Below are 144,179 nucleotides of genomic sequence, written 5' to 3' on the forward strand. Positions count from 1 at the left end.
TGCCTTCAGGCATCTTTGTCCTCATCTTAGGCTGCTGATGTGCTTTCTGACAAACTGTGGCAGGCTTTGGGCTGCGCCATAGCTTTACCATCCTGGAAATAAAACACTAGGTAACAAAAAAAAAACCTGTACAAAATGAACAGAAAACCTACCAGGCCTTTTTGTAAAGACTAGACTAATGTATCATTGGTTGTCAGGTGTCACATGGTCCAGGATTTTTACAGGAAAAAATCAAAGAAAACTCAGCAGACTTTTGCTAACTGCTGGATAAACATATTGGCAGTATTGTTAGCTGTCTAGTGATCACAAGACATTTTTTTGTGACCTACATTTTTTCATTACTTTTATGCAATGAAACATTTGCTTATTTCCAAGGATGAAGTTAAACAAGCTAGGCATTCAGTGGCCACTGCATATAATAAATTAGCCACGGTTTAAGTTGTGATGTGACCATGTGTCAGGAGTCAAGTTCCTCCACTTCCAGCTGTACATTTAGGTGTAAGATATGCCCAAAAGTTTTCCAGCAGGTGGTCGCAGCTCTAGAAGGACATTGGGAAACACCTCATTTGAAGGGTCCATGTACAGTCAGGCACTAATCTCTATACACAGTAATACAGCTCCCTTTTCCCCATTTTTTGTCCTGTCCTATTAGGATTTTTATTCATGCCTAGTTCAATTAAGTCAGATACTTAGCAGTACTTATAAATAAACATATCTTACCATTGGTGTCAAATTAAGATTTACGATTTGGCTTCCTTGTATACAGTGTAATCTCCACAAACCTTTGTCACTCTACATGGTGCTCCTTGGAGCACTAAAGGAATTGGATGTTTTTATACTGTTCTGCCATATCACAAAAGAACCATGAGTAAAGGGGATAAAATATCCTTGTTCCCATTCTCTGCTACACTGATGGAGAGCAGCATCTGAGAGGTGGGTTTGGCTCCCTGGTTCTCCCTTTTTGTAATGTAAAGAAGCACAGGGCTTCTGGTACTAGCTTAGACTAAAATAAGTAATGGGATACAAACTGTGCAGCTCATAGCCATATGCCCCTAGAAAATTTGAAACATTCTCTTTCTCTTTAGAAGCAGGAGAGTAACAACCACTGTATGGTTTGTTAGCTTCAGGCTGGCATGGACTGCTGCTACTTGTTCAATTGAAGTTCAAGTCTAGACCTTTGGCTATCTCAAACCCACTCTATCATGTTCACTAAAGAAAGGAGTTTGTATGCTGCAAAGTCTGGACCAGTAAATCTCATTTGTTTGTGCAACATCTTTTAGCATTTTGGCTAAGTTAAGCTTTGGTTCAGTTACCAAAGACGAAAGGAACCCATAACCCTGCATGGACCTGCATTGCTTTGCAGCAGTCTGTGAGAAAAAAGGAAAAGCAAAAGGATTAATCTGCAATGTTTCACTAGTATGGTGTTAAACTTCCTGTAAGTTGTTGTGTTTTCATAATTAAGGTGGCAGGATTAAAACAATAAAAAAATTATGAAGTCTCTCTTAGATTTTCACTTCAGAAATGTGGTGGATTAAAAAGCTATTTTCCTTGGATTGTTTGCTACAGCTCTTTGCCAGAACTTAAAACAAAGGAATGAAGAGGATCTTTCCAGTGTTCATTATTACCCTCAGGACAATGAGGACCATATTGACATTACCACGTTGTAGAGGTCACTCTGAAAAGGAGGCTGAGCATGATTCCCAGAGCTTCTGGATTAGGAACTGAACTCTCTCTTTGGGCAATAGGATTCTAACCATTGTACTAAATGACTCAGTAAACATCTGTCTCTGTTTATAATCTTGCCTTGATAGAAACATGAGAAAAAGCTGAAAGATGTTTTCAACTTGTTATTCAGATATCCTTTTTCATATACTGGTAAATGGTTTTAAGCTTCATTCTCTCTCTGAATGCAATAAGAGCAAATATATAAAGAAAAAATTAAATTTATTTTGCTTGGATTTGGGCTGTGTTAGCAATCTTTAAAAATTTGCTTATTTCACCTCTGAAACTTTAGAGGGAACTTCCTCTTTAAAGCAAACATGCATTTTGTGATCTGATTTGGACCAGATATTGATTTGAAAACTTCAGTAAGATAGGGTGATTTCTTCCTATTTCTGCTTATTGCAGACTCATTATGAAATCATGAAATGGCTTGGGTCGGAAAGGACCTTAAAGATTACATAGTTCCAATTCACCTGCCAAGGGCAGGGACACCTTTCACTAGATCAAGTTGCTCAAAGCTCCATCCAGCCTGGCCTTGAGTGCATTCAGGGATGAGGCACCCATGGCCTCTCTGAGCAACCTGTTCCAGTGCCTCACCACTGCAGTTGCAGATGCAGGCCAGAATCGAAACAAAAATATGTGTGATATGTAAGCACATTCTTGCTCATAAGATTCAGATTTGGGGTTGATGTAATAAGAAAATTTTCCTCTTTTAAAAACTGTCAAAAGGAAAAAACAAATTAGAGAGTGCCTAAATAAATCCTTTTTCTATAGCTCCTAGGAACAAATACCTGTCCCTTGACTTCATTCCTCATCTCATTTAGTTTTTTACATGCATCCTTTTTTAATTGCTGTTATTGTCTTCAATAATTTGCTCTGGCTCTCTTTTGAGAACCTGCCATTCACTATGGTCAGATTACATGCAACCATGACATTGTTCAAGGTTCATGTTTTATATTAAGTTGCAAGATGATGGGGAAGTATCATATGACTGCTGCCAATACTGAAGAGATGTTGCTTTATAGACAGTTGGATAGAAAGCTAAGCTGGTGCAAACTCTGACATGGATCTGCTCAAATATTCTCCTTGCAGTGAACTCCTCTTCAAAGACAAAAAATTTTAATAATCCAAAAATCCTGGTTTTCATTCAAAACACCAGAAGGGTCATTCTTTTGAAATAAAGAAAGCACCAACCAACAAATTAGGGCAGAACAGAAGTAAAAAGTGTCTGTATAAGACCTGCAGTCCACCTCTGACTTGTCAGCCAAATGATGGTGTTGCTGGCACAGCTTACCCTTGAGATGACACCAGAGGTTGAGAAGGTCCAGGCGGATAAACAAAGCCCTCTCTTTTCCCACCTCCAGGAATCTCTGTCTGCCTTAGTCTTCTTAAAAGAATGTATACATATAAGTCAGGAGAAAAACAGAAACTCTCTGTGGTGTGCATAATGACGACAGAGTTTTCTCGGGCATTGCCTCTAATTTTTGTTATCAAGAGGGCCTGTGGATGGAGGTGCTTTTTCCATAACAGTAGGAAAAAAACAAGCACTTAGCTCTCATACAGAAAAGCTGCAAATGCTATTTGTTTTTATATGGAATTCCTTTCATAGGATATGAAGATATATTGGCATTTTATTTTCTACTTTTGTTGCAGGCTGATGCAGGCAAACAATTAATCAAAATATTCTTATTATGGGAATTATAGAATCATGGAATGGTTTGGGTTGGAAGAGACCTCAAAGAACATCTAATTCCAACCCTTTTGTTGTGGACATAGAAATCTTTCACTAGGCACTTTCGCAAAGCTCCAAGCAGCCTAGTCTTGAGCACTTCCAGAAATGGGCCATCTGCAACTTCTCTGGGCTACCTGTCCCAGTCCCTCATAGTAAAGAATTTCTTCCTAGTATCTAACCTAAACTACTCTCAATTTGGAAACCATTCCCCTTTTTTATGTCACTACATGCTCTTATAAAAAGTCTCTATACATCTTTCTTTTCAGTTTCCTTTAAGTATTGTGAGGAATTAGTTTTCAAAAGAAGCAATATCTACTGCGATTTACAAAGAGGAATAGTTTCCAAGGCAGCTGGATTGTGACTCAAGGGTGTAGAAAATTAATGAAAAAAAGTTTTGGCAGAAAGATTTCAATTCTTGCTTTAAACTGCTCAAATGATACTTCAGTGTACAGAAACCCCAACTGTGAGCAAAAATAATGCTTTGCAGCTATGCAAATTTTTTAACATGCATAGAGGATAATAATATGATAGAATAGTTGCTCTGCATTGTAATACTGCCAGTGACTGTTGGATCAAAGACAATGAAAAAATTTGATTATGTGTATCACATTGTGATAAGCATCTATTAATTAACACACACTTTCGCATGCCAATGTATTCATAAATTATGCAGCTTGCAAGAGAGTAACAATGGGTCAGGAACAATGGAAAATGTTCAAGATTTGGTTTAGAATTACTGAATAAATGGTGGCACAGAGTGTTAATCTGCACTAGAAACTTTCAAAACAATTCTCTCTAGGCAATACCCTAGCAAACTGGATTTACAGGTCAAGTATGTCTGGTGAATTGCAAGAAACATATGTTTTCTTACATGTTTGTACAGAACAACCTGTGTGAGGGAGAGAGTGCATAGCACACATCTATTTGTTTTCCCCTTATGTGATTATTGTCAGGAGAACTTCTACAAGGAAAATTCTGCAGGATGGCAAGGATGAAATGACATCTGTTGGAATTGCAACCTCAAAGGGCCTCAAAGACAGTGCTTTTCTCTCTGCTTTACACTTGCTTCACTTGTGGGCTTTGCCTCACTCCAGAAGAATGCAGAGATCTTGATACCAAAAATTGGTGAAGTAAAACTTTTAACATCAGTGTAACATTAAGAAGAGGACATTCTTTACTCAGCCAGATTCAGAAGGGGATATGGGCACTGAAATTCAATACATGCTGAGTACGGAAAAGGCTCCTGTTCAAATATGATATTTCACATATCTTTTCATTTGTTTTCTTGGAATGAACATGCATATGATAATAATTTCCTCAAAATCCCTTTATTCACTCCCCTTGTGCACATGTTCTTCTGTCCTGAGCATGTCTTTGGTGGTCCCTGGTGGTTGGGGACCCCAAAGCCATACCTGACAGCCTGATGAACTACTTCTTTCAAAGTTAGGAGGAAAGTTGGCATAAGTGGGCTGGTTACTTTCCCATTCTTCTTCTTGGTTAGTGTTTAACCTGATCCTACAGAATAAGCGTTGTGTTGTTCCATGGGCTGGTGGTTTTTGAAGAATAAGCATTGTGTTAACCCACCAAGTGTGCAAACAGTTCATCTGGTAACAGTCTTATAGCACTCTTGGAGATGGATGTGCCTCTGGAGCATGAAAACCTGCAGTGAAAACAAACTAGAGCCTCACAAGGGCAAACTGAAACAGGTTTTGACATGTCACATGGTAACTAAACTATCTGTAAATTTTTATTCATTCGTAGATGTGCATGTTTTTCACATTCAAGATTTACCACAGTCCTGGATGAAGAAGATACGTAGCAAGATTGCTGCAGACAGGTTGTTCTTTGGGTAGTTGTAGTGTCTAGGGAGCTGGAGATATAAAGGAGCAGTTGTCTTGATTTAGTGGTCTGTTCATTCATTTTTGGTAATTAAGACAATTTGAGGTGCATATAACATCATGGTCCACTAAGTTTTATGTAACCATCCTCAGATATGTATTATTCCAGATTTGCCTGGCCTCTCCATGCTGAAGGCTCAGCTATCTCAACTCAGTTTCCTTTAATTTTTTAATGCTTTTTTGAAGATGTAAGATTTTAGATTCAGCAGTAACTAGAGAAGCTTCTGTTAGTGAGCATTGCAATAAAATTCAGAGAGAATCACAAGCCTGAAATTTGAAAGAAGTTTGCCAGAAGTAAGTAGTGTCATTTCCTCAGCCAAACTATGGATCATTTCTGTAAATGTTATGCCATTTACAATAAAGGAGTGGGAAAAAAATATAAACTAAGATAATTTTGTGATGATAGCAGAGAGGGAGGAGAATTTTAGTGGGTTTAAAGAGAGAGATTACCTATACCATATTTGAAGTATTTTCAATTTAAGTCTTTTCTGTAGGAATAGAGAAAAAAGAGTGAACACCCAGCTTTGTTTGCTGTGGGTATCAGTCCAAGTCTATTACTAGAACTAACTACAGCTGAAATAAATAAAACAATTTGTTACTCCAAATTAGAAGCATCAAAGAGAAAGAAATCTATTGTTCTGAGACATTGATGAATTTGGCTCAAGGGGTCATTGCCATCAGCAGACAAAAGCTGACACATGCTGCATTGTGCTGCACTGCACGTTGTGCTCCAATAGGCATGCAAACACAATGTTGTTCACTTTGCATCATATGACATTGGTAAAACACCATAGTCCTGAAACATTGACTGCTGAGAACTATCTGTCCTTGGGTGTCTGTAAATGAAATTTAAAATTATGTCACATGTGCTATTAAATGCAACTTTCAATTATGTCACCTCCACAGAGCAGCTGATAAAAAAAGACTAAAGCAGAACAGTACTGAATTTTTTTTTTTTTTAATAAATCTTAATTAAAAGTGAAACAACTATGAGTTTGGAAAAGAAGTCTTCTGTCCAGTAACGTGTCAGGGAGAAAAACACAAGGTAGGTCAGGAAACATGGGTTTTTCTAAAAACTCTGTGCTCTGCTGTGCTGTGCTGTGCTGTGCTGTGCTGGAGAGGCAAGTGAGAGACAGCAGTACTGATGGTGGTAAGAATGACATGCATTATGCAGATTAGGCTCACAGCAGAAAATTAATGACCTAAACTTGTGAGCCACTATACACATTGAGCCAAGAATATGTAATGAACTTTTCTAAAACTAGTTCAGCAGAGGAGATTAATGTATGTTTTGTTGCTAGCTCTTCTAGACCCAGCAACAAAGGACACAGCTAGAAGGGACCTCTTTAGATTATATAGTTCACTCCCAATCACAGAAACTCTTCCAGAAATTTTCCTGGCAAAAGAGTTTTTTTCTAGAAGATTCTATATTCTTTCTTGCATAATAAGTTCTCTCTTTTGCCAGTCCATACCATCATAGACATCTTATCTATATGCAATTCAGGATTATTGCTCTTGTTCTACATCCAGGAGACATATGGAAATACTTATTAATTCTTTCATTGAAATGTAGTGTCTCAACTAAACAAATATCCCACCCTTCCTTATTACCCCAACACCCTGAAATTTTGTTACCAGTTGCTGTTGCTCTCCTCTGAAAGCTTTCCCTTAATATAATAGTTCTAAACTGAGGTGCTTAGAGCAGAGTATTTCCATTGGTAAGGCTTTTACTCATGTCAGTCGTTAGTTTCACTGTTGGTAGTCCTGCAAATAACTCAGATGATGCCATATTGGAAAAGTATGAGTTGTTAAAGCCTCTTTGATCTATGAGTCATTCTATTCCCCATCTCCTTTCCTGCAAAGCTGCTTCACACATGTTTTTCCAGTTGAACTTGCGCAGTTCATTATTCTCACAGAAACATAGCATTATGCACAGATTATCTCCTTGACTTGTTGAGATAATTTTGCATGACTTCTTTCTGTCAAAATGTGAGCAATCTTTTCCACTTCACACACAAATAAACATATTAAGTGCACAGTCTACTCCAGGGTTCAGAATGATTAATGTAAAAGCTGATTTGATAAATTTTTACAGTTTGTTGGTAAAGAAATAAGGCCTACTCTGACTATTATTTTTTAATCAATTCTATATTGGTTCATGGTAGCTCCCACCTGAACTGTATTGCTGCAGTAAAATTCTGGAAAGGTCATCAGAGACAGATAAAACCTTCCCTAAAGTAAGAGATATTGCATCTACTCTCTTTTGCCTGTCTACAAAGCTTTCAAAGACTTTTTTTGCCCTTGAGGAGATTATCGTAGAAGGCAATGTATTTTCCCTCTACCTGGAGCTTTTAGGTTAGAGAACTGGTGTCAGGAATGCCAGAAGGGAATTGCCTAAGAGAATTGAGTATATGATATCTTCAGGTCTATTTCATCCCGATTTTCTGTGATAGAAAGACATTGCCGGCTAGATTGTTCTTTGGCACTCTGCTAGCTTTTTATAAGCCTGATGAATGCAGCCTCCAGAGACTTATAAAACTCAATTATATGTGCTCCAAGAAAGATCTGGAATAAAGATATACTGGGTTGTTAGGGATAAATATATTTGAAGTGGAGTTGTTATTCAGGTATACATCTCATCCTTAATTAAGGATTGAGCCCAAAGTAAAATGTTAGTGGAGTCTCTCCTTACGTATCTTTGCAGTTGTATATTTTGTGCTTCACCAACAAAAATAACTAGCCAGTTTGCACTGGACTCCTCTCTGCTCTGCTGTCATTTCCTTCTTGCAAAGCCACCAAGAAGTTTCAAGCACTTTGACTGTGAAGTTTTGAAACTAGTGGAGTTTAAAGCAGAGTCCGTGGAGTTGCAGGAACCATTGGCACATCCATGACAGACCCAAGTTTGTATCCACCTGTCTCTTTGCAAAGCAGCGTTGTGACATAACTCTGCACCACCAGTTCAGAAGGAACAATGGGTGGAAGGGAAGAATTATGAACCATACTTTAAAGAGAAATACCTTCAAGGTGCATTGAAAGGAGACATAGTAACCACTTTTCTCTGTGACTGTCAGGGAAAGGAGTAGAGAGGAGATAAAAATGTTTTGTTTTCCATTTTAACTGTGTATGATTACTTTTTGTTTATGTCAGAGTTGTTTCCAGCTCCAAGAATGGTTTGTAGCCACCTAGTCTTCTTGTCATTACTATCCTGACAGCGCAAAAGCTTCATACTGTTTAATGCACACACCTTAGAACTTAGACTTTTGTTTTTACCAAAATTCAGTTTTTGATCAAGTAGTAGTTATATAAAAATGCACCTTTTGTTTTAATCCGGTTCTTGTATTGTACAGGTAGTGAAGTTTGACACCTTGTTTCCATGTTTTCCACTGCACAAACAGTTTAAACAAGTGCACATAGAAACTACATGACTGTTGTCTTAATACTCCCAGGAGGCTTAGGCAGAAAGACTGGATTGCACAGAAGACAGGCAGAGGAAGAAACTAGTGCAGGGTATGCCACTTCTGAAAGCTGAGTATTTTCTAAATCATGTACCTGTCAACCCTGGTTTCTTCTTTCGGTAAGAAATATAATTTGTCTGTTTCTTCTGGGGCAATATGGTAATTTTAATGCCTCAGTAAATACGAACTGTAGAATATGTTATTTTCTGCTGTAATTAACAAATGACATAGTGAGCCATTTTGTTTTGACTTAGTGGTTATTCTGGCACTACCATAAAAAGCTGGGTTTTTTCTGTTATTTCCAACAGTTTTGTTAATGCCAATATGTTATGTTTGCCTAACTACCTCAATGATTAGTCTTAAGAATTAGACTGTCTGCTATACTAAAATAGCAGATGTTTGATTTGTAAAACAATTTGTAAATTATCATCCTTTCTTCTGTACATGCAAACACATGTACAAAAATATTTGGGCTAGAGATGTGAGCATTTGAATACTTGGGATTATCAGCACAAATACTGGCAAATAAGTGAACTCATTGTGAATGACTTTATACTGATTTTTTATAAAAAGTTGCATATTTCCACCCTTTTCTCCATTTTTTTTCTTCTGAAACAAAAGAGTAAGCAAACCTACTCTTCCCAAATATAGAATTGTATTAAATTCTTTTTGTACTAAATGAAAATTTTTGTTTATAAGGTAAGGGATAACATGATCTTATTATTAATTTTTTTAAGAAATGCATTAGGCTTTTCAATACTCTTGTGCAGATACTAGGAGCCACATAGGTTTATTTCACTGCTGGGAAGATATAAGGCAGTTTTCTCCAAAAGTGAGTGATGCCTTTTTTGCTCCTATAAAAATATTCAGGGTTATACCCAGGTCTGAATCTATTCCCACTTATGCCCTTAATCAAATTGTAATATAATATGAAATGCCTATATTCAGCTAAGTGAAACTCTTGCTCACTGAAATATTTCAAGTGTGTTCCAGACTTGAGCTAGAGACACAGATTTTTCCAGTCTTTTCCTCAGGGTATTAGAGAATGCCACATGCCTTTTGTTCACTGTGTAAAATCATCGTGAAAGCTAAGATCTGCTATGAGTTATCACCTCTGGAAAGACTGCATTATCTGCCTAAAAATGCACCTGTAACAATGGACAAAACGTCCCATGGCTTCACTTGGTTTCCAAAACATTTGTCAGATACTGCAAAATTCTGAAGACCAAATAACCACCTCCAGGAATCTTGTATGAAATGAGAACATTTTACTGTCCTTAAACTTATATAAAATAGGCAGTTTCATTGAAGGTGAAGAAACATTTGAGACTAAATACATCCTAGTAGACTCTTTAGCTTACAGTTTTGTGAATTTAAAATCAATCTATGACTACATCAGATCCATTCTAGAAAATAATGCGTCTAAGGATATCAGAACAAGCTTCATGTGTTAATCCCTCTCAAGCCGAGTACCAACTGGTATTATCTCGTTAAAAAGGAGTGGGTGAGTAAGGGGGGGGGGGTTGTGTGTGGCTGGGTGTGTAGACATAAATATTCAGTTTGGATCAATAGTAAATGAAAACTCCAATCCATTTCTGTAGTCATACGGTGGGAGATGTGACAAGATTCCTCCAGAATCTTACAGTAACAAGTGTGTAGTTAGTTGCCCTGTCTGGATGAGAATTTCCAGTATGATCCACTAAAACAAACTCATCATATAATAGCTGTGTTTTGAGGGACTTCTTAGTGTTTTTCTATTTGTTGTTTTGTTTGGGTTTCTTTTCTTTCTTTCTTTCTTTCTTTCTTCTTTCTTTCTTTCTTTGTTTTCTTTCTTTCTTCTTCTTCTTCCTTTCTTCCTTTCTTCCTTTCTTCCTTTCTTCCTTCTTACTTTCTTCTTCTTCTTTCTTTCTTCTTTCTTCTTTCTTTCTTTTCTTCTTCTTTCTTCTTTCTTCTTTCTTTCTTCTTTCTTCTTTCTTTCGTTCTTTCTTTCTTCCTTTCTCCTTTCTTCCTTTCTTCCTTTCTTCCTTTCTTTCTTCCTTTCTTCCTTTCTTTCTTCCTTCCTTTCTTCCTTTCTTTCTTTCCTTTCTTCTTTCCTTTCTTTCTTTCCTTTCTTTTCTTTCTTTCCAGATATATTACCTACTATACTTTAAAAAGTGCACCTACTTGAAAAAATTCTCAAAATATATTGGAGGGCAGTACGTGTAAAATGATTTGAATCCTCCTTCTAGGATGGCTACATACAGTCATGTAATAAGGCTGTTGATTTTGTTCATTGTTGCATTCCAGGGTAAATACTTAACTCATTTATTTATCAGCAGATAATATGAAGACTTTTTTAGCTTCCTTCATGTGTACCTGCATGAAATGCTTTATACGCCTGAATAGAAGGCTAATGACTGTAGAGTAATAAATAATGAAATCTGAGACCTAGGTAATATAAATGCAGAAGCAACAAACATCTGAGAAAACAGAATGCTATGGCTAAAAAAATGAAGTCTTTAATTGTAAAAAATGCACAGACAACTCAGGGATGGTATGAAAGCTTGTATAAGTCCATCTGCTTGCAGAAGGGAGCTTTCTATGTAAAGAAGTCCCGACACTTTGCTTTTAATCAGAAACAGTATGATTTTGTTGGATTGATGGTGTTTGAGTCCTGTGTTTATTTGTTAATACAAATATTTATTCTTTACACTATGTTATCAACTTAAATTCCAAACTGTTTTAGTTTATTTTCAGTTTACAAGAATTGATTGCGGGGCAAAAATGTTTCATTTTTATCAAACTGTAATGGCTCACGGAAATGGTTGAACACAATTGCAATCTTTAAATATTTATCCGTCTTGGGCTCTACAGTTGGATGATACTTAGTTTAAACTGTTTACATTTGACTTTATTTTTAGGAGCAAATATCTCGGGTCAAATTCAGCTTTATTCATGAAATGTACTGAATTCTATCATTTACATCAATGAATACTAAACATACTGATTTTAAAAAGATGTAGTGAATCATACTTTCAAGTGTTCAGCCCATCTCAAAGTTTAGCTCATAATGTGATTAATCACATAATAGCGTCCTTGCTAACGTAACAATATACACACTCATGGCAATAAAAAAAAATCCCCAGGATCTTTTCAGGCTGAAAAGTGTCTTCCTGACCTCAAACCAGTTTGTTGTTCTAGTGATCTTACTGTAGACGAAGAAGAGGGAGTGGACTGTTCACATACTAGTGTAGCTAAGCTCTGTTTTCTCCTGTGGGAAGACTGTATGTTGAACTAGGGACAAACCGCCCAGGTCTTGAGACAACAACAATGTAGCTGCACTGCTTTTGCAGTTTACAGACTGCAAACAATAATGTTACAGGAAGGTGAGGTGGGACGGCTCACAGGCAGAAAAATGTATGGCTGCGCTAATGCAGCTAAAGGAAAAACGGAAATTACAACATCCTTACAGATTATGCAAAAACACTTCTATTTTCATGAACTGAGGGTCAACATGGCTGAGAAGAAAGCTGTATTTCTATGTGAAATACCAGGTGAGGATCATTGGTTAGGGCACACCAACCACACACCATCTCGTGCTCTGGCTCTGTGCTGAGGCAAGGGCTTCTCTAAGAGACGTCATAGAGAGAAGTGCTGAAATATCACAGAATAAAGAAGCACAAATTCACTTCATCAGTGTCTGTCCCGGAGTCTACCAAATTTCTCTAGCTGAATCACTTCAATGTTGTGCAAGTCTCTGCTGTAACAACCATTTCCATGCATTGAAAGTGAAAGTCTACATTTCTAGCCTTTGTTATGCAGCTCTATTAACAGGTACTGCAATTTGTTTCTTCCAAAGCACCAAACAAATAAATTATTCAGATGAATGATGCTCCAACTTTTTAAGTACTTCTCTCTGTTCATAAAGTTACATTAAGTAAACATTTTCTCTGTCCTTCACATATTTATAGTTATTCATATCTGCCTCTAGCAGTGACACATCTGTGGCTAAACATCAGAAGACACCAAAGCTTTATACAAAAGAAAGCAGAAAACATAGTTTATTAATTTGGTGATAATAATAAGTTTCAATTATTTTATCGAAATGAAAAAGTAATTTCTAGAACTAATAATATAATGTATATTTATATACAGTCAATTTCAATAATTGTTAATTTAAGTATTCAAGCTGGTATTATTTATTTACTGAAAATTAAAAATTTATTTTTGCAATTGTCTACTAAAAAAAGAAAAAACCCAATACCAAACCCTGCCTCACCCCCCCTCCCCCCACTTTCCCAACTTTCCTCCCCAAATTCTCAATTTATTGGGGATGCAGTGAATTTTGTTTTCTTTACAAATTGTGGCATAATTATTATAGCTGGAAAACAATCCTTGTCTGAGACAGAAGCCTTGGAGAGCACTCTGGGCATTTTAGCACTAACGGGGTAAGACAGCCTTGGGTTAGTTTTTTTTCTGCCACTCACCTTTAGACCACAAGTACAAGAAACAAGGGGGCATTCCTGAATTGACTGGATAAAAAATTTGTTTTCCCTAGGTCAAAGTAATGTGCTCTCAAAAATTTCACTTATTCAATTTGTATCTATCACATTAACAGATACAAAACTCTAGTGAGAAAAAAAAAAGGCTGAATATTCTCAAACACATATAAATAATTAAAATTCAACCCAGGGAATATTACATAAACAAATACAGAATCATTTTTGCTGTTAGCCATCTCGTCTGAGTCCAATAAACACATTTTACAAAACCCTAAAGCTTTTGTTAATGAATTACAGATAAGAGACCTCAAATGAACCATGGATATTTTGGGTTTTTTTTCGTATTAGGGACCCATCACAAGGGAAATGTAGGCAGACTCTGAATCACCAGAACAACGTGGGCATGCCAAGAGGTGGTAACACAAGGGAGCTCAAGACTGCACCTGTGCTTTGCTGCCGTGTTCATGCACAGGATACATAGGCACAAAAGATGAGGGAATTTTTTATATCCTCTCTTCTCCTTGTCCACCTGAAAGTAATAATGAAAGTATGATAAATATTCATAAACATTCACTTTCATTTGGGAGGCCTTCTGGGGGTCTGTTCAATTCCAATCTATAGTACCTAATCCATAATTACTTTAGCTTCTTGCTCTAAAACTAGTTTCCTGCACCAGAAATCACTGTTATACCTTTGTGGTATAGTTAACACATAATCTCCCTTTGACACAGAAATTAGATGTTAACACGTCAGCCTCTTTGAGGCAGTGATCTGGTAGGGTTTCGTACAGCACACATTGTACAAAATCCAGAGCATTGCAGTTTTCATAAAATGTAATAACCACAGGCATTGCTGTCTTCCAAGCATGGTTGGAAGTGGTAATGGAGGTGATGCTCTGACTGGACAAATATCAGAGTCTTGGATAGCAGGAATCCCTGTCCCACTGAATACTGAATAGGCTGAATAGTTATGCTCCTTACCTTTTTCTTTCTCGAAGACTATTTAATGCTTTGGCAGGAGAGACATACAGACAGTAAAATATTATTCTGGGAGGGTTTCCAAAATGTAGGAGATGAATTTCTAATTCCAAGACTATGGCGCAGGAGGGAAGATGCTGTTTCTGGCTGTCTTCTATAATGACGGGTTCAAGAGAGGTTTTGGGTTCTTTCATGAGAGAGCTATTTGCCTCTGCTTTGTAACCTGGGGAACAGGACATATATATTGTATCTTTTTTACACTTATGTTTACCGATTAGCCAGCTCTTATAATCCCTCTTTGGGAAACAGTATCTGTGCAGGAAGCCTAAGTGTTTAAGATTAATTCCCCGACCTCAAAGCAAAGTTTTTGCAATGCTCAGAACAGTGACACTAGAGTGGCTGTATTGACGTCTCACACTAAATGTGACAGAGTGGTACACTCTGATGTGGCAGCTAAATGTGACAGCTGATACCACTCTACACAGAGGTTTGTTTCATCATCTGTTGAAATTAATACCCTTCTACTTACCCTTAGAGGCATTTGATCCTACTGAATATTTGATTTTCATGTGAGGAATTTGTCCTTTATACTTCAGAAAACAGAGAACTATAAAGAAGGCTCAAACACAGTTCTGATAGGGATTTTATACGGGGATTTATACAGGTATTTCTCCTTGCATCAGCAGCAGTTGCATAGAACAGATAAAAGTCCAAGAATTTCACAGGCCTGCAATGACTTTGGAAACACTACTTTTGGTGATTTTAAATATTTTCAATGTGTGATACTTGAGACTGGATTTTCAGCAACTTCTGAAGACCAAGACACTGCTTAAAGTGTCAAGTATATATGTCAAGAATTAATAGAGCCAGCTTTTATGCTCACATCTGAAAGAAATACATTCTTTCAAAAGATATAGAAAAAATAGGTGCTTTAGCAAAGCATTTATGAGGAAGCAAACTGATGAATTAAGCAAATGAATATAAGGTATGCATATAGATGGGATAACCACCCCCACCACCCCCCATACTGTGTTGTCCAGATCCAAATTTCATTTATGAAGAAGACAGCTAGAAGAATTATTCAGCTCTTTGGTGCCTCAGTATTTTTCAACCATTTTGCCCTAAGTTAAAATCAAATCATTTGTAATTCATCTGCAAAGTACAAATATTATGCAAAGCAATTTTGAAGTATAAAGACAACTTTTCACAATACTGTATGCTGCAAAAGCTGTAACTAAGTCTAAAATAGATTTTTTTTCTCTTTGGCTTAGCCATGTGAGGAAGTACAATAAAAAAAAGTGAGTAAAAAACAATGCCTATATATTTATAGATTTGCTATATATAGTCCAGCTGCAAATGCTGAAGTTCAGTTTCTACAGTTCTTCTTTAGTTTTATTACATCTTGAAGGCTATGAGATAAGTAACATTATTTTTATATAGATTGCTAATGCTACTCCTATTAAATGGGAAGCGGAGAATTCAAAGGAGAAATAATTATACAAAGAAGATTTGACTTCCATTAACTTAATATCTTTTCTACAGAGGAGCTTCTCTTTCTGTAAGATCAGCATTTCTCAATACTGTTCTTTCTCTTTCAAGAATCCTTCTGTATCTTTCCCTTTCATATAATTGAAATCAATATTGTCTGACAAAACTGCTTCTTAAATTCTATTCAATGAAGAGGAGTGATAGAGTGCAATGGAATAGTAATTAAATCTTAAAATTTGAATTTTTTTTCTCCTCATGACAAAAACTTGCTAGGCATAGTATTTTTTTGGAACGGTGAAGCAAAATGTTGCATAAAAATTATTGACCAGCTGTCAGTTAAAAGGTGATTCAAGGACACTAGTCCCTCTGACCTCCATCACCCTGGGATTTTTCTAATTAAATCAGTCTGCAATTGCGTATAGCTAGGTATAAAGCTCAAGCTACAATTATAGCTTGAATAAAGCTATATAAAGAGGAGGAGAAACCTTTATATGTCTCATCCTTGATGAAAATATCACTTTTGATAAGCTATATACATTTCACTTTAAAATAGAATTGTTCTATTATCCAGCTAATTCAGTCATGTGAAAAGTCTTCCTCTAAATCCAAGGGAAAAAAACCTTTTTCAGTATTTATTTACCTGGATGGTTTGCTGGAGGAATCTGTCAGTTTTCCCATTGACTAGTGAGCTAGTCACCTTAGCAGGGGTATTCCTGCCACATGACTCAAACTCTAAACACAGGAAAAAGAAAAAATATGCTGTATTTTACTGCAATTTTTTTCACGTTCAGCTGCAATTTTGTTTTATTTATTTACAGTAGGGCCTTGATGGAATAGCAGTAAAATTGCCTGGAGTGCTATGCATCGTCTTAGTATTTACAGATAAAATCTGAAAGTGTTTATGCAGAGAAAAAAAAATCCTGCTGTTGAAATCAATGGGTTTGAAATTCTTTGATAAAATGACTTGGTTATCTGTTTCACTAAATGACTAAGTAAATTTTAGTCTTGTGCTCTTGCCACATGGAAGTCTACTTTAGCATTAAATAAAAATTTTATGATTGGGTAAAAATTGGTAATCATCCCAAGACATTACTGAAAAGACAACTTTGCTTCAGAGTCCTCTACAGATTTTGAAAATCCAAATGTATTACATGGTTGTCCCTTGTTAATGCCATTGTGTTGACTTCATCAAGGAAATCCATTGAATTTTTAGGCAGGACATCTGCTGTGGGGAAGAAAAAAGGATTTGAATCTTTCCAAAACTCATATCTATCCAAGTATGTATTACAATTATCTTGTAATATAGTTCTTACTAATTTTTGCAGTTCTAACATCAGATTTACTGGTCTATAGTTTCACTCATCACCCCAGGAACCTTCACACTGTTGTAGCCATTTGCCAGCTGTCTGGTGTTGACATAGTCTTTAGCAAGAGGTTATATATTCTGCAGTTAGCAATTCAGATATTTCATCCTCAAATGCATTTATAAACACTGGCTGATATTTTCACCTTTTATTTCTTTTTACTATATCCTTTTTTACTGCAAAAACAATATAGGATAGGTATTCAAACCACCCATCTTTTTCTTCTTTGTGGGGTACTAGGTGAAAGATGTAAGATCAGGGCTCAAGGCTTTGAGGTCTTTATCATATCTACTATTTGACTGCATAGATGTTTTCCCTTCTAGTAGCTAAATTCTCATGTCATTTGTTTTTGGGAATTCCCAGGACTAAAATCTTACTTTTAATGATCAGCTAAGTACCCAGCTGATCTGCATCTGCCTAAAACTGATTTTAGGTATTTTTTTCTACCTCTGTCTCACCATCATGATCAACTCCACTGGACATTTTTGCAACTTGTTATATAATTTATCTTCCCTTACTGCTCTCTTCAAAACAGAAGTGTTGCTACCTTATTTAATAATAGAAGATAGAAGTGTCCCCTAGCATCTGAGAGACCATGCTGTAGATCCCTTCTGTGTGATAAAATTTTAAATCCTGCTGAACAGGATCACTATTTGCCAGAATATAAGGTAAGTTTTTTTCAATTACTCTTACTGTAGAATAGAATAATTAAATAGCCACTGCAATGCTCTTCAGACTAATGGCTGAGGAAGTAATTTGGGACTTGGAAACCTGGATTCCAATCCCTGTACTAATGAGTGTTTAAAGTTCATTCTCTTAAGTGTTTTATTTCAGAAAACCCTTTAGGTTAGTGGCTAAAGCATAGAGCTAGGAGATGCACATTAAAACTCATCAAGCAGAAGGAGATATTGACCCTATTTGTTCTGCAACTTGGGCATATGCTGAGCAAGTGAAACATTGCAACTCCTGCATCCTGTTTGTCCTTTCTTCATCTCCTCTCCATTTTTGCAGGGAGCAGTGATGAATTCTGTGCCCCAGGAAACAGTTTGGATGTGGGATATCTCGTGGGTATTGTGTAGTGGTATCTCATTTCCCTGACGTGCCATCATCCTTCATAAAGCAGTTGCCTGCTGGCTAGCTTAGGCTCAGGTGTTGCTTTTCTATTTTACAGTTAGGTGATTAACTCTTCAAGTATGTTAAGTAAAGTTTCAAGTTGTAATCAGCAGGTAATGGGTCCCTATTATATTAGTAGCTAGATACCCAAGAACAGTCATAGTGCTAAGAAATGCAGCATTTACAACCACTGCTGATGTGGTACACAGCTTTTGAACCTCTAATTCAGGTCACAGAGGTCAAGTGATGTTCTGTGGAGCAAAAAATGAAGAGTTTCAATGGTTAACAAATTTAAGTATCACTTATGTCCTAGAATAATAGATTTCATAATTTTATGAAATTATGTAAATTATTGTCAAGATACATTTGGGTGAGAGACAGTGTAAACCATGATTAAGAAATCCATCTACTAGGAAATTTTCAGGAAGCAGAAACTTACAGTATGCAAGCTTCTGAGCAGTTATTCAAAAAAGGAAAAGCCTGAAATGAGAAAGATGTTCTAGGATACATAATAATTGCCTACCTTAAATGAGCACCTTTTCAAATTAAATTCTGAAATTGAGAAAATACAGTTACAAAGAAAAGATTGCAAACTAACCCTAATTTGGATTCTCTTCTAATAGTTCCTTCTTTTGCCAGTGGTCTTGTGTGCTTCACTGATCTGTAATTTCTCAAGTATCTGGATTATTATTACAATTTTATCCCAGTTTGGTCATACATTAGTGCTCCTTTGGCTCACTGAAAAAAAACTAAGAGGAGACAGGCAATTTAGTGGCTAAAAATTATCCCTTAAACACTCCACTCTCAAGGTATTCCAGGCATGCAGGGATTCAGAGAAAACTAAGACAATGTAAAAGGATTTTTTATAAAGTTCTATAAATGCTGATATTGTCTGAGCCAAATAAGAAAGTTTTACTTATATTAGTATAAAATATGTATCTTTACCTCCATGATCAAATGGAAATGCTATTGCAATAAATATCATTTCTACATGCAGGAGCTGTGGAGAAAAATACAAACAGTTAATTCATGCTTATTTATTAACTCCTTATTTAGCGTTAAATGCCTATTGTTGTTTTCATTTTGTGATCTCATTCTTTCATATTCTGAGGTTCATCAGTGATCTCATTCCTCCATATTCTTTAGTTTGTCAAAATGAACAGGACTCTCTTTAGTAAAACAGATTTAAAGGGATGACTTTAGCATAAGAAATTTCTAGAATTACACAAAATTGTTATCAGGTAATAATGTTCTGTTCCGGGACATTACTAGAAAGCTATGTTGTGTCAGGCAACTATACAAGCCAAAACTAAGGATTTGCTTCCTGAAAGAAGTAGACAAAATCTTATGCTTTGAATCTCCTTGACTGTTTCATTCATGAACATGTTCACACCATAAATACATTTATGCAATCTATTTACACAGAAATACAAGAGTACTACAGCAGCTGGACAAACTCTATAATATTGTGCAGAGTTCTTCATATTTCTCCTTGAAAGTTCTTCTCATCTACATGGCTTATTTTTGTCCACTGTGATATTGTTACTGAGAAAGTACTCTCCAGTTTTCCAGGGCATCTGATTTAACCATTAAATGCCCGTTTTCATATATTTTCTTTTTTCCCAAATTAGCCTTATTCTAATAGATTACTTTTAATGTATCTTGTTGATATTATTTTAGAAAAAAGTCTTTACACTCAGGGGAATCACCTGAACTCAGGCTGGAATACTCTTCTTCTGCCTTGTACTTAAAAATAAAGTCTTGTACTAGAAATTAGAAAGAATACCAAATCTGGTAGCACAATAGTAAATGGCTTCATTTTCAGAATTCCTAAGCACCTGGTATAATTGTCAGTTCAGCAAAATATATCAGTCAAGAAGTTCCAAAAGATCTGTCACACCACCTCCAAGAGTTTCACATAATTTGCAGAGTACCTGAGCCATTTTCTTCACAGGTGTAACAGAACCAAATCTGTCCCCTTGACTGCAGTGCTCTGTGACAAGTATTTTTAAAAAATGTGGACATTCATAAGCCTCCTGAAAAGTAAACTGGGTTAATCTTTGCTTATGCCTTAACAGGATTGAGGATGTTAAGAATGAGCTCACCATTACTAATCCTGTGATCTTTGCTTGGACTTTGGAGATAAGCTTGGTTTCAACAAATGACATAAAACTAGGAAACAACTGCTTTAATGTAGCCACAAATGAAGAATTTTTAATGTTCTTTTACAAAGTCACTTGAGGTAGGAATATTAGACATCACTGCAGGTAACTCAGTGAACAGCTTCAGTATGCTGTCACAGATAAAGATGTATATAAAATAACAGGATGAAGAATAACAAGAATAGCTTAAAAACTTTCAGGATACATCAGTAAGTGTTCTGCTCTGAAAAGCTTCCCTGGACATTCCTTTTCAAGGAGGTGTTTCAGTTCTAAGTGTGACTAAGAAATGGATAATATTCATTGGCCAGGTATAGAAAACACTCTTGAAAGAAAAAACTACATGGACTTCTCACTTTACTTTTTGAGTGGCCTCCTCTTGTAAAACATAATGTTATTAAAATAGTTTTTTTAAAATAAAAAATGAATGAGATATTAGACACAAAATTATTCAAAATTTACAATGGGATTGAGTTTTTTTCCCTAAAATTTTTCCTGAACATTTACAAATTATTATCTTGGGGAGTTTGATCTCTAACGTCAGAAAGATTAGAAGGTGGGTAGAGTATCAATTTATATTTATAACTAGTGTTTCAAATAAGAGACCTTGGAAGAGGGATCCAACCTATTATCTCATAGCAATCACTGCCAAAACTGTTACAGGGCACATCTGAGACCAGACAGATCTGCAGATCTGTCAGCCTGCTGCATACTGGAGATGCACTGGAAAGGGACTCCTGCCGGAAGCAGAGCTGCTTCCTTGCTCCACATTGATCCAGCCACATCAATCACCAGGCTTTTGTCACCCACAGCATTTAAAGTCATGCTGAACACATGCCCTAGCAAGGGGAATGGATTGTCCCCTTGTTTACTGCCAAGTCCTGAGCACCATCCATATACCAAATGTTGGATCAACTTCCATCAGAGATAGGATACTCTTCTAAACTTGGGGTCTAGACACTGCCTTCTCCTCACAGATTACAAAGAGGGGCAGCCCTGATGCTCACAGGCCTTATCTGCTTTCTGTAGCTGAGAGGAAGGACATGTCAGCCATCTCCATCATCTGCTGAGGACCTAGATCAAGCTTGTAAAAATGACAAGAAATTTTTACTAGTATGACTATTCTTAAAAGAGCAAGTACTTTACACCAGTAAGCCAGTTTTCACTGTTCAGGAGTTAGACTAAAATGGTATTTGTATTCTACACAGATTAAATGTGTTCCCAGAATTTAAAACTGCCATTTAATTACAGGCATTTTCGCATTTTAAGAAATTCAGACATGGTGACACTCAAATTGAGACAATTTTTTTGTGTATGAGTTTTATTTCTGGCCAAAACATCACCTCTCCTTTTAACCACACTTTTCAAACACTGTCTCAGATATTTTTTTAAACATCTGCTGTCAATCTATTTAGGAATTGCAGCTTTTTTTATCTCTCATTACCATTCTTTCCACCTCACATAATTCATCTCTATAGTTCCACTATTCCTTCACAGTGACTGCTGTCTTGTTTTCATTTTTAACTCTGCTGCCATGAGTCAGTTTCACACTACAGACCAGAGACCAGCAAGCAATACTGTTCTACTTAAATGGCTTTTACCTGCTTACAAGGAAATTGTTTATGAGCATACTAGGGGCCATTTTCATCATAATAAACAGAAATTACCCTTTTCCCTCCTGTGTGTGACAGTGCAGTCACTTCCAGTGCTTTAGCATCCACCTTCCCAGCCTGTCTGCAGCCCTGTTATTACATAAGTACACATGTAGAAATAAACATATTGGCAGAGTTTGTGCCTACCAAAAGCAGCCACCCTTCTGCAATTGTAAATCACTACCTTTCATTAGAAAATGACATCTATAATCGTTTTTCTGTTTATTAATGCCTCCTAGTGTGTCCTGTGTTTCAATTGCTGCAGCTCTATCATCCTCACCTAGAATCTGCAATTACATTTGCCTAGAATCTGCAATTACAAGGACAGTTTTCAAAAGTAAGGCTTTGGACTGTTTCTACAAAACACATGTTTACTTGTGCAAAGAGACACTTCTGTAGAAAGACATGAGCAAATGTTAGCTGGCACATATATTTGATCTGTGTGAATGCTTGCCTTTGGAAATGCAGGCATTAAAACAGTTGAACTATAGTAGAAGGAATAAAACCAAATGGCTTATTTTCCACAGATTAATTAGGTAATTCAGGATTACATCAAAATAGATTTAGTTCTTTTTAATCTCTGATGAAACTAGAAACTGAAAGAGGTTTTGCGGTTGCAAATAATAGAAAATAAACACATATGTTCATAGTAGATGCCATTATTCTCTTCCATATTTCATAATCCTACTGCTAGATTAAGCCACCTAGGACCTTGAAAACTTCTGCATTTGTCTGGGAGATCCAGCCCCACAGGGCAGCACAAAGTGGTCTGAGCAGAGAAATTATTGTGCCACCCTTTTGGTATTTATGTGCATTGGATAGATAGTTATTCATTAGTGCAGAGGCAGAAAGGACAGTGTTCACCTGCAAGTCTCAGCTGCCAGACCTCAAAGGCCTGAATGTATTTTTTTGATTTTCCTGTTTAACATTAAATTTAACACCCTCATAAGGGGATAAGCAAAACCTTCTGTTCTAATCCCTCATGCATAGAAGGGAACATGAAAAGGGCATGACATGGAAACACTGCTTACAGCTGATTGTTTGAGAAAGTGGAAGTGGGCTTTATTGATTTATTTTTGTGAATAAACATAGACAAACGTTTTATAATATAGGTTCTTTTATTAATGCCACATTTCACTTTGTAAATAAAATTTGTGGATATTTGAGTCAAATAGAAAGTATTTTTTCCTTTTTCTGTTATGCAAAATGTACTCATAAAGAACAATTTATAAAAATCCTGGTGAAGTTGAAAAAGAAATTACTAAAGCTGAAGTAGCTCTTCAGAGTAAGTAAAGAGTGCATACAGAGACTTAAAATTAATTATTTTAAACTAGCAGAAATATAGCTGCTCCACCTCTTGGAAAAACTGTCCTGTCAGTTATGTAGCATGTGCATGAGAAGGGCAGCAGGGCAAAAACTTATCCAAACTGACACACGTATATTAGCTCAATGACAAATTAATTTGATGGCATTTAGCTTGTAGTGAATCCTCCTTTTCCCACATACCTAACATACCTAGGACAGATGACATGCTGAATTTAACATGCAAGAATAACAGTGACTACAGGTCACTACAGGTGACTACAGGTTGTCATGTTTTAAAGTATAAGCAATCCTTGAATGTCAGATTAAACTCCCAGAGACTGTCAGAAATTTCTAGCAAATACCATACAAGTCTCAAAATTCCAGGGCAATTCTGAAAGTAGCTTTAGGATCTGGAGTTCAAAGTGTTGTGTGTTTCCCTGAACATTCAGATACTGATACTGCACAGAAGTAGACATAGAAAAAGTCATGAAAAAGTTTGGAAATGACCAGCTGGTTCCTTTGGCTCATCCAAAGGGGACAGCACCAGATGTTGCTGCTGTTTTGGTGAGTATATGCACACTGCTTTTGGAGAGCTGCCTGCTAAAGAGCCTCTCTGCCCCTCCCTGTGGGGGTGGGGTCCTGTTCCTATTATAATAGAGTGACTGATTTTTGTTTAGACATGTGACTTGGGTACTTTCCTGCTCAGTGACCTGATAATTCATATCAAATGTCATAAGCAGACATTTGCTTATGACATTTCCTTATGACAATCTGCTCCTCATAAGGAAGGAGATTGGTTGTTTCTTCCCTTACTTACAATACAGCTTGATTTTTAGGACTTGCTCTCTGAGATGGAGTTCATCCAGGCTGGCAGAAAAGAAAATAACTTTTTCTTCCCTACCATGTTTAAGCAAAGAACACCCAGATACATATATCTTAGATTTAAGAGGCGAACACAGTATCTGATGGGTATTTAAAGGTAAATATTATGCTTCTACCCCATCTGGAGAGAGTTCTGAATAGAACCATTGGTTAAGTGTTGGATTTGTGATTGTGTCCTTGTCCTCTGTTCACACTTCTGACTAGCTGAAGCTCTGCCCACTGGCTTGCTAAACCCTGTAATCCACATCCCTGAACTCCAGAATGCAGACCAAGGACCTAGAAACAAGGTACCTGGAGGTGCATGTAGATGTTGACACTCCACCCATCAGAGAACATGTCTTGCTGAATACTTTAATTATATTTTTGAAAGACTTTCCATTGTAAAGTAGTGTGTAACACTTCAATGACTTGTTGCTTTCAACACTGCCACCTGTACTGCTATTTCCTGAGACAGAACTGGAAGATCATTTACCTATGTGCCCTGATCATTCTGCAGTAATGATTACAAATGGGAAAATGGATTCCTACTATGAAAGGCTTTCCATTCCAGAAGACAGGCTTCTTTGAGACAGAAAAAGCTAATTTTATTCAGACCAGCTTCAACACTGATAAATTTTTGATATTAGTAAAATTTTCTAAGAACATTCAGGTCATACTTTGTAACAGTAACAGCAGAGATTTCATAATTTAAAGAGGAAGATCTTTTCCAATTTGAATTTGGTTTTGATCTTCTGAAAAGATAAATAATCTAAAATACTAGTCAGGGTGAAGAAACCACACTGTCTATATATTTTGAATGCTTGCATCAGACTACTCTAATGTAGAATATATTTTGAATGTGTGAAGAATAATAACTTTTTAATTTAAGAACAATATTTTTTAAAAAGCAGTTTTTCTGCTGAGAAATTGTCTGGTTATCCAAACTCTTTAAAGCAGTCTACAGTGTTATATGTATTTTAAATGTTACTTCGCTAATACAATAGCTACTAATCTCATATATTGGGTTGCAAAGATTTCTTTACCCATCTGGAAGGAATTAATTGTAATTCTGTAGAAATTCTATTTTCTGAATAGGGTAGGATTTTATGTGAGAAGTTGTAGTTGAACTCCAGCCAGCCAACAAACCCCAGGCAGCTGCTGGCTCAGTACCCCACCAGATTAGGAAGAGAATGGGAAGCGCAAAAGCCAGAATACTCATGAGTTGAGATAAAGACAGTTTAATAGGGAAAACAAAATCCATACACTCAAGTGAAGCAAGACAAGAAATTATTTCACTGCTTCCCATGGGCAGGCAGGTGTTCAGCCATCTCCAGGAAAGCAGGGCCCCATCATGTGTAGTGCTTGCTTGGAAAGACAAATGCCATCTCTACAAATGCTCCCCCTTCCTCTTTTTTCCCCCCACCTTTATGTACTGAGCATGACCTCACATGGTCTGGAAATCCCTTTGGTCAGTTGGGGGTCACCGGTCCCAGCTGTGTCTCCTCCCAATCTCTCACCTCTCATGCACTCCCAGCTTCCTCACCAGCATGCAAGAACAGCAGAAAAGGCCTTGGATCTGTGTAAGCCCTGCTGAGCAATAACAAAAACATCTCTGTATTATCAACCCTGTGTTCAGCACATGTCCAAAACACAGACACTGTGAAGAAAATTAACTCTTCCACAGCTGAAAACAGCACAAATGTATTTTTTATTTTTCTGTTCCTTTCACTTTAAAATTAGTTTTGATAACTAATACTGTCTAGTCTTTTCCTCCAAAAAAAACAGCAAACTTTTCTTGAGTAATATTGAAACCAGAGAAGTGGAAGAATTATACTTCAGAGAATGCAAATTTTATAAAACTTCCCATCAAGTTCTGTAATATCACTTCAAATAGTTGTTTAGCTGTACAGCTTACCCAGCCAGAGCCAGCTTGAAGCAGAAGCTGTTTGAGTAACTCCCTACTTTAATAAATGCTTCCCTGTCTTCTACCACCTCAGAAGTGCTTTCAAGTAACATGAGTGTACTGTTTCCTCTGCAGCAGGTAAGGGTGAGAAGAAAGGGAAATGTGAAAGGCAGAGGAGGGAAGAAAATAAAGTACTGCAGACATAGCTAGCTTGAAAGGAAGGAGATGCTCTTTCCAAACTCATTTCTCAAACCAGCCATTTCATAAATTAGAAAAACAAGCACATAAATACAATCAACTGTATATTTAGTAGGAAGTGTAACTGCAGGTAACATAAAATTGAACATTTGCTTTCATCTTTTCCCTGCTTCCATTTGTTCTGCAGGTGCATAAACTTTCCAGACTTGTTAAAGAAATAATTTCTGTAAGCAGGACCACAACTTACATTAAAATTTGTGTGTACCATGAGCACATCCAAAACTCTAGATGTGATGATGACAGCACTAAACAAACAGATTTTTGTGACAAGAGATTTGAATGTGCTGCAGAAATTGCAGTCTTTCAGGGGATCAGGAATGCAGAAACAAATAGAAAATCTCCCAATAAACACAAAGAAGCAACCTTACATTTTATATGTGTTTTGAATTCTGAGGGCTGCTGGCTGGAAGAACCTACCATTAAAGATTTGAAAGCACTCATACACACCTAATTAAAGCAATGCCCATCTTTCACATTTTACAGCCTAATAAGGGAACCTGTTATTAAGTAACCTTGAAGGAAGTTTCCAAAAAAAACCCAAAGAAAATGCAAATCTATAGCAATTCTGTTCTTAAAGCTAAACAGAGCACTGATGATAAAGTACCTATGGGGGAAAAAAACCAACAACCTTAACTTTAAAACTAAATCATGGGCAAATTTAATTATTTTGAACCAATTGCTACATGAATCACAGATTACATATTTTACAGAGAGAAAAAGCATAGCTAACATCCACCTCTGCAAGGTATAATCTTATATTTGGATGTAAGTGCTGTCTCACTGGATTTAACAGGTCAAAATGCTGCTAAAATGACATCCTGCGCAATTAAAAGTAAATTCTTGCACTTGATAATCCCATACATGCTGAAAGTCACTCTGTGCTCTTGCACAGGCTGGAATAGAAAAAAACTACCATTAAATTAGCATTTCAGTAATTGTACTGAGTTATCTGAGTTCCATTACAAAACTGCAACAATTTGTGAGAATAATAAAAGACAGTCTGATTAAACATAATTTGAGTCACCTGCTAAGCACCTGAATCAGCTGGCTAAAACAGTATCCATGTTGATGCATTTAGCTAGCTGTGAAATTCTTTAAAGGCGGCGGTATCCCTTGATAATGAAAAAAAAAGCAAAGGAAAGAAAAGAAGTCATTAGGTTTGTGTGACCTTCAAGAAAGGATGGAAAGTGAACTAAGTGAAGAAATACTTTTACCAGGTATTTTCTGGACCACATTCAATATTTTCAATATGTAGAATAAAAATAAAAACTGCATTTAGTAAAAAAAAAAAAAAAATAAACCCTCATCCCTTAATGCCCCTTAACTAGAGGAAGGGCATGCAGAAATTCTAGATATTTCTTAAGCTACATTCCTATGAATGAAGACATCCCCAGCCTTGAAAACTTTCGTTACTGTTTTAGAGCTATCATCAATCCAGTGCCCTTATGTGCAACATCCTACACATCCCAGATTACAAAAGAAGGTTTCAAACTGGAGCGGACTTGCATTTTCATTGGTGGTGTGGCTGGAGAAGCAGAAGAAAATGCAGAAAATTAGTCAAATTGTAGAAAATCAAATGTAGAAACAGCAAAGTAAGCATCCTCCTAATATGTAATTGTACTATCTGTATGGAGTCATAATATTTTCCTTGTCCCTTTAATGTGAAACATTATCAAAAGGTCTTGGAAATAAGCATAGGTACAGCAGAGGTGGTATTCCAGTTAGGGTATATAATTACATGACACCAGACATTGCTGGGGTGAAGGTTAGAGGGGTCTGATGGGCAAAAGCCCTGCCAGATGGTATGGAAAAGGGAATTTACACATGTGATTCATGCAGTTAGTTTCCATGCCCATCATCTCAGCAGCTATACTGCAGTTATTTGGTATGGTCTCAAGAGCACTTTTATTGACATATAGATACCCTTGAATGATCTTATATTACCTTATATTACCCTGGTGTTATCTCTGTTTTTATTAATGTGACTCTGCCTTCACTGAATGACACCTTTCAGTCTCATATTGAGCTCTGCAATGCCTGTTTGTTGGGTTTTTTCTGTCATTGGACAAGTCTTTTTCTTTTGCTGCTTTCTTAAAAACTCTAGGTGTTGTACCGATTATGCTTTGAGAAAGGAATTTTCCTAGGCTTTTTTTTTCTCTCTGTTTCCTTTTATTTACTGTCTTTCTATATTTTTGAGCCTATTATGAGTTCAGAATTTTCAGTTATTTTAACAGGAACTTGGCATTAGTAGGGGCAAGAGGGGAACAGCCAAAGTAGCTTCCTAATATCTTTTATTGTAGTCTGTATTTGTTGTATCCCCATTGTATGTTGCTATGTGAGCTTTTAAAATTACCAGCCGATCCATGTCACTTCAAATATTTCATAGTGGTTTTATCCTCCCAAAAAAACTAATTTTTCTTGTGTCTGTGGTGTTGCCAGTCCTGTTAATACAGTTTAGCTCAATGCTGCTTGGCAGTATTTATCTTGTTGTTCCAATTAGAGAGGTTAGGAAAAGAAAAATCTGTTTTCTGAATATCTCCATTAATCATAATTATCCAGTGAAATCTGCAGTAACTGTTTCTCTCTTTATATTAAGGTGTGCATGCACATGCATGTAGACATACTCATGTAAAATCAACCTTTTTGGCACAGCAGATACAGGTATTATGACAATCAGTAAGAGCAGTCCCACCCAGATTATAATGAAAAGGTAGGAAAAACCCCAAAGTTTTATCCCAAACAGGTAATGTTTCTTTCATAGGCGTTCACTGTTGCCATGTTAGCATGACTGAGCAATCCTGAGCTGCCACAGTAATTAATGTGAGGTACAAAAGAATGTAACAATTAAGTTTGCATGAAGAATAGATTTTTTTTTTTCTGAAAACAAGTACGTTCATTCTTTAAAATGAACTTCAAAATTATTTAGCAATGAAAGATAAAACAAATAGCTAATTTCTGTTCTTTCTCATTAATCATGCCACAGAAGAGAAGGTTTATTAGCTCTGAAAATGCAAACTCTCCACAATTCTTAGTTTATACCTTAAAATTGTGATAAAATATCCCAGACTGCACAATGAGACTAAAGTGAAAACCTGGCTTATCAGTTTTCTAGCTAGCTGTGTGATGAGTATGACCTCTTGTGTTAGACATGGGAATATTTTTTTTTTTATTCACACAATGAAATAACCAAGACAGTAGGCTACATATCTAAAAGCTTGTAACAGCACTGTCCTTGCATTTCAACAAATAAACAGGATAGCAAGAGATACAACATTTGGGACTCGTAACTTCTATACAGGAATTAGAAAAAAAAATTGCAATCATTTCCCCACACAGCATAAAGATATTAGATATTTTAGTATAACAAGGCCTTAAAAAGATTTTTTTCTTCTTCTTCAAAATTCTAATGTAAGCTTCCATGATCAGAGTAGATGAAGTTACAGGACAGAGCCTTGGTAACTTCTAAATAAGTCATGAAGATTTACAAATTTCTTAAAGGGCTTTCCAAGGTAAACTCGGTCATGAGAATTTATATCCTGGTAAAATGAAAGCTTAGAAGAAAGTTCCTTTAAGCAAAATTAAGGACACAGCATGAACAGAAAAGGAGAGATGGAACCTTGCCTATCTAATTTTTAGCCAGTTCATAAAACATGTATTTTGAAAGCATGCTTCAGCAAGACTGAAGCAGAATAGTAGAATAGTAGAATTACAGAACAGTAGAAGCTCAGGTTTCCTGGGATTTTAATTTCCAAAGATTCCTGAGATTCATGTGTGTTTCAAAAACAGGCGAAATGGGACAACTAAGACAGAATTATAGCACTGCCTTTTTTCAAAGAAAATGGAATATCTGACGCTGTGCTCAACAGCCTGCTCATTCTTAAGAATAAAAGCACCTTTTATCTTGGCCATTGGTGTTCAGGGAAATTAGTGCAATATTGAGCATCCAGATACACCTCAGTGTAACTTAAAAACTAAAGTATTTTATTATTTGTGTAATGAAATGTGTGTGGATTTTTATTCAAAACTTGGTTGTAAGGAAAATTTTTATTTATCACAAGATATTATGACTTTGTTTATCATATATATTCCCACTTATGAGTGCTTTTTCAAAATAACATGCTATGTAAACGTGACTAAGTTTTGGTCTGTGTCTAAATAATTTATCTATATTGTAACCCATGATATTTACTACATTAGGGAGGGTATTTTATTGTGTGGGTGATACATGTGCTTGCTTTAAAAGCTACATCTTGATTAGGAATTAAGTTTAAAATTTTATAACAGAGCATATTTAAAAACATTGCTAATGACACTGCCTCACTCATCTTTCTAACCTACAGCTCATCTAAGGATTTTAAAGGAAACTGAATGTCACAGGAGACACAGAAATTACCAGGATGCAGGCTTTTATCCTAGAAAGGCTTGGTGGATTTTGTCTTTAACATTGCTGAGAAATTAAAGATGTAAGGAAAATTTTCCATGGATCTTCCATGGTATCAAAATAAAAAAAAAAAGAAAAGAAAAAAAAGAAACTCCCTCTTATAGTCTTGCCTAGTTGACAGTTGACAGGAATGACACAGCTCTGACAAGAAAAATCATTTCTCATTTTCACAATTATTTCCTAAAAAAAATCTTTCCTTAAATAAATGCAGAAAGCAGACTTTACCTGATGTAGACATGGCTCTGCCTAACGGAGCTGCCAGAGCAGATTACTCAGTGGGGGCTTGGGAGGCAAAGAAAAGGGAAGAGGCAAAATGGCAGTAGAGAACCAATTTCAGAACTGTGCAGGCAGTGCATGGCAGGAAGCCGGAGGTGGAGGGGAGCTACTCAGTGACACCGGTGCCGTTTCACGGTACAGCTCCTGCCGACCCGGCGGAGCAGGTCTCCAGCCCTCGAGCCACCCCCGGCTGCCGCTGGCCTCACGCCCCGGCTACGCCTCTATCTCCTCCGCCTGAGGGAAGAAGGAGCAAACGGCAGAAGCCGTGCGTCCCCCCACCCATCCTTCGTGACAGGCCCGGGATGTGCCGGGGAGGGCCCCCCGCTCCGCGCCGCGGCCGCGGCCCCTTCCAGCTTTCCGCGGCCCGGAGCGGCGGGCGGCGAGCGAGCCCGACGCTGTGTTTTGCAGGGCGGCGGCGGCGGCGGCGCTGCTGGACAGCTCCGGAGCGCGACGCGGCGCCCATGTTCCGGAGACGGCGCAGATGTGAGTGGGAAGCCGGGGAGAGCCGCTGGGGAGAACCGCGGCGGAGCCCCTTCGCCGACAGGCGGGGGAGATCCCGGGAGCGAGCGCGCTCCCCGCCCCCGGGAAGCCCCGGGTTTCCGCGGCGCGGGCGGGGCGGGCGGGGGGCGAGGGCAGCCCTCACCTGCGGGGGGCGGGAGGCGGGATCCCCGCGGGCGGGGGCCCCGCGCCCCCCGCTGACGGCGCGGCCGCTCCGCCTCCGCCAGGTGACGTGATGCCCGTTGTTTTGGTGCGCCCGACCAATCGGACGCGGCGGCTGGATTCTACGGGAGCCGGGATGGGCCCGTCGTGGCGGCAGCAGGACGCTCCCCTGCCGACCGTCACGCATTGCGCAGGGTGCACCACCGCCCGGTCCTCCTGCGGCTTTAACGGCCCCGGCATGGACCCGCCGCGCCACTTCCCGGCGGGCTTCGGCCCCGAGCAGCAGCACCAGCAACAGCAGCAGCAGCAGCGCCCGCCGGCGCCGCCGCACTGCCAGCCGCACGGCCAGGACAAGCAGAGCCTCCAGCAGCAGCAGCAGCAGCAGCAGCAGCAGCAGAGCCCGTGCCTCCAGTGCAACAACTGCGCCTACTACGGGGCTGCTGCGGCAGCCGCGGGGGATAACCTGCCCCTGCTGCTCCGCGCTTCCTCGCCGCTTTCGGGCGCCTTTCGGACGCACTCCTCGCCGCTGTCTTCCGCCGCCTCCTCCCGGCACGGCAGCCAGCTGAACGTCAGCGAGTTCACCCCGTCCAGCCATGCTGGCGCGTCCAGACAGCCTCACCAATATTCCCAGTACCACCAGTGCCATAGCCTGCAGCAGCAGCAGGCAGCCAGCCCCAGCAGCAGTGTCAGCAGCAGCAGCACTCACCATCATCACCACCATCACCATCACCACCACCATCACCAGCAGCAGCGCCGGGAGAGCAACCCCTTCACCGAAATAGCCATGAGCAGCTGCAGGTACAACGGCGGCGTCATGCGGCCGCTCAGCAACCTAAGCTCGTCCCGCAGGAACCTGCACGATCTGGACTCTGAGTCTCAACCGCTCCAGGCGCCGCTCGCCAGCCCCGCCGCCGGCGGCTCTGCCCCCGCCGCCGGCAGCCCTGCCGCCCCGGAGATCGTGGTCTCCAAGCCCGAACACAACAACTCCAACAACCTGGCGCTGTACAGCTCCGCCGGCCCCGGCCCCGGCCCCGGCACGGGAAGCTCCAACAACGGCGGGGGCAAGTCTAGCAAGAAGAAGAACCAGAACATCGGCTACAAGCTGGGACACCGCCGGGCTCTCTTCGAGAAGCGTAAGCGCCTCAGCGACTACGCGCTCATCTTCGGCATGTTTGGCATCGTCGTCATGGTCATCGAGACCGAACTCTCCTGGGGCGCCTACACCAAGGTACCAGCTCGGGCGGCAGCCAGTCCCACCGCCCGCGACCCCCGCCCGTCCCCGTCCCGTGGTGTCCCCGCTCTCCGGTGGCGCGGCGCCGCCGGCCGCCTCTTCGGGCCGGGGTGGCGGTGGGGCGGAGCGGCTCCCGCGCATGGGTTCTCTGAGGAACGGCTGTGTCTTTCTCTTGCAGGAGTCTCTGTATTCCCTCGCTCTGAAATGCCTTATTAGCCTCTCCACGATTATCCTGCTCGGGCTCATCATCGTGTACCACGCAAGAGAAATCCAGGTAGGTAACGTTTCCTTCTTTGGTCCAGGGCGCGTTGCTGGCTTAGGTGGGGGGTGCGAGGCGGTTTGTCCAGGGGAGCTGTGCTGGTAAGTACTGGGCACGTCCTGCCGCTTCAGAAAGCAAGCCTGGTCTCTGCAAGCCTGCCGAAGTTGGTGAATGGACCTCAGCCCTGGAGACGGGCACCAAACGACGGGCAGAGAGCAGCCAGGAAGCTTTGCCTGCTAGGGAATTCTGCCTGCTAGGGACAGTCTGACTGCAGTTGTGCTATAGGATTGCCTAGTCTTAAGGTTATAACCTGCTTTCTAGGTGATGTGCCTGTCGTCTCCTGCAGCAGATGCGCAGCAATAGTCTTTTATTTTTCAGTGACTAAATTTCATGCTGTGCGTTTTCTCTTGACGGTAAGGTTAATGGTCTTCACTGTGCAAGGTATGTAATCCTCAGTGAGCTGTCTGAAATAGGAGTATACTCTAGGAGAGTGTTTAAAAGGAGGGGAAAAACTGATATTTTACTTGTTTTATTTAATGCTAAAGTGTCTAGGAATGTGACCAGAGAAAAGTGTTAGGAGGGATAGGGCTAAAGGTAAGAGGAACATAATGGTCAAAGCTATAGAATAAATCTCACAGATACTGTCGCAGGTTCTGTCCAGGTGACTTAGTCCTAATTTCAGTTGCGATTTTTTTGACCAAGAAATTCAAATGTAACATTTCAGCTCAACCAAACTGTACAACAGACAGGATTCAAAGTTTTGAAGGGAAAAATATCTTACTCATAGATATAGTGCTTTTGCTTTTCCAGAGACTCCTTGAGCTGAAGACTGAAATGTCAGGTTTCAAGGGCAATGAAGACTTTTCTACTGGTACCAGTCAGTTAAATAAAAAATAAAAAATTAAGCATTGTATAGTACAATTCTTTTGTTTCAACATGAAATGGTACACAGTCTCCTACTTAGGGCAGTTTTTGAAAAGTATTATGTTACTGAAGACTTTTTGCCAAATTAAATCCATTTGTACAGTCTTTTCCCATGCAAAACCTCTGCCTGGCTCAGAACCCAGTTTTTCTGCATTAATGTCAAAGATATTGAAAGCTGTTTAATGATATTATATTGAATAAACAAATGTTCTGGAGAGAGAGCAAATTTATAAACTACGGGACTACTGATGAACAGGTTTCTTTATCAGTATAAAAATAAATAAGTAGCACTCCTGCGGCGTGGGAGCCTTATCTGGTGTATCTTCCCACAAATGTTTCTTCAGGCATGAAAAGCAAAGCTTGAAACAAGCCCTCTCTAAATGTTTAAAATATTCTATGCATTTTTCAGGAACTCTAAGTGAAGAATTTTATGGAAGATAAATAGTTGAATGAAAATAAAATAGTTGTAGGTCCATGCAGGTACTCCAGCTTATACTGAATAGTTACTCCAAGATTAAATTGTTTGTTGGAATTTTTTCAGGCAAGGATTTAAAAATTTTCATTGTCTTAGGAATCAGATCCCTTATGGATCAGAAAAGAAATATTTTTTTAAATTTGTAATTCCATTTTGGTTGTTTTTTTAACAAACTTCCTCATATATGCAACTCCATGGCAGGAGCTGTGCAATAATAATATGGCTTAATCACGGTTAATGGAGTTTTCTGTGCTGCCGGACAGAGCACAAGTATACCTGCCTGTAAAACAGCCATACCCCATGTTTCAGAATGAGAGACACTAGAAACTGCAGTAGTCATGACAGTGCCTGGAAGAGCTGCTGCTTCAAGGGGTTCTCTCATTCACATCAAAAATGAAGAGAAGTTCTCTGTTTTAAGGAGTTTATTCGAAGAAAAGGATATAGTACCCTCTGTTGCTATTAGATATCTGCTCACTTTTGAATTTAAGCATAGTATGTTTTTCTGCACACACTTGACTTTTGAAAAGCTTGATGAGAGTGCAGGACAAAGGCTATGTCAGTTCTATGCTAATAAAATCTATGTTGCAGAAGACACCTGGGGGAAAAAAGGTACCTTTAAAATCCCTTGGCTAAGTACACAATATACATCATGTTCTCCAGGCAAAAGAAGATACTGCGTAAACCTGATAATGTGATGGTTTTTAAATAAGTTTTAAAGCAGACTGTTTTCTGAAGGCAGATGTGTCATTAATTCAAGCAAATGTTCTGCTCTGTGCAGAAGAATAAAAAGGTCTGTAGAACAGAGCCCACAGTTGGTTGATTGTGTCCTGGAAGACTTTTTGCACCAGCTATTTGTCAGTACTGTTTCCGTTGAAACATGATTTTCTGATTATTATCTGAAACATACTTAAATATTTGTTATAGTGTAAATAAGCAGGAATTCATTGAGAGAGGAAAATTTGTTCCATAGAACAGAAGAAGGTGGCTGTATTCAGCTTGTGGCTGTGGTGTCTTTCATACTCTGGTGGGAGTAAACCAACCTTTGCATAAGTAGATTTTTCTACAAAGCATGAAGCAAAAAAACACGTTGGGAAATAAGGAGCTGAGAGTTTAGTAATTATTACTGAGTGCAGGATGAATACTGACTGAGAAACTCCTGTTGACCTAGAATGCTGGCAAGTGGAAGTCAGCTTTTTCATTCTTTTCAGTAGTCTTTGACCTTGATTTATTGGTAGGAAGATCAAGCAGTCATGCTGCAAGGATGTCCATGATACAGTGCCTAGCAGCACAGCAGGTGGCTTTAGTCTTCTCTTGAACTGACATTACTTCTATGTTTTGTTTTGAAAAGTCAGCCAGTTAAACCAGTCTCTAGAGTTTGCCTGCCCCAGACTTGCTGCTTTTTTTAAAGGAGTTGGAAGGGAAGTTTATAAAGGCTTGCCAATATTCTTGCCAAGCCGAGAAGTGATACAGCAGCTTAGGACAGCTGAGTTTTCGTCTTTTCCCGCTGTCAGATCGTGGTGTGTGTGCGGTGGGGTGCTGGAGCAGCTCGGGTGCGGCTGGGGCGGTGTCGCAGCCGCCGGTTCAGCACCGCAGACAGCTCCGCGCGGAGCGCCCGGCTCGGGCGATCGAAACCTGGTACCTGCACGGGTTTGTCCGGGGCTTCCCAAGAACTTACCCAGTGCTCTGCATCTGGCTGACCAAAATCTCCAGAAGGATGGTATCTGCAGTGTTTAGACAAAGCTAACTGTGGGGATGCTGTGATGTCTTCATGAAATAGTGGAACTGTTTAAACATTTTCAACAAATATGTTTTCAGTGATGGCACTGTACTAGCCCGACTCCAGGGGTAAAAATGTGAACTGTTATGAATTTTAATAAATGTGAGTTAGTGTTAAGAATACAGTCAGAGTCAGTTGAAAACAGTTGGGTTCAAATGTTAATTCATAACTTACTTTATCATTTCCCGAAAAGAGGATAAAAATTGTGACCAAGTCTGCTTCACATCCTTCCCCCTTCTAGAAAAAATCCAAATGAGCAGCAGTAACAGAGTTGGAATTGAGGCTAGTGATAACCCCAAAATCTGTGTTCACTTTTTGTTCCATTTTTTTTTTTTTGCCTATAATGCTGGTAAAAACATTACACTTGGAAGATAATGAAATATACATTGCTCTCTCTCCAGGCCTCTGTGGTTGTTGATTCAGTTCTTTAGAACAAGTGCTTTGTGTTTGAAAGATCAATGGGAAAAAATGTATTTCATCATTATCCCAGCCTAGAACAGGTATTTCTCTGACTGTTACTCTGGTTGAGAGTTTGAAGAGGTGAAAGAGAGAAGAGGTAAAAAGACATTACCCAATTATCATAATAATTGTTGATTATGTATTAATTATCCACTTCATGCATAAACAGTTTGTTACTTAATACTATTTTACATAATTAAAGCAGAGGCAGTATGTAACACAATTAAAACTGTATTCTTTAGAACTTACTGTTCCATTCCACATTTCTCTAGTGGAATTCAATCCATAAATAAAATGGAATTTAAGAATGTTTTCAGTGGCAGTTTAAAAAGTTAAATGTGGTTTTTCCAATTTTATTTAAAAATGGATTGCTCTGCCTATCTCTAATATGGTTAGAAATAGAAATGCTTTTTAACTATGCACCCCTGAACTAGTACTAATACTTTCTTGTATGACAAAGAACAAAATGATTAAATCAGAAGTCTGTGAGACTGCCATTCGGAGGTCTTAAATGTCTTTTTTTGGGCATTCCACCACAGCCAAGTATCTTTTGAGAGGTGGTGGTCAGGGGAAGAATATATCCCCTGGAACACCTCTTTAATGCTGGACTGCTTAGTGCACCCTTTCTGTAAATAAACATACTGCCTGCCCTGAATAATAGTAACCTGAGTATTGCTAACCTGTGCTATCTCAGACAGCATCTGAGCTTCTTTTTCTTTTCCCTGATAAAGATGCTGTCCTCATGCAGAAACATGAAAGTTGTTGGTATTTGTTAAAGCAAATAGAAATTTTGTGTGTGTGTGTATCAGCTGAAGTTTCTAACCACTTTTGAAATGTATTGCTAGTTCATACTTTGATAGGACACCCGTGGAAAGGCTTGCAAACTCCAAGGTTAAGGTTAAGTTATTGCTTGCATAGCAGAGCCTCACAGAGCTGCAGGGGAAAAGCAACATCAGTCCCAATGGTTCTGAAGTGGTGGGATAATAACGTGCTACTGATAGATTCGGGGTGAAACATTTTCAGTTGTCATTACTTTTCTATAAAATTACACAGCTGAGAGCCCAAATGTCTTGCTGAAGAATCAAGAATCTTCTTTTCCCTGGGCCTGAAAACCTGAAAAAATTGAACAAGCCAGTATTAGGTAATAGAAAACAATGGTAATAAATACATAATACCTGTTCATTATGCGAATACATCCCATTGTGCATGATGATAATAAGCACAGTTCATGGGAGTTTCGTTACTTTACTGGCATCAGTGGAAAGTTTTATGGTAAAAATTGTGCAGTTATTAACAATTAAATCCCTTACAGTTTCTTGTCATAAGAAGTAATGCTTCTTCTACAGACAAACTATTTTATTTTTTATTTATGTGTTATTTATTTGTTTCTATTCATGTCATTGTTTTGCCTTCACTGGAGTGGTACATGTGTATTTCGTTGTCTTGCTGGCAATCTTTTGACTTTGTGTGGAGTTCAACTTGTCCTTGCTTAGATGTATTAAAACATCAGGGATTGCTCATACAGACTGTAAATCTTCAGCTTAAGAAATGAATGAGTTAGACTAAGAGCACAGAGAGCAAGTCTGATGAAAAACTGCTGTAAATCAAGAAATAAACTTAGAGTGTTACTTAGCCGGATCTGAGGTCTCTTGAGAATTAGTGATTTTTTTTTTTCCTAATTATTCTAATGGAGTCAAGCAACAACAAATTCATTGTGTGGCAGTTGATCAAGTATATGGTAACTTCATGTGCAGATTCCAAAACTCCTCTTTACTAATTAAATTTAATACACATTTCACTTCTGTAATGAACAACTGAAAATCACACAGGAATCCAATGTCACCGTAGTTGACAAATTAACAGCATATCTGTCAAGTTAGCACTGTAGAGTATTTTTGTGAAAACACTAAGTTTCAGTTCTGTTCAGTACACTTTTGATAGTTTTATGCACAGATCCTGTTGATGTAGGAAACACTGTAGGTGCCTGTTGTCTTGGAGAAGCAGCACTGGAATGCATATGGCATGAAAGCAGGCTTGAAAATCCTCTAGTGGTGATCAGCCTTGGAAGGGCAATAAGGTTAAACAAATATTATGCCTCTGTTTCCAATAGGCTTCATTAGATCATAGAAGGAGGTAGTACGTGGTGGTCAGTACACTGAGTGGCTGGTCCAGCCATACCTTTCTATTTATATCTGGTGCTGTTCCAGCCATTTTTTAATGAGGCTGTTAGAAGTTTTTCAAGACATAACAATGCATGATGGTGTGAGAAGATATGTCATTGTCACTGTTGCAGGAGAGAGAGCATTGAGAACATTTGTAACCAGAGATCAGATTCTGGATTTGTATAAATTGTGTAGCATAGCTGAAATGAACAGATGCTCTTGTCTGCAGTGTTAGAGGCATTCTGCATGTCCATCTTAATGTGAAACTATGGTACATGTCAGATCTTTCAGCTTTGGGACCTTCAGATTAGGAAATTCTATCAGGTACTTCACTACAACTCTTTTTTGCCTGACTTAAAGTGAAAGTGTGCCAGAACTGACAAGTGTACATAAATGCCTTTTTAGTTTTGGTTCTGGTTTGTGTGTGATCTACTAAATGTAGTATCTTGAGCTTTGAGTTTGATTTGAGATATATTTGGCATCTGTTTTGAGTGAAGATCAGAACAGGAATGGCTGCTGTTTAGGACTCTGGAGAATTAAAAGTTTCTCTTTCAATCAGCTGTTTTCACCATTGATGATGAAAGTTGTCACCTTTCCTTAGTAGAGGGCAAAATATTGCTCTGAGACTATGAGGCTTCTTTTAAGATGTAAATTACTACTAAAAGAAGAGGCTGTAACTGATCTTGTAACTAGCATTCAGGTAAGCTAGAAATACTGATCACTGTAAAATTAATTTAAAAAAGTGTTCAGGAATTTTGTGAGGAAGTTTTCACAGCTTTTTTTCTATGGAAAATAGAAAAGTTGCATGTCATGATAACACACACAAATGGAATTTAATTTTTTATCATGCCTTTTTAAAAATTTAATAAATGACGTTATGTTGAAAAATATGAATGGGAAAACTTCTGTTCAATAAAAGTGATGTGAGAAATACAGATCAAATCCTTAACATATAATGAGTGCTCTAAATTGAAATGCTCTAAAGATCCAGTTAATTTAGATATTCGCAGATATAGTTCCCTTAGTGTGATTATTCTTCATAGAGAATATTACTATGTATTCTTGATTCAGTTGTGTAAATTGACCTTGTCCCATTGTTCTAATGAAAACCACATTAAGAGATTCCTTCCTGTGTCTCTCAGATGATCAGAAGAAACTGTCATGAGGACACACTTTACAGCTTAGAAATAATTCTTTTGTAAAGGCAGCAGTCAAATATGAACATCTTATGTGTTAAACTGGTGTGTCTGAACCTAGATTTTTGCAAACAAAAGTGTTCAGTTAATATCATGCCTAAATATTTTCATAGTTGCAGAGTATTACACATTTGTAACTAACTGATTCATTCACTTCTTCCCACTTGAACAGTCCCTGCAATTGTACCCTTCTTCTGTGTGAAAATTGTTAATAATCATAGTTTTATACTGACATTTTATAGAAGGGCATGAGTGACATATATTCCATGAAGGAGTCAGAGAATTGGGTTCTGAAGAGCAATGGCTGTGTTTTCTAAGGTGCTTTCTTATCTCTTTCATTTTTTTGTAGACAGACCAATCTTTGGAAATTAAATTTCTTTTGAGGAAATTCTAAGCCTTTTCATGATGGATGGAAACACTCTTATGTGTTCCATATAACATAAAGCAAAAGGATAGGCCTCAAATAACTTTGTATTTTAAAGTCCTGCTCTTAATATTTTCAAGAGTAATGTGCTCTGGGTTTGGTTTTTTCTTCCCCTACAGAAATATATTAGGACAAAACCTTGTGTCAAAGTGCCAGCTTCTGAAATTTTATCTATACTAATACTACAGAGTTATCTTGATGTACAGGGGAGAGCTGTGTTTTCTGTTATATGACTGACCAACAGAACTGTTTATGGAATTCTAGTTGAGTACAATCACAAAATTCCTGAAGCTGCAGGAACTGTGAGGGTCAAAAACAGAGTTAAGAGGCTGTGTAGTGTAACTTCTTAAGTATAGCTTGTCTTCAAAACCCCTGCTTGTGAAAGACTATATTGAAGTAAAAAATAACTGAGAAGTAAATATATGTGGGCTTGTATTTACAGATTTTATTTTCACCTGTGTATAAAGGGCTTTGTGACCTTTATCTGTATTCTGCAAAAAATTATGCAACTGTATGTCTTCCCTAAATATTCTTATATCAGTTCTGTAGTTCAATGAGAAGGTGTAAGATAGTCTGAAAGGAAGGAAAAGCTTTTCTAGCAAGTATTTATATTGTAAAAGTATTTAATTGTAAAAGACAATTATCTGGACAATTCCTCACCTTTTTTTTTGTCACATAAAGGATGTTTTCACAAAAGGGAACACTGAGATTAAGAGTTCAAGTGGAAAAATCTGGGGATGGCTTCATAGCTAAACTTGAAGCTCAGCCTTGCCTATCTTGTAGTCTTATGCTCAGATCAGTCATTTGTCATGTAAATAAGGTATTGTAATTGCCATCCATCTTTGCCTATAATTTTCAAGAATTATATGCCTACTTTAGCAGATGTCCCAAAACCTGCAATATAAAATTGCAGTGCTCCACAATATGTTCTAATGAGATACTATTCTTTATGAAGCATTTTATTCCTGTTAAAAGTTTTATTCCATCTTTCACAGCTCTGCAAGTTCTGTAGCATTACTAAAGGTATACACAGTAATTTGCACCTGCCCTATAACTGACCTCCTATGGTAGAGTCTTTCACTACAGTAATGCATCATGAAGCAATGCTTCATTTCAGTCACTTGGCAAAGCAAAGATTTGTTCTAGTTGGTGAATGGTATTTCTTGTTTTGTGACAGTTGTTAATAGCTGTCAATGGCTTTTGAGAATATGGTCTCTTGCAGCCAGAGAATAAGGCATGTCTTTAATTAAAAATAAAAAGGGCACAATAACTTTGATTTAGTCTGCACCGTTACATCCACAATATAAATAAATAAAAATCCACATGCATAAGAAATCTGAATTCAGTCTGGGAACCTGGAGAAAGACTTAATGTCCAGGGGTGACTTGAGAGCACAAAATAAATTACTCCTAGCTAAACATATTTAAAAAATTATTAGAAATAATGATGTTGAGTGTTCACTGATAGCACCTAAGTTTAATGACATTTTCATCAAAGTTATTCTCACTGCGTTTCTGATACAAGTACTAGTTAGCACTTTTACACCAGTCATGCACAATTGACTTCAGCAGTGGATCTGTATTTTAGAGTATCTAAATTAGTGGGATCTTTAGAGCATTTCAGTTTAGAGCTACTTTATTATGTGTCAATGATTTGATCCTCAACACCTTTGTTATCATTAAAGTATTTTTTTCAGCAGGATTTGAAAACTCTTGAACAGACACTGATTTATGAATATGCTAAAGTTCTCTTATCTGACTTTGCCTTGGCCATTTCTCTGCAGTAGCAATAAAATTTAGTTTTGACCATGCAGCTACCATAGCGAGATTGTAGTGGGTTCTTTTTTTTTGTAAATTCCTTCATAGTTTACTACCCATGAATTTTTCCTGGGCACTGCATAAGAAATTGACTGCTAGAGCAGAAATTCTCGTCCATCCAAATTCAAGTATAATTGAAAAGGTAACCTATGGCAGCTGCTACAGAACATGATCCTTTTCTGAATGGTGTCATGGGTAGCGTGGGTTCACACTAGGACCACTCCATTCTTTTGCCCTTTTTCAGGATTAGGCTTCATGGTGAAAGCCAATAATTTGCATTCTGCTGTAACTTTTGCAGTGTGATAGTTTAGAATAATTTAAACTTCATGTGGTATGATAGACGAGTGCTAGACCTGATGTATTGCCAGTTCAATTTCAGTATAGTTTTAAGACAGTTTAATGACGCAGTGTTTTGGAAAGATATTGATATAAGACTATCCATGGCCAGTCTGATTTTCAGATTCAGTTGTCAGATAGGAAAATGGTTCTCTTTAAGAGCAGCTGTACATGAACAGACATTTGTCTACCTCCCAGCAACAGAATAGGATGTAATGGAGTCAAATGAGAAATTTAACAGTGTGACTGTCAGTTGGCAGGCCATTCTTCTCCCCCACCATTTGGCGCTGGAAAGGATAAGAGGGGACAGGGGGGGTTTTTGTATACAGCCAAAATCAATAGACCTTGCATATCACCAGTGGCTTTTGTATGTATGTTGTGGCTGGGAACATCCTATGCCAACTCCTGGACATCAAAATTTTTGCTGCTCTGGTATGTCCCATTGAGCATAAGGGTTGTGAAAATAAAGATTTCTAAAACATTTTGAACAGCAATTTTATTTTTAAATTGTGAATGATTAAGGGGTTGACTGCAATCAGTGCAAGCATGTTTGATGTATTTCGTTTCCAGAGATATTAAAAAACAAGTTTCTTTGGAAGGGGGCATCCTTTACCTGAGGGATGCTGTAAACCAGACAGATTTGGTGAAGCTGTAACATTCAAATAATTACTGGGCAGCAAAAAGAACTATGTGTACTAAGACGTAGGCTGAGACAATTATTTTCCCTGAGGAAGCAGGTGCACTCATAATTAGTAGTGATCAAGTAAAATGGTTTTTTACCTATTAAGAAATACAAGTAAATACCTGAAAAGAAACTTGTGCCTATGTTTATTTAACCTGGTGTTGAAAACTGCTCTATGTAAAGACATTTTAGGTTGATCTTTGAAGCAGTTTGAAGAATTCATCTGCTACATGGTTTAGCCAGAAGCCCACTTAAAGCCTTCAAGAGGAAAAGATATTAAATACATACCTTCTTTATTGCAAAATATCAATTTTTTTTCACCAGGATGTATTACAGAGACACTTGAATAAGACCAAATGCCTCTAAACTCTTGGAGTTAGTTCATAATTATGCTCATTAGGATTTTTAAATACCCAAGTACTTTTAGCTCCATTCTGCTTTTCCTTCTGCACTATATACTTTCCCTTGTTTTAGTAGTCATGCTTTAGGATAATACTTGGATTTTATATTTCTATATTTGCAGTTGTTTTTAACATACACTTGAATGAAATTCTGGGTTAAACTGTGTTTCCAAGATAGTAAAAACACTTACAGAGACTTCATGATTCCTGTGGTGCTGATGTGTACTCACTCATTGTCATGTAAATAAAAATGTGATTAGTATAAAACAACCCCAGCATTCGAACTTTCTCACATACCTGTAGTATTTATGTAATAAGTAAACACTAGAGGAGGAACTGAGAAGATAGATTCTTGTGTATATGATGTGTTGGTACTCATCATTTCCTAAAAACAAGTTCCTATTTGGAGTCACTGTTGTGCTCCTTTGGCAGAATGAATCAGTTAGCTCATCTTATTTAGCCTCAGATTCAGTGTTTCTTCCTTTAACTCATGTCTCCCCTGCAAAAATATTGCCAGTTTCTTCAGAAAATACATCCTTTTTCTAAATTGATTCCTGTTTTCCTAGTAGCAATGAAGCTGATCATCCCTGAAGAGAGTGAGCCTTCTCTTACAGTGGCAGATGGCAGTCATTTTGGGAGGCGTTTTCTTCGTGCAGCAATCCATAGAGCAAATTATTTTTAGTTCTGAATGAAGAAAAACAAATCCTAAATGAAGAATTATAAAATAATTATTTGAAATTAATACATGAATATATTGAAATGTAGATTTCTTCCAAGTGACTTTTGCATCTACAAGAAGAATGTAGAATTAGTATTACTTTATTTCTCAGGTACTTGAAATGAGGAAAAACATATCACAAACTGCTACATTTCTTGATATACATCTTTAAAATTAGTTCTGGAAAATAGCACAGTTACTGTGTACGAAGATTGCTTTGTTCTTCATGTACAAAGTTTTGTAACTGCTGCTCCAGTGCAAAGCTAAAATAATCCCTTACTTTGATATCAAGTTTTCCATCCTTGTACTACCAAGTTGATTGTAGTAGTTGAAGTAGACCTAAAAGACCAGAAGAAATTTTTGAAGAGTTTTTTTTTTTTTTGTTATTGTTCTTAGAGATTATTTTTTTAGCATGGTTGTTTTTTCAGTGTGGTAATTTGTTTTAAAATCTGTGAAAGTAGACCTAAGCAGTGCATTTACTTTGCTACTTTCCCTTTTAGATGTAATAGAAGTGGCACAATTTTTGTGTGCTCTTTTAGCAGGGAGAGTGTGCCAGAGTAGGCCAGCAAAAGCACAGGGCAGTGCAAGTTGGCAGCTGATGGAAGCTGAACTCAGAACAAGGTGTGGTCTGGCTAGCTTAGGTTACTGATAGGTTTCTTAATGACTGGCTGCATCCAAATAGCCTTGCTCAGTTCTTAGAGATGTTCCTGACCCCTCAGCTCGTTGTGGCCTTCTCTGGACCTTCTCCAGTAGCTGCTTGTCTCTGTTGTACTGAATGAGCCTGGAACTGGACACAGCACACCAGATGTGGTCTCCCTAGGACCGAGTAGAGGGGCATATTCCGGTATTTAACCATTTTTCACCTCCCCGCGCTGTTGCCACACTCTTCCCGATGCACCCCAGGACACCACAGGCCCTCCTGGCCCCAAAGGGCACTGCCAGCTCATGGTCAGCTTGTCATCCACAAAGACTCCCAGGTGCTTCTCCACAGAGCTGCTCTCCAGCTGGTCAGCCACCAACATGTGCTGGTACTTGGGGTTATTCCTCCCCAGGTGCAACACACCCTACCCTTGCCTCATGAAGTTTCCCTGGCCAACTCTACAGCCTATCAAGATCCCACTGGTAGGCTGCACCGATCCCCCTGAATGGCAGCACAGTCTTCAGGTGTATCAACCATCCCCCAGTTTTTTCCTTCTCTCTTACTGTTCTTGCACTTCAGTGTTGTTCAGAGCTTTGATAAACCATGCTGCTTCTCTATCTGCCTGGAGGACATTATTGATTCTCCAAGCCAGGCACAAGGGTTTTTGGAAATTTCTGATGCTGGATGGAAGCCTTCTTCATGTGGTAACTTAGGTGCTTGTTTTGGTTGTTTTATGCAGCACAGGGGGTAGGATCTGAAATGTTGGCATAATGAAATAGCTGTTAAATTAATATTGTTAAAATGAAGGAATACCTTTCATAGACATTGACAAGTAGAGACTCCTGTTTCAGTCAATTCAATTGAGTCACATTGTGTGTATTCTGCTGAATATCTCAAAGGAATATACTCACCCTGAGTGGTGGGCTTTTATTTATGGAGCTCTGATTTGTTCAAAGGTTTATAAAAATTCATGTAACTAAATATCCTTCTGTTGATTACAGATCTGAGGAAGCTCAGCTGTGATTGTTCAAGCAAGACTCCAAACAGAATTATACTAGGAAATTGTCTTCTGAAATATCTGTTTAATAATGAAAGTGAAAAACCCCTGTTTTTGTATTAATTTTGTTTACAATCTATTATTATTAGTAAGCTCATTATCTAATTATTTTAATTTTTTAATATATTTATGAGCTTTTGATGACTTCTTACCTCAATCCATAGTTATGCTTTTCGCAGGGAGTTCTTCTGTGTATCATTGGGAAAGAATCCTGATATCATGGAATGTCTTTTCTATTTTTTTTTTCCAGTCCTTGGATTTAGATTCTTAATACTGCATAGAAATTAAGGACATTATCAGGAGTGTCTCACCTTCTTTGAGTGCCTAAAGCACATATATGTATAGGGAGAGACCTATATGAAAAGAAATTATATATGTCCCAGCAATAGCTAGTGCTATAAAGGTCTTTTGGCATTGTAGGCTGTTGGGGGGGAGGAGGGGGTGTAAAGCTATTTCATAGTTTGGGATGAAGAGTACAGCTGAAAATCTGTACAGTACCATTTAAGAATATTGAGGAATGCTTCTGAATATCTTTAGAGAGAAAAAGCTAAAAAGAATACTGTTAGCATGTGGATTAAACCAGAAGGGAAATATGGGTAGGTGGAATTTAACTACATGTGCTCATGCAGCGTTTAACCCTATGTTATTCATTGATTCTAGATTCCTTTCTTTCTAAAAAGTCTACCTTTTTTTTGAATAATGATCTGAGGGGTAGATATTAAAAAAAGACACGGACAAACCTGGTTAAAAGCACTTTTTAACACACCTATTATTTTGAAATGATTGTGGTTATTAGTGACCTGTAAGAGTAACCAAGATGTACTGTTCAGATGTATTTTAATGTGAAATTTTTGGTACTGCACTTCTGAAAGTATAATTCACAAAGACTATAAATTCTCTGAGCCTCTTTTCCCCATCCTTTAAATGCAGTATTTGAGAGAGGGGCATGTTTAGCCATCAGGAATCATTAACATGAAGTTTGCTTTACATACATGCTTTATTTATAGCAAAATATTAATCATTGTAAAAAACCAATTTGGCACAGAGATGTCAAATTTAAATGTACTACACAAATAATAATTTTTGGGCTGAAACTAAGTACAGGATTTTAAGATATTCTCTTTAAAGTGGGATGTTTATAGCTGCGAGGGGAATATGTATGTGCATGCGTGCATACATGTATAAGTAATAGAGCAGTCTGGCTTCCTTATTTGAATGAACTAAGCATGTTTCATTTGGTAGATAGCTAGACCTTGTGGATTAGTTTCTAGTGACCTACAAGAAAGTGCTTTTTTGATTCTGGATATGGAAAACATTCTGGTAAATACATGACAGCCAGTCCCTCATGTCATTTTGTGAACAAATGTATTATTTGCCTTCTGTGCTTTGTATGTGCAGAGGGATCTAGATGCCTCATGACTTTACATATGTATTAAAACCACTAACATGTCTGATCTGGGGCATTGTACTTAGGATGAGAAGCACAGCAGCTTCCAGAAACTCCTGTAGGCTCTCCAAGGTCAGCAGGCATTTGAGTAACTTACAGACCATTTGATTACATGCCTTCCGATGATGTAAGAAAGCAATTTCCATCTCCTAGTTAGAGGCGACTGTGCTAAAGGCTTAAGGTGGCAATCTCCTGTCATGACTTGAAAATGGCTTTATTAACTTTTACTTCATGAGGTGCTGTGGGACAGTAACTTGTCTTTTTGGAATAGTGAGACAAAAATAGTATCTTCTTTGTCTACCATAATGTTTTTATTATTTTGATTGTGTGAATGATAGTTTGTGTAATACAAACTATAGAGAAATACTGGCTCAAAAATTCTGGTAAGTCATCAGTCACAGAGGCTATATTTTGCTACTCTTAGTCGTAGTCCTATAGTTCTTTTCCAAGATTTAAGTGACTCCAATATTAAACCATTTTTAATTTGGGTTCTGAAATTAAACAACTGCAACAATTTGCTTGTATGTAAAGTTGATTTCCTTTTTCCGAGGACTGCTTCCAGCACTACAGCTGATGCCGCTTTATATTGCTTCCCTTTTACTCCGTATTATTGCATCCTCACAGTTTTACAGCTGGGTAGTGATACAGTTCTCAGATTTCTTCTTTTGCCTGTAAAGGCATTTTTAAAACATGACTAGTTTCCTTTTTCTTTGCATTCACCAACATTTAGAAAATTAACTTCTCTCCTTGTTTCTCTACTTTAGGGAGTCTGATCCAATTTGTCATTGTGTGCAATCTGTTTAGAATGCCTTTCTGGTTTTTTTATCTGGTGTTATATGAATGTAACTGTGTAACTCACAAGTGTTATGTGAATATACACATACTTATCTATATAAATAACTGTCATTTTTTGGTTTTAAAGTGGGGCATTGATTCTGTGTCTTACATTCACACAGAACATGCTAGAAATACATTACGTAATTCCAGGTGAAAATAACTTCAGAATTTTTCACACAAAGTGGAGACATAGTAAAAGTATATGAGAGTTCTATTTGGAGAACCTTGCAGGGCACTGTTGAAATACTTGCATTAGATTTTAACTCTGAATAATTACAAAAAATTAGAAAACTGTGAATAGGCATAACATGTGTGACCTTGACTGAAGTTTGTCCTTCTCTGTGAAGTGAAGGACTCAAATCTACAGAAAGGTTGATCACTCTTTTGTTAAATTCTCTTTTTCTTGCTAGCATCATTCTCCATTCAGATGAGGAGTGGTATCTTAAAATCAGTGCATGGTTATTACAGCCAGATTGTCTGAAATCAGCCAAGAGTGTGCATACATACCTTCTGAATTGCGCTGTTCAGCTTTCCCTTCTCCCTTTATTTATGTTCCTCACTTTCTGAAGTGGAAATATACATAGCCAAGCACACAGGCATGCACAAATACCTCTGTATCTTCCAAATTAGAAGTGAAGCTTGCATTAAGTAGATTTCATAATAGCAAGTGTATAAAATGTACATGAAATCCGGTACTACTTTCTGTGTCATTTTATTATGTCCGACCTTAATTGTTATTCACAGCATGTGGTTGAGGCCTGTTAGTGTTCTACAGTGTTTGATATCCATCATAGTTTAAACCTAGGCAAAGAACTATAAAAAAGTCACTCTCATAAATGTGATTTTGAAATGTTAATATTGTTAAGAAATAGAAATGTTTTACTGTATCTGTGTCTTTATGACTACTGGTTTTCTGCCTTTCATGTTTGTACCTCCTAAATCTCATTATATGACAGCTTAAGGTATTATTGCTTTAAATATACATATTAGTTTTCTTAGAATAAATTGTCACAGCTAAGGTCATGGGAGGTTGATAAGGATCTTCTGTGTCCATAAGCATAACCCATTCCACTGAGATCTGCAGAGAAATTTCTCTCTGTGTTGCATGTCAGGATTTGTTCTGCTGAAAGGTGACAATGTTATCAAGTATGTATTCCATAATGATGTCTCAATGTTTAAAAAAAAAATCAGTCATAAAATAACATTATCTGCTATAAAAATGGCAAAATCAAATTTTAATGCCCACGTTTATCTCAATATTTTTCTATTCTCACCTTTTAAATTGAATCACTACTGAAGGTATAATTTTTCATGAATTACCTTTCTGCATATAGAATTCTTTCTGAAATCTATGAAAAGCATACATAAAAAGGGAGGAGAAAAGACCATTGCTTTTTTCAGCAGATTTTGAGTTTTTCTAGCACTGCCACTTTGACATGTATTTGAAATGTATCTTTCAATTGAAATATTAAATCCATTGTAAATTTTTTTTTTTTTTTTTTTTTTGTAAACCCACACGGCATTTGAGAGATCTGATATTATTGTATTTTTTATTTCAGTCACACTGGTTAGTATTAATCTGTATTCTGAGTATTCTAAATATCTAGATTTCTTCATGACTGATGTAACACTTCAAAGATCTGACTGCATTTGCAGGGTAATCATAAGAATCAAATGCACTGGAGGTGTACAGTACTTTGGAAGTTCGTCCCTTCATACCAAGTAGTACATTTGCTAGGTGCAAACCTGCGTTGTCTTGGTAAGACAGACATACAGACAGACATAAATTGGCCTTCCAGTTTCAATTCACATATCTAGTATCTGTAGCTTGCAGAGTGACCACAGGTAAAAGAAACGCTATGTGCTCATGGTGCCTACATTGAATTCACAGAGTGTTTCTTTAGCTTAATTCAACAGTGTATGACTTTTTCTTCAGTATTGCAGTGGAGATAAGAACAATATGTAAATGTGGTGGATTTGCCTTGGACATCTGTGAGATCCCCTACCCAGCCATGCTTTTGCTCTCCCTTTTCAACAACACAAGGAGAGAAAATAAGATGAAAATGTTTGCGAGTTGAAAAAAAGATGTGGAGATCCATTGCCAGTTACTGGCACTGGCAAAATAGGCAGAACTTGGGGAAAATTAATCTATTTTATTGATACTTAAATGCAGAATAGACTAGCAAAAAACATGCTGCCCCATCCCCTTTTCCTCAGGCTCAACATCTTAATTCCCAACTCCTGTATCTTCTCCTCCATGAGTGGTACAGAGGGCATGAGGAATGACAGTGTGTCCATGACTGTTCCTCTCTGCCACGCATTTCTTCTCACACTTTTTTTGTGCTGCTGTGTGGGTCCTCTCCATGGTCTGCAGCCCTTCAGTATAAATCTGGTCCAGCATAGGACTTATGTGGGCATTAGTTCTTCTAAGGAGAATCTGCACCACCTCCTTTGCCAGTGAACTCAGCTGTGTTCTGCAGTGAGTACATTGCAGAACAATCCTGACCATTTCTTGCTGACATCAGCCCTGCAGCCATCCCCAGAGCCAAAACCTTGTCACCAACACCCAGTGTAATAAGATGGAGAGAAAGAACATAAGGAATAAAAACCAGATCCTTAAAGACAGAAATTTGTTTTGGTTTGTTGTGTTCCTTACTTTGGTTAAATTCTTTATTTCTTTTAGTATCTCATCAACTACAATGAAGTTAATTTGTGACTATCACTTTTCTAAACAGTTTCAATAAAGCACTTCTATGAAAGACAAATTGAAGGTATTGTGAGGAGGATGTGGAGTGTTTTTTTCATCACTAATAAACACATACAGGAAATCAAGCTGGTATTTTTAGACTTTTGAAAGAAGGAAAGTGGCAAAGACCAGTGCAGACGAATGGGTTTTTGGTGTGTATATAGGGTTTAGCATGCCAAAAATGCCTTTCTTACATTAGGGAACACATGATGTACTTTGTATACTAACCCATTGGTTTTGAATAATCTAATTTTAAAAATTCTGGAGATGTATTTTTTTCCCTCTTACCTTTTACTGAACAGCCTTGTTTAGATACAAACTATAGTTGAAGTGATGGGAAGGTCTTCTGTCTGAAATTGTATCTTCTTAGTACATATGTGTTATGTTCCTCTCTAAAAGAAGTCTATTTGAAAGGTCTTGCACATCTCTATTCTCACCTACTGACAAGTACTGCTTGATTCCTATTTATTTCTTAAATCATCAGGCACATAATTTGCTAAACAGTGTGAAATGTTTTAGTACCTTTGTTCCTGGGTGGCAAGTTAAAGGCCTTGATTGTGCAAGAGCCAACACGTCCATTTAATTTTCAGCTGCTGGACATACCTGGCTGCCTGGGCCACTCTGATATTTTCTGGGTATTATTTTTCAAATTTTCACCATGAGATATCTTCTTGAGTCTTTGTGCACTTTCTCATGTAGTTTTGTATCTTACATTGATTGTTATTGATTGTTATTGGTGCCTTGAAGAAAGCTTGGGTACTTCTACAGAAGCTATAATATCACCTTGGCTGAAGCTTAACAGAAATCTTAAGAAATATTTTTACTTTGCAATTTAGTTATCTATTCCAAAAACAGCTAAATGTTTCTCAGTTTTATGAACTTTGAGTAAACATTTGATTTTGACAGGACAAAGGGCCCAGACATTTTTAAAATAAAATATTACATTTTTAAAAATATGAGGAATTCTGATTTAATAGAGAATGAATGAAAATTCAGTTTCATGTGCAGTTTTTAAAATAGTTTATTAAAAATTCTTTTTGTCTTAACCAGAGTTATATTTCCTTTCATGGTATGTAATAATTTCATTTTCTAAAATAGCATTTTTTAATATTCTTTTAGTGGTGTTTGGAGGCATAGAAAACTGTGGTAATTTAAAATGGAATTATAACAGTTTTTTTAATGATGTACTAAAGTTAACCTTATATTTTATTATTTCAGTTGTTCATGGTGGACAATGGAGCAGATGACTGGAGAATAGCCATGACTTACGAGCGTATTTTCTTTATCTGCTTGGAAATACTGGTGTGTGCTATACATCCCATACCTGGGAATTACACATTCACATGGACAGCCCGGCTCGCCTTTTCTTACGCTCCATCCACAACAACAGCTGATGTGGATATTATTTTATCTATACCAATGTTCTTAAGACTTTATCTTATTGCCAGAGTTATGCTTTTGCATAGCAAACTTTTCACTGATGCCTCATCTAGAAGCATTGGAGCATTAAATAAGATAAACTTCAATACCCGTTTTGTTATGAAGACTCTAATGACAATATGTCCAGGAACTGTACTGTTGGTTTTTAGTATCTCATTATGGATAATTGCTGCATGGACTGTCCGAGCTTGTGAAAGGTAAGGTTGTTTTTTTTTTTTCAGTTCTTTCTGTTTGTCCTTCTATTTTTCACTGCTGTTTTCTCTCTAAAATTTTGAATTCAGGGGACCTAAACATTGTTAGAATGGAGCTCCCAAGTCCTTGAAAATTTGAGTGTTGGTTGCATTGTATTCTGTGACAGACATTGTCAGGAGTGATTTGCCTCTTAATCTGATGGACTTCTGCAAAGAGATCTGTGCCCCACTGTTTACTTGTAGCACTACAATTTCATTTCAGTTTGTTGACATGTTTAACGCACTGGACAGATACCATAAAATGCCTTTAAGAGTAGTTGTTAATATTCTGCATTTATACCAATTTTCATTTATTTTCTTTGTAGCATAAATGCAGTGAGGATAAGATAGAAATTCAGCCAGGGAAAATGCTTGCGGGGGGATGTGTAATTTGAGGGTTGTGCTGAAATAAGAAAGAGAGTGCAAAATGCAGTTGAATAGTTGGCAAGATCTGTAAAGGAGAACAGAACACTTATAGTAATAGAACTCCTTCTTCCAATGAAGATCAGAAGTGCGTTTGAGAGTATGACTTTCAATTTCAGCTAGTTTTTCAACTTCCCTTTACCACAGACTTCAGTGTAGGTGCAGAATATGTGGCTATCAGTGCTGACAACTTGAAATTGAATTTCTCGAACATGGCTTTAAGAAAAAAAAAGAAATGGGCTTCTGACTGGATAGGATTGCTTAGAAATATGAGATAGGTTAACTCTAAGAAGACAATTAGAATGATTCTCTATAGAAGATTTAATGCCTTGGTCAGCTCTTAGATCCTGGAATTGATTTCTCCTTCCTTAAGTTGAAAAATCATCAACATATTTAAGGCATTTCTGCTTCTTCTGTTTGTTGACCATTTTATTTTTCCTATTCCTTTTCATGTCTGTCCATTTTAGAATCATTTTGGGGGAGTTAATTGTGACAGCTAAATTATTCAAGTCAGCAGTTAAATCTAACACCGTTGTGCATTTTTAAGTTATTCCTTGCATTCCTTTTTAACTTGTTATAAGGAAAAATACCTGATCTTATAAAGTGACTGTAGGAATCACGGTTTTGTAGTTTTATTGTTAAAATTTCTTTGTATCAATATTGTTTCCTCATATTACAGCTAAACTAATAGTTTAAGAATATTTTGAACATACGATATTAAGACATAATGACATATTACAGTTTCAGAATATTCCCCATAGTTGCAGCAATGGAGTACCCTAGATTTTGACTCAGTCTGTAGTAGCTGAATTTTCATGAGCATGTTCTTGTTTCAGGTGTAACTGACTTCTGCAAAGTCTCTCCTCTTTATCTCATATTCTCAATTTCTCTTCCCACCGGTTTTCTTTCAATTCCTGCTGCTCAGGAATTCTTGAGTGTCTACTCAGGTATTTCCCAAACTGTTGGTTTGAAGTGGCTCTGAATAACTTCAGCATCCATTGCTATCATCATTACATATAACTGCTTGATGATGATGATGGTAACGATGAAGAAATAATAATTTCTTATTAACTTTTTTATACATGTGCTTTCAAAATAAGCTAGTGCAACTCAGTGAAAAATACTGAAAATATTTGCTACTGTCTGATACATGTCTGTAAAACATATTTATTTGTTAGTATACAGATGGCAGGACAAGAATGTATAGTATATAAGTAACACTGAAAATAAAAAACTTAAGATGACGTCAGTGATTTTTTGGTCAGGGAGAGTACAGACAACACTCACATAAAGTTTTGATTCTCTTAGTTTGCTTATTTATATTTAGAAAATGACACACTTCTGCATCACTGTTGTTCTGGGAAGAAGATTATTTATGTGGTTACACTGAAGTCAGGATTTTAAAAAGCTGAATTTTCTTCAACTCTCTGCTAAGTTAGTAATGGATTTTTTCACATTTTAATTTGCAGTTGCTGTCCTTGAATTGACTGAAATAGTTTGGACAGTAGGCTCAATGGCTATAGACCACTCTAAAACTGAAACACTGGACAACACAACTAAAAGCAAGTTAAATATAAAAGTTAGTACTAGGTAATATATCTCTAGCATAATTGCCTTCTGTCATTGGATCCCAGTCCAAGATTTGTATTAAAAAAAGGAAAAAAGTTTATCTTATGTTTCATTAAAACATTGAAAAGAATATATTTGGCTTTTGAATTAGATACTTATGTCATTCATGCTTGAATAGCCAGTTTTTTGTGTTTTGCTTCCAGTTTTCCCTAGAGGGAATATGTAAGTATTTTGCCAAACAAATAATACTGACCCTAGATTCCAGTTAGTAGTTAGCCCATAAAAACCATTTAAATCCTTAGCCCATATAGAAGTATGTGGTAAGAAAAAGTTCTCAGAAGAAAACCTCAAAACCCCATACATTGGAATACTCCTAATATTCTGCCATCTGAAGTTAAACATCCCTTTTTCTGCATAGTTGGAGGCAGATACAGTAGCCGTTTGTCATGAGAAAGGACAGATATGGCCACTGAATAATTTCTGTTCTGTGTAGAAATCAGTCCTCAAAAGATTTCTCCCAAGGTTTTTATGGCTTTGAATTGCTTAGATATTAAAGGTTTAGTTTACACAAATGAGGTACACTTTTCCCCAACTGCTCTTGACTTTTTTCTTAGTTTTAACTCAAGGGAACCTTTTTTTTTTATTTTAAGTAGACTATTTTTTGTGCAAAAAAATTATACTGAAAATAAATTCTATCATTAGGAGTGTTTTGTCTTCCATTTTCTACGATATATGAAAGCATAATGAATTTTAATACATCTTACAGAAATTAGGAATTAGGCAGAAACCTGGTAGCTTTGGTTTGATAAGGGGTGATTTATTTTAATAAAATTTGATGGTGTTAACTGTTTCTTTGCATCACTAGCACTATGCTCTAATTTCTTTTATATAGTAGCATTACATGAGTTTGCATTAGCAGTATGTCTTTGGTGTATTAAATATTTTAACTGACCATCCAAATTGGAACAAGATGATGGTGGTAAGACATAATAGATTAAAATATTAAGATTTCGGAATGGAGAGGAAAGATTCTCATTCTGTTCCATGTTCTCAAGTGAGAAGGGAAGTCAGAGTAGGTGCTGTCCTTTATGGTGGAGTTGTGTGTGCTCAGCTCAAAAGCTGTTGCTACTGAATGACAGCCTGGTGTTCAGATTGTTCTTCTATTCAAAGTTAGGTTTTTATTATTGCAGACAATCCTGGGAATAGGAAAGGAGATTGGAAGCCCCACATTTCATAGGAAGGTAACATGAAAGAGCACCATTATCCATCTCTCGAAAGATAACCTGTGGAGACAGGTCATGGGTTGAGCCAGGCAAGTTGGCTGTCTGAATAAAGACTTCTCTGCATTAATGGTCATCTGACTGATCACTTGATATACACTGAACTAAGACAGGACATGTGTCTTTCTCACTGCCTTAATGACTGTATAGTTAGCTCCCAGAATGCTAATTATAGCAAGTGACACTTTGGGTTGGTGAGCAAGGTATTTTCCACGATTGGAGTTTAAGGTCATGTATGAGGGCAGAACGTGGTACAGATAATGGTGGTGGACAGCCAGCTGAGTATAAACAGTTTGCTAGAGCTGCAGAGTAATCTAGATGAGGGAATTTGGAAGGTAAAGGTGGGGAAAGCATCAAGTGTTGCTGTATACATAATGTCTGTTTGGAGGGGAAGATTGCATTGCGTAGGTTTCATCTGCCTTCTCATTGCCAGTAGCAGTATATTCCTGTTTTTCATGTGTAGGTTTCATAATGAAAATCTAAATTTTTTTATTGGGTCTAACTCAAAAGATGTTTGTGTTTATAACCTCTCTGAGGCACATGATCAAGAACACTTTTGAGTATATTACTTTCGCATTTGAATTATAAGCCCTACAAGCAGATTAATTTTTGCAGTTTCCCATACGTACATACATATGTTGTTACTGAAAATATATTTGTGCATGGGCATCAGTTGTTTATTTCAGTGAAAATAGAAAAGTTTGGTTTCTCAAGAAAAAGAAAGTCAGTATGTTTAGCACTAAGTCATTGAAGAATATGACTAGAAGAAGAATCTGAGTAGAAGAATTCTACTCTTCTGTAGAATGGGTGTCTCTTCTGTGAGAAGTGGGCTGCTTTTCTGGGTTGTGTGGAAGGTAGCCACTCTTTATGAACTGGGTTTTTTAATAGGAAGGGAGAAAAAATATTGTCTTCTGAATGCACTCATGGATATAATGTGCCTGTGTACCAAGCAGTATGAACCACAAATGCCCACATTACACTGTTGTATGTCCAGAGCAGATCATATCACATGCTTGGCATTTCTGTGGATTTGCAGAGGAGAACTGAGAACAGAACTGGATTTTCTTCTTCTGCAGAGAGCACGCTTTTGGCACCATTTGTTGTTCTATTTGTTCATCTCTTTGACTTCTGGCGATGAAGTCAGTTCAGCTTGAGCAGTTTGTTTTAGTCAGCATTTCTCCCTCTTGTCAGTTTCTGCTCTGTATTCTCTCCTTGTTTTAACAAAAACAAACTCAAAACCACACACATATGCAAAATCCCATCTGTGTGTGATGGTGAAATCTTTTTCTGCTTTCAGCTCATTTTTGTTTTCTACAAATAAATGTCTGTCTTATTTCTTGGAAATAAGATACCATTACAAAGTTTCCAGTGAGCAGCTCACACATGACAACTGGGAGGCAAATGTTAAGGATTCATTTGATACAAGCTAGTGAATACACTGACTGTTTAGTTGTAATTCATGAAGGAAAAAATGTTTCTTAGCTATCTAATTTCCTCTCAGTATGTATTTCAGTTCTTTACTTGTATTGAGGACCTTATCTGATGTTGTGCATTGCATGCATATTCACAAGGCCACCTTCTAATGAAAATTGCTTTTTGCATTCTATGCAGGGCCAGTGTGAAGATTCTTGTTCTTAGTTTTAAAAAAAGCGACCAAGAAACCCCAACAAACAAGCAAACAAAACCCACCAACAAACCAAGCCTGGATATTTAATTTTAAGGCTATTTTTAGGCTCAGAAGGTCAGAAGCAATGACATGATTTTCATTTTTTTCAGCCGCATGACTGTCAACAGATCACATAGTGTTTGTGTGTGGACAGTGTTGGCTGTTTACCATAGTTCTTTACCTTCTCTTGGCTCACAGCTCACTGAAACTAGAATGTGCTACTGGCAGCCAGGTTTCTTCTGTGGCACCAAACATTAAAAGTTAAATATTCAAAACAACAATAAGGAATGATGTCCTGTCACCATCCTGACTTGCACCTGTGCTGTGAATGAATGGTTTTCTGCCTACTAGTCTTGATCCCTGGTTTTGCACACTGAGTGTAGCTTAACTTTAAATGTTAGGTTACTGTTTTATAATATTTACATCTCAAAGCAATTAATAACTAAAACCACATGTAAACAGTTGCATTTTTGCTGCAAAGTTACAAATAAACCATCAGATCCATTATTTTATCATACAATGAAGGCAACAAGGGAATCTATTCACAGAAGTACATTGGTAAATGTCTGACATGCATAACCCAGATCCAAAAAAGAGCAATCAATCTAAACAAAATATTCATTTTCTAGGTGTATCCAGAAGGATTAATATCTAAGTAATGCATTCTTTTGCTGCTTGAAAACAAAACAGTTATGTATATTTAAGGGGGAAGCAGATGCACCTGTTCTAATGCATTTTTAGAGTTTGCTATTTTTTTTAATTCATATTTTCCTTCTCTTTGAAAATGCTGTTTGTGTATTCTCAGCAAAATAACTTTGGGAATATAAGAATACTCTTCAGTTGGTTTGGCTCATTAGAATTTTCCTTATAAATATGGAAAGTAGCAATAATTGATGAAGTGTCACTGGATATAGTCATCCCTTCACAAAAATTTATCAAGGCAAAGGAGATCAGTGTTTCTGTAGTCCAAAACCAGCAGACCCAACTTTGAGGAAGCGAGTGCAAAAGACAAAAAGTTAAAAAACAAGCAAAAAAAAAATCTACCTCCTTAATTAAAGAAAAAAATACCTGTCTTTCAGATTAACTAGAGTAAGAAAACTTTTCTTAGGTTAAATGCCCTTTTATGTACAAAGGGCTTACATGTATATCAGTTGTAGAATAGAATGAAGTGGAAATGCTCATGTATAGTTCAAAAATAGTGAGCAAAGTGAAAACTATTTTTCTAAGCAGAAAAGTCTGAAAAGAATAAAAATAATTACAGGGCAATACTTACCTGCTTTCAAGGACAAAAAAATATATTTTTTAAATTAATCTTGAATCTATAAAACATAATTAAGAGAGCAGTCTTTCTTCTGGTCAGTAAGAATGGTTGAACGCGCTCCAAATTCTTTCAGATAAGAAAGCAATTTATGGAATTTTTTTTATCATTATTTCATTACTTGGTCCAAAGTTATGTATTCTGATCCTCATATTTTTAGATGTGATAATTGAATTTTTCCTCCCTCTTTAGGCCAGCCTTTTAAACCATTCAGAATATATTGCTTTAAATGAGTGAAAGCTATTTGCCATAGTACCCCAAAAGCAATCCCTATAAAATAGGGTCATACTGAAGCAAAAAGCAATGTCTTGTCCCTTCAAAATAGAATTTTTTGCTCTAACTGTTTGATGTCTTTGAAAAGTGCACCCTGAAGTGTCAATATAAAATTTTCTCCTGGTTTTCTTTTGCTTCTTGTGCAAAGTGAGGACTATAGGCCATGGTTATCACTTCACTGCGAATAAGCTTCCAATATGCTGACTGAACTCTAGCCTTAGATATTGGAGAGTGGATTCTATTGGGATTTTAAAACTCAGCCCTAAAAATTCAAATTTATGAGGTCAATACGAGGATACAGATAGTGTTGTGAAATTGTGCGGTTCAAGGGAATTAGTGATTTTATGGCGGGAAACATGAGGAGGTGCTTTTTCAATCTTTTGTATATTCTTTATTTTCCTTTTCTTTGATTTTACCCTTTTAATTTGTTGTCTCAATAGCAGATTTTTCTTGCTTGGGTTGTTTTTTTTCTCTTGAAGTTCAAAATCAGCTATGGTTTTTACTACAGCTGGTCTTGAGATAGTAAGTGATTTGCAACATCACTTAGAAGTAGTAAGTATTGGTGTGTGTCCACATTTACACTTGTGCTCCCCAAAACAGTGATATTATACTAGCTCAGAGCTCAGGCTTATCAATCTAGAACATTTCTCACTGAGACAAGAGAACATCACTCTACTTGCTGTTGTTTTTTCTCTAAACCAGATTGATATCCAATATTTATTTTTTTAGCCTTTTTCTGTGATAAATGAAATCCACTGACAAAGTTCCTGTGGCTTTCCACAAGGGTGATTCACTGAATTGAAGTATATTAATTGAGTATTGAAGGCATCAGTGCAATGTGAACTGGACAAGTGTCTTGGATTATTTAGATTGCAAGTTTCTGGGTCAGGGCTTATCTTTGGACTGTGTTTGCACACTGCTCAGCACAGCGGTGTCCAAGAATAACACTTACATATATGATACTGCAGTACTAATAAATGTAGTAATTTCTAGTGAGGAAAAGGGGGAGCTAAACACTTCTGAAGGCTAGTGGTGTTCAGATGAAGCAGATGTGTTGAGAGAAGAGTTTAAGCTGAACCGTTCGGTTTTGGTGAATGCTGACTGTGCTGACAGCTTGTGCTGAGAACACTGCCCAGGCATGAATTATGCCCTGCTAGCTGGCTTCTTTTCCCTGTGTACTCCCAGCCTCAAGTGGAGAAGCCTGAGGCAAGAGCCTCTGTGGTCTCCCTTGCAGAGGGGAGTCTGTTTATGTTGGTTTGGTGGTGGGACCTCCAAGTCCCCTGTCTGGTCAGTGAAGCTGTGCTCCTGCCAGGTGTGTGCAGACTCCGTGCTCAGTGCTGCGGTCTCACCTCAGGCTGCCTTGGAACAGCCTGGCACTAAAAGAGAAGTCTCTGTACTGTACTTTGTATACAGTGCTGGTGACTCAGGGATGAAGGGTGTCTTCTGTTGCCAAGTCTGACAGCAAAGAGATCACTCCCTAATCATTGGGAACGTGCAGTGAAGGTAGAAAGTACTCCAGATGTTCCAGAGCAGGTTAAGAACACACAGAAATAGAGGGTGTCAGTGCTGTGGGGCTACAGCCTGGTTTGAAACTTGGTGCAGACTCTGTGAAAGCCAGTGGGCTTGCATTAGCTTAAAATCCTTTGATGATGGGGCTAAACTGATTGCATCTGCCTGGGTAATCATGCAAATCATGCCAAATTTTTGGTATGAGCCTTGGGTACAAACTTAAGTATCAGTATCAAGAATTGCACATAGGACTGCAAATTGGTTTTGCAATGTTTTGGTTTTTTTGTTTCTGGAAGCAGTTGTTTTTAAAAATTTTATTTATTCCATGAATTAACTAAATATTTACTAATAACTTTGACTTGCAAAAGACTACTTAAAATGTGAAAATAGCAGTAAAAGCCAGTGTATGCTGTCTTTAAAACAATAAAACCCATTCTAATATATAAACAAGAATTAATAAATGTGTAACTGCAGAACAGAAGATTTTTATTAATATTAGTGTTGATGTAGCCTTCTATGACAGACTTCTATGTCTTCTAGTCTTCTGTGGTCAGCTGAAAGTGTAAAAAAAGTATTCACTTAATATGAAGTGAATGGGATTCATATTTCAGGCATGCCAGACTTCAAGATTGCGTGTCCCAGGCATAGGAGTGCAATGGTACATTGCTTACCAGTGCTTATTTTGTTTGATGACATTATAAAGTAGGCCATTGGTCATGTTAAAGAATATATCAATACTTTTAAAATTGAGTAAATACAAATGCAGTTCCATAGCATTTGTTTTGTCTATTCGACTGGCTTCATTAAAAATATCTTGGGTTGTAGGCAGTTTTGGAGTATGAGGCAGGATTTTAAAAACCTGGGGCTTGAAAGTTGTGTATAGGACTGGATAAGTGAACTTAATTTTTCAAAGATCAGGATTTTTTATAAGTCTGGAGTACTAAAACTCAGGTTTTCCACAAGCAGTTCTGCAATCCAAGGGATTTCACTTACTACACATGTGCTTCAGTTTCCTTGCCTGTAGTGCTGCCTTTCCTCTTTTGCAGCAGGTTATTTGTGAATCTTCCGCAGGTGCAAAAAGACCCTACAAGCAAAGCATATGGAGCTTGAAACTGCAAAGCGATTTTTACTTACTTGAAGTCAAATATCCAAATGCTTGGATATTCCAGCTTAAGCTGGAATTTAATGGACTACTAGACTAAACATTAGGATACTCCCTAGCCCAGTAAGAAACCAAAAGAGCTTTTGCTGGCCGTGCAGGAGTGAGATAAGCAGTAAAGGTCTGTTCTCCACAGCTCCCTTTGTGCTGCTGCATGCCCGCCTCTTGCCATGCTGCTGTGGTATTTTTGTACAGATATGTTTTCTCCAGATATGGATGGATGATCTTCCCAGCTTCCAGTGGGACCAGCCAAGCTTGGCTGGCCCTCTTTTTTTGTTGTTGTTGTTTTGGGGTTTTTTTGTTTGTTTGTTTGGGTTTTGTTGTTGTTGTTGGTGGTGGTAGTGGTTTTTTGTTTGTTTGGTTGGTTTTTTGTTTTTCTTTTCTAGGACTTTACCTTTCCACATTGGGAATGACCTTGAATCCTTGAGCTGTAGACCATACATTTCAAGAAGAGCTGATATAGCTCCTTTTAGTTAAAGTAAAAATTAGTGACTGGTACCCAAGGCATTGCTAACACATGCATATCCATTTTATAATATGATGAAACCCTTGTATCTTGCTGCTTGAGCACAGCAGCTGAACTTGGATTTTATTTCTGTTATCTTTAAATCCTTTTATGTTTGGTTGGGCTTTTCTTTCATAGGAAACATCCAACAGCAGACTAGGAAGGGTACAAAGGACATGGTTTTAAAGTAGTGAGCGTTTGGTCATTGCACAGTAAAGCAAGCAGTTAAACAGAAATGTGATTAAAATCTTTAAAAGTTTGGGACTCAGCTGTCAAAACCTATATGGTTCAACCTGTAACCTGGTGATCTCATAAGTTAGCTTCTGCCGTGAAAAATCCATGTTCAGGACGGGGTGCCAATTGAATAACTCCTGATAAATTATTTAGGAGTTAACAGTTCTATGATATGGAAGTGTCATTTTTTAATAAGACTTTGACCAGTGCCTAATTATTATTTTTAAAATCTATTATCTTTTTAAGCACATGAGACACCTAGAAGGAGTACCTTGTCTTAGTTTACCGAAAGAACTATGAGCCAGTCTGTGTTTTAGCTGTCCCATAAGATCTGGATATTTTTTGAAGAAAACAAAGCATCAAAGAGTCAAATACATTGTTTCCTCAGCTGCTGTATAAAAGTTAAATTGAAGAATTTTATGTAGAAGCAAGAAACAGTACTTTAGTCTTATTGCAACTTAATGCTGCTTGAGGAGAGAAGAGAATTTTGGCTGAACATGTTTTCCTTTTTTGGCTGTCACCTTTCTAGTACATACAGAGTGGATGTAGGACATGAGTTCTAGAGAAGAGAAGCTCCTCTCTTGGTCAGTTCTGGCAAAAAGTACAGCAGACCATCGAAGGTATTTTGGTTATAATCAGTTGTGCCAGTGGGGTCAGTTGCTTTGTGTTGAATTCAGTAGTTGTCTACAGCGCTCCTGAGGGAGGAATCCAGCCGTGGGTTTGTGACACCTGCCTCACCAGCTGCTGGGCTTGCAGTGGGGTAGGAGAATGTGGAGTGCACTCAAGTGCAGGTGCTGTTTGGAAGTGCAACCATCAAGCTTCAGGCTTGCTGTTGGTAGCTACAGAAGGATGACATTCATCTTTGTTCCATGTTCTTCAGTCACTGCACTCTGTTTTTATTGAATTTACCAGTTTGTAGACGCTCTAGTTTAGTTGGCTTGACTTGAGAATTGTCCAGAATATATACATGAACCTTAGTGTCAGTTCAGAAGCTGGACTATGCATTTTTTGGGCAGGCAGTACTGCATGTGGAAAACAATCTTGCTAAAGATTTCCAGTAAGTAATAGCCTTCTAATAAAAACAATGTGTCGTTTCACTGCATTTCAGAAAGAAGATTCTTGATGTCCTAATTATTTTGTACTAAAAAGAATGCAGTGGATGTCATTGCAAAGCTTCTCACAGTCTGAAATCAGAGATACAACATTCCCTAAAATTGAACAGAGATTTCAGATCAAGTGTTCATGCCCAAATGTCTTTTCTTTTAACTCTGTTTTTAATCATTCATCTTTTCAGAAAATCATGATACACCTTCAGACTAATGAGCTGCTAAAATTGTAACCCTGACTGTTTAAACTTTGATGTTAAATTGCAGTCTTTCTCAGCAGATTCTTTCCAAGGCGTTTAAAGGCAAATTATATGTTACATTTAGTTAATTGAACACCTTGATACTTGTCAGCTCTCAGTAATACCTTCTGCATTAATTTTCATCTTTTCCCAAGCCTACAAGGATTTAACAAAAAAAAATGTGCATGATAATTCTTATTAATACTGCTTTTAGAGTGGTATTTTCTCCTTGCAAGCAGATCACATCAGTTGCCTTCCTTGCTCTGCATGTGCTGGGAGGCAGAAGACCTGCTGACGCAGTCAGTGTACCTCAGCAGGACACTGCTGTCCTTCAGTGATTGTATTTCTGGTGTGGACTACAACTTATCTTGATTTTTAGAAAAAAATCATGTCTTGCATAGATAATAGGCCAATAAGCAGGTGCTATGGCCTGAGCTAGTATCTCCTGGAGACACAACAATCTGTACCAGCAATTACACATTCTATTGGTTTCTTTTCTTTTTTTGGTTTTTTTTTTTTTTCCAAAGGAAAACAAAAATTTAGACTCCAATAATGTTAGCTTGGTTTTAGTAGGATCAACCTTAGCACTCTTCTGTTACTGAGGTAAGTGGCAGTAGCATTTTTGGTAGTATAGAACACTGGAGTGAAGGTTTTACTATACAAACAATAGTATGGTAAATATACAAATAATGTGGAAATTCACAAAAGCAATAAGCAGTGCATATTTTTTTGTAACAAACTGCATTATTTACTGACAAAAACGTTGTTCTGTTAGTTGAAAATAGCATGAGCTAGAGAATCCGAGCTACAGTGCTGTTGTGACCTTGACCAAAGTCATTTAAGCTCTTTGTGGCTACGTCTTGCATAGACTCGTGTTTACTGCTATTGCTTGGTCTGGTGTCCCTGTTCTGAATACCAAAATTTATTTGAGCTTAGTGAGCAAAGGATTCTACTAAAGTGTGATTGCAGTGCTGAGGTTTTATATTGTTTCAAATTATTATACAGGTAGAGATGCAATCTAGATATACTCATTCTGGGAAACCAGGTGAGAGGTATGAAAATAGAGGAAATGTTGTTAATTCTGCATACTTATATTTTTCTTTCTCATACTTTTGGGTAGGACATTAAGAATAGGTGAGCCATTCCCTGCTGAAGTCCTTGAGGCCATACCAGTGCTCCACACATACTTCTCTAGTCAGGACTCCCGAATCTGGATGACAAATTGACTGAAGCTGTACATCAAGGAAAAGACAGACTATAGATCTCGTGTATTTTCTTGGGATCTTTAATACATATAGTTGGAATTCTTATTCCTATCCCTCTTTAAGGGAGTCACAACAGAATTTTTGGAACTCAAAGGATGCATCTAGAAAAAATCAAGGGGTATTTCTTCTAAACATGAAAGATAATTTTTCTTTTAGTCACATCATGGTTTTCTCTAAAAGGTAATGCTCAAATGTAGTTGAATTCTTACAGGAAAATTTTTCTGTGTTTACATCTATCTATCTATCTATCTATCTATCTATCTATCTATCTATCTATCTATCTATCTATCTATCTATCTATCATCTATCTGTCCATCTATCTATATACAACATATGCTTGTTTATACATTTTTCAAGTGAAAGTTTTGCAGTTTCAGAGATTCAGCATTGGTATAACTGGCCCGTACTCTACTCAAATGAGACAAACATTTACAGTTCAGTGTCTAGTTTTTCTTTTCGAAAACAAATATGGTGAGATCTTAGACTTGTTTATTCTTTAATGTCATGGACTTCTGCTAATGGAATAAAGTGTCTTTGACCTGCAAGAAGGTTTTCATTGCTCATTGAAAATGAAGGCCCCAAATAAATATATCTTTGTTACTTTTTGCACTGCTTTCAAGTTATAATTCCAGATGTTTTTTATGAAGTAGGGCAGGTGAAACAGTTAAAATACCATAAAAGCTGTAGCTCTCCAGGTACATTTGGAGTTCTTAAAAATGCTCGGGATTCTTTTTTTCAACTGGATTGAGTTTTTCTTGTATTTGTAAATCTTGCAAGTCAAACAAGTGAGTAGAGGAGGCTTAACAGCTCCCTAAGAGCACCATTCTTGCTAGAAAAAGACCTGCTTGTGCATATTACACTTTCTCTCTATTTGTCCCATCAGTGAACTCATCTCATCTCTGGGGCTAAGAGAGCACTGTAAATTAGATTTCAAGTTTATTTAACATCTCATCTTCCAGTCTGTTTTTATAATTTAATGCTAATTATGTTGACAGCCTTAATGAAGCATTCAAAACTCTGAAAAATGGATAATTAGTAACAGTTAAAATTAAATCTAGTTTCCCTAACAAGCCAGTATAGTTACAGACAGCAGTCCCAAAGTTGAATGTTCCCACTGTGTACATTCTTAGTTAAGCATAACCCCTGATTATGTGCTTGCCTGTCTAAATCTTGACCAAGGAACTGAGTTAAAGCATGAAAGTCACATAGATAACTCACACAGCTACTGTATGATTTCCACAGAATTTGCCAGTGGTGTAAACAAAAGGCATTAAATAATTTCTGGTTTATTAAAGGACTCTTCCAACTTGTTTTACATATAGACTCTAAAACACATGCTTCAAGTGTAAATAGTGCAAAAGGTAAGTTCTGTTGCCACACCAACCAGAGTACTCCCCTCCATTAAAAACAGAGTGAAAATATGTAGATTTTTTTTCCCTGAAAATGTCATCTGCTCAAGTTCCTTTGGAGCACAGAATTTCATTCTTTCTTCAGTGCTTCATTGAAAGCAGGTAAAATGCAGTCAGAAAGTCTTGAAAGAAGGCCAAGATATCAGGCAACAAAATGGTTTTGGTAAAAAAAAAAATCATTAGAAAGTGTTCTGTCATGTTCATAGTTTTCAGAGAAAATAATACAAGATCCTTTGTTTTAGGTAAATGCTTATCATTAAAATGAAGATGATCACTACAAAAGTTATTTTCTACTGAAAGCAAATGGCAAACAAACTGAAAATGCAAGTTTTTTTGCCTGACAAAACGTCAAATTTTCCTCTTTTTAATGACTAAAGGGGGGAGAAAAGTGCAAGGTTCAGACTACATATAATCTCACACTGAGAGTAGGACAGAATTTGGTGACAATATGTCAAGGCCTAAAACAAAGAAAACCATAATTGCATCTAGCATATCTAACATATATGTGCTGAAGGTCTCTTAAGCCTTTTCTTTTTGGTTGCATTTAGGTGGGCAACACATCTGTCTTCAAATGTGACACTGCAGAGGTCTGTATAAGCAAATGAGGATGATGTTCCTTTATTACCACGCCAGAGTAAAGTACTACATGTAGCCCTGTTACATTTTTTCTAGCCTATCTGAAATTATGGTATTCTTTCAACTTGCTTTTGCCTTGAGGATCTTGTGGCAGAAGTCCATCCTGTAGCTGGTCCATGTCAACTCAGTCTGCTGTAAGACATGGTGAAAGACTCACAGGAATGTCTTCTGTGTAGATAACCTTTCTCAATCCCTGTAAATGAACATATCTACGTTAATCACAAAAATTTACTCCAAAGTATTTTCCTAGCCTTCTGGTTGGTTTGACGAAGAGAACAAAATTTCAAAAGAGAGAACCCTTGGGTTTTTCCTTAAATATTTGCAATCTCATGCTGAAGTTTCTTACATAAAAAGTAAGTAAGTGGGAAATATTTGTTACAAGTGCTTTCTTTGTCTCTTTTTCCATACAGTCCATAGCTGTTTTTTTATACTTTATGCTTCAGAACATTAAAGGTGTAGTCTCCAGTACTTTACTAATGAACTGTTAGTGGAACCTGGTACAACTTTCATCTGACTTTCAAAAGTATACAGACTTTGGGTTTGGAGTTGACTTTAGAAATATTCAGTAAAATCTGTTTAGTTTCAAGCAGTGACTTATAGAGTCACTGCTTGAAACTAAACAGTGAATAGTGACTTATAGAAGCTAAAGTTTAAATACAGTCATTCCTTTTTATAAAAGAAATTTTAAAATAATCAACCATAAATTCAATTCAGCTGATTTAAATTAAGCATATAGCTGCAGCAGTGTTCCTGATACAGAGTGGTAAACTGGTCCCCAGTTCTGAGTAACTCAATGAAACTTGCACTGACTGCAGGCTTCTGCTCTGATCTAAACAAAATAAATTCTGTCTAGATTTTTTTAAATGTTTATTTGTAAGTTGCTGTCCTATTAAAATCAGTTTTATTCTGCAATTTATCCAGAACATACATTTTGATGAATCTAGTATTCTGTTTTCAATTCTAAAGGAAAGGGAGGGAATAGCATTATTTTATTTTATTTTATTTTATTTTATTTTATTTTATTTTATTTTATTTTATTTTATTTTATTTTATTTTATTTTATTTTATTTTATTTTATTTTATTTTATTTTAGCAATCTGTTCCCAGTGTCCATTACATTAGAGAACTTGCATATGTTCATAAAATTGTTGATATCCTAATGAAATTTGGACAAAAAACCCCAAACCAGCAGGCTTTATGACCATGAGCTTGTACTTCAATTCTTTTTATAGAAGGTAATACATCAGCTACAGAACTAATAAATTTTGTTATGGTAAATTAGTTCCATTAGAGAAAAATGCATTCAGAATGCTCTGTTTGCCAGAGAATCTTTTTGAAGAACTCAGCATAATCTTTGCTATATAATTTCACCTCCTCCTGTTTTCTCCCCCCATAAAAAGCTTTTACCTCGTTCTGCTGTTTTATGTCAGAAAAAAAAAGGTATGTTTCATTTAAAGTCTGTTGTGATTAATTCTATTTCTACTTTCTAAAACTTTATTCCTAAAGTTTTTTTTCAGAAAACTAACTCAGGATCTTTAGATATCAGTTGATTCTGATAATCTCAATTAAAAAAAAAAATCTTTCCTCCTTCTGAGAGGGGTTTAGGTATCTCCAGAGGAAATGCAAAATGCAAGATAAGGGAAAATTTTAGGAGGGTTAGAATTAGTTGCCAGTGAATATAATGAATGATTCACAGTAAAGCTCATTAAGAAACTCTTTGATTTTGAATGATTCATATTTCTGTCATAACACAGCTTTAGCCAGTGCTTTTGTGGACCACAAAAAATTAAAAGAAAGCAAACTTTAAAAATAAAATTCCTTCTTATTGAATTGACAAATTTTCGTGATTATACTTTGTGAAAAATATGGGTGTAAATAAATATGCAGGCATATCTTTTAAAATAAGATTAAAAAGTACTGAAAAACAGGAGTTTCCCTTCAAGCTTGCTTAGCTCACTTCAGTTTCCTTCTTTCATTTTCATATATTTTAATATCACATTAACTGCATATTTATAGTAGCTTATTTTACAGAACAATTTATGATAAAGATAATATACAGAACCACAGATGGAGCTGCTCTTGGATATTTCAGATTTTAGTTCTAATATTCATTGTGTTTCTAGTCACTGTCCTTTCTGGATTACTTGTTGAATTTTGCTTTCAAAGCAGAGTTAATGTTTACTCAAAGCATGGCTTATCAAGGATTTTAACATACACATTCCTTTATCAGCTTCTGTCTCAAGCTTTTGAGACTGTATCTCTCTCCACTGGATTAAAGATTCATTTTAAAATTGATTTTAAATTCGAATAGCTTCCAAAACATATTCTTAGATACTTTGACAGCCTGTGTACCAACAGGTAGAACAATAAGATGAAGATGCTCATGTAAAACAGCTTAGTGCTTAAGAAGAGCTTGACAACAAGTTCACTCCCCATGGTCAGTGTTCTCCTCACTAAGCTGCTAAAGTAACAAAAGGGTATCAACTACTCATTTTTCCCATGCTTTGTGGAAGGCCTGTGTATTTCTTGCTCACTAAGAATTTTTTCCATGTTGTTTCATGTATGGGTACTGATGCATTTAAGAGGCTATTTTGCCTCTTTGGGACATGCCACTGTTTTTGGGGAAATGAAGAATTTCACTGTTGTGCAAGTTTTTTATGTCTAATTTAAGAGAATTATTTCTAAACGTGTGTGTCATTATCGAGGACTTTGGGTTTTAGCCAGAGCTTTGGGCATACAGGCTAATCAAACTGGGAAGTTGGGACCTGAGAGCTCGCAAGGTGAAGGCCACCAAAATAATCATCAGCTGTAAAAAAAAAAGTTAACTTCATCCAAAGAGTCTGTCAGAGAGCTGTGAAAAATTAAAATGTGATATTTCATTTCCAAAGAAATGAGGCTAAAAATGCTATGCCAGTAAGGTATTTTATGCTGTGACAAGTTGTGCTTTCCATTGGAAAAGATACTAGTGGGTTTTTTTGTGAAGACCAAAAAGTCACATGTGATTATGGAATTGTGGAGCACATTGTAATACATGTGCCAAAGTCCATGAGTAGGGATATTTTTCATACCTTACTGATTTGGTGCTGATTGCTATTTCTGATCCAGCAACTAACATCAGCCATTAGAGTCTGATTTTGCCTCTTAAAGCTTGAGTTATGTGAAGCATGCTTGGTTATTCTGCAGAGTCTGGGTCTGTATATAAAAACTGGGAAAGGCTAGAGAGTTGAGTTTTTAAAATCTAAAGACATTCCTTTGAAACGTGCAAACTCTTTTTATTGGTGACAGAATATTATCAAATAGAAGCAGATCTGAGAAAAGCTGAATTCCTGACCCTGCTCCACAACATGAAGAAGATAGATCTTTCTGAAGGAAGATGGTCTGAATATTAAAAAATGTGTTAGTCCAATTAATTAAGATTAAGCAGAATTTTGTACACAGAATATTTATTTTAACTTTTTTGAAATGAGAGAATCAGTCATGGAACCTTCATGACACCTGCTACTGCTAGTCCCAGCTCTCACCTCTGGGAGACACAGAGGCATTCCTACGTGCCTTACATTCTGTTCCATTGTGCACATTTAACTTTATTAAAATGAGCCATATTTAGGCACAGTGAACCTAATTGGTTTTCAAAACAGATTATATGTTTAAAAAACACATCTGTAGGTAAAGCTCAGGACTTTTTGCACAACTTTCCAAGAGCTTTAGGTGTATTCTTTATTCTGCTGAGTCACAACAAATCACAACTTCAGTTATGCCACTGCAGGAACAAAATAGCTTGAAACTTCTGGAAAGAAAACAGTGGGAGTAAGAATATGCCTGTTCTGGGGGATAAATAGCAAAACTGGGGCTTGAGGAGAGGTGGGTGTGTTTCTTAATTGAGACAAGAAGAATTCTCCTTAAACTCTCTAGAAACTTTGATAAGACACATTATTTTTTTCACATAGTCAAGACCTTTTGCAGCAGTAGTCACCACTTTATTTGCAGGATTACTTTTTGATACATTGATACTGAGCTCTCCTATCTTTAATTCTGTTCTTTCAAGTGGATTGCTGTCTGTCGCAAATTTAAACCTTTCCCAATTTCCCAATACTTACAGAATTGATTCATCAGATTCTCTTTCTTAGCACTATTATTGAAAGTACATTAAAAAAAAAAAAGATCAGGTACTTTGAAGGAGCTTCAGCAGCTTTTTGCTTCTAACTGAATGGCTTCTCTTGGAAAGATGGAAAATATTCCCATCTACTACAGGTGTAGTTATTTAGTACAGCATTAGCTCTCTACAGCACCATTGAAGACAAGGCTGGAACCAATGGAGGAGAAATAAAGGCTTGGCATCCTTAGTAAAAAATGGTATTTAATCCTTATTTCTGTACTGGTGGGTTTTCTGTTGCTCAGACATTGATGGGTGAGTATCTGATGGAGGCTAGGGGTAATTTTATGGTCTTTACCCTTACATTTAAACTATAGTTTATATTAAAAATAATGGAAAAATTTCTTAAAACATACCATCTCAACCATCTGAGTTTGTCTTGGTTTTCTCCCCTATGTCCTTCTGTTTTCTTTTAGATTATATTTTTCATTCATCTTAGCAAATAACATGCTAGTTACATAGAATATTTTGCCTTTCTTGGTTTTATTGGCTTTTTGTAAATATCCTGAAAATGGTCTTAGCAGAAAAATCATAGACATTTTTGGCTGTGATTTTGGTAGAAACAATCCAGTCAATTGACTCTTACCCATTACTTTTGATTGGGTTCACAACTGCTAATGTTGTGAGTCTGTCTGTTTGAAATGCAGGCATTTGTTGTGGTGTTTTGCACTCTCATTAAGCAGTTATTGTGACAAGGACATTTTTGCTGCGCTTCGTAAATATTTGGGGGACATCAACAGCAGTGATAGGAAAAAGATAAGAAATGGCATACATTTTTCCAAGCTGCCCTTCTGATCCTAAGGCCATCAAGTACCAGGCAAAATTTCTTCCATTGACTTTGTCAAATTTGGAGTCATCCCCACTGTTCCTTCCATGTGCCATTATGGATTTCTTCTTTCCTTTCTTTTAAACAGGAGAAAGAGAGAAGGAAAGCAGAGACATCTCTGGTATCATCACAGATAAAATGCTGCCGGTACTAACCACCTAACTAAGACTAAAAAAGACAGTAACAGAATGGTCTGATACTGTGGGGGAGCTCGAATAGGTGGTTAGATCAATCAGTTTCTCAGCAGAGCCTTGGCAAGTTTCTGATTTACTGGGATAAGCCTGTTTCCAGCTGTTAATAGTCTAAAAGATTTTAACATTTGACAACAAACACTCAGCCTGAATTGCCATTGCCAGGACTTTCTTCTTGATTATGGTAAAAGCAGTCCACTTTCATCCCTTTAGAAATGGTCATCTTTTCAATAATTTTTATTTCTTTTCTTGACTTGTTCAAGGAGGCAAAACCAAAAATAGCGAAGTTATCAGAGGCTGTTCATGGAGGCAAGAATAACTGAATTGAAACTGCTGAGTGTGAATTAATGCACCAGTGGTCAAGCTTAATGTTATACTTGATTACTTCTTATTAATCTCTTTTTAAGATGAATGTATCTTAGATGTCCAGATATGAATGTGTGATAATTATGTGCAGCTAAAAAGCAGATGTTCCACCAATTAAATGACACTTGATCACGTACAAATAGGGAAGGGAAGCAGTACTGAAAATCATGACACCAACAGTGAAAGTAGAAGGAGACTGCTGTTTGATAAAGAATTTTAAATATTTCTTTGACAAACAAAGCCACTGCAGTATTGTCGCCTGAGGAATGTATTTATATTTTTCTGAGATGAGTTGTAAAACTCCCACTCAGTTTGGCTTGAAAAGGAATTGAGCCGTGCTATTTTTTCACAAATAAAATCATTCAGCTATTTTTGGTTTAAATTACAGTGGTGTCAAGACTTATATATGCTGATTGGTGAGATACTGGATAGTGGTGTTTCACAGGATGATGATTGCCTGGTGAATAGTGTGTTCCAGCTGCAGCACTCCCTGCCTGCTGACATATCCCTTATTAGAAAAGAAGTGTGATAAATAATTCTTATGCCTGTGTGACTGCAGCCAGTGATTTTTGTATACTGCAGGAATACATAGTTTTTCTAAATGACCCTTTATTCTGCAGCTGTGTGAGGCTGGGTGTAATCAAGAAAATCAAATGTATATAGATGCAGTTTTAATACAGTTAAATGCTAGTTCTTATCTTCAAGCAATTCACAGTCTTTCTTGTGCAGTTTTTTATTGATTAAGAATAATGGGCTTTAAATATTTACATGAATATATTTGCCATGACTAATTTAAAAAATAAAAAATATAAAAATAAAAGCCTTTATATAAATAAGAATTAATGACAACAAATCTGTTTTCGAATTTGGTTGGCAATGACAAGATTCTGCTTTGTGTGAAACTCTTCACTGAAAAGAAATCTTTGTTTCTATTTCTTTAATTCTGAGGTTTCAGGTTTCCTAGCTTTTCATGGTAAAGTGTTTTCTTGTTGGATTTCAGAAGTTTCAGATGTAGAGTGAATAGATACTTTGGGAAAACTGAAGTTGAATATTGGAATGTGTTACACCCAAGCTATCTTTCACAGTCCAGCTGGAATGAGGAGATATTAGTAGTGGCTTGTGATTACTGACAGAGAGCAAGACAGCTCTGCTCCAGTGCCGGTGTAGTCGGCTTTTCTGCTCTCTGTAACGTCCACTGGAATTTGCTGTACTGGGGATAATCTCAATAGTGTAGTGAAAGATGCAGATGTAGGAATGGCTTTTATGAGGTCTTCTGGTGACTTCCAGAGCCACACATTCAAGGTACTCTTATAGAAAAACATAAGAAAGTTTAACTTCTGCTGTGACCATTTTGCTATTCCCTGCATAAATGGAGAAGTTCACTCTTTGATGCTGGAATAACTTCAAAAACACATCTAAAGGCAGTGGGTTGATTTCTTTGCCCTTCCTCAAAACCAAGTAGTTGAAATGCCTCTGGTGTTAATTTTTAGCCATTTCCACGACCATACAAATAAAGATTCTGCAATACTATTTTCTTAAGATATTGCTTTTCCTGCTTTGATACAGATATAGGGATATTTTTTGTACCTGATTATGGACACAGGGTAGAAGAAGACTGTCCTGGCTTTGCTGGTTCGGGCTTGAGTCGCAAGTGATAGTGGTGCTTGAAAATCTCTGCTGCCACAGCTGTAATCTTATGAAAATCCAAAGTATGTAGATGTGTACCAGAACTGCAAACCACAGAGATTTAAAAATCTTAAATGAGGTTACAAAATAAAGGAGACAAGATCAAACCACCATCTTAAAAATGTCAAAGAAATTACAGGATTATCATGAGTGTGATACCCTTTTATACTGTTTGAATTTTACCTACAGATTTTTAAATTGAGAAGTAAGCCCTTCAACTTTCCATGTACAGTTGCAAGTAAAAAAAGTGTTTAGTTTTTTTTGAAATATGAAATTAGGCAAATATATCATTTGCATGCTTCACTGTGCTTGAGCAGTTGAAGCAATAACTGCAACTATTTCATCTCCTCCCATAGACTTTGTTTCTTAATCACAGTACATTAATTATTCAGTACTGGTGATTATTTTTAAATTAAGCCTGCAACATTTGATTGCTGAACTATAGCCTTAAAATCATAACTAGGTGAAATACCCTGAGTAGGAAATCCAGGACACCTGACATAACAAGATGGAAACATTTAAACAGGTCTTTGACTTGTGTTAACAAATATTGATGTAGACAGCTTTAATGAATAGTTCATTTAGTGAGACTTATTTGTCTCCAGTGAAAGTTGAAAAACTTGCGATGTACCTTTTAAAATTTATGTCATCTTTTTTAAAGAACCTATGTGTGGTTGGCTTGTGTGTTTTCTGATATGGATAAAGGAAGATAAGTGGATAAAGACTTCCATTATCTCTTCCCCATGTCGTTCAAGACTTAAGGAAGTAGTTTTGATATTCCTTATGGGTTATTTTTTTCTGTAACTTCATGAGTTGTCTTTGAAGTTTCTGTTTTCAGTCACACGAAGCATGGAAATGACCAGGTTCAAAATCCAAAGAGAGGCATTAAAGAAATGTATTATAAATATTTATGTGGGCATTCCTTAATATTTGCCTGAATCGCTAACTTTAGAATGTATTGTAGCTTTAGTACCCTTCTGTGAAGCTCCAGACCCTATGGATCATGTCTCTTACTTGATACTCTGTAGGGATTAGCATGATGGATACACAGGCTTTCTTCTTGCCTCCTGGATGGGACAAATGTGTTTCTCTCTCTGTATCAATATATATATTTCACAGATGTTACTTGCTACATTTGTTAAGTGGAGACTAAAATGCCTAACATTTAGTGCAGTCTAGAAGAAAAAACAATGTCCACTTGGGGTTTGCTATATGCAAAGCTCTGTGGTCGTGAATTAAATCTGCCATTCTTTTTTTTAACTGTTTTTGCTGTTGTGGTTATCATTGCTGAAGTCCTTAGGACCTCAAAATGTGGGCTTTTACTACATTTTTCTAGGTTTTGTTCTAGGCAAAACAGAAAAACTTGCATAAAGTATGTGAGAGACAACACACCAGGAGAGAGGAAAATCCAGGTGAAGTGTGGAACAGACTTGATTGGAGTGATTGCTGTGGCCTCTGGCAGTCAAAGAGCTTTTATGTTGTTGCAATCATCAGACCATAGCTGGGATTTTGAAGACAGTATTTTGCAGACATTTATGGTGAATATCTTACAAGAGTGAGAACAGGGAATTTCCTGAGTGTGCCTGTGTGCTTGCTCTGCATTCTTGGTCCGTCAGGGAGACTGCAGTCCAGAAAGGAAGGAAACAAAAGCAGTTATTTCAGTTGTGGGAAGCAGGTTGTTTATGGATTTGTGAACTAATTAAATAAATGGCCCTCTGTGGCCCCCTGTGAGACACGGATTTAGGGACTAGCTAAAATAATACCTTTGGGGAATCTAACAGCATTTAGTTAACCTGAGGCTGCACAGCAGCTGCAGAGGTGATTGCAACCTTGAGTCTGCAGTGGCTGCTGCAGGTAGTCTCCACGGCAGAGCTGCCCTGTCCAGGAAGCAAAATTCCACCCTACTTTAGGCTATTAGGCATTTTTTTTCCCACCACAGAGTGAGTGGTGACAACAGGTTTTTAAACGTTAAATGTATCTTCACCTTCTATTTGGTATGTATGTCATGTGAAGACAAGATTATTAATCTGAACTTTGCAGGTTTTGGAAGGGAAAAATGAACATATTCTACTATCATATTGAAACTAAGTCAAGAAACAGCACATCGTGAAATTTCACATAATAGCTGACAAAACACTAAAGGGAGTTTTTGCTATATTTAGGGTAAACATATTTTAATGTTTACCCTAAATATAGCAAAATAGGTTTTAATGTTTACCCTAATATAGCATACTTTTTTATTTGCCTTGAACTTGTAGAAGGAGAGGGAAGACCATTGGTTGTCTAAATCAGCATTTATGTGTTCTTTTAGGATTGGATTTCTGATCATAAGGGTTGCATTCAGGCCAAGGAAATGAAGAGGTACTCTGCTGTCTGGTTGTGCACACAACCCTTTCTGACTCTCATGTTTGCCTCAGACTGCAGCAGCTGTGGTATTCTGGTGTCTTATGCTACTGCAGAGTATTACCAGGACTTGTACTCCTGGTGAAGAGATTATGTTAAAAACAAAGAGATTTTTGCTGCTTTACAGTAATAACCAAATACTGAATTATAAACCATATCTACTACTGTTGTTATTTTTATATATTCTGATTCATTACTGCTCATGTAGTTGTATTTGAGTTATATTTAATTCCTTACAGCTGCTTTTAAAATGAGATTGTATACAAAAATTGTTGTGAGGACCAGTTAATGCATTTTATTTTGAGAGCACAATAGTTTAACAAATGTTTTCATGATAAAGAAATTGTTTTCTTCTTCTTTTCAGATACCATGACCAACAGGATGTTACTAGCAATTTCCTTGGAGCAATGTGGTTGATTTCAATAACTTTTCTATCCATTGGATATGGGGATATGGTACCAAATACATACTGTGGAAAAGGGGTCTGTTTACTTACTGGAATCATGGTGAGTGAATTTGTTAATTGGATATAAGATTTTGTTTGCTTTTAATTATTTTGAAATTAAGCCCAAAACTTTTGGTAGTCATAAAGAAATATTTATCTGCTGTCTTGTAGAGTGTATACTTAATCAGACCATACCCATAGTCTCTCATTCCTAGTAATAAAATGGAGTTTTCTACTTCTTTAACCAAACATTTTGTAGCTGTTTAATGAAATACAGAGAAAAAAATTGCCCCCTGACATAATTCATGGCTTCAGAAATCTCAGTAAAGTCTTTCATTAAATGTTAAGGTATTATATCATCTTTGATCATCTTTAGGCATGTGTAATTGGACCAGTTCTAATAATGGCTCTTCACTTATAAATTTAGTTTCCTAAAATTAATCACAAAAAGCCATAATGGTGGCTAAATTCTTAAAATTCTTTTGTTTAAGCATAGTTTTCTACTCTATTGCTTACAAGTCTAATAATATATTATTTATAGCAGTCCATTGCTTTAAGTGGAATTATGTTATGTAATTTGCACAGTAATACTTTTTACTACCATTGATACCATACAACAGTTGTTAGGTTTTGCATGCTCAATACATATTTATTAAGTGTATTTCATGTCTGGTTTTAATTTTTTGTACTGCACCATTTAGTCAAAGTTGGGCAGGGAGTAAGGCAATGTATTGTAATGGTGGGAAAATTTACACATATCTACAGTAAATTAGATGTAAACAAGTTCTGGACTCTGCCACCCTTCTTTGTACCAACTTCTGTGTAAATGTCCCTGTGAATGAGAAAGGCTGAATGATTGTCATGTATGTACAGTATGCAACAATACGATACATACTTGCTTCTGAATTTTTGCCATTGATTATGAGTAATGCATATATAAATAAGCTGTGTCTGTTGAAACAACTATACTGGGATTATGGCTGAAAGCAAATGGTATCAAAGCATTGCCCCTTTTGAGCAGATTGGTTGATAGAATATTTGTTTATAGTAAGTGTACATTTTATGTCCAGAGAGAAAAAAAGCCTTTTTTTTTTTTTTTTTTTGTAAGGTTGAAGGATTTCTTTTTATAAATGTTTCAAAAAAATGTTGTAAAAAAACTGATAGGTTTCAGTTTATTGACCTTTATTGGTAAAGATTGATAAAGATTTCCGGTATATTTTGCAAAAGGTGGTAAATGCGTATCTCCTTAAATACAGAGTTTGCAGTGGAGTTGAAAGTACAGGCTAAAAACAGAGGAAGGACTCACAGGGCTTTTTTAAAGGCTGTTGGCTGAGTTCAAATCTGCCATCTTCTGAGGTGTTTGCCTTTGCTCCTTTCTGTGTTGGATATTGATGCCAGAGAGAATGAAATGTGGTTATAAATTTACTTGGAAAAGGGATGGAAAAGCAGTGTTTATTGCCACCTTGCAGGGCAGGGATTGCAGAATGAGGATAGAATCCTCATACAAAGTCACTTCCACTGCTTCCATGGAAAACTCAAGTATGGATTTATAGATACCATTTTCACACATTGGCATCTCTTTTTCACTACTGGGAGACTTTTAAAATGTATGGATGATACCTTCATGTCTCTTATTGGGTTTATTTAGTGATTATAAGTTCTGCAGCAGCTTTGGAAGAGCGAAGGCTCCAATCAGCATGTTGTGGTAATGAATTCAGGGTAAACTTCTGCAGAGACAGAAAGCTTTCTTAACAAAAAACCGAGCCAAGTAGCTGCTATGTTATGATAGGTAAAACAATAGAAAGCCTGACCACAATTACATTAAAGTAATCTTTGAGATAAAAACCATGGAGCAATGAGAAAAAGTGGGATGCTGGAATTTCCCTGAGTTTTTTGGGGCTTGCATTTTGTTTTGTTTTGTTTTGTTTTGTTTTGTTTTGTTTTGTTTTTTAAAGGACCTGAGGAGTATGAAGTATGGTACAGTAAATATATAATGAACTCTCTTCTAGCCTAACCTGTAATACCAAAAAGCTTACAGGTCTTGAATATCATTCTTTAAAATCAATTACTCTTCTGAAACTTGTATAGTAACTAATTAATGTTTGTTGTGGAAAATATAAAATCCTAAAAGAACAGACCTAGTGATTTCTATTTCAATAGCAGCAACTGATGATCTAATTTAAGGACACACAAAGGTAATTGTTGAATGGATGTAGTAAAATAAAAACATATTGGTTTTAAGAGGTAAAGTATAATTCCCTAGCATCTGAAGCAGCAAATGGATTGGATTAGTGTGACCAATGCCAAGTACTGCTGAGTGCTTGCTTTTGGGTAAGGTCCCTATTAAAATGGATGTAAGGGGGAATAAATAGAAATACTTGTGAATACAAGAGTAGTTAAACAGACAACTGAAGAATTAATATTGGCTTTGTGGAACTGCTAGCCCAAGGAAACCTACTTTTGTGTGTTGATCCCTGTGAAGGAAAAACCCTGGTGCCTTGTCTATCTTCCTGCTCCTGCCTATGATTTGCTTTCTGTGCAGTGGAAATGGGAGTGCTCAGGCTGAGCTCTGCCTTGTACTCCTGCCTTAGAAGTGGACTTTGTGCAGTCTGCTGGCGGCACCAAGTTGTGTTGGTGATTGACATTGTAACTACTGCCTTCTTAGGTCACTGATGTAAAGTGACGTCTTTTAGACTCTACAGATGCACACTGCTGGAAAATAGAAAAATCTCTACACATATTCAGATTAGACCAAAAGGAAAAATGTATTGAGAATTGTTGAGAGTAAGATAGCCAAGAAGTTTGATTAATGTATTAGAGAAATTGGGAAAAAAAACCAAAAAACAAACAAACAAACAAAAAAAAAAACCCAAAAAACAAACAAAAAAAACCAACCTGTGAACAAAAAGGCAAACAATGAACAAATATTAAAAAAATTACATTTTGATCTTGCAAAGCTCTTAAATGTATGAAACTTTCATAAAAATACTGATAAAGCGTGTTACAAAAAGAAGTCAATGTGAGATGTTCTACAGTCAAGCAAGTGAAACTGAACTGGATGCCTCAACTCTATTGCCAATCTGTGTTTTTCCAATGAGACTTTAATAGGCAGCAGTAGTAGACTGTGGGCCAAGTGGGCTATAAATCGAGAGCAAATGTATCCTCTGCCCCCTGTGTACATTAGGTAGGTCTGGAAGTGTGTCTGGGATGGATACACATACAGCTGCTGTCACTGTTCTCAGAACAGGATAGAGAAGAAATAGGGAGACCTGTGGCATCTTTGCCATGCCATGCAGCTTGTTGGTGTACTGTATTTGCATGTGTTTGGGGCATACTGAAGCTGCCATGCCTGGTTGTCAGTACCCACCCAGGCAGATCTCCCTGGTGCTCATCAGCAAGGTGATCTCAGCTAGAGGTGGAACAATTTCCTTGTCTGGCTTCTAAGTGGAGCTGCTTGTGTAGGCAGCACTTCCACTTTCTTAATGGCTTCTTGCATCTAGGGCCTTGGAGAGGTTTGCAAAATTTTCCCTGCTTAATGAGGAGATTAATGATGTTAGCAAAAATTTAAAGAAAGTCTATAGAAATTGGTAAGGAGGAGTGTGGGAAGATATGGAAAGGTGCATGATTATGGACTGTGAGATGGAAAACTTTTGCAGACTCTTCTAAGCTTTTGCAGTTACACAAGATAAAACAATGGCAATCAAAGCTTCTGACTGCAAATACAAGGACTTGTTGCAAATTTTAAAAAGGACGTTTTCCCTTTTAGATCCAGCAATATGTGGTGAGGTGGTGCTTTTATTGTATGATGCAAAGTTTGTGATGCAGAATCTTCCTGCAAAGCCACCCACCAACAGTTAGAAGCAGACATGTAGGCCAAACCTATGTTGCTGCAAATAAAATGGATGAATTGCAATTGTCCTGTTGCAGGATGCAGTTGGTTTGGTGCAGCTCGATGAAGTTTGCTTTAAATGAAATAGGTGTTATTCCAAGTGTCTGCTTTGCTAATATGGAAATTATATTTTAATTGCTTCTCTTGTTGAAATGTACTTCAAAGAGATTGTTAGGCCTAGGAAAGAACCAAATAAATAAGGAAAGTTTCTTAAATGTATGCAATAGCTGTGGACAAGATTTTAATTTTTCCTTGCGAAAGTTTTAAGTGGCATATTTTAGCTACAGTATTTGAAGACCACTCATGTAAATGAAGTATTCTTATTAGAGTTGTTGCAATGAAGTCAGTGTGTACAATCTGGCTTTAGGAACAATAGTTTTTATATTTCCAAATGGTGAATCAAAAATTCATAAGATCTAATTTTAAATCCTCTCATTATGAAGGTTTTAATGTCCTTTGGAAGTCTGCATTTATTTCTAAACAATCACGGTTTCTTTGCTATGACTCATGAAAAAAGTGATGAGGATGAAGTGTTGATGGTTTAAGAACAGAGGACTCTTCATCTAAAGCTAATTGTGATTTGTGCAAATGGTAATTGTAGATGGCCTAGTCTTACCAACAAATACAGAGAACTATCTAAAATAGGAACATGGCACTTAGAGTAGTAGCAGTTTCTAACTGCCTTATTTTTTGTTGGTAGCAAAATCTGAACTGTATTTTTTTTGAAAATTATAATTTGTTAGATTGTAAGAAAAAAGAAGTGAAAAACAAGTAGATTCTAACTGCAGAGTTAACATTGTCTGCATGTCTTCTGGGAGGAGTCCTTAAAAAGAGAAAAAAGTAAGGTAAACATCAGATTTGAGAAAATATGGAAATTATTTTATTGAACTTTATGGATGGTTTACAAAAAGGTCATAAATTATTGTGCATAATAATGTCTAAAATGTGTGATTTTATGAAAACTTTTGTTCACATTGTTTAATTGTGTAGTGTGTCAGAGAAACTATGGTTTATAAAATATAGAAATGTATTTTGAGTTACACTTTAAAAGCTGAAGAGGTACGATCAATTCAAGTTAAAGCACTGCGGTGCATCATTCTGTGGATAAGAAAATATCTCAAACATCTAGAACACTGTTCAGTTTTTACTTCTCTGAGAGTACAGAAAATATGAAAAGTTTTCATGTGAATTGATAGCCTCTTGGGTCCATGTCTCAGATATATGCTAGAATATAATTCAGTAGATTCTGATAATTCAGTAATAAATATGACACCGAGATTTAGAAAAGACTGTGTTTTTTCCTTCTATCATAGTACAACCTAAGTAGACAATGTATTGAGCAGAAATTTTATGAGAAGATGGTTAATGATGCCTGCGTTCTTAGGGGTGAAGCTATTAAAGGATGTGCTGCTGAGAAATTTGTCAGCTCCTCTACTATTGTTGTTCCAGCGCAACAAATTGCAAAAATGGTAACTTTGGTAGGGGAGAAAGGTACTTTGGGATTATTTTATGTCCGTGGCTTGTTGAAATGAAATTTTTAGCTGAAGTATAGAATCATAAATTATCAAAATCAGGTTGAGAAGCTTTAAAGCATTATCACTGAAGTAGTGGTTCAGAGGGCATTAATCTGAAAAGTGAGTCAATGGCATGGGTGGTGTTTACTCCATTTGAGTAAACACCACCTCTTGAAAGCTTTCACCAATTTTCATAACTAGAAAAATTAAGGGGAAAAATTTCTTCAGAATGTCTTTAGTTTGTACCAGTAGAGCAGGGAAGTTTTTGAAGTGTCAGAGGCCACAGAAATTTTTTCCCACTAAGGTCTAGTTATGGATGCATTTCAGTAAATTCAGAGGCAGTTAGTTCCTGGCTGGAATCAGAAGCAGTTGTCTCATGGTGTCAATGTTTACATAGGTGTGACTAGAGCTGATGACTATTGCAGCAAAACTCCTTTGATCTGAGAACATGTAATTTCATTTGCAATAGCCTTAGATTTAATACAGCAGTTTTTGCATGCTTTTACACATATTCTTATGAAAATTTTGTATTTACAAAACAGGTGAAGAACAAGAACATCCCTGGTAGCTTTCATCTTGAATTATTGAAATGATGTTTCCCATCAGCCTTATAGGCTGTTAAGCCTGCTCATTTAAGGAAATTGGACTTCAACCCTTGCCCAGCAAAAGGTTTTTATGCATTTTGGGATAAACTGTCCAGGGGTGTTTTAGTTGTTATGACCACTGAAGGTTTATCAGAAGCCCAGTCATCGGGGCATATTCAATTGTCAGGGTTCTCTGACAGTCTGCAGTCATTACCACTACATTCATTAACACTACAGTCCTTTATAGGTTCCCCTGTAGAAGAAATACTGTCTTCATGTTATAAATCATGATGTCCTGTGCTGTGTCTCTCCTAGTACCCAGCTTTCATTTCTCAAGAAGTTTACTTCACCCATTCTTCTGTGTGACACTATTTAATCAACTTCACATTTATATATAACATTTTAATGGTCTTCATAATTTTTATTTTCGCAACATTGCTAAAAACCTTTGGGCTAATTAGAAGTAAACAAACCTGCTCATCCACTCTTGTATAGACAAGAAATTTAAATGCTGCAATAAAATTCTAGATGTGATGCAGACAAACCCCACTGAAGACAATAGTAGCCAGGCAAATATTGAATACGTGAAAGTATAAATCATATGAAGGTTTTTTAGATCATCCTTTGGTGACATAATGTAGTTATTGCCCTACTACTCATTTTATTTCAGTCTTGCAAGGTTATTCATCTCTCCCAGTAAGCAGTGACAAATACAAACCCACATTTATACAGCACCACTTCCCTAGCTTCTGTCTGTGTTGTTTTGGAGAGATTTTTTTTTTTACTTCAAGCAACATTTTTTAAAAATTTTTTTTACCCCTTCCCTGGTGGCCATGTATGTCCACCTTTGAGAGAGCCAAATGAACAGAATGCCTGTTTAAATTCTTACAGGATTTTCATTTTATGCAGAGCAGCAGGAGGAATGTTGTGCCTTTTCTGGTGCAGAGCTAAATTTCCCACCAGAACCATATGTCTGCAAAGCGCACCTTCTCTCTCCCTCAGTGGATCCCAAGAGAAGTGAGCAAGAAATGTGGCAACTGCCTTCTTTCAGCTACAGGCAAGTATAGCAGGACATTTTTGTGACCACTTAAGATTGCACTTCACTTCCAGTCCAGTGAACCAAAGATGCCAGATGACTTTCAACAGAGACTCTGATGCACAGTGTGGCTTCCCTTCTCACCAGCAGCACCCTCCAGGTGGTTGCAGGAGTGACTCAATTCCCTGTAGTCTTGTAAAGATATTTTGGAACCTTATCAAAAAAAGAACCAAACGACAATGCCTGAGGGATTTACTTAGAGGACTACAGGGTTTCTTACTGACCCAATGCTGCTTTCAGTTCTAACTGAAAATGCAGCCAGTGCTAAGCTTTATTTGCCTTAGATAAACCCTTGGCTGAAGAGCTGAAAGCACTTCTCTGGCTGTCAGTAAAACTGGGCCTTAATGAGAATGCTAGATGTACATGCTAGACTGCCCTTGAACTCTGAACCCTGCAGTTTTGCAATCACTGTCTTGCAGCAGTGTGAACCTTCAGTCTTAGCACTTGTGAGTGGTAGTAAAGGCATGGTCTTGATCCAGATTCCATAGCCACCTTTTCCTTCTGTGCTGTGGGAAACAACAGCTTTTTCCCTCCAGCTGCCATGGCTGTGTCATGTGTGGTTTACTGTAATGTAAAATCCTCTGTAGTAACTTTTAGTTAGCCAGCTTTGATATGGTGATTCTGCTGCAGAAAGCTCAGTGTGGATTGCAAAAGTGAAGAGGACAGGGGATTGTGGTTGGACTGCAAAAGGCATCTCAGCTGGCAGGTGGTAACTGTATTGATGAGTGACTTTGACAAGGAAGAGAAAGGGAAAGTCAGGTCTAGTATGATGTACATGCTATAACTGGGTAATACAGGCCTACCACCTTTTTTAATTCTTATTTATGTTCCTGCAGCCTTTCAGGATTACTGATCCTATTGATACCAGTGCTGTATAAAGAGAATAGAAATACATAGTCCACATTACTGACAAGTTTAGCATTCCCATAAAGCAAATAGAATGGAAAACAAGGAGGAATTATGTAGGATAGTAAAAGTCATCTTGGCATACCAGAATCTGATGTACCTTCACTGGTTTTGCTAGGCTTTGTAGTAAATAAAATCCTAAACAAAGAAGGGGAAGGTTTTAAAAGAAAACTATATATTAGATTTATATGTTTCTTGGGAGCTTTTACTAAGTAAATAGGTGATGCAAAGAATCTTGTCTGAAAGATCTTGTTAGAACTGAAATCCATGAGGAGTCATAAAATACTGCAACTGAGGGCAAATGTAATGTATACAGTGCCATAGAGAAGGGACTCCATCAACCTAGAGCAGAGTAACATTTTAAGAATGACGGGCAAAGAAAATAACCATTGCAGCAATGTCTGATGTGTCTAAGGCATAGTTTGCTTTGTTAAAGCAGTTGAAAGAAGGCTTGCAATAATTCAGAACTAAGTGCCAAGAGGAGAGACTGTGCTGAAAATAAGGAAAGTTGCAATTTATGATGCATGTAAGTAAAATGAAACACAACACCAAGTAATAGTTATGCTTTCTTCTGAGAGTCATGTTTAAGCTAAATTTATGTCATGTTCAGTTGCTAAATTTAAAGTATAATTTAAAATACAATTAATTTCATCTTTCTTCTCTTTCCCTTTTCAAATAACGTGGGCTTGACATTAATGCCTGATGACATTATTTTTCCCCCTCAGTTTAATCCATCCTTCCATTCATTTTGTTAGGTGTATCAGTCATCATTTAGGTTTATGTAACAGAGAAAATTATTGTCCTACTAGTGTTTAAAAACTGCCTAACCATTTATGAGTAAAATGCCAATGTACACTTCCATTTACATTTCTATCAGGGAAACTCACTTTGGGTTCTAGGCATCAAAGAGGGCTAGAGAGGAGAATGGCTTTCACAGACTTGCATGAACATTTGACCTTTAGGTGTCATTCTTTGTCCTTAACAGGAGCATATTTAGAATTAAAGATACAACAAATGTCCTCAAGTTGCTTGCAGTCACATCAAATTGTTTTCATAAGGGACAATAACTAAATAGATTGACAATCAAGGCAAGTTCTGTCCTGTGTAAATGATTGTGAACCTGATGCTAAAGGTTGTACTGCTCATAAGTGCAAATTCTACATCACCATCAGAGATCTGATGCCACTGTGAAGTCCTGAGTTTGTTGATTTGCTCAGCTGGAAGACTGTGGATATGTTTATTTCCAGACTTCTTGCTTTTACTTTAGACAAATATGCTACACTTCATATCAAGCAAGAAATAATGTGTGTTCAGGATTAAATTCATTTAATTCATCATCTTCTGATCCTTGCAAACAGGAAATAGGTATTGCTCAGATCAGTGTAGTTCTAATCTTGCCTATTCTTCAATCTGCAATCTTTAAGAGCTTCCCATGCTTTAGTAGATAATTTCATTCAGCTTGTACATGCTTTCTGGAAAACAGAATAATTCAGGTATCAGAATCAGCTTTTAAAACAGGTGGTTGCTGGCAAATATTTCATAGAGCACTTGAGATCATAGAGTACTTGAACACCATCAAATTAATGAATGGCTAATTCTGATTATTACCTGTTTCCTCTTAAGTGGAGCAGATAAACAATGTAGTCAGACCTTAGCCTTGGCTTGATCAATTTGCTTACACTGCATGTGTTGTAATAATTTCTGTCCTGAGTGCCCTTAAAACCAGGCTGCTTACCAAGCCAAAACACCCTGCGATAACTCTGTAATGCAGGAGGTGGTCAGGCCGCTGATTAAGGAGTGTGAATTCCAGACAGAATCAACTAATGCTTTGATACCTGAAATATATACCGTCCTGCCTTTTTAATTTTCTTCATCTTATATATAATTCTCCTTAACAAGAGCTTGAAGCAATGATTTTTTTTATTATTTACCCTCAAAACTGGATAAAAATAATGATGTTGAAAGTTAATACAGTAATCAAATATAAGACTTTGTAGAATTTTATTCTCTAGAAAACCCCTCCTACAGATGAAATAAGTATTAGTGCTTTTACTTAGTTTGAGTAATTTTAATTAATAAGTAGCTGATGCATTGCTGTAGTACTGATATAACAAACTGGATGTAAAAGCTGACCTACTGATTTTCCTATGAGTCAGCATATTCAAAAAACATGTCATGTATCATGCACAATGACACAATGCTACCATTTTTTAAAGCAACTATATTTCCTCCATTTAATTTCTGCAATTTTATATAATTCTCACTTTATGAGTATTTTTAAGGATGCTGAGCTCTTTGGGGGAGCCCTGTAATATTACAGGTTGCTGTAACATAAAATATTAATTAGCGTAATTAGGTTGTTGGTTAAGTGGAATTTTAGTCATTGTTGTAAGCTGCTGTGAGTGATGGGTTTTCCTTCACAGTACTGTGAAATGTAAACATGCAGATAGGATAATACTTCGTACTTCTGAAGAAACACTAAAAGAGCTCATGTTCATGTCCTGAGATCCCATCGTATACCACAAAACCAAGAGGTTTAAACTGAATTTAGAGTACCTTGCCATCACAATAAGCTGTTCTCGGGATGAGAAAGATAGCAGTGCATATACACTATAGAGGTGGTTGTCACAGCTTACCAGTGACAGTATTGTGACACCACAGACAGTATATTTTATGTGAGACATAAAACTCTTACTTTTGACAGCATTTGGCCCTTACAGCTGCTGTGCCACATTGAAAATGCCTTAATCACAAAGCCTGGAATGATTTTGCTTCAAAGCAAGCTCTTTTGCCTGCCACTATTCCTCTAGTCTTCTTGAGGGGAATTGGAAAAGAGTCATCTAGTATTTTTCTCCCCTAGTAAATTGGCTTAAATAGGTGGTTTTTTGCCAGTGGGGTCTGTATTGATAAGCTCATTTTCATTCTAGCTTTCTGGCTGTGAGCAGGCAGAACTCTGGTAATGTCATTACATCAACATGTGGCCCTGGTTTTCCTGACATACTGAACCAAAAGATGTCTGCTTTTATCTTCATTTCCTTGCTGTTAGGTGGGGTAATTTATTAATTTATTTGCCTACAGAGAAGTCTTCTGCATATTAGCATTTTCCTAGACAGGAAGAAGGCCTAAAGAACGCTGTCTGTTTTCTGGAGGGGGTAGGATGTGTTAGAGCATCTTCTGCCCTGTCCTCTTCCCAGTGGAGGTTCAGTGGGCTTCTGAAGTGCTTAGCCTCAAGCTGTGTGGACTGTATTCTTCTCTTTTAACTATTAATGGGGTCTAGAAAAGGAAGAGAAGTTTTAGCACCATTTTGACTCGTGGAGAGAGCAAAACTTCATGTAAATTCCCATGAACTTCCATCGTCACAAGACAACAGAGAGGTGGATAAAAACAAAGGCTTAGTATTGAGGACAGGAACGGAAGCAGGATATGCAGCAAAACTATGAGGGACTCATTTGAAGGAATGCTGAGAGCTGTTGAGGATGGAAGACGAGAGCTAATTGGAGAAAATGAGAGGAGGATTGGATGCATTTTTTAGAACAATCTACCAGGGAAATGGAAAAATTACTAATTCAAGGCTTTCACAGAATTCAATGTATGCCTCAGTAAGTACACAGAGAGACAAGATCCAGTTTTTTAAGGACTCTGTGTGGAAAAAGGGTTTCCACTGAGTTAAATTATTTTGCAGTCTCTATGTTTTTATTAATGGATTTTGTATTTTGAAAGCTAAATTCTGAGATTTCTTCTGGATTTTCTGGAGAGGATAAAGCAGTTATAGATGTGCAGGATAGAGACTAAATTTGTGGGAGAAGTACAGAATGAGTAGAAGAAAGCTCTGTGAATCAAAATGTGCGAAGCTTCAAAGAGAAGCAATGAGAGATTGCTTTATACTGAAGAGTAACTGACACAAGTGAATAAGAGCTAGATTGGAATGAACCTGCAAGTTAAATGTAGCCTTGTATATTAAATGAGATATTTATACTTTTTTAAAAAAGAAGATGTAAGAATTTGTTTATTAAAACCAAATATTAAAGCAGTAGAATTTATAAATAGTGTAAAGGTAATGATACCTCTAGATGTATAAAACTGACACTGCTTATTAACTGGCTCATTTTAGCCTCCTTTGTCTTTCACCTGCCCCATTAAGAAGCATTTGTATTTGTGATGCTGCTAAAGCCACTGTCATTCCAAAGAGACAGGCACCTCCTGGAATTTTCCTGTTGTGCACATGCATGTCAGTGTGTATACATGCATGTGCATGCATATACACAGCATGAATTAGAAAATTGGTATTGTCTCTGTCCAAGTTTTGAAGATGTAGTCCTGTGTATGTGTTCTATTTTATGTGGTAATAAGATAAGCAGAAATAATATAGGAAAATATCACTGAAGTACTCAGAACAACAGGAAACTATACTAAAGTGAGTAAATACTAATTTTGCTATTATTTTTAGGCCCTGCAGAAAGTCCTAAGAAACTTTTCTTTTGTGTGTGTGTGTGCGCGCTAAATACTAATCAAATCCTATTTCCTCTTTAGCAGTTGTTATAACCTTGAGAAAATTTTTAAGAACAGGGTACTCTGTTACTTGGTTTGAAAAGCTGTTTTTATCACCCCCTTTGTTTATGCATTAGAAATGGGAAATGTTCAACCCCTGCAGAGGAAAAAAAAACAAACAACAGAACTTTTAAGTGATGCTCACTAATTATTTTGGTGCCTTAATAGTTTACTAGCCTGTAAATACTGACTTGTCATAATACTCTGAAATGAAACAGCTGTAGTATGTTTGCTGTATGTACCTGGGATGAATCACCTGATTGCCTGCCATACTTCTACAGGAAAGGAGAAGCTTCCTCTAAAAACTCTGCAAAATGCAATAGTAACATCTTGGGGGTTTGTTTTATTGTTTTCAGGGTGCTGGGTGCACTGCACTGGTGGTGGCTGTGGTGGCAAGGAAGTTAGAACTTACCAAAGCTGAAAAACATGTGCATAATTTCATGATGGACACCCAGCTAACTAAAAGAGTAAGTCACACTTTATATTCACAACTGAAAAGGAATACTGTGTTTTAATTTATTTATGCATTTGTTTTTAAGTAGTCTCCTGCTTGGTGTCCTTGCTGAACTTTATCTTGGGTATTATTTTGAAAGATTTGAAATGGGATGCCTTGAGTTTTTCTTTAAATGGAGGGCAACTGCAAGTTGTCAGCAAATTTTAAGAATTTGTATAGAATATTGTATATTCTATATACAGACCCTTGTGACTGTAAGGTATTTGGTGTTAATTAGCAATTAAATGCTGTGAAACTAGACTATTGTATTAAACCAAAAGTTTTGTGTAGCATATTAAAATATATTTTCTGTAGGTAAAATAGGTGAAATAACAGATAAAAACAAATATTTCAAGTTATGAGAGATGTTCTTAAGAAAATAACATGTTTTCAAATGTTGACAACATAGGAACAATAACAATGAGACAGTCTTTCCAGCTGCTTTTTGTATACAACACATGGTTTATTTAGTGGCACACAGCACTGAATGGCCCTGAAAGATATTTGTATATATTTTTTTTAGAAGAGACTATCTTTTACAAAATAGTAATCATTGGTATTGACAGAAATATTTTAAATTAAAGAAAATGCAGCAAACAAGGCAATACAAATCCTTTGCTGAAATTAAACAGGTCAGTGTTGAGGGGAAAAGAAAATGAGTAGTAGTAGTAGTAGTAGTAGCTGTATGAGTAGTAGCTGTACAGTCCACTCAACTTGTTCAGTTTTCATTATTAAGAAGAGCCATTGTGAAGACAAAGGTGCTTATAATCACAACTCAGCAGAGTTTCTCCTTAGTGGTGGGTGCAGAGGGATGTCAGTGCCTGAGACGGAGACAGGAGTTCTGCTCTAGGCCAGGAGGAGGATGGCTCCATGCAGCACTGCAGGCTCCCTTTGCTGCAGAGAGCCCTGTCCTGTCCCCACATGCTGTGTTTCTCAGAGCACTGCTCTGGCTCTGCTGGCTCTCATTTCTGTGCTGCTCACCACTAACAACCTGTGTCTCCTCTAAGGAGTCACTGCAGGAAAGGACTAAGGATGAGTGGGAAGAGAGTTCTTATATAGGTATAAATGGTGTCTGACAAGGTGTCTCTCTGAGCTTGTGGATTTACATTCCTATTGCAGTCAGTTAAGGTGTTGTTGATACTAGACCACAGGAAATAATTTCTCCTTCCATAACACAGTTACATTTCTAGTGTTATCTGACAGCTGAGCCCAAAATGTCTCAGAGATTGGCCAGATTTTGAGTCTAGTCTTTATTTATGCCTTTTGAAGTTTATTTTGTTATTCTGTTCTTCATATAAATCTCAGTGTTAGTCTAATACTTTATTCAAGTGGTGTTTTCAGAGCTTTAAGCTCGTGAAGCTCAAAGCACATGAAAAGTGAGCCAAACAAACAAATCCAAGATGCACATCAGATCACAAATCATGCAGATGCTGGGGGTCTTTACTCACAGCCTGATGATAGCCATACCTTCTGGAAATGCAAGGGCAACTTAGGGATTGTGAGGAGGTCTCTAAACTATGGTTGTACTTTCAGGGAAGACAGGAAAAGGTTCTCCAGCACTTACAGGTGTAAGGTGGGGGAGCCTGTTGCTGGGCCAAGCTATTGCATGACATTCCTGCAATGTCTTAACCACTGACTTAGCTCTGACACTGCAGTTACTGGCATGACGTAAATCCGGAGGGAGAGAAAATAAAGTTTAATAATTAGGACAATTTTTCTTTCCAAGTAACCTAGTCATTCGGCCATTAATCAACATTGCATTCAAATTATTCGTGTTTTTAAGCATTCTTGAAAATTTTGGAGGGTCTAAAAAGGAAACTGTAGGTACTCTTAATATTTTATGGAAAGCTGAATTTAAAAAAGGAGTCGAAGCACTTTTTAAATAGAACTCTGCCCACATTAATTGACAACATATTTTTTCATCATCTTGGAGAATGTTAAAAAAGAAACAAGTATTAAAAGTAAATGCCACCACCCAAAAAAAAAAAAAAAAAGGGACAAAGTGCTCAAACAGCTCTGGAAGTTTAAAAGACTGTTAATTCAATTGGTAAAAGAATTAAGTGCTAACCATAGAACAAGAAAGAGAGAAATCTTTCTTGTTATGATCCTATTGAATACACATACAGATAATGCATTAGTATTTCCTCACTGTAATTTATATTGCCATAAACGCCAAACAGTTACAGCTCTTTGAAGAGGGAAAATTATTCTTGGATGCAAAAATATTTGATCTGAACATCACATCTATATAAAAAGGAAACTGCTCAGCAATCCCCTTAATCAAGTTGCTTTCTTCCCTCAGTGCTTCAGCTTCTTGAGGTACTCACTTCCCACAGTAAAGACAGCATTTCAAAAGCTTTAGGAGGAGTTAATAAAAAAAAGTAAAAACATAATGTAATACTACTTTTGTCAGCTCGGTGTTTTTCTTTTATTAAACAGGTGAAAAATGCAGCGGCCAATGTACTCAGGGAAACATGGTTAATTTATAAAAACACAAAGCTGGTTAAAAAAATAGACCATGCAAAAGTAAGGAAACATCAACGCAAATTCTTGCAAGCTATTCATCAGTAAGTACTATTTTGCTTTCTTTTTCCTCCCAAGGTGATTTCTGTTAGTTTCCTTCTCTCTCAGTCACTCTTTGTCCCATCCCACCCCCTCCCTCCTCTCCCCACACCGTTCCCTTCTCTTCATAGAAGATTGTTCTGGAGGCTGATTTTCTTTCAGAGTAAGACAAAGATAACCATTTACTGTATTATCTGTTTACAATAAAATAAAATGGTAGATTGGCAGTTTATGTCCATATAAACTGGTCCATGTTTTTTGGAAGTTTCCCTTGCTTCTTGAGTTATCTGAGACTTTTTTTTGTTCTATGCCACTAAGACTATATTTTTTAATGCATTTTCTTCCTGGTAGAAAGATGTGAGCTTTAATACACAGAAGGAAATTTAAAAAAAATAACAACATTTTCTTTGTAGATGTTTTCATATTTTAAAATCAGAATGATGTGATAGAAGAGAGTATATATGTAGTGTTTAATGAAAAGGATATTTATCAAGTGTAATTTCATGGCACACCAGCGTTTAGTTGCCTCTCTCCACTGTATATTCTCAGAGCATATGATCAAAGATTGGTAATGTTGGTATGTTACCTATAACCCTTGCCATCTGTTCTAGAAAATGGGAGTATGCCAGTAGTTGAGACCATTGAGCACCTCTGGCATTATTCAAATGAGTTCTTCCCCTCTACTTGAGAATTTGAAAACAAGCCTGAGACCTAAAACTGGTAGTAGGATTAAGCTGTGCCATGGTATTGCCAAGCTACAGGTCTTTATCTAAAATTTGCAGTATGTATTTGTTATAAAGCACATCAGAATGAGAAGAATTGCACAATGGTTACTACTCCTGAACTTCATGAGAGGGGAAAAAAAACCTCAGAGTTTTGTCCTTAGGAGCCAGAATTATTTTGAGGAATGGTCAGGGTCTGTTTGTTCTATTTGTTATCCCTATTCAGCCTGAGGCAGCCACTTGTCCAGCCTATGAAGATAGCTTCCATGAGTTGCAGGGAAGAAGCAGACAAATTAGGTTCAGTTTCAAACTGATGGCTTCGTAACTTTTGAGTCTAGGCCTGTGTCTGAGAAACCAGTGAAGAGATGTGAGGGAAGCATCCATGAAAAGAACATCTATGTAGCGTCTTACAGGAAAGACAGGAAGGAAAGGCTAGGTTTACTCATTTCCTACTAGTAAATTTAGACTAACAATCATTCTCTCTTTCCTAGCAATGTTTTAAAGCAGTAGGTAGCTAAGCTTAAGCTATGAAATACTCTGTAAATCTTGATTACTGTATTATATTTAGCAAAATTTCAGGTTTAAATGTTACTGTGTCATTTGTGGAGATACATGTGGAGGTATTTTGAGGAATAAAAAGACAACAGAAATTGAGGCATTTTTATGTGAATATAAAAAGTATATTTTTATATAGCAGTTTGGTCATCCTGCTTAGCTTAAAGGATTGGGACATGGAATGACAGGGGTTCTGGGGAGAGGATAGCATGTCATGTGCATCCTTGCTGGACTTGAATCCTTGATTGCAAAGGTTGTTTCTTAACATTTTAACTTTACTATTTATTGTGTGTGTGTGTTTGTGTGTCTGTGTGTATGAGCACATATGTTCAGAAGAGAATCTAAAAAGCACAGCAGGCTCGATCTCCAGCTTTTTTTATCACTCAAGTCCAGAAGAACTTTTCAGGATATAAAGTGTGTTCTGCATCTCCCTTAAAAATTAATCAGGTGGAAGGTGGCATCCAAAATTTTTTCCTAGGTGTGACAGCTAGATTGCACAACTATCTTAATAATTTCTCTCTATCTTTTACCACTTCACACTACAGCCCCAAAACTACTGTATTCAGGAAAAGAAAAAAAACAACAAAAAATAATTTTTCCAATATGCTGAAGAATGCACCATAAATGAAAATATTGCAATAGCAGTTTGCTTTTCTCTTGTAGCTGATTAGATGCAATAATTTTTCATCCCTTTGCATCTTTGCACTTTTTCTCAAGTGACTTAGGGTTTTCCATCTTTCCAGAGTCTTAAGTTTTGTTTGATCCCCCTCCTTCACCTTCAACCATTTCACAGGAGACAAAAATAAAAAGAGTGGTATTTCAGGAGTAATTTCATAAAAGAAACCAGACCAGATCAAGATAGCAGTCATGGTCAAAGCTCTGAACTGTGTTCAGCTAGTCTGGCTGTTCTGCTTCTCATACACATTAGATAAGATGAAGGTGAAATCATAAAAAGGCATGTTATGTATTGTATGAATAAAAAAATCTGCAGATGATAGTTTATGGGAAGGCTTGAAGATATGTCAGATTCTTTCATCATGAATGTGAGGTAGACTCCTCCTCATCATCCTACTGATGATCAAAAGTAGCATCTCCCTAGGACTCTCCACCTGCTGAATCGAGCCCACTGTGCTCATTTGGTTGTTTTAGTATATTTTACACTTTGTTTTCTTTTGTTTTGTCTTTTTTTCAACAAAATGAAAATAGAGCTCGGAAGTAAGTTGTATAAGCTGTTCCTTTCTAAACTTGCAGAATTTACCACTGTCTGCATGCAAAAAATAGAGTTTTTATTTGTGAATTTCAGTGGTCTGATTGCTGCCATGGAAATGCGATCCAGAATCATGATCTTTTTCTGTGATAAGTGAAGTTCATAAAATCAAAATTTTATCTTAATGAATTATACTAAGAAAGTCTGTTGGTTTTCTTTAAATCTGGCTGTTGCAGCTAAAGACTTGCCATATCTATACATTCTTACAGCCTGTGGTAGGTTTTGGATTGGTTACTATGAAGAATTATCATGTTGGCATCAACTAGTACTACAATAATAATGAACTTCCTGGAATTTTAAAATTAAAATACTGATTGTCAAACAGATGAATCTTAAGAAAAGCAGAAAACCCATATTCTGCACATTATTTGAAAGAATGGTCACCAAACCTCTGGGGTTTTCATTCTCCAGTGAAATAATTTTATTTGAATAATTGTTCTGACATTGTGATGATACAATTCTGTACCTTGGAGACTCCCTTTTTGCTTTAGAAAAACTCCACCTTGTAGCCTCCGAAAACACGAGTCCTACCGTCTGCATTTATGTTGTGTTCTGAGAGAAGCTTTCAGGGGAAGAAGAGCATATGGCATTCCAGTAACAAGCTCCTGGAATGCCAGTTTTATGTGATCAGTTCATTTCTACCTTAACAGAGTTATTTCCATTTATATTTTAAAGATATTTTTGAATGATATTTTGCTCTGCACAATTTACTTTCTCATACCATTTAGCCTAGATATGAAGGGAAATGCTTGTCAACTAAAGACATGAAAGAAACATTCTGGTTTTGGAATACCTTCAAGAGGGTTTTCTTTAAACTACCTTTCTAAGTAATACCATCAGTGAGAAATGAGCAAAGAATGCATTTGCAACCCACATGTCACGAAATGCTGCCAAACTCACTTCCATTTGACAGCTAACCAAATTGTTACTGTGGTTGGCCCTTGGCACACTGGTAGACTGAAGTGGTATCTTATCACACATTGTTTATAAATTGATACCTTGGTTTTGCAAAACTCTATTTCCTGCTCTAGAACAGCCCGAAAAGTCATTGGGAATCCAGGTATGGATCTATTATGAGAGGTGGAACAAATTAATCATACTTAAGGGAGAAATTGCCTGTTTGTGAAAATCAAATCTACAAACAACTCCTCTAGTAGTCAATCCGGAAAACATGGGGCTCATATCAGAATGTACAAGAAGGGTCATGTGTCTTGAAAGAAATGTGCATAACCAACAATAATGCAGATAGGTACACATCAAAGAAAAAAATATACCCTTGCTTCTTCTTTCATAGTTTTTCAATGCTATAGTTTAAATAGTAAATTTAAAATGCAATAATATTTAGATTCACAAATTATCCAAAAAACCCAAATATATTGGCAAGCATGTTGCTTATTTAGCTGCTGGTCTGATGGAAGTTCTGTTTAAAGTAAGGAGAAACTCACTTATCACTGTATGTTCATCAGGTTCCAACACCTGCTAACCCAATCCATTTCCGACAGAACAGGGCTAATACCTGTATCTAGTCATGTAGGCATGGGAAGATTCTTGATTTCTACAACAATAATGACAAAAAACTGTTGTTCTGTGTTTCTTCCTATATCTACTTGTCACGATACTGAGGCTTTGAGGAATGTTTTGGCTTTCTTTCATGTAGTCTGGATAAATTGTTATCTTCTTTATTGAATTCAACTTTGACCATGGCAAATGGTATTCTCAAGGACATCACATTTCCTTGCTCTTTCCTTTTTTGCGGTGTTGAAGAAGCATGCTTCTCATTGTAGCAGGCACATGAAAGATTCTGACTCTACACAAAGTAGTCAAGGCATTGTCCATGCAGTTATTTGCTCTTGTAAGTTTTGTGCATGCTCCCTAGAAATCCTAGTATGACCTCACAAAAAAAAAAAAAAAAAAAATCTGACTTAAAATTCCACTTTTTAGATTAAGAAGTGTAAAAATGGAACAAAGGAAACTGAATGATCAAGCCAACACTTTGGTGGACCTGGCAAAGGTTAGTAGGCAGTTACTGTTGTTTCAACATTCATCCTTTCAATATGAACAGTTTTTAAGTGAAAATGTTATGCATTATGTGTGCAAATATTGTTAACAAGGTGTTATATGTTGCAAATGAAACTATGTGTGTGTTTTGTGGTAGCACCTGCATCTTGAAAAAGTATCCTGATAAAAGTTTGAATGTGCCATATTTATTTATTTTTTTGTACATTTGAAAAAGACTTCACAATTGAGAGGCTGATCCTGAGAGCTCCTGGGCTGACTGCAGAGGTCATGGCAAATGCTGAACTGTGAGTGGGCCGTAGTGGTGTAGTGCTGTGTAGTAAGAAGAATTTACCATGTGGTGACAGTGACTGCCATGACAGACCATAGTAAATAGCCTCTAGACTGGAGTTAGAAGTTCTGGATTCCTGTTCCTGTTGACTTATGCAGCAGTAACTTTGGACAAGGACATTTAGGTCTGCACTTAATTTAAGTTTTTATAATGAATAATAACTGCCTACTTTGCCAATATATCATAAGGTTTTTCAAATCTTTTTTAAACCATTTAAGTTGAGGTAAAAAAGGCTATTCAGTTGTGAGCTGCTTGTTTATTGTTGCTAGAATTTTTCATAAATATGTAATAGCTAGAAGTCTGAGCTGATAGCATTTTGGATTTCTCATTAGAACTTAATATTATTTAACAGTAACTGTGAGCTTAATTTGAGGCTACATTAGAGGCATTGATGGGCTCTTCTTAAGGGTTTCTTGTACACCTCTTCATTTACCTCAAAATCCTCCTTGATGTCAAGTGCATCAAAACAAAGATTAAACTCTTCAGTGTTCGTTCCCCTCTTGCTTTACAGAACCATGTGACAACTTGGTGACAACTGTATTTCAGGTGAAAATACAGTTCAGTCTAATGCTTCTGGCAACTAATAAGGACTTTTAATATACTATTTTGTGTAGACTACTTCACTTTCAAGGGTTGTGCTAGCATCCTGAAACAGGAGGCAGAGCAATAGGTTATAACACACCTGATACTGAATTGGTTTACATTTCAGGCAGTCAGTGAATTAATTTTCCTTTCCTTTGGATGGTTCAAAAATTTCATCTGATTTTTCTACTGAATTACATCCAGTTTTGACTCTAGTTTAAATGATCTGAAGCCTCAATCTATAAGAGGCAGAGATTCAACCGTTATGTTTTAACCACGTCTCTATGAAACAACACATTTCAGATACATTTTTACTGACCGTTGTGTCATTTTTAAGTACACTCTATATATTTGGTATATTCCAGCAGTGTTTTGTAAAGGCCAGATAGATTGGAGAATGCAAAAGAAGAAAAGCATAGAATTGAGCTTTTACTCCTTGAATACTTTTCAAAAACAATCCACTCAACTCCTCCTACTTCCAATTCAAGAAAATCTGCCAAGTTTAAGGGGCAAGCCAGTGAACAACATTTGTGCTCTGCTTAGAAGAATGAAGGTATTTTAAACCAGCATCAGGAACAAATAAGGATGGAATACATCAGTGGAGCCTTCTGTCCCTTGGTGGCTTACACTGACTGTTCAAAAAGGTTAGCCTTGTACACTCCCAAACATCTGAATTTTCAAAAAGTGTCTGGTCTTTAATTGATTTCAACTTCGACATCTAAAGTGCTACTAAAAGCCATTATGTTTCTGCTCAAAAAATCTAGTAGAAAGTTTAGTCTACAGTAACCTAATCTACAGAGAAAATTATTTCACAAAATTAGATATTGTTATAATACTCATATCCTGTTTTACAAATCCTTATACAGTGTGCTACTTGTTACAATACATGTAAGGTCTCTCTAAACCTTTACTTACATCCTTTTACTTGCAGACTCAAAACATCATGTATGATATGATTTCTGACTTAAATGAAAGAAGTGAAGATTTTGAGAAGAGAATTGTTACTCTGGAAACTAAACTGGAAACTTTAATTGGTAGCATTCAAGCTCTTCCTGGACTGATTAGCCAGACAATCAGCCAGCAACAGAGGGAATTCCTCGAGGCTCAGATCCAAAATTACGATAAGCATGTTGCCTACAGTGCTGAACGATCACGATCTTTGTCAAGAAGAAGGAGATCATCCTCCACAGCACCACCAACTTCATCAGAGAGTAGCTAGAAGAGAATAAGTTAACCGCAAAATAAAGACTTTTTGCCATCATATGGTCAATATTTTAGCTTTTATTGTAAAGCCCTATGGTTCTAGCCAGCGTTATCTGGGTTCTGATGTCAGAATCCTGGAAACCTGAACACATTTTAGGCCAAAATGAGTGAAAACTCTTCTTTTTTTCCCCCCTCCTCCTCTCAGATGCACAGTGAATGCACCTAGTATTGCTATATTAGATTGTTCTTCCTGTAATTTCACTTTTTATTCATGCACTTCAAACAAGCTTTACTACTACAGTACATAATCTAATATAATAAAAATGTTAATTTCTGCACATAGTTACTTGATTACTTTGACCTAACTACCAAAAAAAAGATCACAATCAAAAGACCTAATTATGAACTTCTAAGAAACTAAATTGAAGCTTAATAATAATTTCTAATATGAAAGCTAACTGTCTAAACTTTGCTTGCAGTGGAGGGGGAAAAAAACCAATATTAATCTAACAGTGTGCTGTGTATGTGTAGTCATTTTAAAAGGTCATGAACGGCTTTGATTTCTGAAGTGATGAATTAAAAATATAGTTTATCCTAGAAAATAAGTCTCAGAGTAAGCTATGGGTTTTTAAAATATTGTTAGGGCTTTTATTTAACATGCATTGGTACACACACACACACTCACATAGATAATATATATATACATATGTATTTATGTATATAAAATTATTTATGCTATGCCCATAGCAATGATCTTTTAAACTGACTATTCGTAAAGCTACTGGCATGCAAAAAGCACAGGCAAAGTCCTGTTTGCTCTTTCAGAGTCTCATAACAATGCCAGGTATGTTTGTCCAGATCAAAAGCATCACTTTCACCCAGAAGTCTCCTAATAATGCTATTTGGGTTTTGAAAGTGTTAGGTTGCTACTTTCTGCACTTCTTTCTTTGTGTTTCTGGAGTGAATGACTGAGACGCAGACTCACAGTACACACGGTTGTGTGATGGCCGCGCAGTGTTCTGTGTAGGTTATGTTTGGTCAATCCCCATGGTTCCTGCTATGCAGTCAAGCTTAGCAAAACACTTCTAGCAATATTTCCAAAATCTCCTGCAAAAAGCCAGCTGTAGACTGGAGTTACAACAGAAGGGTAACTGTCTTTAGTTTCATGCATAAAAATAAGGTCTCCTACTTTATTAAAGGAAAAAAACCCAAAAAACAAAACAAACAACAAAAAAAAACCACAAAAAAAACCAAACCAAAACCAAACAAATCACAAAGCATAATCACCAGTAGGCCCTGGTGAAAATATTTTGACATTTCTCCTGGTTTATGCTCCAGAATAGCAAAACTAGGTAAGTTTAAATGCTCAGTACGTGCAACTTGCATTAACAATTCCTAGTTATAAACAGGAAATTATTTGACTTTATGAGACATTTTTTAGTACTTGCTATTTACAAAATGTGCCAGTCCAGTCTGCCTCTCCCCCAGTTTACAGCCAAGGGTGACATCTGTAGCTAAACAAGTAGACATGGCTGACTGTTTCTATGTCTGCCTAGAGGTAACCAGCTTGCTCATTGAAGGAAGTGAGGAAATGCACATTGCTCCATGAAACACTGTGACTTCTGGTCAGCAAGGACAGTCAGGAAAGAGTAATGCAGGAAGTCAGAGCAGAGCCCTTCTGTGCAAGACAGAAGAGCTTTCCAATTATCAGAATTCCCTAAACCAAATACATATCTGAAAAACAGCAGACACTTTAAGCCTATTCAGATTAAAGGTTCTTCCTTTTCTGGTGTTACGAATGTATAAATGATGAATGTATAAGTGACATCCAGAGGTATTGCATGCTTATTAAAAGGTCAATAATTTCTCCAATTCTTTATGTCCTTGAGAAAGATGATGACTTCAGTATTTTTCCCCCTAGAGCAGGACAGTTGCATGCCTTTGGCGTGCCTTATTTACAGACTGTGGTATTTTGTGACTGGAAATAACAAGCAGTATGCATGGTATTTGCAGTTCTGCTTTTGTTTTATGGAGATCATTTTCGAAGGAAAAGACGGATATTGTATAGTCCTAATACTTTTCTAGTGCAGTCCTTAACTAGATGAGATTATGAGTGGTCATAAGGCCAGTAGTGATTAATAATATTGGAATTTAATAGTCAAGATTTAGAAATCTTTTTTCTCCTTTTTTGCATTTAGTTTAGAATACTCTTCTTGACATTGAATGTGAAATACACTTTCTGTAGCTTGAATACATTCCTTTTTCTCCTGTCAGCTTGAACTAGCTCTTTCATTGTTTACATCTTTTTAATATATGTATAACACCCATTTTTTGCACAACTGGGTTTTTAAAGAACTGTAGCTCCACTTTGAAAATTTTTGTCAATCTGTCAATTTTAATTAAGATCCAGCTACAAGTATTGGGCTGGCTATTTCTGTTGTGAAAGAGCAGCTGTAAATCTTTGACCTCTCCATTTCTTTTACTCACTAGGACTCAGAGGCCTGAACATAATATTATTGCCACAGCTTTATGCAATGGTGAGATTCATCAGGTTTATTTCCATCAGTAGCATTCTGTAACAACCTGCCAAATTATTTTGGATTCCTTTCTTTTCTTTTTAAGGCAAAAAACAAATGATGTCACCATGTTATACTCCAGTTCTACATCTTAATATACCTTCAAGATCACTACAGATATTTTATCTGTATTTTCAGCACGTATAATTTTTTTCTTGTAATATCTGATTTCAGCACTAAGGTGCTGCATGGGGATACACTACATGAAAGGACTGATATAAACTTTTATTCAGGAGAGCACAAAGCACTCTTGGTTTGCTTTTCTTACTCTTGACACTAGACTCCTTTTAGTCTTCCCTTGTCTGACTTTTGTAGTATCACAGATTCCATTACTGAATGTTTAGTTCCAAAGCTTTAGCTCTATCATTGTCAACATATATAATCACCAAAAGGAAAACATATCATTATGACAGATCGTGGAAACTGTATATTTAAATGTAGAGTTTTCTTGTAAAGATTGTTTACAGATGACAAGGAGTCTTTCGCAAAGCATATGGCATATTTACCATATTACAATTGTAAAGCTTCATGCACCTCTTGCCTTAGTATCACCAGTAGGAAAATTCTGCTTTCAGTTGCTGTTAAACTCCTTTTCACTACATTCCAGACACTGATTCCATTTATAAGTTTCTTGGGAGTCTTGTTGCTAGTCTGCTTTTTTTAAAGACACCGAGCAAAGATACTTTGCTCGGAAGGACTGAAATGTAAGATCACAGATAGACCTGTTCACTATGCTTGAAATTAAATGCATTGATTTAAATAGTACTTTTTACTTATATTTACATTTTTTGCAGAATCACAATAGTATGTTCATATGTTTTATGCTTGCAAATACTCTGCAATTTTTGATTCTATAAATCATAATGTATTTTAAGCCTGCATATCTTTTCAGACAGACTTGTGCAACTCAGCTTTTCTTTACCTCCTGCTGCTCCATAAGGATGCATCTTATATGGAAAGAGATTTGCCATCTAAAAGTTTGGCATCCAGCTTAGGAGCTCTAAATGCCTTTTGGAGGTTCATACCTTGTGAACTGTTTCAAAACTATGGCTCCCCAGACTGAGTTTGGAATCACTGTCATCATTAGAGCAAACATAAGTGATAAGTATACTGTTTTTCAAATTGTAAGACTCTTTCCATGTCAGATCATATGTAAACATTCAAGCTGATATGCCACACATTAAGAGCATATCTAAGCATAAAAGAATAAAAGGTGTTCAATGTGTCTACAATTCTGAATAAAATCTGTAACCCTTATCAATACTAAAAGTTAAAATTGTTTGTAAACTCTTTTCCCCTAACTAACAGTTATGAAAAATTCTTACTAAGCTTTATCCACAGAAGGTTTTCTGATTAATATGTGTGTTCTTGCCATCTGTCAAACTTTTTGTTCATCCATTATTTTTTTAAATCAAAGTCCTTAAAGTCTTTTTGTTCTTTTATTAATAATATTAAGGGGTGACAAAATAATTATAAAGGGGTTACAAGCAGTGAAATAGAGGGGAAGGTAGAAAGGAGTTATATATGTTATTTTCAGAATTCCACCTCTGCATCAGCATATCTAAATGCTCAGGTAGAAATGGACACAAATTTTAGTCAGCACTCCTGGCTACCCAGGTCCAAGCCTGCCCTAGCCTGGGAAGAGCACTGCCATATCTGAGAAGTTCTGAGGTGGATCTTAAACGGACTCAAAGCCAGCCATTTATGTGTGTGGAAATCATTGTCCACAGAACCTTACATGTGGATAATAAAATTAACCTACAGCTGTCAAATAGGGCTTACAAATGTGGTCCTAGATCTGTTGGCACAAACTCAGAGAAAACTAAGCTATAATGTCTATTAGCCTTTTTATTCTGAACCCTTTTAAGGGGTATCTGTAAGATCTTATCTCTCTCCATGACTGAGAGAATAAAGAAAAAGAGATGCTTAGAAGATGCTTTGCAGTCAGGAGCACATAGGGTTAGCTCTGACTTGCCTGAGTACCTCACTGCCCATCAACTTTGGTCCAGAAACCACAGGGTTTTATTCACTCCAGAAAAATCAGGTTTCTCTCACTACAGAGGGAGTTGGCACAGCACCGAGCAAATAATTCCCTTCTCTAAAGAGCAGCCCGGTGTGCAAGATGATAATAATAAATAGGAGAGGAGGATTGTGATAATTTATGCAACTCTGCTCAAGACTTATGGCTCAGCACAGCATCAAGCCCAATGCAGACACTTGGTTCCCTGCCAAGAATTGGAGCTGGACAGTACAGCACATGGTTGGAGCAGGTGGCAGTGTGGTCTGGACTAGGGTATGCAGACATCCTAAAATGGAGGCAATTAACAGAATTAGCATCACCCTACTCCCATGTATTAGACTTTGTTACAGTGATATAGCTGAAGATCTATTAGATAAATAAATTTCAGGCCTTTTTGTGAAGAAGATTCCCCTGCAGAGGACTGCAAATCTTTGCTGCGCATTGAAGGACATGCAACACAGTGTCAGTGAAAAGAAAAACATAAACTACAGTCTTGAACCTGTTGCAAATTAGCATGGCAAGTAACAAAATTAGATGGAGAACTGAAGCTTTGTGCTGACTTCCCTTTCAATCTGATTCGCTTAAATCCATTAGTATCTTCAAATATTTAGGAGAACCTATACTGTTTTCAATTATACATGAAGTGAGCTACAAGCTTTTAGTTAGATTAAAAGGTTCTACTTTAAGACTTTGCCTATTCAGACCTACTGTTCCCTTTCTAACCTGAATTTCAAAGTACCTTGAGTCTAAAGAGGACATGCATATTCTCCTATGTGAATTACAGCAAAGTAGGTCTCTGAACAAAAAAGCATCTTCAGTCCAAATAAATGACCAGCCATCATATAGCACCAGCAATAATAATGGAGTTAAAATGTTGGATTCAGAGCTTAGAAAAGGATTAAGTAAAGCCTCACTCCAGGTATGAAGTTCATGGGGATCAATGAAGTGTAAGAGACTGTGCAATTATATTTCCTGAAAATAAATTATAGGGATACACTGTATGTATTTAATACCTGCTTATCACCTGATATGGAGAGGTTCTCCAAATGTGAGTAATATCAAGACTGATCACCACAGAAATACAGAAATAAATACAAAGAAATACAGTAATAAAGCAGGATTTTTTTTTTAACAAAGAGCTCTAAACTCTAATAGAAATGTGGAGATCTGAAAGAGATTGTGCTAGACTATTCTCTTAAAAGGCTCCTAGCCTCCACAGGCTAATATAAATTGCAAGAGATGAGGTTTGAAGTGGTTTCAAGCAAAATTAAACAAAAAATATATCTCAGGAATAGCTTGGGACTTAGAAAACATCACTGTGCTTGTCCTCAGTACCGCAAGTCTGCACAAAAATGAAATGTGGCAGATCAGTTTTCCTGATGGAGGAGTTATGATGATAATCACATGAACAGGATGTGCATGTAGGAGAACAAGAAATCTATCTTGGAACAACTCTTTAATTTAACCTGCAGCTTCAAATAGAATGGCACCCTAGGTAGTATAACAGTAACAATTAGAGCTCCATTTTTTTTTTTTTACCCCCTAACACTTAGCACAAATGAATGCACTTTGGGTAAGAGGCCTCCGAAGGCTGCATGCCGCCCCCTCCGTTGTTGTAGCACACCCTCAGCCTTTTGCTCTGTGCTTGTTTCTCCTGCAGCTGCTGAGCACTGAGAACTGTGGTTGCCTCTGTCCGTGTCCCTGCTGCAAATCTGCCCAGACTGATCTGAAAGGAGGTGGCCCTGGGGCACCTGAGAGGCCACTGGCCCAGTGCCTGTTACTGGAGAGAGCAGATAGCAGCACCCAACCTGAAGGTGGCCTTGGCCCCTCCGTGGGGCAGCAGCGTGTAACCTCTGCTCTTCCTCCCACACCACTGTGTCACTGTATTCTTCTGTTTCTTAAATGGTCTAATGGACTGAAAAACGCTTTTCTTATCACATCTGAAACATGATAAGATGTCACTCATTGTGACAGGCTGTCCTACCCTGTGAAGAAAGCACAGGGTCTGCCTCTCCACTGTGGGCAAGGACAATGCACTCAGCAGGAACTCTGTATGACAATGACCTGCCTTCAAGATAGAAATCAACAACACTCCACCAGCTTCAGCTATCAGAATTCAAGGGGAATAAACATTAAAAAGTGTTCTGGCTTGGCAATGAGATTTGTAATCTTGGCTTCTCAATAGTTAGTTAAAATTAAATCTACTTTAAAAAATAAAAAACAAAAAAAAACCAAAAAACACCAAAACAACAACAACAACAACAAAAAAATCCTACACCAACCAAACAAAAACACAGCAGAGAGGCATAAAATGGCAGAAGATATGTCGGTTAGCCCCGTCTGTGCTGGCTGGAGTTCAGTCTCACCTGTGCTGCATGATTATGGGACAGAAGACTTGTAGATTGACTCCTAACCACTCAAGTTCAGAAAACAGTCCCAAGGCTGAAATGTGCTAGCAAACCACCTAGTTTCACTGGCTTTCTTTGAAACAGAGCTTTCAGTCAGTGTAGCTAGTAGTGGTGGATCAAACTCATCACAATTCCGGTGGTTTCAACATTCTTGAAAGCACTTCTTGCTGCAGAGCTCAGGACCCATGCACTGACTTGAGGCTGCTCAACTGGCCCTGCTGCCCAGCCAGTTCCACAGACCTGACAGAAAACATCTCTGACCATTGAATTCACCTGGTCAGCCATACTGTATCACCTTCCACTGAGCTCAGGACATGACCCCCAGTCAGGTGTGCAGAGAAGAAGCCCTTTCTTGATTTCCCAAGCAACTTTGGGAAATAATGGAAGAACAACTGGAGAAGTTTCTTTCCTTTCAGACTTTTCAGTTGCAGTCTACACAAGGAGGAAGCTGTTCAGTTATCAAAAGCACAGTAGTAGGAATTTAGGTCATATTTTTTTCAGTTATCAGGTGCATAAAAATGGACACAAAAATTGAACATAAGAAATAGATTGCTTTTCCAGAGCCTATTTATTCAGGGTTATATTTCCTGTCTTTACACCCTATTTTATCGAGCCTTTAAAATGCATTTAGTAATTGAGCTGTACTTATGTTCAATTTGAAGCAATTACTGTAATACAGCAGTATGAATATATATGCATTTCCAGAATTGCAGACACTCTTTTCAGTTGCAGGGAAACAGAAGGGAGATGGACAGAAAAGCAGGTAGGCTTTTCAAATAATTTTTGCAATGAATTTCAGAGAAGCAAAAACAGGACAGAGAGGGTTTGATTCTCAGCCTCTCTGTTAGTGGGCTGTGGATACATCTGGGTTGTGCCTTGAAGGCTGTGCCCATATCTGCCATGGAGAGGAAACAGGCCATATCTGCAGACCATGCAAATATGTTCATCTTTGCAGTTACCTTGGTCACTCTGCTTCAAACTATGTGACATCCATCAGAGAATTAAACAGAAGGCATCATAATAAAGCAACCGGCTCTTGAAATCAATAGGTGCAATACACTCTTCTCTGTTTTCTTTAATACTTTATTTCTTTATTACTAGTATTGTAGATCTGTAATGACAATAAGGCAAGATAAGTTTACTCTGGTTAGAAAAGATTGGGGTTGTCTTGTGTTTAGGGTGTCACCGAACACAGTGAGACAATTCCTTCTCTCTCTCAAATGCTCTTCAGTCCATACAAGTTTAAAAGCATGGGGGAAATGCATCCACCAAGTTTGCCATATGAAACTATCATGGAATTTCAAGGTTTCAATCTAGAGTGGACCCCAAAGTTCATAGGTCACCTGCTGCCCTACCAGTACTTCTACCAGCAATCTTTTGGCAGCTCTCTGCTAAGCATGTGGAATCTGCATATCACATTTCAAGAAGACATAACCTTTCAGATACATTGCCTGCAAATCCTTGACACAACTTTGGCAGTCAGGGTCACACAGGATAAACAAGGAAGTGCACAACTCTCATATAACCAAAGCTTTTGTCATGACAGTTCCTGCCTTTCTTTCTTGTTTTTATTTTCAGAGTTTTGAGGGGGTTTTTTGGTTTTTCTTTTTTTTTTTTGCAGGCGGGGACAGAGTTGGGTTGGATGTGTTAATTAAAAAAAGTTGCTACACCAGTGTATTAGTTTCATTAGTACAATTTTTACATTATATTGAGATATTGCATTTGGCCCATTATATCTTTTGTCCAAAGTAACCTCTGCAGCTCTATCAAGTTATAGTGCAAAAAAATCTGAAAACTTTCATTAAGACTTTGGATTTTTTTGCTGCTCTTTATGTAGTTTTCCTTTCACTTTCCTTATTGTGTTTGTTTCAAGGTTTGAGGTCTCTCTGTACAGCCAGTATAACTTCCTTGGTCACAGCAACTGACCTGGATGGGTAGCAAAGACCATAAAAATTTGAAGGCTGTTTTCTATCTAGCATTAAGAAAGCTAAATAAAAAGCTAATGCTGTAGACAACTTGTTTGCAAGATTTAAGATGAAAATAATGTATTTTTAAAATGAATTTACCTGAATATTTAATCTTTACTATTTTTCTTCTGTTCCTAAATTTCTGAGAGTTTCTGCAATTTCTCTCTTTGCTTGGTAAGTCTCACTGAAGGAGCTTCAGTCCTTACAGTCTTGCAAAGTTATTTCCCCCTGAGAGAAGGCAGCCAGAGACCAAACAAGTGGCAAACTTCCGTGGAGAATTCCACAGAGGCAAACACAAAAATGCTTGTAGCAACAGATGAAGTTGGAAAAGGAAAGAGAGGAGTCTGTGATGACTAAAAGTATGTTTCCATTTAGACAAGAATGATATAGGAAAATCCTTTTGTGATGTTTGGATCTTCCTTACAAATACTTGCAAGTTTTAGTATAGAGACAAAAAAAGGAGACTTCTGGTCATGGCTGGGTCTTGCAGATGAATAGATGCTGAATATCAGCTTAATCAAGTGGGAGCTCTCATAGGTGCTTCTAAACCTCAGAACTGTTTCAGCTCATGCATAGCTGGAGCTGCACACCAGGTAACTCACCAAGCTTCGAGAGTTGTTTTTAGCTTGGTTGTTGCAAACTGGTCTAAAAGACTAAAATATGTTTTCTGTTGCAAGAAAGTTGGTGCAAGATTCCAAAACAGTCAGGATGATCCCACTGTTTTCTTAAATAATAATAAAAATATTAAAAAAAAAAAAAAGGAAAAAAAGGAAAAAAAAAAAAAAAAGAGAGAGAGAGAGAGAGGAAAGATCCCAAACCCTCTACAAAACCCCAAAATCCAACCCATCTACCTTTCTCCAAACATGTCCCTCAACACCCTCCACAAAATTCAGAAATACTGACAGATTTCCTTGAGTGGAGGAACCATAAAATTGGTTCCATAAACCCTACAGAACCATAAAATTGGAACCATAAACCCTACAGAAACTCTCTGAGGATCCAGCTCTTGCAAGGATGTTGCCGCTGCAATGGCTTTTCCACAAGCAGTGTAGTAACAGATCCTCTCTTTCTCCAGCTGCTAAGATCTTAGAAGCTTTAAAAAATATTTCATTTTAATTTTCTGCTACAATATTAGGGTTTTTTCTGAAATTAGGGAACACTTTTAAGAAGAAAGGAGGGACTGAATAATTTTATAACCCTGCATGCCTCCCTACCTTAAGGACCCAGGTCTAAACACTTTATATACTGTACACAGTATATAAGTGCTCTGGTAGAGTTTGGTAGCAACCTCTACCAAAACTAGCTAGCTAGTTTGCTGTTGCAGTTATTGGTAGTTGCCTGAGTAACAAAATATGGCCCCCCCCTACAACTGCAAAGAATCCTCAGATGGAGGTCTCCCCAAGGCTCCTTCCAAGCAAGCATTTGCTAATTAAATCTCCTGGCTGACCTGTGGTGAAGATGTGCAGGCTCCCTTTTCAGAGGCAGCTGGGAGGTGCAGGTGGAGAAGTGAAAAAAGGAAATTTTTTGCCTATAAATTTATAATATGTGCTTTATGCATTAACTGCATAACTACTTAGAAAGTACTGTCAGCTCCTTGGGAGGTGGAGTCCATAGTATCTGGAATACATCAGACCCTGAATACTTTATAATACAGTTTTTCAGACCAGAGTTACCTGGCCACCTAAATACAGAAGCAAACCAGCATTTGTTCATGTACACATAAAGAAGCATACTTTTTCATCTCAGCCCACATTTGCCCCTGATACTTTGATTTCTTCTCCATATAATGTGATATTAGCTATCCATTCTGTTTTCCAGTGTGTGTATGCTCACTGGTATGGTATGACATCTCAACCCAGCCTGCCTAGGGATCACAGAATCACAAAAGATATGAGGGCTAGGTAATGAAAGGGATATAAATTGTGAAGCTGTCTTTAGTCTGACAACAACAATGGCAAAGACTTTAATTTCTTCTCCCCTGATCTCCACTCTACCAGATAACTCCAAGTTTGTGCTTTCATAGGAGAAGAAAGCCCGCACCACAGTAGTTGCCTCCTACACACTTATATTAAATAAACATGTATTAATAACTATGTATTCAGATATTTTATTGCACACATATAACTGAAAAAAATGTACATGTATTACTACTAATTCTCAACCTTTTTGCCCATATTGGCAGTCATACCCATGACTTATGATTTTGCAGAGTAAGTCCACAGTTCTTAGTCACTAATCATGTGTTACTCCAATCCATAGGATGTACATTACATTCATACATGCAACAACTAAAACAGACCAAAATTTGTCTTCCAAAAAGAGTTAGCATTATTTCTTCACTGGAAATACAAGCCTTTAAATATTACTTTGGCACATTAGTTCTCAAGTTTCTTCATTAGGACTTTCTTTACACAATAGCTTTTACTAAAGAGCCCAGTTCATTAAAGCTGAACACCTGTCCAGCATTTTTTTGCCATGGATTGAAAAAAGAAAAAACGACTGGATGATGGTATGCAAAAAATAATTTTAGAGGGATGCCAATACATAAACGAATTCTTGGTGAATATATAACACACATTGATTTTTCCAAACACAGTAAATAAATTTCAAATTTTTAATGCTGTTAGCAGGCCTTAGTATTAGTCTTTGTACACAGTTATGTGGTTACACATTTCTTGTTACAAGTTTGAGGAGAAATATTGACTTCTTTATTCCGGCCTTAAAAGACTCCAGATATAGTTCCTAAATCCATACGCCAGTACAGAAATAGCCAGCTTAGTTTTAGAGCTTCGAGAATGCATTAACTTCAATCAAATTTCCTGATACTTCACCTATAGTAATATTTGTAAACTACTTAGCTTCCCTAAATCAACAAAAACCAACCCCCTCCCCACCCCCCTCCACTCCCTTCCCCTGCCCCAGAATTCTGAACACACTGCCTGTTTAAAATAATTATTATATTTGTTTTGGGAACAAGTGAAACTGCTGCCTATTCTGTAAACAAAAATACCATTGTCTAATTTGATCAGCTTCAACAAAATTGACTGCACCCTCCAAAAACTAAATCGGGACTGTAATTGCATCATCTGCTATTGTGTTTGCAGGTACTGAATCTCTATTCTCTTAAATATTTTACATTTTACTTGAGGCACTGTATGCATGTCACTTCATAGAGATGTAGAAAAGAAAATAGGAAGGGATAGGGTGGATGGTGGTTTGTTGTTATTTTTTTTCTCCAAAATATATCCAGGACATCCAGTACTGCAAGAGGCAGGGTTGCTTAGTACTACAGTTCATAAGGAAAACAGACATTGTCTTGCATGATCTCTTGAAATGAGAGCTTTCTTCTGTCTCCTATCAAGATTAGTTGCAGGAAGAGGAAAGATCAGCTATCCTTCCCCTCACTTCAATGAATTTTGGAGGTAAACAACTGAGTGAAGAGTAACAGAAATCAAAGGGAAAAAATCAGACCGTAGTGATAAGGTGAAATTAGACATGAAAATAAATAGTTTGGCCATAATTACTGTATTGTCTGACAGTGAAATGGAGTTTCTCTCAAATGTGATTGAAAGCCAAGACGGTATAATCAAATCCACTTGTGTTGCAGAATCATTGGGGTTTTTTTAAAATACGTTAATGCTAAAAGGAAAATATGTACACACTAAGCAAGAATTTTAAGTATCCCATTGCAAAGAAAATTCAAGTATCCTACTGCAAAATAAAGTGCAGTCTCCTCTGTGGAGAGCAGCCCTCTGCTTCTCATACTAAGCATTACTTTGGCAACTGGAGAGCAAGATGCAAGGCTGACTACAACCAAGAATTAATGTGAAGATCCAGTGATAGCAAACAAAACAGGGAAGTGTGCTTGTTTCTCCTGTGGCCTCCTATCCCCTGGTATGTTGGTGTCACAGGCAGCTTCAGTCAGTATCACATTTCTTTGGAGACACTCAACTTGTCCTCTTTAGTGCCTGACACCAGTATAGAATATGGTATCCCACATGTATTTCTTTCAAAGTTGAGTGAATTCAACCAAAAACTTCTTTTAAATTTAAGTGAATCCCATTAAAAATGAAAAGCAGTGTATTTTTAGTTTCTAAACTCTTTGCTTCAGAAGAGATATGGACCAAAATCTTTAAGGAGGTTTTCCTTTTTCTCTGTGCTTCCTATATGATATAATGAAGAAAAAGGTAACTGAGTGCTTTCAGATATGAGACCTTGGAGAAGGAGGAGGTAGGGAAAAGGAGGAGAGCAAAACCAAAGGAGATTAATCTTAGCACTACAATTCTGAAATTGCACCTCAAAAAGCATGGGTCAGAAATATTATATTTCTTACACCAGTGCAAAGGTCATGTATTTTAAAATAGATACTTTTTACTGAATGCTATTCTAACTTCCTAAAAAAATAACTAACTTAGTCTAAACTTTTTGGGCAATGATATTTCTCACCATGATGACACTGGAATAAAAATTAATCTCTGGCTGCCCTGGCACTGAGCTCTTTTGGGAACTGTCTTCTGGCATAAACTAGATTTTTTTTCCTCAGTACCACTAAATAGTGGAGGATCCTTGTGAAGTGTTAAGCCTTTCACAGCTTCACAGCAGGCAGCTACAGTAGGAAACACATAATGAGTCCATTCTTTCTTACCACAAAGCAGAAATACAGCCTCAGCCCTATGCAATTCTATCTTGGTGCTTGAGAGATCTGATCAGAGGCTGATGCAAGCAAGGGCTTTGGTTTAAACTTACTGCTGTCAGAAAGACAATGCTGAACAATCTGCAGGAATACTGTGTGCACTTAAAGACATGTGCCCAACAACAGCTGGGTGTGTGGGAGGGACAAATAAAGTATGTAACTGGATTTTGTTGTCTTGCATGATAGCAGTGTTTCTGGCATGAGCAGCCTCTTGACAGGAAGCTGCCGGAGTTCTCCACAGATGCGGGATTTCAGTGGATACTCCTGCTGAGCAGCCCAGATTCTGGTGCTTGGGTTATCTAATTAACATGGCTTCCACATGAGTGAACTGCCTTGTACTGGTGTAAGCTGCAGCCTTCACATCAGCAACAAAGAAATCAACTAAATAACAGATCAGAGGAGTGAGTAATATATCTTGATCCTTTTCCTCTGGCCATGTCATGAAGCTTAGACAAAACCTTCAAGTTTTGTTTTGGCTATAGCTCTCAGCATCCTTTCCCTGAAAAGCCACAGAAGTAGAATTAAGGACCACCTGGCAGGACAGTTAGTGGAAATTTTATGGAATATCAAGATTTTGCTGGCTATCATTAAACCATTGATAGCAGCCATTTCACTCTCCTTTTTGAACGTGGTCACACTCAAGAAAATTGAATAAAGCAGCACGGCTGCTGCTTTCAGTCAGAAAACTGAGGAGCTGTAAAGATTTAATTTTTTTAATAAATTCTGTCTTTTTGCCTACAAAATACTGAACAATCTGGAATTATTTTGCTTTACTACTATATAAAATGCCTTTTATAGGTTTGGGAAGAGTCCATGAAAATCTCCTGTTTTATGATTGAGGTTATCAAATGTCAGCATGACTTATTTGTCTGAAACTATGGTCACAGCTGAAGGTAAAGGGTTGTTGAAAAGATAAGGAAGATGAAGTGGCTCATTAAAATAATGCAGCTGATGGTCCTATGACCATCTTCTGAACTGTCTTCAACCTATGACAGGAAATCCTGTTGACCAACTGTTGTTTTATCTTTTCTCTTACCTGTAGGCAGGTTTTTTGTTGCATACAATGAAAGACTTGAGAATACAAACATGGAATCTGAAAATTCCTATACTGAGGAAGCCTAACTATTTTTTAATGAAGTTTGGGGAGGCAGAGGTGGATATGAAAAGTGCGGGAATGTTCATAATCATAAGGTGCAAGAACTTTTCCTGCTATTCAGAGCACAGCCATGAGAAACACCTAAAAATAACTTTTAGCTTCACAAATCCACATTCCTGCAGCAGACATTAATTTCTGCCAATAGCCTGAAATTCCATGAGCAGTTGAACATGAGCAAACTTATTATTGAGAGCACAAGGTTGTCTTCCAGCAGCTTCCTGAAAACCACTAACAACAGTCTTCTGAACTAGAAAACTGAGCCTGGTGGGAGATCCAAGTGCTTCTTTAAACTTAGCACTTACAGCATATCCATTTGGGGAAGGGAAAACTCAAATTAGGTTGCTATAAATACTGTCAATCCCAGTGTCATAAGAGGAAGTTCAATTATCTTAGACTGGTCCCAAATTCATATTCTGAAAATGAAATTATGAAACACCATGTTGTAGTATTTATATATATATATTTTTTTTTTTAAATTTAATTAGCCATTCTGTCAGTTGCTCTGAGGGAAAGCTCAGCAGCATAAGAAAGCAGGAGTCTTCTGTTAAAATGCAGCAGCTGTTTGTAAGGGCTTGTTGAAATCACCATGAAACTTGAACTGTATTGGAGGCAAGACTGTGAAACAAAATAGCCTGTAATGAGCAGCTGTGCCTGAGGAGTTCAGCTTCAGTGTTTTTAAACTGTCAGCTCCTTGCAGAGAGCTTTTTCCAGGCTCAAGAACGAATTCTCTTAATACAAAGGTCAGAGCAATTTTTAAAACTTTCTGGGTCAGAGAGCTCCTTTATCTCTTGGTTTCTTGCTAACCCACCAGACTTTCAAACCCTGATAACATCCCTCTCTCTGGGAAGGGACTGAAGCAACCAACCCAGTAACTAACTATCAGGGAGACAACACTTGATCTATTTTTAAAAATCTAGGATCGCTTACAATGCAAGTTAAACCACCCTGTATTCCATTCCTTAGGCTACAGAGGACAGAGTCAAGAAATTCCCCAAATGTTGCTTTTCCCCAAGGAGTTGAAAACAGGCAACTATAAACCTTGCAAAAGAATTGCTGAATTCTGAGAACTTTTTTTTTTCTGGTTGCTGCCACAAAACATTCACACAGAATCACAGCACACATTACTTTTCAGGAATTTTAAGATATGTGATTAATACAAATAGAGAAATTTTTACTCACAAAACATTATATTAGCTTTGTAGTACTGGCAAGTAATCCACTTTTATAAAAGAGTGTTCAAAATCTAAACTGGAGGAATTAGGAAAGAAGGTCAGAACTTCTTAGTAAGCCATCTGCAGAGACACAATGCACCCAGATCTCAGGAAGACCTAGCCAAGAGCAGCTGTTTCACTCTGAATATTAGCTAGCTCATCTGACATGGCTTCTCTCTTCTGTAACTCCTGGCACATATAGAGAAAGTGGAGCTGTATTATTACTATTATAAATTATTTCAAAAAAAACACCCAGAGAATATAAAGCCATCTATAGCCTAAAGCAACAAATTTTTGATCAGAAAAAAAAATCATGTGAGCATAAAAGGGCTGCACAAATTTTGTCATATTTGTAAAAGCTGGTGTAGCAGTATTTGTGTAGGGCAAACTGGCAGTTTTGGGCCTCACCCCAGTTTGGTATGTTTAAGAGGACAGCACTTAAAAGGAATATGAACAAACTGCTGTAGGTCTGCACAGCCCCCATGACTCCAGTATTAGTCCTTCCTCTTCCCTTTTACAGCTGGTAAAAACTGCAGCTCACAATTTGAGTGGATGGCACAGAAACACTTTGAGGGTGCTTAGCTCCCTACCTGCAACTCTCATAAGCTCCCCAGCCTTTTTGTCCCTCCAGCCAGAAGGAGGGCACCCAACTAGACCTGCAGAACTCCTCAGAGAAGTGGTTGGCTTGCTGTCTGTACCCATGCTGGCAGTCTCCCACCTCCTTTGTCACACGTGACAGGACAAGGGCTGGCTCACCAACATGAGAGCTCCATCTGCTCCTGGGTGGATTTATGGGAAGATGTCACTTAGACAGGTCTAAGGAATCCAACTTGTTTCACCACAAAACCCAAAGCTAATAAAAAATCACAACCAAATTATAATAGGCAGCACATTTGTAAAGGGAAAGAGGTATATTTTTTTCTTGACCAGTTCAGGTCAGATCTGAGTTTGTCCCTACAAACTCAGAGCAGTCAGTTTAGTACGCTTCTAAACCCTGACTCTTCTACTTTCTTGATCCTTTTGGTACTATGTGAGGTTGAAAAGGGAGGGGAGGAGAGAGGAAACTAAAAGATGCTCACAAGTTCACCCTTGGGAACTGTCAGGATACTTTGAGTATAACTTGAGAGGTGTTTTCTCCATTTACAAGATGTCTCTTCTGAACAATTCACAGCATTTCACACTCAGTTCTCACAATATTGCACTTTTCTGCCAATGTAGGTGTCTCAAACTCGCATGGTACCAAACTGATTTGATGCCATAGCACAGCATTAGGGCCAAGGGAAAGCGTTGCCTCTTTCACATACCCCCATAGAGCCTCCACCCCCATCACTGCAGCTGCTCTGTTTCATCCCGTTCTGGTGTTTGGTTTGCTAGAATAAGTAGTGCCAGAAGGAGGTATGAAAGGGAAGGTTTCGGAGGAAGATTGTGCGGCTGCCACATTAATTCTTGGCACTGGAGACCAGACTCAACAGGAATGGGGAGAGGGAATCACAGATCTCCACTGGTGACATGTTATACTGGGATCAAGGCAGTCAACCAAGACAAGGTTAAGAGTTTTCCATTTCTAATACTTTCTGCAGTTACAGTTGTAATTTTCTTTTGAGAATGCAATTCCATAACATGTGATTGTTCTGCTTACTTCTAACTGAACGTTTGAAAAAAATCAACTTTAACAGCTTGCCTGATACAGTGCTATTTGCAGTGCTTTCCTGGTCCATAATCTGAAGTCCAGTTGGTGGAAAGATGATTATAAAAGAGAACCCATGAAATATCATATTAATAGTTCCATGACCCTAGAGCTATTTAAATTTATAAATTAACTGAGGCAAGTATTTTTTTTAATGTTGTAGGATGCCAGGGCCCTGTGAGAAGGGGACACCGCAATCTTCCATGCTGCTTTTCAGAGTTTAGTTGCCTGTGTCTATGGCTGGCTCTGCCACAGTGCAGTCTTGGGTGAAATTCCTGTGTTAACAATTTTGTGGTGAGAAAGAGCTGTGTGATGACTCTTGGAACACCCCTCACCCCTTGGCTCGGGAGATACATTAAAGCTCAGGGTGCTGCTTCTTGGCTATTGCTTGCGCCATCATGCAGATACACATTTCCCTCTTCCTGCCTTTGTCAGCAGCTGCTCCCTGACAAAGACTGTCATAAAAATGAAACAAATTTTGAACCAGAGGCATATCAAGTATTATTATCACAAATTTATCTGGAGGATGCACTAGGCTACCCCTTCTGCAGTTGATTTTCTGCTTTCTTTCAGAGCTGCCCACCCCCAAATGTCCTGAGCAGCCGTTCTCCTGCCCTCCCTGCCTGTTTTCTTTCACAAGGCTAAGCCAGTGTGCCAGGGCATAAAGCAGGAAAGCCTGATAAATTCCCTCAGAATTTGTTCATGTTTGAGTGGGGGTGGCAGGTGGGGAAATCCATGAAGAGCATATATATCTTCTCACTCACCCTGTAAAACCGCATGCCAATCATATTGTGCAGTCTGCGTGGGATCCCAGGGGTGCTAAAAAACAGAAATCAGGACATATTGGAGGATGTATAATTCACAAATTATATCTGCTTCAGGGAAGGGGTACTCCTTCTTACATATTTGTTCAGCTCTGCTGCACTGCAGCCCCTAGGCATCAAATTATTGTAATTTCAGTTCTGTTTTCAGAACATGTCAGAAATCTCTGAAAACACCCGCTGAGAAATGCTTGCAATCATCCCAGTGAATTAAGTGCCCATTTGGGGACTTTCATTTCTTCAGCTTCTGAGGTTTGTCCAGGAAGAAGGGTTAGATTAATCTGGAGCACTTTCCAAGTGCTGTTGATTTGGATCAGGCATTTGCTGTTTTGCTGTTCATTTTCATATAGCACAAGAGAAAAATCAAATGTTATCTGGGACATGGCTTCTTTGCCCTTTTGTTGTGTGAAGAAATAGGTTTTTTGCTGAATAGGAGGAATAGAAAACTGTCATTCCTCTTCTTTCACCCAATTGCTGTATTAAGATAGTGGGAATTACTTATTTAAAAAAAAAATTTAAAAATCTTTAGAAATATGTAATATTACATTACCAGTTGGTGGGAGTTTCTTAAGCAAGTTGACACATATCATTTTAGCATGTGAACTATGTAGCAAAAGATTTTTGCATAGCAAACATTTAGTTTTTTGCTTATTAAAAATGTGCACTGTACTTTAGAAAACGCAAATTTCTGCAATTTGCTGGCATATAAATGCAGCTACTCTGAGCTATCTCATCTTTCAAATTAAACTTTCTATATTACTCTAATTTCCATCTGGAATAGAAACTTTTACCATGCAATGCTAAATTTTCAAACAATGCAGCTCTTTATGTATAAACAGTGAGTTGTCCACACGCCACTCATGCTCGCATTCCAGAAGAAAACAATTGTTAGGATTATATTTTTTTAATAATGCACATGTTAAAATCCGTCATATATTTCAAATTTTTCACATGTTTTTGGGCAAGATTCTGCTTTCAGAATCTGATCTATATAGACAGGAATCCAGCTGCCAGCAGCACTGGATTCTGTGGTCTGTCACTACTGCACCTTATCCAGTATTATTAAAAGCTGTCCTTAGTTTGATCATTTCTATATTGCTTCCCACACCATCATATCCATTTTCCTTTAACAAAATCATCTCATCTGCTCTCATACCATACTCTAACCTGCCTTTTCAGCGAATTGCTCTAAAAGTTACCCACCACACTGCTGCAAAAATGAACCAAAACTGCCTTTCCTCTCCGCTGCCATCAACTCTTCCACAGGCTGTATTGACCAGGACTGGCTACTAGTTATTAATTCTTCTTAGATAAAAAAGAGTTACTCTGCAGTGTTTTTAAAGCATCACAGTGATTACAGAGCAAGTAACTTTGGCATTGCTTTTGGCTCAGAAACCTATAGCTAAAAAACTAGCTTTTTGACTGCGTTTCCAAGTAGTCATGAGGATTTTTCGAGACTTCACATTTCAGCCTCATACAAATTCAGAAATTCAAGATCAGATCCATCAAAAAAATCCCCCAAAAGGCCAAGATAGCAACTATAAAATTAGCTTGATATTTAATATTGCCGAACACATTTGTTACATAGTCTTTGCAAACTCATTCTGAGAATCTTTGTTGCAATCTGTTAATTGAGAAGCTGCAGAAATAAATCAAATACTATCCATCTACTACTTTAAAGCATTGCCTTTCCTCACTTTAGTTAGTCCCAAAAGTCTCATAAAAAGGAAAGATAAGTATCTAGAATAAAAACTGCTGATAAAGTTTATTCAACATGCAAATAAAGCGTAGTTGAATATAGCTCAAAAAGTCTGAAGGAAACAAGCATTTAAGAATGACTTTTCCCTCCCTCAACTTATGCTTTTGAAAAAAGGAGACAAATAAAAGCCAGAGATTTTTTAAATTGTAGTTTTGATGTTATTATTGTTTGTGTATTTTTGTTTGGTCTTGGTTTTGTTTTCTTCTTCACCTGCCACATGTAGAATATGGTTGCAGAAAGCAAACTACTGGAGCAATACTGGGGCATTTTTCCATAAATTTCTATAAATTCCATGGATAATGCATGGTATAACTCTCAGAACCACTGAGAGTCTATATATCTGGTCAGAATAGAACACATGTGGAAATACATGCCAAAAGGAGTCAGACACCTGTAAGCTTGTAGGGAAAGGATTTCTACGTGCAAATAAGGTAGACATATATCTTTTTCCTTGAATATATAGCCTTTAACTTTGAAATCTGCCACAATCCATCTTCTTCCCCAACAGGAAAAAAAAAAAAGTTAAAAAAAGACCAAACACAAAGCAGAAAAAACAACAAACGAAAAAGGAAAACAAAACTAAAAACCAAATCAGACCCACTTTTTTCCATCTCTATAAGTATAGTTTCTGCTTGTTTTTTGGCATACTCCCTACTCTTCTCCTTTGCTTTTATTTACCGTTGTTATTTCTATGAGAAACTACTATTGCCTTTTAAGAGCAAAATCCCCTAGGAGACAGGTAAAAGCAAGCCCCATGCTAAGTTTCATCAATTTAACAGGGAGCAAGCCCAAGGCTTAGGTCCTTATCACACACCTCTATAGAAACAGCTTCCTGGTCTGCCCTGTGTGGTACAGATTCACCCCTTCCAGAGATTAGTGCTGATCTTTTCCCAGTTCAGCTTCTAGTCTGTGCTGAAAAATTGTTTAGAATTGCTTATAGACCTTCCAGATGTTCAGATATTAAAAACTGAGGTGACTTGATATCCAAACATTTGTCTTTTCCCATATTAGACTGCATAAATCCAGAGTTAGGCTTAGAAATTGTTACAGATTAGAATGTTTGACATTGCTTAAAAAATCTTCGCTAAGGTCACGAGCAAACAGCAGATTTTATATTTAAGTGACAAAGCACAACAAGATTGTTGTCAAGATTGATTTTGCTACTTACAGGACAGCTAATGCACAAGGGAAAGTGAGTAACAAAAACCCAAACAACATCCAGGCAATCAAACAGAAAGGAACTGAGAACTAAGTAGGGGGGTGGGTGTGTGTTTTTAGGAGTGTGTGTATGGGTGTGGGGATGTGCTTCAAAAGACAGAGCAGGCAAGGATAAAAAGGAACACGGCCTAAAAGCTTAACAACACTCAAACTAGCAGTACTTTAACTTCATTTATACCTAAAGCCTAGCAATTTAACATAGGAAAAACACTTAACAGACACCCAAGTTAGTTTATAAATTAATTTATAGCTTAACAATCTAACAGAGGAATAACACTTAACAGCATTTAACCTAAGTTATAACCATTACTTCAATGTCAAGCTTCACAACTTAACAGAAGGACACTCAGCAACACCTAGCTTGGCTTATAACTTATCTTTAACAATTTAGAAAGAAACCCAACACTTAGCAGAATTTAAGGTTAATAACTTAACCTTACTTACAGGCCTAACTTTGATATCCACGGTACTTAAGCATCTAAGAAAGCAGCATTTTTCTCAGATTTGCTGTAGCATAAGCACAGGGGCATCTGCACAGACAGAAATAGACACTGCAGGCAAGGTAACCTGTGAAAAATTCCCCTCGGAGGTCAGTGAAATTCTCACTTTGGATGTCCCAGCAGGAGAAGGATAAGGCCTTGAGGAGTGAGTATTGACCCAGGACAGGTCATGTTTCAGCAATGCTCCAAGTACAGAGAGCCTGAGGTTTGCTGTCTCTGAGAGTCCCACATTGCTGGTCCCAGGAGAGCTCCCAAGGCCCCACCTTGGACTGCTGTTTAGAGGGTCACAAGGGAGTGGGCTCCAGTCAGAGCAATGTTTGCATCGCAGCCGTGTTTTGGGTCGGCACTTTCTTTGAAAGTGGGAGAACGGGAACGTTACGCCATTCAGGACAGAGGAATATTTTCCAAGGCTCATCATAAAGAAAACAGGAGCTTGTTAGCCATTCCTGGGAACAGACAGTGTTTCTGATAAACTTGGAAAGAACAGAGCCCAAGGCCTATCAAGAATTTCTCAGATCACGATGCAGCCTGGAAAGGGGTGGGGCTAGAACAACCACAGGGGTATAAATACCAGAGTAGATGAATTTAGCATTGCAGGATATTTCCTGCTCACTACCTTCAGGCATATGAAAATTACCAAGTCTTTTCTGGGACTGGGCTTCTGCTGTGCTTGAAGACTTCTTAGATTATGAGCTCACCATTCTGAAAGGTGTCTTTAGTATTGCATGCTACATTGCTTGCAGCTTACATAAAATGTGTAAGAGTAGCTCAAATACAAGGTATTTTTCACACTAAGATTCAGTCATCATTGTAAAGACCAAACACGTTATGTTAGGTTCACGGATCACAGCAGGAAATCTTCCTGTATCGTCCTTTTAGATGAAGGGTTCCAAAGAGTTTTGCAGTCTTACATAATTCAGAGAGCATTTAAAAAGTAAAAAATAAAAAGAATGAAAGCAAAGCATTCTTTAAAAACAAATTCACACTAGTGAACTAGAGGCTGATCATTTTATAACTCCATGAAAACAAAATTCCGCCTATTTTCTAAATACACTTCTCATTTGCAGAAGAGTCAGTATATTTTCTCTTTCAAGGTGGATAGAATTAATGTGTGAATGCTAGGTTTGAGTGAGATGATCTAGATGAGATTCTGGTGGCATTGAATCCATGGAGAACAAAGGTATTTACATTGCAATGCCAGGAACACAGTGCCTTTAGCTCTTGAACTCCCAGTGCTTTGCCTTTGGACCAGAAGAAATTGCAGCCATGAAGTGTACAGATCCTGCTATGGTATAAACCATTGTGGGTTGATCACATTCTTGCAAAACATCAATGCTTTGGGTTTTGGGCCAACACCAATGCAGGCTTTGGGCTAGTTTTATCCTGGATAATAAATGGAAGACAAGGTTTTGCCTGTTCTGTTTTCTTTACCACGTCATTTGATAAGTTCTACAAAAATGTGGTCCCATGCCATGCCCAATTTAGATTTTCACCCATGACTGACTTGAGCTTGTAATGTGCCCATCCTGTTTTATAATTGTGAAAGCAGCAGTCAAAAATGGAAGAGATGTTTATAAGTCAATGAACCGTACACTCATGAGTAAATTCTGTTCCATGTGGAGCACATGCAAAGTTATTGGGAGATAAACAGCTCTAACATCTTCAATAAATATCTCTCCACTCGTTTTTGGTTTTGTAACTGTACCAGTTCTTTTTTCTTGAGCCTTCTGCTTTAACATAAGTTAACATAAGATTGTTATTTATACTGAGGAGAAACTAACCACAACTTTATGGCCTGGCACTGTTAAACTCAATGTCTCAAATGCTGTCCCCCTCTGCCACAAGTGTTTAGATGCCTGCACTCAAGGTCATCCCTGCCATGGTGCAACCTTGAATGGAGCTGTAGGGAAAATGCAGTGTTTTCCCAGAGAGAAAGAAGAGTGAGCTGTGCAATGACTTACTGACCACCTCTGCCTTCCTAGCTTGGGAGCTGCATAACAGCTTAGGCAGACCCTGGCTGTCTTTGACTTGCTGGCTTGGCTTCCTGGCTGTGCCTGGAGCATCCTCCTCCGTGGTGCAGCTGTGGTGACCACAGACCCCTTGGCCATCCCTGATCGCTCTGTCCAGCCCTACATCACTCTCTTTGCTGGGATGTGATGGGTTTGTATGTGGGCTGATGCAGGCATAGTCCTGCCAACCTTCTTAACACCCTCAACACTTGCTCCTGGCTCTTAGGAGTGTTAGCTCCTTGGTGAAATCCTAGACTTTTCAATCTCCTCTTTTACCCCAGGGTTAAGCAGTGGTGCTCATTTCATTTCAGCTATTTTAAGCTTTGAGATTGTGTCCTTCTGTTGCTCTTTTTAATCTATGTTCCAGAAGTCTCAGGGGAGATGATCTCTTTTTATTAGAAGTCCTCAGTAAATTATCAGTTCACACTACTTACAACAGTATTTGTAGACTATGAAAAGTTAATTTTTTTCTAGTTAGGGAGATAACAAAATATTTTTGCATGAAAACTTTTTCCTCTCTAATTGGAAACTGACAGTCACCTAGAGACAAGAATAATTACATGGTTCCCAGTTATTTTTTTCTCATAGAGAACACTGAATTTCTAGATTTTTCCTACAGCCTACCAATTATTTATGGCAGTTTTTAGCCTCTCTGATGACAATTTGCCTTTGGATGTTATGACACTCCACATACTGTAAATTCAGGTATCATGAAGGCAAATACTAATTTGGGTACCTGAAATGTCTGTTTTCCCACTGCTGTAGCCTGAAAATGAGCACCATTCAAATCCCACAGCATAATTCAGCTCTAAATAGGTCGCTTCACTTATAAGTGTTCATTTAGTGCTTCTAGAATTTTTCTCACATTGCTTAAACATTTATTTCTGTTTTCCCATGTTTCATTATCATCTCTTACTGGGTTACTCTTCTTTTCATGGCAACCAAGTCACCAGTACCACTGATCTTGTCTCATAGAATAGTCAGTAGTCTCAGGACTGGTCAGTACTTGAAAATCAAGCTAAACACTGCAGAATGTGATACTAACCAGCTTTTCCAAAGTATTCAGTACAGAATTGATTGCACCTCTATGACTTCTATTCTGTTTTGTATCACAGTGAACAACTCAATTGCAGAACAGTTCTGTAAGCCAGCTTTTTTTTGTTTTCTTTCTTCAATAAGTTATTAAAATTATTGTGCATTACTTTGGGAGAAATGGCTATGATATGGTTTCATTTTGATATTTCAATGAACACGAAATAAAGAAAATTATTTTTCCTATCTCTTCATTCAGGAAGGCAGGAGGCTAGGTGGGTGATGCAGGACTCTCCAGAACAAAAGACAGTTTTACTTTTATTTATCTTGTAACACATTATTATTATTTCTATCCACATAGTTGAATTTCCTTTAAAGCTCACCATAAGGTACCGGTTAGGGAATAGCAGCACAAAAATTTAGGATCTACCACATAAGTGCTGAAATTTTAGCCTTCATGCCCATTTCTCAACAGTCATACAGGGATTGAAGGAAGATCTGAGAAATGCCATATTGACCTTTGTGCATAACAATCAAATGAACATATCAGAAATATGCTATCACCTAAAATGAAAAGGTATTCCTTTTTCCATTCACATCTTCAAAGGTGTGAGGGAAGCACAGAAAAAGACAGATGGTCCTCCGGTCCATGATGCTTATTTGAAAGGTATACTAATGCTGCTCAACACCTACTCTTGTAAGCTTACAGGTCTTCAGCACATTCAGATCTTCTCTTGCGCAGGCTGGCTCTGCAGCCATGACTTAAGATCTTGAAAACTGTTCCTATGTGTTCCTGAAGGGCTTTGGCCATCCCTTTGCATTGGACACTTGGCTGAGAGGACTTGTATTAACCATAGGGCACAGCCAACCGGAGATGACAGTTCCTCAAGCTACAGCTGATTCCAAGTCACTTTCCTTTTTGCTTAGCTCCCCTTCTGCCCCATACACTCCCTATCCCTGACACTGTCTAGCTAAGTAACAGGCTCACTTAAATTTTACTTTAAATTTGCACTTTAAATTTGCTGTTTCACAAGGCATTTGTGACAAAAAGTGTTTGTCCATGCCCTGGCCATGTCATCTGGTTTAACTGATTGCTTTAAGGCCATATATCTATGCACATATAATTCTTTCCATCCTATCCATGCCACCACTTTTTGTCATGGATTGCACAAATCTCAGAAAGAAGTTGTCTTTCTATTTAAAGTGCTCACATGGAGCCTTGCAGAGTATTTTTGCAGTACTTACAGACCTTTTTTCCCATGTGTAGACTTAAACACTTTCTCAGAGAGATGCTTAGAAGCATCACCTTGATGACCTAGTGAGCCAATATTTCCTTTGCTTATGACACCAGCCCACAAACCACCACAAGTTCCTATTATAAAACTCTGTAACTCTTATCTTGTCTACTAACGCAGCAGCTCATACACTGACCCTATTCGATATCACATCTCATAGCTTTGTTATAAAAACCTTGTGTTGTTTTGTTCCTATCTGGAACTCCAGAACTGGATTCATAAAGACTCCATATCTTGACCAATGTGTAGGATAGCACTGTAGATAAACAAATTCCTGATGAAACAAAACTATTCAAATTGTTGGTATTACCGTAGAATAAGATTTCTTTAAGGTTTTGTTTAAATCCATAAGCAATAGAAAATGCTTATGAATATCCATGAAGATGTTCAGGATACTTACTTTTGGCAACTTAAAAAGAAGATTAAACTCTGAGAACATATAAACACCTAAGAAAGGTAAATGAGCAAAATTACTGAGCTAAGAAGACTTCACCTCATAGAAACAAGGAGTACAAAGGAGGGTGGGACATAAAGGCACTTTATTTATTTTTTAAAAACAATGCAGCCTTCATTCTCACATAGACTACTGGAAGTTCTAGAGACAGATCAACGAAGAAAATGTTCTGATGTTTGTCTCAAATTTTTTGTCTTTAGTCAAATTCCATATCTGTAAAAACTGGGAAGGTAGAATATATTAATTTCAAAATAGTAATGCTATTTCTGGATAGTTCTGGAATACTTAACAGGCTGGAGCCCAAGAAATAGTGGAAGAAGAATAAGAAATTCCTTTCATTAAAAAGACTACAGGCATGAAATAGTTTTCCTTACTACTGATAATAAAAACACTTTTCTTGATAAGGTGCAGAGAAAATATGTTGAAAAGTCAGGAGAACCTGAGGAGTTAAGCAGCTAAAAGATTTCTTGTATCAGCAACAGTGAATTGCAAGTGCGTGCAAGTGCAATGCCATGGGTTATTATGAAAGGAACAGTACAGTTTCCATTACTATACAGAGGGAAAGGAAGTCACAAATTCCACCTAAGCAAATTTACTATGGCTATATGTAAAACAGAGCATTTATTTCCCAAGATATTCCCTTATAGGGAAACAGAGGCAAACTGGGGCAAAAAAAGAAGGAAAAGCAAAAGGACAAGTTTAACAAGAACTTAGGAGAAAGTTGATCTAACAGTAAAATAAGAAAGAGCTTCTGATCCTGAAATATCTGTCTGATAAAGCAGATTTTGAGATAGGGTGCAGGCTTCAGAACCAGCCACACTGCTAAAAAAAGCATATTTCTCTACCATTTTCCTTCCACTCTTTTTAAAAGAATACTACTGTAACAAATGCACCCAGGTTTCTGTTTTGCGCTGTCCTTTCCTTGGCAGCTGCTACAGCAAAGAGTTCAGGACTCAGCCCTCAGACAGGGATGCAGAAAGGAGGAATCACTATCTAAGCCCTCATCTGTCTTGTCCCACAGGTTAAGTCACATGCTTAGGCCTGAGTCATTGCTGCCCTGCTCCCTTCTCCTCCATACCCTCTCTCATTCATGCAGACTCCTCCTCCTCATAAATTTAGCTGCTGTCAGCATCTTTATCAGCATTTCAGTTTTCAACCTACTTCTCACCTTGCAGACAGTCCTATGTATGAAACATTCATACATGGCTAACATCTTGTACCTCCTTCTTCTGCTCCCCTTGTTTACTAGAAAGGCTCAAGCTGCCCACAGAGTAGTTTGCTCCTCTCTGTACCTTCATGCCAACTGTGAGCAATGTGAGCACAGCCAACAACTGGGCCCCTCCAGTGGCTGCAGCCAGGCAGAGCTCAGGTTTGGAATGAGGAGAAACAAAAGCATCCAGCTGCTTGGAGTAGGGAATGACTGGAAAGGCACATACAGAAAACTCAAGGAAGGTCTAAGAGCTGCAGAGATTGCAAGATTCAGGATAGAGAAGAGTCCTGTGCTGCTCCAAGGCTCCAGCATCTCTGAAAGGATGGCCCAAACCACAGCTTACGTCATTCAGTGTTGTGCCTCTTCCTCAGGACATTAGTAGTACTACTACTACTAATTTTCAGAAACTGAGAAGACTGTAGCTGACTTCTAGCACAAGGTGACCTATGGAAAAATTAGCAAACTTCTGCCTGCTAAAGCATTGCACCAACAAAGCATTGCACCATAGGCATGACAACTGATGGTGGGCATTTCCCAAGTCATACAGCAGTAAAAGAGGAATTTGTTATCCTGTGCTTGGGATTTAAAATTAGATTGCACAGAGCACTACTTAAGCACTACCACTAAAAAGATTTGTACTACTAGGGTAATAAATTAAATTATTTCTAAAATATTTTTCCTAAAGTTTCCTAAAGTATCTTTTTATCTGTTTTTTTTCAAGGACCTAGTCTTTGGTGTGCTTAAGAGGTCATGCCATAAATCGGGAAAAAAATTGAATAGGCTTAGGAAGCCTATTGCTACATAACCAGTGTTCTGTTGCTGGTTTGATGTCACCAGAAAATTCAAAGAAATCCTTAATACAAGAGGAAGTCATTAGAGAAAAAGGCAGCAGTCATTATATGTTGCATTCCAAGTAACATGACAAAATAGCCAGAGGACCAATTTTTTCTTTTTTTTTAATGTAACATCCTGAAGGAAGGAAGGAAGTGAATTTGAAGCTTTAGCTTTGTATGCTGGAAAGAGAATAAATAGTCTATGACTAATTAAGCCCCAGGTAAAGCTGAGAGTAATGTTCCCAACATTTTTAAAGGAAAGACTGAGAGACAGATTGTTCTCCCAGAAGTCAATGCCACACCAACCTCAGAAAGACTCTCTGGAATACTCAACAAGACTTGTCTTGCAAGACTGGCATAAAAATATTCCATATATATTTTCCACAGCAGACTAAATGCCATAAGGAATCTTTTAGCTCTTTTTTCTGAGGTCATTTCTACTGGTAAAATAACTATGCCACTTCCATGCTGAAAAGCTCTGTGACAGGAGCCTTTTAGCAATCTGCCACTAGAGCTTATCTTGGTACTTAACAGAAGTTCACAGCATAGCTTCTTCAACTCCTCTTCGAGACTATGCCATATCTGCAACTATTTTTAAATAAAATAAAGAAAAGGAAAAGAAAACCCCAAAATCGTGTTTCTACTGCATTTCAGGACAATTTCTAGTACACAGCCATAGCTACTTGTTACTTGAAGGAAAGCATAAGCTCCATTGCCTGCTGGCTGAGCTCTGTCTCCTTCAGTGACTTATCTCAGCAGTCTGACTGAGCACTGCACAGGCTGGCGCTGCCCAGCAATATGTGGACCACATATAGGCTCCACGAGTACAATCACAATCCCTTAAAATATTCAGATGGCTATCTATGGAGATTGTTTACCCCTGATCCAGTATTCTCTGCATTTTAATGAAAGACCAAAAGATCTCCAACATGTATTTCGATACAAAGGGTAGTTGTGTTCTTATAGCAGGTTCAAGGACAAGCATGGGAGTCTTGAAAAGACTCAATTATCAAACACCTCTTTAAAGAAATTTTATGCAGAAAACACTAAACCTCTCCTATCCTTACAGCACATAGTGTTTTGATTATCCTATCTACCCTAGTAGGGTAAATAACTAGGAAAGAGCAAAAAACATTTTGTCCTCTACTAGGTCAAAGGAATGTATTTTTAAAAAATCTTAATTCACACATTTATTTTTGAAACAAACCATAACCTCCCTCTCAGACAACAGATTTAAAAAGTCAGGTATTTTTGGTTTTTAAATTTTGAAATAACAGGGGAATTAAAGACATCTTTTTTCTTAACTTCTTTGTTCTCAGAAGTTATGACTATAAATCAAGATTCCATCTGTCAGACTTTTTTGCTTAGGATGCAAACAATAATTCAATGTATCAAGACAGCAGTTTTATAAAGATACTGTAGACTCTGAATAAAGTTCTTTCACCCACCTGAGACAAAAGAACAACCATTTCCAGAATGTTTGAGATGTATCTCACTCAGACACTGAAAACTTGAGAGCTGTGGAGGTCAGTCATATTTAACCAGGTGCTTCTAGAAATAAGCACAATCATTAACTGCAATTACTAGAAGTTAAGAATGATTTTAAATAGACATAAGGCAGATTAAGGTTCTGAATCTCAAATTTCATAATTTCCATAAGAAAGGAAAATACTTTTTTTCCTCCACAGTATCATAGTAGAGGCCTAAATGTGACATAACAGAAGTGTATGAGGTCATTTCCTCATCCAGAAGACTTTAGTGTGATACAGCTGTACTGAAAAATTCTATATCTCTAGATGTAAAAAACATGCTTTACACTTACAGTGGTAAAATAAAGGGCATTAATTATAATTTTTAGCCATTCACTCAAACAGAAGAGTATTTGTAGTTTGGTAGGACTCTAGACATTCATGCATTGGTGAAAATTGCTGTCACAGACTAATCCTTGCATTTCCCCCTGATTTATCCTCATAGATGTGGGATAAGGAATAAAGCAAAGTCTAGTCTCTGTGATTAGTTAGAGCTTACTCAGCATTGCTTTCACTCATGAGCAGCTGAATCCTGGCCCTTTCTGCCTCTTCTGATTGCAAGTAATTGCTTGAATACATAGGTGCTTGACTGTCATCCCTTCTACCCAGAAATATTCTTGCCATTAAGACCACCATAAGAGGGAGATATATGTACATCTGCATATATATATATACAGATAGATATAGATAGATAAATAGACAAGGAAAAATAAGTTAAATTGTAGTAATTTCTCAGTACCCTATTTATCAAAGTAGAGTACAACAGGTGATACATTTCTAATGATATTACAAGTATTCAAAGTGTATAAGTGTTCAGAAGCTGATAAGGACTGATTTGAATTAACTGAAAAACAACCTCTGGTCAAATACCACAAAGAAATTCCAAGACTGAATTGTATATGTAGAAAATGAAATTGAACTCCACATTTTTTACTCAGAATTAATTTCTAAGCTAATTTTAGAACACTTTAACCATTAATTTATTGTAATTAAAAAGAGGTTTTGAGATTGATCATACTTTATGCTCAGGAAATTTAAAAAACAATATTGTGGATAATAACAAATTCAGTTCTAAAGAAAATTGTCTGAAAACCTTCATAACAAAACTTTTTTTTAAAATCACCTTGAGATTCAAGTTATTTAGTGCAGAAAAAGCCCAGCTGTCCTTCATTTGTCATTGAGAGGGAGAAGAAACAAGGGATGAGCCAGATATTGACAAAGTATTTTTTTTGAAGGCTTTTCTTTATGTTATTAAAAATTGCTATTTCAGCTGAGCTGTGCACTTGATGAGAGGAAGTGCTTTAATGTGTGTCTGTATCCTGCCAAGTCATAGCTGGTGGCAGAGAGGCACAGTGCTCCACTCTGCCGTGCCCCTGAAACGCTGCAGCGCAAGCAGGTTGCACTCTCCTTGTCTGAATGAGAAGTGAGCAAGAGCCTGCAGTCTGTGCTACACCATCCTGGAGGGTGTTACTGAGGGGTTTCCATTGCACAGACGTGGTCTGATGGACATTCTGCACTGCTTTGCTCTAATTCCCAAATGAGAACAGTTTCAAGGTATTTCATTAATAAATCCTATTCAAAAGGCAATACTTGTGACATGGGGATATAGCCTACTGTTCTTCATAGAGCTACTGTTCAGTTTGCTGTAAAAAAGCTCAGTTCAGGGAAGTTCAAAAGACAGAGATTTCATATCTGGACTGTTTCTTTGAGGGAAGGTTCATAAGTGTTTCACTTGTTCACTTGTTGTTTTATTTGCCTTTTGAATACCCTAAATTTCACATCACAATTTTTCACTTAAAGGACAGTGATTTTTTTTCTGCCTGTAGTAACTATAAGACATCTGACTTTAATCTTTTTCCATTTCTTTCTCTCTTTCTCACCTGAGGGACCCTAATATATCCTTCGTTTTACAAAACAAATCCATGTTTCTCTCCTTATGCACTTCAGCTAAGCCTTCCTTTGTAGGGGATACCAAAACCCACTGGTAGTATCAGTGGGATTCCCAGCCTCCTGCTGGAGGCTGAGCTGCCAAGACAGGGCAGAACCACAGTAGCTGCAGGAAGACAGACCTGAGCTAAAAAGGAGATGTCATATCTGTGCTTTTTGTTGAGCAGGGTACCAAAATCACATACAAAAAAGCCAGACTTGGCAAAGATACATGTCATTTAATTTCTGTTGAAAAAAAGGAGTTCCCTTTGTGTTTAACAGCTACAAATATAGCAAACCATGTAATATGTATATTTAGAAGTCCAGGTTGTTAAGTGGCATGAGTGAACATTAGACACTTGTCAGAGCATCAGAACTTGTCAGAACAATTTTGCTGAGAGGATCTGAGCTCTGGTTATATTTCCAGTTACCCTCTCTCTTAGGTGAGTATTGTGGAGGGGGAATCTGGTTTCTTATCCGTTTTGGTCTCAAGCACATTATGACTGGAAGGACAGATTTGACAGGGAATGGATTCTCTTTATATGATTAGGAAATTGTGCTTGAACTCACTTTGTGTCCTCTTGGTCCTGGTTGCCTCTGGTGCATTCCTACCGGAGTTTCACAGTTTTTTGTACGTGCTCAGGTATCATTTTCATTATTACACTATAACCTTCCAAGAAGATACATGGAGGGACAGATTATCCATATGTTTTAATCTTATAAGTCACCATTTGATTCTGTCCCACTGATGCCAAATTGACTTCTGCCATTTTGTTTTTATATATATTTTTATATATATTTGTAGCTCTGTAGCCTATTATTGTATAACCACATAGATTCATAACTAGCATTTCACCTACCCTCTTAGACAGAAAGGCAAAACACATTCCTAAAGCCTCCAATACTAATCTTGCTTCCTCTAGGAATCAAGGTTAAAACAGCTTCTAGAGACACTTTTTCATGAACAAAGTTTAGTATCTAATGGGAGAGTTTTGGAGAAGAGTTGAACCAAAGGGGAATAACCTCATCACCTGTGTCTCTAATTGGGGATTCTTGTCAGTTATGCTAACCTGCTTAACATATAAAGTCGTGCCTGCTTTATGTTATGGTGTGCATTTTTGGTGCATTTATGGTGTGTATTTCAGCGTGTTGTGTACCATAACAGAACCTTTATAAAGATAACCACATTTTATCACCTAACTGTGTCTGGCTCCTGATTTTAGGACCAGGAAAAGCCATCACAACTGTGTTTACACTGAAACTACTGTAGAAGTTTTGCAGTAAATCTAGCATTGTAATAGGAATTGTTAGATGCTATTATGTACTTTTCTGGATGTGACTACTGAAAAGAATTACAGAAGAATAATTGTCTATAATTTTTCAAATGGTAATAATGTTTCATTTTATCCAGAAATTATAAAGTGCAACACATTTATCCCCAGAATATTGTTGTGATTTGTTTTTTTTAATATAAAAAATAGCACATTAAATATGCCTTATATATACACGTTTATTATTGTTCCAAAGGAATCATTCAGCTGAATCACTGCTGAGTCAAAGTATACCCGTTAACTCTAAAATACAGAGGTATTCACGTAACTTAAATATAGGGCAACAATTTTTGAATTATAACCATCCATAACACATGAAATAATAACACATGAAAATAATTAATTTATATTTATGAGCAAATAATAGAAATTGCCATGGAACAGGGTAAGCGGTTTGCTTTAAAATAAAATTCTCTAGGTTTTTTAATAAAGCATTTAGAACTTTGGTAATTCTCCATGCCCACTTTTTGTTTCACCAGTCAAGTATCACTGAGTAGGGTTCTGTGCACTGTAGCTGAACAGTTGGGATAATAACACCAAGACATACACAGCCTCTCTATAATTCTGCTATGCATACTGTAGGTTGAGCTCTGCTCACTAATGTCAAACCTCCCCAATGAAAATTAAAAATCATTTTAGTGGAAAATTCCTACTTTATGTAACATACTTATCCACTTTGAAAGTTGTTCTTACACACTGGTACTTTTATTAGGTAATTTTTAATTTGAACTGCAATATTACATAGGAACTCAGCTGTGGGTTAGATCCAACCACGCTTGCCACTGATAACCATAGATGCAAAAAGAATCTGTGCCCCAAGGAATTTTAAAAATAACGGGTTTTTTCACTATTCTCATGGGCAAAGTCTTCCTGTATCTGCTTATCTGAGAAATTTTTAGCTTGCAAAAATGGACATGAAATTAGAACAGTATAGAGAAATGTAATTCAAAAATATTAGTTCAAATGAAAAAGGGTATACGAGTATGAGACATACAAGGGATAGCTCATGACAATTCATCACTTTCAATGTGGAATGCAGTCCCAAGAAAAATGGGAGATCTTCAAAACACACACAAAAAAAAAAAAAAAAAAACAAAAAACAGAATACTGGATAAAAAACTGTGCAGAGCCAGGTACAGATGCAAAAGTTATTCTCTATTTTTTTAGGTAATTTTCATCTCTGGACTCTTGATTTTGCTATCTTTTATTTATGGCTATACTTATGGTAATATTTATGGTAATTTGAATTCATCAGCAAAAATAGACAGTACACATAAGCCAGTAAATTCAAAGCCCTAATTTTACACACAGAAGGACTGGGAGACTTCCATGGTCTCTTTCCAAAAGGAAGATGTTAATATAGATGTTTATATAGTTTGTAGGAAAACTATAAATGCTTGTACACCCTACAATCAAACAATGGCATCTAGAAGAATATGTACCATCTCTAAACTGTGTGTAGTGATAAGTCATACAGATGATATATAGGTTAAAGAAAACTAATAATTTCAGAGGCCTAGCTTGAATGGGTCAGAGACCCTATTCAAATGTTAGGGTATGATTGTTTCTTGGATCTGTCAGATAATATTTCTCACATAAGTACAAAGAACAAGGATTCCTGGTCAAAAACTTTCTGTTGAGTTAGGAAAGGCATTTAGAAATTAAAGGCTGTCCTTGCTTTTTTTTGAAAAAATACCAATATGACTATTTATTCATTAGTATTATATATATCTTTGTCATGACTCTCAAAGGTTTCTCCCACAGGCGTTTCATACAACAGATAGAAGTACGTTTATAAAGCCTTCATTTTTCAGCAACTAAAGGCATCCGGAAATTCAAAAAGCAATGGACTGCTATTCCTGCACTTGTATGTGCAGAGTTAGGACTTCTGTATGTTGCAGATGGAGATCAAGAAGCAAAGCATTATTAAAGGAGATTACCCACTGAACATCTACCTTTCACAGCCCACCATTCCTGCCTATCTGACTGCAGTTCTTTGGTGAAATGTATGGATTTTATGTGCCATATTTGGATGATAGAAGACTGCAAACTTTAAAAAAACAACCTAACAACACAATGAGGTATAGCAAAACACACTATTGCTACCTTAAGTACAATTCTCTGAGAAATCTGATGCCTTAATGCCTACATATATACTTGCTATATGTTATTATCTAGTATATCTATCTATGTTATCTAGTATACTATCTATCCATGCAGATGACTATTTCTGCATCTCAAAATTTCTAAGGTTTGTTTTTAGCAACTAGAGGCAGATTAATTTCATACGATTTGGGACACAAAAACATGATGAACTAAGAAGACTCAGCAAAGCTGAGTTTTGTGGGGTGACTGCATAGCAGGGAAGAGGATCGTACACCTTTTGAATTTTGCAGATTTCATAATTAATTTAGTTAGCTCTTTGAGCTGCATTCTTGAATTTAACCACATGCTTATATGATGAAAAGGTACATTACTTCAGGCTGTCATTTTTGTCAAGGCCTCCCCCAGCACTGCATGCCATGTAGCAATTTCATTAATATTAGTAAGAATCATCAACTTGGAAATATCCCAACAGAGAGTAAATTAGTCCACTAAGATGCATTTATTGTTGTAAATGAATGCAATATTTATTAGCATTAGCAGATGCAATACTTACACAAGAAAGGAACAACAGTGAGCATCAAGTCATTAGATTGCATTAAAAAGAGAAATGAACTTGAACTCAAAAATCTGTCATTTAATAACCTAAATGTTATTTATGTCTAACCGCCAGACTTTAAGGGGTTGTTTTACCAAGACTTTGCTGTATACTTTGATTCAAAGAATTGTCCATGTTTTACTCTGCTGAGATGACCTGAAAAACAGGTAGAGATAAGGACATCAATGTTTATGTCATAATATTTAAACTATAGTTCAGTATATCTATTCCTATGAATGTCATTGAGATCACATTCTACTAGAAAGGTCACGTCTGTGTTGGGACACATTTGTTGTTACCTTTCAGCCTCCACAAATTTGGAACTGTTCTCCTAAGGCTTCAGACTGGTGAAATAACTTGGTAGCAGCTTACATTATGCCTACAGCTCCCACTGAAAGTTTAGTTCCAGATCTCATATTTGTGAAACACTATGATACAATCACAGATTTAAATTATTTCTACATATTTTATTGAATAATCAAGAAAGTGTCAAAGATAGATATACTAGATAATGCGTTTATCTTCTAACTGAGTTGTTAATCAGTGAGCATGTTGTCTGGGAATGCCTCAGGCCTATATATAATTTTGAGGTTTGCAGGTGACAAATTTAAGTCTCTGGGCAGTCATATTGCCACATCTAGCCTGCTGCTTTTGCAAAGTTATGGCAGAACTATCTAAAAGAAAAAAAATTGTATCAATCTACTAAATCTTTCTTAATTCTTTGGAAATTTTCTCTACTAGTGTTTATTCAGAGTTCGTTGGGTACCCTTGTTAGAGCAAGGTCATTTAATAGAAGGCAGAAAGTCGAATATGTTTTTTCCTTACTTAAATATTTACTACTAACATCTGTGACTATGGTACAATTCATGTTGTGTCTTTTGAAAAATCTTCCTCACAAATCATATCTTCACTTTGGCTCAGTAAATTGCAGCCACTTTCTGCTGCAATTGCATAACTAAAATCAAATGTTCACTTATTTCTTCAAAGCTGCTTTTCATTGAGAAGACTTAAGTTCAGAGTCAGACTGCTGAAGAATAAAGAGGATGTTCTTTGCAATGGTAATCAGGTAATTGCTCTTTTCTGGCTTTACTCAAATGGAAATAGAAGCGGTTCACAGATCAAAATGAAAAATGTGTGTCTTGTTTCCCAGTTATGCAGGAATGCTCATGATCAATATAAAATGAGTTATGAAATATGGGAAGTACACAATTTTTCAAGGAAAGTTTCAAGAGAAATGATTTCACAACATGTAGATTCTGCTCTCCAAAAGGCACATGAAAGGCCTCAGAATAGTATTTTCTTTCTGTTTCAGACAAATTATTATGCAAAATCCTGATCTATTTTATGTTTAAAATTCTTAAGGGTACTTTGAAAATTTTTGCCACTTTCTACAAGTTTTTTTTTCAATTTCTTTCCATAAATATCAATATTTACCTTTATTTTGAACATTTATAGGGTTTTTCAAAGTAAAATAGTTCTTGCTTATTTGTCATTTAGGATGACATTCCTCTAAAGTTAGTTAATACAAAGATTCAAAAATAAAGATTGTTTGACTTATTACCCAATCCTGCAAAATAATGACTGTACAGGGGAAAAGAGGAAAATAAGAAGACTACAATTTTCAGAATGTAAAAAGTCAGTGATTAATTTATGCAGAGGCCTGTCAGTATTTCAATGGGAAGGCAATGAGGGCTGTGAGTAAGAAGTGAACCTGCCTCTTTTTTGAGAGTTCAGAGTACTGAGTATCCAACTCAACCAAACAACCTGTGTAAGCAGACTTTGGTTTTATAGACGATTGTTTTTAATAGAAAATCATAATCTCTTGCTAAAAAAAGCAGTGACTTTAGAAGACTGATGGGAAAATGTTAATTTCTAATGTTCAATGTTATTGAAAAAATTTTGTCAGAAGAAATGATTAATGTGTTCAGAATTTTCAGAATTTTCTTTGCAGGATGTGTTCTGTTATAAATGAAAGAAGTCAGACCTGTCAAGAACCTGTCTCTATGTATTGCACACAAAGAAGATTTCCTCCCTACTGCTACATGAAATTAATGTAAATTGCCCTTCAGTTGATGGTGGCTTTAAGCTATTAGAAAACATTTAGAAAGAATGATCCACACATTCAGTGGCATTATTTATTCACAGTTTGAATAGGAGTTTAGAAAGCAAAGAGAAAATCAAGAGGTGAGATTGGCAGAAATTATCACAGAGTCACAGAATATGCTGAGTTGGAAGAGACCTGCAAGGGTCATCAAGCCCAGCACAGGACCACCCCCAAGAACCACATCACATGCCTGAAAGCATTGTCCAAATGCCTCTTGAGCTCTGTCAAGCTGGTGCTGTGACCACCTAATATCCAATCTAAACTTCTTCTGACTCAGCATCCATCCATTTCACTTTGAAGTCAGGGAACCAGAATGACCTAGTGCTTCCTGCTTCCCACTAGCAGCCCTAGTGAACACTGTCAGGTAGGACACAGTGGTAGTCTTGCTCATACTCCCAGCTCTGAAGAAATCAGTCCTACAAAATTCCCTGGATTGAACAGCACCATTGAGCTTTCACCACCTCACAGCTGCTTGTATGAGCCTCCAGATGTAGTATCTGATGATGAAAAAGAGCATGAGAATAAGAAAGGGAAATTTAGGAGGATAGAAATAAAACCCAGAAGATTATGGTGCATTTCAAGAGGACAATTTCGGTGATGAAGCTGGAAGTTCTTCAAAGTTGAAGCAGTCCAAGGGAATAAATATCCTCAAGAAATCCAACCTAAAAAAAAAAACTAAAAGGAATTGAAAATTAAAGGAGAACCCAAAAATGAAATGCACACTGAAGATAAACATAACAAAGACAAACATAAAGAGAAAGAGTTAAAAGATGTAACTGCAGTAGACATTGTAAAACAGTGAGAAAAAAAGCAAACAAGGAGCAACAAGTCAAGCTATTGCCAAGTAAAGACAGGAAAGAAATTCCATTTTAATCAGGATCCTTGTTTATGCATAAAATCAACTGAACTGTGAAAATTACTGTAATTTGAATAAAACTGCACTAATTATTGCTGGCTGTGTAGACTCTATAAAGACACCTTTCTTCTAAGCCTGGAGAGTTTCATATTTGTGTGTTCTACACATCAGACTCGGGGGAATTTAGAGAGGCCAGAAGAGTTTTCTAGTGACTTGCAGATTATTTCAAGACTGATTTTCTCCAGGTGATTTAAAATAATTTAGTAGCAGTTTCATTTCCAACCAAATTAATTATTTACATTATGATATTTTCCTTGTTGTGAATTTGTAGGAAAGGGTTTTAAGTTATGCTGAAAGCATCTGAATTTTAAAACCCTTTTGTTCCATAGTTTTTCCTACCAGACTTTGACTATGACTAATTTCTTGATGGAGCAGCTTTCCTAATTTCCAAAACATGGTTTCTATCACTGTTTCATTGTAAATTTCTGTTGGTTGGTGTTGTGTGTTAAATATATTAATCAACACTACAGTGTGCAAATTACCTGAAAGTCACCATCCAGCACAAAACAAAATTGTCCACTCTGTGCATGCTTTCAACCTTAAGCCAAGGCTATGTGAGAGAAGAGGAAAATAGGAGATTGTATTTCAGGCCCTCTTTGTGGAAACGCAGATTGACAGCTAATTGCTTGTGTGGGCTTTTCTTGGTACAGCAACATACAGGCCTGTAATTAATCACTTTTATGCATGGTATGTACAGCTTAGTTTTCATAATTGCACATCATTGTAACTTTTTGTGTTTGATTTGATGTAAAGCAAAAAATAATTTATTTTCTTCTCTAGATTATTTACCCTCTGTTTCCCTTTTCAGTGGGGAAGGTTTAAGAAAAAAATTATCAAATTTCAGCTTTATATGGTGAAGGTACTTTAAAAATGTATGAACTTGGCACCAAAAATCACTTTTGATGATCAAGGTCGATACCTGATTTCATTTAATGAGAATTACTCATAAAATTTCATCATAACATTCATCAGGCTTGTGACATTTGCAGCCTTCCAAGCAGAAGACAAGCCCCAGGAGACCATATGTTAAAGTGACTCTCATGGACTGGGAAACCTCAATCTGCCTCTCCACTTGCACACATTTCACAATGGCAGAGGCCTCCAGATAGCAGGATTTTAGAGGAAACACCAACACATTTTAAGTAGGTGGAGACAGTGAAAAAAACCAGATGTTTCTGGTGCTCATCTCTGCAGTTTCTGGCCATACCCAAAAAGCTCTGGAGGAAGCAAATGGCAGTAAATTAATTATGCAGGTAGCTGAGTAAGGTACCACATTTCTATAAACAGATATAGACTTTTGTAAGGTTATTCTATGGCCACTAAACACGAATGAGAAGAGTTGCTGTAATAGCGGTGGTCTGAAACTAGACAATTGTTTGTTTACATACTAACAAATAATAGAAATTCATAAGTTACATTTCTAAAGACATTGATTATTATAGTTGGAAGAGCGTCCTAAATTTAAAAAAATATGAAACACTGAGAATTGTATTGAGCTGAAAATCTTATTCAGCTCAAGAAGTACACATAGCTATGACACAGCTGGAATAAGTATATACAATTTCAAAATATTACAATTTTCCATGAATCCACCATATGTCCTATTTCTTCCATATTTTCCTCCTTAATCACATTCCTACCTGTATCACACACGCAGGAATGTCTTCAGACATCCTGGGATTTGGGAGTATGCGAGGAGGTGGAAGCTGACATTAAAGAACAAAACCAGAGCGCCCTATGCCAAAAATTGCAGTTCCAAGTAAAGGTGGCATATGGCATACATGAATTATTCTAACTGAAGTCCCTGCTTGCTTCTGCTGCTGGAGGATGCCCTGCATGACAACTTGGGGGGTAAAGCCTAAACAATTAGCTGGTTTTGACAACAAGCAGGAGGCCTTTCCGAGTCCAGATAACAACCACTTTTAAATAAGTCAATTAAATTCCTTATGGCTTTTTGTAGAAAGAAAAGTAGGCAGCACCTTAACACTGTAAAGTCAGAAAGTCAGCAAAAACACTACAAGTCTGTCATGAGAAATCTGGGGAAATCCAATCCTAATTTTGTTGTACTGATGGGAAGAAGACTAGAAACACTGTCAGGGAAATTACATTGCCTAAGCAATCACAGACTTAAGCAATTTGTTTTAACACGTCTAATTATAAGGATCTCTGGGCCTATTGTTATATTCTTGGTAGTTGAGTGATATCAGTTTAAAACATGTACCACTCAGAAGAGCACTTAAATATGTTTAACTTTAAACATATGAACCCTTTAATCGTAATCAGTAGAATTACTGAATACTTATTGTCAGGCAGATGTTCAAGTGCCATGTTGAATGAGTTTTCTCATTTCTTTTCAGAAGACTGCACAGACCAGCACTTTTAAAAGAAAATTCAACAAAGTCCAACTGCATGGTTGGGTTAAAAAAAAAAACAAACCAAAAAACAGTGGAAGTTACAGTTTCCAGCGACATGATTTTTCTTAATACTTGAAACCAGAATGCCATGGGACTGTTACGTCCTCGCAAATAATCCCTAGGCATCTCAGTATAACACTTGGCAGTTTAGCCAGATAACAGGAAACTCAGCTTAGTAATTGATTATTAGAAAAGGAGTACAGACAGAGTTTGGGATTAACCTTAATTATGATACTTGACCAATTACAAAGAAAATGGAGGTAGCCAAATGAAAACCAGTAATCACAAAATTACAGAATCATTTATGTTGGAAGGAAACAATTTCACTTAGTCCAACTGTACGCCTGACAATGCCAATTTCACCCCTAAACCATGTCCCCAAGCACAGGTCTTTTAACTACCACTTCCTGGGCCGGAGCTTTTAATCAGCTAAAAGTGAAAAATAGGAAGTAAACTTCTAAAACTGAGGAATGTGCTTCAAATAAAGAGGGACAATTTGTGAAGAAACACTGTCGACATATCTCCCTTCAATACTAATCTTTAAGGGATCTAATGAGCCCAGGAAGCTAAGACAACTGATCTGAATCAACATTACTTTGAATCTAATGACCACAACACGGTAAAGAGAAGAGTCCACCCTGAATACACCTCACAGTCTTCTATGTCAATAGACCTTACAGCAAGATTTCAGCATTCCCTCAGTTTATCTGTTACATGTTTAGCAATGTGTGATGGCCATCAAGTAACAGTTTTATTATGTATAGCCTCAGAATGTGAAATACTCATTTTCCAGGATTTCTATAAAGACTAGCTCATGACAGAAATGAGGCATAAGCATTAAAAACTTTATTTATAAAACAAAATAATACTCTTACTTGGTACTCTTATGCTAATATACTGTTTCAAAAATCTTCCCTGCTGTTTCATATGCTTGTCAAACAAACATCTGTATGGTTATTTCCTGTTCCACAGTAGTTGGTGTGTAGATAATGTACCTGACAGCAACACTTCCTCTCAGCTGGAAACAAAGGAATGAGTAAAAAACTGCAGGAAGCGCTTCCACTCACTATGCAAGGATTTCCTGTCTGCTAGCAAAAAGAAAAAAAGAGAGAAGAAGCAGATGACACCAAAGGAGCAAAAGTGAGAATGAATCCACAGGCTTTCTGAGTTTTTGGACTCTCACTATTCCACTGGAAGCAGAGAGTACTATCAACTACAAGCTGCTACTGTTGCTCCATAAATCCAGCTCACACTGGCAAAATATTTTACTGTGGTGTACATGGTAGAAAAATCAAACCCCTTAGAAAGAGGTTTAAGTGAGGAGGTCTCTGTGATTGTACAATATTTAATTTCTTCAAAGAAAAACCATGATGACAGAGGTGTAAGTCTGAGTATAAGAAAAATACTGTTATAAAAAAATCTAGTCAATCAAGAAAATTACTTCTCAAATCTCCAGATTCTTATAGTCCCAAGTGAAAATGTGGGTAGCCCGTAACAACACAGTCTATATATGTCTATACTGTACTCAAAGGTGTTTCTATTTCCAGTATCCAAGTGGTAGCAAGTAACACAACACCTTAACATATAAATTATGCTGAGTAATTGCTGGATTGTTGTGTGACCTATGGAAATCAAGTCAAAGACTAAGTGATACAATAAAACAGTAGAGATGTGTTATCTCTATATAAAAATACTTAGCAGCTAGAGAGATGAAGTGGAAAGAATGTGAATGAATAAGCACCTTTTACCAAATGATCAGTGTCCAAACCTTCTCAACTACTTTGTGATAAGACAAGTTTTATTGTACAAAGCTTCTTTTTACCCATAATACCAAGTCTGAGTCTGATGGCACTGCGAGTGATGGTCTAGAACCTGTCTGGGGACCACATGAACTTCCAAGACTCAAGAAAATTTATCTCCTCAAAGTTGCTTCTTGGTACTGATACGAGATAGTTAATTTCCAAGAAAAAACACTTTCACCACGTAACTTGATAAAGAGCCAAGCTGTTTGTCTCATGGAAGGCATCAGACAGTAACATCCCAGACATTTACATTTTGTGTGCAAATTGTTTTAGAAAAACATTAAAAGTTATCTTTAGCAAAAGAATATGGAAATGAAAGAACTGGAAAGCTATGGTTGCTTCTCCTGTTTTACAAGGTACTTATATTTATTCTTATTTCCATTACTTCCCTCCTTTCAGAGTTCTTTGTTTTCCACTTGTTACATGTAGTTGATTAGGAATAGGTCCTCTAGTAGTCAAGTGTGGGCGAAGAACCTTCTATCCCACCTGTATTCAGGCTGGCCAAGTTGAAGCCAGCTCTTGTGCAGGGGCTGTGTAGCTACACCAGTGACTGGAATTTGCTGATGAACTGTGACCATTTTTCCCTCAGAAAGCCAGCTGAGCTACCCAGTTTCCAGACAGGGCTGGGCATGCCCATCCAGCGCAGGAATGGCAGCAGTTTAAATATTCCCTCCG

General features: G+C 37.2%; 1 protein-coding gene across 2 annotated transcripts; it reads left to right on the forward strand.

Moving 5' to 3' along the window:
• Nucleotides 1–31,818: 31,818 nt before the first annotated feature.
• LOC103821477 (small conductance calcium-activated potassium channel protein 2) lies at nt 31,819–100,270 on the forward strand. Of its 2 annotated transcripts, XM_050987248.1 has the most exons (8): nt 31,819–32,973; nt 33,155–33,250; nt 52,552–52,970; nt 77,584–77,725; nt 90,558–90,668; nt 93,134–93,261; nt 97,742–97,811; nt 99,661–100,270. In XM_050987248.1, the coding sequence occupies exons 1-8, from the start codon at nt 31,819–31,821 to the stop codon at nt 99,946–99,948; spliced, it is 2,409 nt and encodes an 802-aa protein (XP_050843205.1). In that variant the 3' UTR covers nt 99,949–100,270. The 2 variants fall into 2 exon arrangements, with proteins under 2 accessions (XP_050843205.1, XP_050843206.1); XM_050987249.1 differs by lacking the exon at nt 97,742–97,811 and having other exon boundaries at nt 99,661–99,817.
• Nucleotides 100,271–144,179: the final 43,909 nt, after the last annotated feature.

The sequence above is a fragment of the Serinus canaria genome, chromosome Z, assembly GCF_022539315.1.
Source record: "Serinus canaria isolate serCan28SL12 chromosome Z, serCan2020, whole genome shotgun sequence".
Classification (NCBI taxonomy): Eukaryota; Metazoa; Chordata; class Aves; order Passeriformes; family Fringillidae; genus Serinus; species Serinus canaria.

Excerpts from the sequence above, each read along its gene's own strand:
- LOC103821477 (XM_050987248.1), top strand. The coding sequence starts at position 31,819 with ATGCCCGTTGTTTTGGTGCGCCCGACCAATCGGACGCGGCGGCTGGAT. Across the intron at positions 33,251-52,551 it reads ACCACGCAAGAGAAATCCAG|TTGTTCATGGTGGACAATGG; the intron begins GTAGGTAACGTT and ends TTATTATTTCAG. Across the intron at positions 52,971-77,583 it reads ACTGTCCGAGCTTGTGAAAG|ATACCATGACCAACAGGATG; the intron begins GTAAGGTTGTTT and ends TCTTCTTTTCAG.